The sequence below is a fragment of the Typha angustifolia genome, chromosome 15 (assembly GCF_048772165.1).
Source record: "Typha angustifolia cultivar Huaian chromosome 15, ASM4877216v1, whole genome shotgun sequence".
In the NCBI taxonomy this organism is placed as follows: domain Eukaryota; kingdom Viridiplantae; phylum Streptophyta; class Magnoliopsida; order Poales; family Typhaceae; genus Typha; species Typha angustifolia.
Window position 1 is genome coordinate 15,326,931 of NC_133253.1, and position 140,245 is coordinate 15,467,175.

General features: G+C 36.5%; 16 protein-coding genes across 21 annotated transcripts in view; 6 read left to right on the top strand and 10 right to left on the bottom strand.

Moving 5' to 3' along the window:
- The first annotated feature begins 4,548 nt into the window (after positions 1-4,548).
- On the top strand, positions 4,549-11,012 carry LOC140777203 (triose phosphate/phosphate translocator TPT, chloroplastic). 2 transcript variants are annotated; one of them, XM_073121151.1, is made up of 12 exons: positions 4,549-5,015; positions 5,186-5,260; positions 5,352-5,417; positions 5,515-5,593; positions 7,225-7,345; positions 7,445-7,540; positions 7,855-7,967; positions 8,050-8,127; positions 9,043-9,159; positions 10,004-10,103; positions 10,213-10,313; positions 10,673-11,012. In XM_073121151.1, exons 1-12 carry the CDS (start codon positions 4,723-4,725, stop codon positions 10,688-10,690), a joined length of 1,257 nt encoding a protein of 418 aa, XP_072977252.1. In that variant the 5' UTR covers positions 4,549-4,722; the 3' UTR covers positions 10,691-11,012. The 2 variants fall into 2 exon arrangements, with proteins under 2 accessions (XP_072977252.1, XP_072977253.1); XM_073121152.1 differs by having other exon boundaries at positions 4,963-5,020.
- Positions 11,013-11,963: 951 nt separating this feature from the next.
- LOC140777204 (uncharacterized) lies at positions 11,964-16,574 on the bottom strand. Its single transcript, XM_073121154.1, has 3 exons — positions 16,225-16,574; positions 15,633-16,078; positions 11,964-12,781 (listed from the first exon to the last, which is right to left on the bottom strand). The coding sequence occupies exons 1-3, from the start codon at positions 16,387-16,389 to the stop codon at positions 12,343-12,345; spliced, it is 1,050 nt and encodes a 349-aa protein (XP_072977255.1). The 5' UTR covers positions 16,390-16,574; the 3' UTR covers positions 11,964-12,342.
- A 2,535-nt stretch (positions 16,575-19,109) lies between these two features.
- Positions 19,110-22,778, top strand: LOC140779729 (protein NUCLEAR FUSION DEFECTIVE 6, mitochondrial-like). The gene is made up of 3 exons (XM_073124967.1): positions 19,110-19,402; positions 19,508-19,629; positions 22,345-22,778. The coding sequence occupies exons 1-3, from the start codon at positions 19,266-19,268 to the stop codon at positions 22,362-22,364; spliced, it is 279 nt and encodes a 92-aa protein (XP_072981068.1). The 5' UTR covers positions 19,110-19,265; the 3' UTR covers positions 22,365-22,778.
- Positions 22,779-25,706: 2,928 nt separating this feature from the next.
- Positions 25,707-32,632, bottom strand: LOC140779194 (nicotianamine aminotransferase 1-like). The gene is made up of 7 exons (XM_073124184.1): positions 32,212-32,632; positions 31,582-31,921; positions 31,275-31,493; positions 30,155-30,214; positions 27,021-27,176; positions 26,807-26,900; positions 25,707-26,117 (listed from the first exon to the last, which is right to left on the bottom strand). The coding sequence occupies exons 1-7, from the start codon at positions 32,496-32,498 to the stop codon at positions 25,996-25,998; spliced, it is 1,278 nt and encodes a 425-aa protein (XP_072980285.1). The 5' UTR covers positions 32,499-32,632; the 3' UTR covers positions 25,707-25,995.
- Positions 32,633-38,176: 5,544 nt separating this feature from the next.
- LOC140779195 (protein CUP-SHAPED COTYLEDON 2-like) lies at positions 38,177-41,331 on the top strand. The gene is made up of 4 exons (XM_073124185.1): positions 38,177-38,650; positions 38,824-39,008; positions 39,096-39,379; positions 40,208-41,331. Exons 2-4 carry the CDS (start codon positions 38,825-38,827, stop codon positions 40,712-40,714), a joined length of 975 nt encoding a protein of 324 aa, XP_072980286.1. The 5' UTR covers positions 38,177-38,650; position 38,824; the 3' UTR covers positions 40,715-41,331.
- Positions 41,332-43,492: 2,161 nt separating this feature from the next.
- LOC140778198 (probable 2-carboxy-D-arabinitol-1-phosphatase) lies at positions 43,493-47,426 on the top strand. Its single transcript, XM_073122792.1, has 7 exons — positions 43,493-43,671; positions 44,943-45,154; positions 46,067-46,186; positions 46,312-46,411; positions 46,497-46,636; positions 46,723-46,802; positions 47,074-47,426. Exons 1-7 carry the CDS (start codon positions 43,551-43,553, stop codon positions 47,198-47,200), a joined length of 900 nt encoding a protein of 299 aa, XP_072978893.1. The 5' UTR covers positions 43,493-43,550; the 3' UTR covers positions 47,201-47,426.
- Positions 47,427-48,688: 1,262 nt separating this feature from the next.
- On the bottom strand, positions 48,689-55,264 carry LOC140777520 (probable pre-mRNA-splicing factor ATP-dependent RNA helicase DEAH5). Its single transcript, XM_073121679.1, has 2 exons — positions 51,950-55,264; positions 48,689-49,247 (listed from the first exon to the last, which is right to left on the bottom strand). Exons 1-2 carry the CDS (start codon positions 55,153-55,155, stop codon positions 48,854-48,856), a joined length of 3,600 nt encoding a protein of 1,199 aa, XP_072977780.1. The 5' UTR covers positions 55,156-55,264; the 3' UTR covers positions 48,689-48,853.
- Positions 55,265-56,562: 1,298 nt separating this feature from the next.
- Positions 56,563-62,213, bottom strand: LOC140779882 (protein KINESIN LIGHT CHAIN-RELATED 1). The gene is made up of 3 exons (XM_073125200.1): positions 61,341-62,213; positions 59,555-60,463; positions 56,563-57,064 (listed from the first exon to the last, which is right to left on the bottom strand). The coding sequence occupies exons 1-3, from the start codon at positions 62,015-62,017 to the stop codon at positions 56,833-56,835; spliced, it is 1,818 nt and encodes a 605-aa protein (XP_072981301.1). The 5' UTR covers positions 62,018-62,213; the 3' UTR covers positions 56,563-56,832.
- A 2,378-nt stretch (positions 62,214-64,591) lies between these two features.
- On the bottom strand, positions 64,592-67,602 carry LOC140779883 (eukaryotic translation initiation factor 1A-like). The gene is made up of 2 exons (XM_073125201.1): positions 67,048-67,602; positions 64,592-64,755 (listed from the first exon to the last, which is right to left on the bottom strand). Exon 1 carries the CDS (start codon positions 67,498-67,500, stop codon positions 67,063-67,065), a length of 438 nt encoding a protein of 145 aa, XP_072981302.1. The 5' UTR covers positions 67,501-67,602; the 3' UTR covers positions 64,592-64,755; positions 67,048-67,062.
- A 10,382-nt stretch (positions 67,603-77,984) lies between these two features.
- On the top strand, positions 77,985-78,900 carry LOC140779263 (LOB domain-containing protein 4-like). Its single transcript, XM_073124275.1, has 2 exons — positions 77,985-78,201; positions 78,439-78,900. The coding sequence occupies exons 1-2, from the start codon at positions 78,022-78,024 to the stop codon at positions 78,679-78,681; spliced, it is 423 nt and encodes a 140-aa protein (XP_072980376.1). The 5' UTR covers positions 77,985-78,021; the 3' UTR covers positions 78,682-78,900.
- A 210-nt stretch (positions 78,901-79,110) lies between these two features.
- LOC140779951 (auxin response factor 18-like) lies at positions 79,111-83,346 on the bottom strand. Of its 2 annotated transcripts, none has more exons than XM_073125301.1 (14): positions 83,051-83,346; positions 82,810-82,928; positions 82,629-82,724; positions 82,496-82,552; positions 82,212-82,364; positions 82,042-82,126; positions 81,814-81,904; positions 81,559-81,723; positions 81,340-81,453; positions 81,122-81,194; positions 80,878-81,043; positions 80,148-80,785; positions 79,863-80,050; positions 79,111-79,747 (listed from the first exon to the last, which is right to left on the bottom strand). In XM_073125301.1, the coding sequence occupies exons 1-14, from the start codon at positions 83,073-83,075 to the stop codon at positions 79,582-79,584; spliced, it is 2,136 nt and encodes a 711-aa protein (XP_072981402.1). In that variant the 5' UTR covers positions 83,076-83,346; the 3' UTR covers positions 79,111-79,581. The 2 variants fall into 2 exon arrangements, with proteins under 2 accessions (XP_072981402.1, XP_072981401.1); XM_073125300.1 differs by having other exon boundaries at positions 81,544-81,723.
- Positions 83,347-98,568: 15,222 nt separating this feature from the next.
- LOC140778325 (soluble starch synthase 1, chloroplastic/amyloplastic) lies at positions 98,569-107,587 on the bottom strand. Of its 3 annotated transcripts, none has more exons than XM_073122978.1 (15): positions 107,304-107,587; positions 106,033-106,376; positions 105,191-105,268; positions 104,987-105,111; positions 103,565-103,646; positions 103,308-103,481; positions 103,116-103,197; positions 102,931-103,022; positions 102,749-102,811; positions 102,575-102,664; positions 100,336-100,460; positions 100,146-100,254; positions 100,007-100,062; positions 99,764-99,803; positions 98,569-99,023 (listed from the first exon to the last, which is right to left on the bottom strand). In XM_073122978.1, the coding sequence occupies exons 1-15, from the start codon at positions 107,545-107,547 to the stop codon at positions 98,865-98,867; spliced, it is 1,863 nt and encodes a 620-aa protein (XP_072979079.1). In that variant the 5' UTR covers positions 107,548-107,587; the 3' UTR covers positions 98,569-98,864. The 3 variants fall into 3 exon arrangements, with proteins under 3 accessions (XP_072979079.1, XP_072979078.1, XP_072979080.1); XM_073122977.1 differs by having other exon boundaries at positions 107,277-107,587; XM_073122979.1 differs by having other exon boundaries at positions 106,033-106,413; positions 107,304-107,333.
- Positions 107,588-108,816: 1,229 nt separating this feature from the next.
- LOC140778323 (RNA-binding KH domain-containing protein RCF3-like) lies at positions 108,817-115,684 on the bottom strand. 2 transcript variants are annotated; one of them, XM_073122976.1, is made up of 9 exons: positions 115,548-115,684; positions 113,733-114,445; positions 113,110-113,553; positions 111,684-111,938; positions 111,329-111,446; positions 111,138-111,241; positions 109,406-109,488; positions 109,219-109,330; positions 108,817-109,142 (listed from the first exon to the last, which is right to left on the bottom strand). In XM_073122976.1, exons 2-9 carry the CDS (start codon positions 114,435-114,437, stop codon positions 108,999-109,001), a joined length of 1,965 nt encoding a protein of 654 aa, XP_072979077.1. In that variant the 5' UTR covers positions 114,438-114,445; positions 115,548-115,684; the 3' UTR covers positions 108,817-108,998. The 2 variants fall into 2 exon arrangements, with proteins under 2 accessions (XP_072979077.1, XP_072979075.1); XM_073122974.1 differs by having other exon boundaries at positions 111,138-111,446.
- Positions 115,685-119,336: 3,652 nt separating this feature from the next.
- Positions 119,337-123,240, bottom strand: LOC140779740 (jasmonate-induced oxygenase 4). The gene is made up of 3 exons (XM_073124977.1): positions 122,749-123,240; positions 121,524-121,845; positions 119,337-119,926 (listed from the first exon to the last, which is right to left on the bottom strand). The coding sequence occupies exons 1-3, from the start codon at positions 123,204-123,206 to the stop codon at positions 119,669-119,671; spliced, it is 1,038 nt and encodes a 345-aa protein (XP_072981078.1). The 5' UTR covers positions 123,207-123,240; the 3' UTR covers positions 119,337-119,668.
- Positions 123,241-124,481: 1,241 nt separating this feature from the next.
- Positions 124,482-132,136, bottom strand: LOC140778333 (DNA replication licensing factor MCM6). The gene is made up of 18 exons (XM_073122995.1): positions 131,909-132,136; positions 131,681-131,833; positions 131,471-131,611; positions 131,219-131,381; positions 130,917-131,110; positions 130,635-130,830; positions 130,457-130,534; positions 129,852-130,081; positions 128,787-128,901; positions 128,286-128,360; positions 128,066-128,206; positions 127,669-127,872; positions 127,407-127,568; positions 127,193-127,248; positions 126,986-127,113; positions 126,774-126,899; positions 125,063-125,193; positions 124,482-124,948 (listed from the first exon to the last, which is right to left on the bottom strand). The coding sequence occupies exons 1-18, from the start codon at positions 131,983-131,985 to the stop codon at positions 124,814-124,816; spliced, it is 2,505 nt and encodes an 834-aa protein (XP_072979096.1). The 5' UTR covers positions 131,986-132,136; the 3' UTR covers positions 124,482-124,813.
- Positions 132,137-134,348: 2,212 nt separating this feature from the next.
- LOC140778334 (glycosyltransferase-like At2g41451) overlaps positions 134,349-140,245 on the top strand; it is a 7,173-nt gene continuing 1,276 nt past the window's right edge. Inside the window, exons 1-9 of the mRNA XM_073122996.1 lie at positions 134,349-134,732; positions 135,185-135,334; positions 135,442-135,494; positions 136,558-136,666; positions 136,808-136,942; positions 137,022-137,066; positions 138,476-138,663; positions 138,854-138,995; positions 140,231-140,245. The exon at positions 140,231-140,245 is cut by the window's right edge and continues 32 nt beyond it. Coding sequence (XP_072979097.1) covers positions 134,388-134,732; positions 135,185-135,334; positions 135,442-135,494; positions 136,558-136,666; positions 136,808-136,942; positions 137,022-137,066; positions 138,476-138,663; positions 138,854-138,995; positions 140,231-140,245 — 1,182 coding nt within the window. The 5' untranslated portion in view covers positions 134,349-134,387. The remainder of the gene's footprint in view (positions 134,733-135,184; positions 135,335-135,441; positions 135,495-136,557; positions 136,667-136,807; positions 136,943-137,021; positions 137,067-138,475; positions 138,664-138,853; positions 138,996-140,230) is intronic.

A 140,245-nucleotide genomic window follows, 5' to 3' on the forward strand; every position in this document is an offset into this window, starting at 1 on the left:
TTAAACTTCCAGAACACAAATTATAACCAAATCCCATCAGACCAACAAATTCATAACTATTTTGTCTATGCTGGAAAATGATACTAAAGGGGTGAGATATGGGTAATTTAAAAGGAAATGGATGAAAATATGTGTTACAATGTAATTGTTGAAAATTGACATAGCTCACTAAGATAAACGAGCTAGATTTTAATTTAATCTTTCAACTCGGCTCGGGTCCGAGTTTGATAAATTTAATATTGATGCTAATTATTATTAAGAGAAAATTATAAATAACACCTTATATTTTGATAGCTTGCTGTCCCAGAATATCCATGCTATGCTGGTAGGGAAATAATTTATTAAAATCTAAAGTCTTACACACTTAATACACATAAGCTTAAGGAGGGAAATATAGTCTAAATCCTTTGTCAGCATAAGGGTCTAAAGTCCTGTAAGAATATAATAAACTCCTCTTTTGGCTAAGGACATACACATCTCTAATAAATTTTTATCATAAATGAACACTATGAGTACATGTATATGATGTATGTAATAGAATCAATTAATTTTAGAGAATTCTTTCCACTCTATTTGAGAATGAATATATATATATATATATATATATATATATGCTCATGAAATTGCATTCATCTTAAGAGTCAGTGAGGGTATAAATCAATATCAGAGATTGGAATATCTAGTCTATAAGAAAGTCTCCTATATTATCTCCTGTTTGCTCTCTAAATGCTAACCAGAGTATGACCAATTTGTCATGTCCTGGCAACAAAGGTTGATGAATCTTATTGTGACAAAGAGGTGGAAAAAATGAGGAACTAATTAATTCACATTGTTAGGAATGATCAAGTGTTGCATAGAAAAAGAGGAGCAGAAAGGTTTTCTTTTGTTGTTGAGATAAGGCATATAGAGAGGAAGTTTCATTGATACAATGCTTATAAATCTGATATACAAAATAAGAGAAGGAATTAAGTGATAGTTTTTTTGATACAAGTCTCAGCTACAATAAACACTGGCACAAAGAAAACAACAACTTATTAAGTCCAATAACATAGATAAAATATAGTAAAGAAAGCATGACCATGATAGATTCGCAGACATAAAAGTTTTAAATTAGTCTGCAGCCATTGCAATCAATCCAGCAATTAAAGGCCCCTATCACCAACTTATAATAAATCTATAGCAAAGCAAGAAAAAAAGTAGAAGGTTTGGGTGCACAGATTGACTCCCACCAAAGAACCAAGCGAGAGATTTGATGAGAGAATTTAAACAAAAACAGATGGAGGAGAAAGACATGGAGAAGAAAATATAGCCGAGAAAAATCTTCATTGAATAAAGGTGTAAATGAGTCAAGCTTGAATGAGCCGGCTCTAGTTCAGACTCGATTCAAAATTAATTTCAAACCTTTTAACTGTGCTCAAGCTCGGCTTAGCTCAATTTGAGCTGAGCTTGAGCCGAGCCAAACAGAGCTCATGTCGAGCTCAAACTTGAAATGAGCTTATTATCAAGCCTTATTTAAGCCGAGCCGGATCAAGCCTAAATCGAGCCACAACTTATTAAGCTGAAGTTTAAAAATTTAACCTATGTAATTATATTAAAAGCCAATCAAATCGAAGGTCCTAAGGGAGAAGAAGGCTTGCCAATGATTGGAGGAGGAGGAGGATTGGAGGAGGCCGAGCTTGTCGACGGTGGAGAAGGCAAATGAGGCTTATCGACAATCGGAGAAGGAGGTTTGCCGAGCTTGCTGATAGTTAGAGGAGGAGCAGGATTGTCGAGTTTGCCGATGGTGGAGAAGGAGGAGAAGGCCGATGTAGGAGGAGGCCAATGGTGGAGAAAGAGGAGGAGGAGGAGGCTTATTGAGCTTGCTGACGATTGGAAGAGGAGGAGGACGAGGCGGTGATTTGAGGAGAGTGTGACTGTGTGAATTAAGATTTGAGAATTTGGGAGAATTGAGGTTTAGTAATTTACACTTCGAGTTTTATAGTGAGTCTATCGAGCCGAGCCTGAGCAGGTTGGTTCTAGCTCAGGCTCGACTCGAAATGAATTTCAATTCTAAAATTCAGGCTTAAGCTTGGCTCATGTTAAGCCAAGTCGAGCCAAGCCCAAGCCGCTCGTTACACCCCTACTTATGAATGAGGTAAAAAAAACCTAAAATAATTCTCTGTTTTTGCAGAATCATAGTTTTTATTTTATTTATAATATATGAGAATATAGTAATTATTATTTGGACATAATACATGAGAATATAGTAATTATTATTAAGCCAAATAATTATTTACAAACCCACCACATAATGCATTACACTCGTGGATTATAATGGCGCTACGATTTATTACTTTAACGGAATCCAACTATACATCACCTGTTGTATTTGCATATTCCTTTTTTTAAAAGGAATTTCATAAATAATACTCTATTATTTTACTTATTTTATAATTTATACCTCGTATTTAAGAAATTTATAACTGACTCCTCATTTTTTTTAACATCATGATATTATTTTTAACTAACTGACATCAATTAAATTGTTAAAATATCATCATCCTCTCCTCCTCTATACCCATTTCTCATCTTTATTTTTTTCCTACCACCTCCTCCCGTTGTAGGCTTAGCATGATGATGCATCGAAGATGAGAGAGAAGGAGATAAAAGTAATTTAGATAATTTATAAATTATTCATTATATTATAAAAGAATCTTCCTTTGCATTATTTAGATATAGCTAACCTAAAATGTTAAATAAAAAATATAGAGAAAATAAAAAGTCGAATTACAAAATTTTAAAAGAAGTAGTGTAAATCATAAAATAAATAAAATATAAAATATAATTTATAAAATTCTTTTTTTAATTATATTTATGAAATTCTTAGATAGCAAACTGGGCTTGAGTAGTTATGGGAATAAAATATAAAATAAATGATGCTTTAAAAAATTATTTTGTTTTTGACTTTGGAGTGCAAATGACTCCTTTAGCTTTTCGTTGTTATTTTTTATTATAATATCTAATATCCAACTTGCCTTAAAATAATAATTATGCAAAGCAAGGATTTAGCCCAATAATTAAGCCTGTATGTGTTGCCTATTTTCAAACTCTTAACACATTGACGTCCCTAATTATATAAAACCTAGGTCCTATAGAAATTATTTTATCTTTATTTGAAAGAAGGAAATTAAAACTAAAATAATAATTTAATATTTTTAAAAGCGGAGATATTACACAGTTGACGAGGTCAAAATGACACACACAAAATAATTAAGAGAAATTATGCGAAAATAAGCTATAGTTAAGGATGTGTAAATAAAATTAAACCTACATTAGATTCCAATTAGGATTTGGGTAGAATTGGGAAAATATCTAATGGTGAATAGATGGAAGGTGGAGCTTCAATTTTGTTAGGTAAATAGACAAGCATTGCCTTCGGCGCCGACCAAGAATGGGACTCGTTGAAGGTGATGATTGTAACAACATTGATAGAGTAAAAGACAAGGCTAACCTACTCTTTTTTAAGTCCTTTTTTTATATCGTTAGTGGACTCGCCCATCCCCAATCCCTATTGGCTTATTCTTGCGGACAAAGAGATAAGAGAAGGCAACACAAAACCCATCCACTGGACAAGATTGGCGCGCTTCCAAACACCTCTCGTTTTCCTTCCAGATAAGAGGAATAGGATTAGGAGCTGCCCCACACCAATTTCCATCTTCTTTTTTTTCTCATAAATAAATAAATAAATAAAGAGAAAACAAAATCAATTATTAGTTGCTATTCTCGCACCTTCTTTTTTTCTATTTGTACCTATTTTTATGGTAAATGATTTAATAAGAACTATTAATTTCTCTCTCATAATAGAACAGTTGAGATTAAATGATACCAAATAAAATTAATTAAAAGTACCGATCATATCAACCAGAAGTACCGATCGCTTTTATAACTTAAATTAGTCATATTTTAAGTTGACACTCATATTATTAAGGAAACGGTTATAAGAATAAGTATAAGAAAATACTTAAATTCTAATTTTTTTATTGATTAATCTGGTCACATATGTAAAATGTCTTATATACCCTTAAATTTAATCGAAGGATAAAAATTATTTTTAATAACTAATTGATTAGTATGGAATCATTGCTCATTTTCTATTTATTTTAGACATAAATTCTAATATTTTTTAATAAATAAATTAGACAACTAGACTAAGCGCATTAATGCTATTAATTTTAAATTTTAAATTTAATTTTTTTTCTTGTTATTATTATAGAATGATAGAGGATGGGCAGAGATTGAAGACTTTTTATGTGGCTCATGTGATGAGGCCCATTTAGATCTTTGTATCCAAATGAGATTGGTTCCGTATTATTTAACCCGTATTATTGGTACCCATACCAAAGAAATGGAAACAAAACAAAAAAAGTTAAATGTGATTATGAGTGCCCGCATAACTTTTTCTATGCCGGACTCAGATCAGCCGTCCGCTCTACGGAAACAGCGTTTTCATCCATCTATACCGTACGTTGGTGTCAATGCGTAGGATAAAACCGTTTCTATCGTCACCAAAGTAGCCCGCCAATAGGCGCAGGATACCAAATTCCCGGCGCACGATAACAAAGATCCTCTGCTACTTCCTATATTCCCATACCCCAATCTCCTCCGTTCCCCCCAATAACTTATCGAAGACTCCTCTCTCTCTCTCTCTCTCTCTCTCGATCGACTCCAAACCCTAAGCTAGCGATGGCGTCGGCGGGAACCCTCTCAGGCGCCGGCGGCGGCATCTCCGGCCTCTTACGCCTCCGCCAGCGTCCGGCGCCGGCCGTCGCTTCCTTCTCCACCTCCCGTCTCCCATCCTACCCCGTCTCCGACGGCGGAAATCTCATCTGTGGCCGGCAGCTCCGGCCCGCGCTTCTCCTCGAGCGGGCGGTCGCCGCTTCGCCGGCGGCGAGGCTCGGCGCCGGAAGACGGGATCTCGTCCGCCTCGTCCCCGCCGCCGCCTCATCGTCGCCAGCCGAAGGGAGCGATTCCGCCGGGTGAGGTCCGTCTCCTCCGTGGCGACTCGGCCGGTCGAACCGGACCGGACCACTCCGGCCCGGTTCGACTCGCCCCCCTCCCCCGCCTCATGTGCCTCCCATTTCCTTCCTCATTTAGCAAAAGGATTAGATTTTTTTGCGCTAAGTTTCGGACTCGTTTTCCTTTTTAGGGAAGCGAAGGTGGGTCCTGTGGGCTTCGCAGCGAAGTACCCTGCTCTGGTCACCGGCTTCTTCTTCTTCATGTGGTAAGGTTACTGCCCCAGTAAACACCCCGTAAACTTACCCCCACTGTCGACAATTACCGTTGTGCCACTGCGTTGTTACGTTGCATTGCAGGTACTTTTTGAACGTGATATTTAACATCCTCAACAAGAAGATCTACAACTACTTCCCTTACCCCTAGTAAGTTGGCACGTGTGATTTTTTTGGCAATGTCCCACAAAAATACTAGTTAATGATTCAGTGGAACCGCGGTGGACTAACCGCTTCCCTGTGGCAGCTTCGTGTCGGTCATCCACTTGTTCGTCGGGGTGGTCTATTGCTTAGTGAGCTGGGCGGTGGGGCTACCGAAGCGCGCAGTAAGTTTTACCTCCCGGACCCCATCGCACGATACCCAATTGAAGTTCTTTATAATTTTCTACCCTCCTCCCTAAACCCTACATTTTGTTAATGCAGTTTTAAAAATAGTCTTTTTCGTGGTAAGATAATGTCTTTCTTCTGTTTGACACGTGGCAATATGCCATTGGCAGCAAAGTGGATGAGGAGCCACGCTGTTACCATAAAATAAGGATATGTTTATCTGTTCGTTTTACTTTTATTAGAACATACTGCGGTTGGTCGTTTGCCACGTGTAAAGTATGGAGTGGGTGGATCAGGTGGTTAGGCCGGTTCAGGACCACAAACAAACCGTGAGTTTAAGGGTATCTAAACCTGAAAGACAGCTTTCGGTTTTCCAGATGACGTTAGTCACATAATGCCTGTGGAACTTCCGACATGGCCGCTACTTTAATTTATTTAGAGCCAACTACTTAGACACATTGGACGCTCTTTCCAACTAATTGCACCTTTAACCAGTGGTTATGTCATTTTACGTAAAGTAAAGAGTTGGATAAATAGCATTTGAATGCTTTTTTTTTTCAAAATATGGAGAGTTCTTTCACACAATATAGATAAGTCCTCTTATATATGTGCTCTGTCAAATTAAATGTTCATTGCTAAGAGCATTTCTTTCATGCCATAGAGTTAATTCTTTATCAATTAACGGTTAAGATCTTTAAAGATATAATAGGAATGAAAGATATTACTGGTTTAGTAGGTAATTTTTTTTAGATATATAATCTTGCACATTATTTTTTGACAATTATATTATCTTAATATTTTATTAAGTAAAAGACATATATATCATTAACTGAGAGTAATGTATATATATCAAAATAAGGGTATTAATATTTTTTATAATTAACTTGATGAAAATTTAATTACATTTTATCTTTTTGATTATTTTTTATTATTTAGGTATATGTCCCATTAGTTTAAGATTGATTTAAATTAAATTTTAATAGATACAGATTGAGAATTATATTTAAATTGAAGTTTATCTCCAAATAATCAAATTTAAATTATTTAATATTAAATGATATATCTTATAATTAAGGCATAATTATATTTAAGAGAGAAATCTTAACGAAAGAAAAAAAAAACGTGTAGAACGTTTCTTCCGTACCGTAAAGTTAATTATTTATCAATTAGTTTGATGAAGATCTAATGGTTAAGATTTTCAAAAGTATAATAAAAAAATTGGAAAGTTAGGCACACGTAATTAAATCTTCTTAACTAATATACTCTTTTTCTTACGTAATGTGGTTTTGGAACTGTTACCGGGAAATCGGTACCGAGTATGAAAACTGGCTATTATAGCCGTTGGATTAAGATTTTAATTTTTAAAGGTACATTGAAGTATTTGCCCATTACTAAAGCCTGTGTCAACAAGGCATAATATGTACTATGATGGATTAATAGATATATGATTAGATTCACCGTTTGGTGTCATGTCAACAGAAGCAGTACTGAGCAAAGATGATTGGAAGCTTTTGCTTTGCTTATTTGTCAAGCCTTGAGCAAGCCCATACCATACCTAGTTTTGTTCATTATATGTGATTACTTGCTGAGAGTGTTGAATATCTTGTGAGTAGAGTTGATATTCTTGCAGCCCATCGATTCAAATATCCTGAAGCTGCTTGTTCCAGTTGCAGTATGCCATGCCCTAGGTCATGTGACCAGCAATGTATCTTTTGCTGCCGTTGCAGTCTCATTCACCCACACAATCAAAGGTACTTTCATCTAAGGCTTTTAGCTATAGTTACTTCTTAACTTATCTTTCTTCTACTAGTTTGATTAAGTTGTTTACATTTCTCATACTTCCATGTCAGCCTTGGAGCCCTTCTTCAATGCGGCAGCTTCGCAGTTCATCCTTGGGCAACAAATACCCCTGACGCTGTGGTTATCTCTAGCTCCAGTTGTGCTTGGTAATAAATTTATTATAGCATATTGAGAATCTGGTGCTGAAAAGAAATGTTAGCCTATTCAGTATTTACATCGTTTTTCACTGACTACTTGGTCAAAGTCTTAAAACTTGACCAAGTCATTGGTAAAAGGTATAAATTTGACTAAGATAGAATCATCATATTCTTCTCAAAGTCTATAGTGCTGCGTGTCACTAGGGTCAAAGGATCTTAAAGTTAAAAATACAGAGCTGGAGAAAATGATTATAATTCTCTTTTTTTACCAGAAGTCTACCAAATTATTCTCTATTTTAATACATTGATATGGAAATTTTCAGGTGTCTCAATGGCATCCCTCACGGAACTGTCTTTTAACTGGGTTGGCTTCATTAGTGCCATGATTTCTAACATCTCCTTCACTTACAGGAGCATCTACTCCAAGAAAGCAATGGTTTGCTCCCGCTCCCCTCTGTCATGCACATTTCTTATTTCCCTTTGTTCCTTCACTAAGAGGGCTCATTTGATCATTGCAGACTGACATGGACAGTACCAATGTATATGCATACATTTCAATTATTGCTCTCTTCGTTTGCATTCCCCCTGCAATCCTTGTAAGTATTTGCCTGATTGGCTGCCATTGTAATAGCATTTATGTTTTCTTCAAAATTATCTCTGAACTGTTTCATGTCAATTATGATATTTAGAATCCTACCAGTAGGCACATTTCTTAATGCTTGTGGGTGCAGTTGCATATAATCAGAAACAAATGCAACTCTTAAATCAGCTCCTCATTGATGTGAAATGGGTATTACCAGTTAGCCTCGACATGATCTCTTCTTTTTCCTTTTATTACTATAAACTATGTGCTAGTCACTGCATTCTTACTTTTATTATAATCAAATTATGATGGCTATCAATTCTAAATCTTTTAACTCCTGTGTAGGTAAGAAATGTTTAGTCGGATGTTTTCTCAAGTCAAGTTTGTATATCTTTTAATTTACAACATTTTGTTAAATATGTATCCAGGTAAAAGCTCTCTAGTTTAGACCGTGTCAATAATATAACCTAATCTACATCCACAAGCTTCTTGTGATATATTTATTGGTTAATGGTGTGACCTCTATTTGCCACCATTAGAGAAAGATAGACTCTTGAGATCCATATCCATCTTACTTAGATATTAAATTGGAATGTGATTGATACTCTATAAGTACATGTCTCTACTATGGAGTAGGAATCTTATTTGCACTGGTCTAGAAGAGTAGTTCAAACTTACATTTTTTGCAAACTTAGCTAAAAGTTTTGCTTATTCCCTTCGTCTGCAAGCTTTCTGAAGTCTTTTAAGCATATAAATTTGTAACAAAGAATAGTGGGAGCTTAATTTTTTTTTCTCTTAAGTTACCACAGAGGATTGCTTACTTATGCAAACTTTCTGGAGTTCTCTGAAGTTTGTAAAATCACATGAAAAATATCCAGAACCACTGTATCTTCTCCTCTAAACTTATTTGTTTGCTTCTAATTCACAGATCGAGGGACCCCAGCTGATGCAGTTTGGCTTCAAGGATGCGATTGCCAAAGTAGGATTACAAAAGTTCGTCACAGATCTGTTCTGGGTGGGAATGTTCTATCACCTCTACAATCAGGTACTTGTGCAACTCTGTAGTCGTTTCAAGTGTCTACTAATTCTCTCAATTCATGGTCACCACAAGCATCCAATTGTTTTGGTTTTTCTAATAATGGTCACGTGAAATCTGTGTATTTGTAGGCAATAAACATCAAAAGGTAGTAAACTTTATGATTATGAAAGGTTTTAATAATTCAAGTTGTTTGCGTTGTTAATAAGATGGATAAGTAAAATAGCATTTTGTCTGCAAAGCATCCCTATAAAGGGTACAATCAGGGTGCTTTTGGGGCTTTCAATTTTAGTGTACTGAAAGTTGTATATTAAATTATGAACCAGCTTGGTTCAGTGTCTTGAACTCCAGTGTGTTACATAAGTAGGAGCATGCTCTACTTTGACTTTCTCATTTGTTATGCCATCTGATTACATAGTTCCTACTTCCTACAACTATCTTCTAAGAGGTCATGAGCATATAACTATGTTAGGACACGTTTAACCTACTTTATGAAACCTAAAGTTAAACTCTAAAAACTGAATTCTCAAGATATTTCCTTGGATACAAATTCTTGCTCCATTTATTAAAATTAGCCTATGCGGCAAAGATGTTATTTGTCTTTCTACTTGATATAATAATCAAGTCCTTCCTCGACTACTCTAGTATGGATATCTTATCCTTAGTTACTGTCCTACTTAGATGTAAATCAATAATACATGAATAGATGATGTCTTCCCTTTTAGATGCTATTAGAACTGTTCTGCATCATAGATGGAAATATGTAGCTTGTTATGTTTTCATCAAGGTCATTTGCATTAACCTTATTTAGATTGCCACTACACAATTTTGATAACGTCCATGGATAATACAGTTGGCAACGAACACCTTGGAGCGTGTGGCTCCTCTCACCCATGCAGTCGGGAATGTGTTGAAGCGTGTCTTTGTGATCGGCTTCTCAATTATAATCTTTGGTAGGTGTTAGCATTCTAAATGTAAATGGTTTACCTTGAAATATTGTTCTCACGTATATATTTTATGTCCTTTGATTCTAACGATTTCTGATTGTTCTTTCTCTGGCAGGTAACAAGATCTCAACACAAACAGGTATTGGTACCTGCATTGCGATTGCAGGAGTTGCTATCTACTCGTACATTAAAGCCCAAATGGAAGAGGAGAAAAGGGTAAGTTCAAGAATCAAGAATCTATAAAATCTAGAAACAACATGAGAATGGATGAATTATGAAATCAACGGTTCAAGTATGTTCACTGTAACTTAACTAAAATTTGGACTCCTCTACATCGTTTCTATAAGTAACTGATTTATTTTATTATTAAACTGATGACTGAGTACTCATCAATATTGAAATACTTAACAATAATCTACCTTTTGAAATTACATTTTAATGGAAAAAAAAAAAGAACCAATGAACTGGGTTATGTCCTATGGAAGTTCTTTCACTTGACTTTGGTTGGAGTCGTACTTTCTTATCTAGAACTATAAGTCTACTGTGGACTCACTGTTTCTTATAATTTTGTGCAGAAAGCTAAAACTGCATGAACGGGAAGCTGCGGCGAGAGAGGTCAGATGTCATGATAGATTTTGTATGTTCTTCCAGAAACCAATAGCATGGAAAAGAAAACTATGCATGGGTGTAAACCAATTGAATCTCACTTTGTGTTACCTCCCATTTCTCTCATTTACTCTGCTGTTCTTTCATTTGGACTAGAGTCTGTCGACGATTTGTACAACTGTAATAATTGTTTATTGCGAAGAGAGGCTTCATGGCGAGTCGCAGGGTATATATGTAGAATAAAAATGAAGAGTACAATGTCGCAGACCTTTCTTCTTGCAATTGTGGAAGCATGAAGCTGTTTCACTATTTATTTATTTGAATATCTCCATTTTCTACAGTGCTGTAATTCTCAGCAACTTATTCCCATGCCAGCTAAAGGAATCGTTTTAGACAGTCAACATACAAAGAGGTATGATCTAGTTTCTGGCATGTAATAAAGATACCTACTGATGAGTTGTCGTTAATCATATTAGCATATGCAACATTATACTTTCTTTAGCTTCTTTATTGTGATATTTAGGATACATTAGATTATTTAGGTTCTTATTTCTGAAGGTAGACGTGAACAACCAAGAAGATTCTTTAACAACCACTCTGTATAATTTTAACTTGTTACCTGCCTTCTGCTGTTCATTAAAAAGTCTTGCTACTTTAGTCTGTCTGGGTTCAAATACTATGTCAGGGAGGACGACGAGACTCGGAAATCCATGACGACAAAGAGCCTCTGTCCGGGTCTGATAGATAACTAGGAATAGTGTCAATGCAAAGTGTGCATAGTTAGTGGTTCATTCTCGAGTTTTTGACCATGAACCATTTTATATATATTTTTCACCGAATATACTGTTATTCAAATTTATTATCAAATAGGATCTAATTCACTATTCTCTAATAAAAACATTGACCTGATTGTCAGACATTTTTTAAAGACTAAATTAAATAGATTTATATATTGATCATTTGAGTATTTTTACCAGGATTATAATTAATTAGACCGCATTTAATAATAAATTAAAGAGATAATTTATTTTAATAAAAAGAAAATTTAAAACATAACTAGTTTGGTCAAAAACTCTTATAAGATGCAACGTTTTACTCCTATACATTCCATCTGAAGCAGCTTGATACTAGCGACCAAACAGCCCCTGGATACTTCCTCAAATCCACCATGCTAGCAATATAAGGTACGCTAAAAGAAGTCGAAAACAGTACTCTAGAAATATATTTGCAGATTTCAGCAAGCAGAAAAACAAGCAAAGAGGCATCAAACGTTCCCAAAGATGATAAAAACTTGCTGTAATAGAAAGCAATAATACAACCAGGACACCTGGTGAGCCTGCTGTTTGCTTCAACTGGCTCAGCACTTACAAAAATATATACATTAGTGGATCTAAAGCTGAATAAAAACAAATCCTAATCGCAAGTTTCTTCCATCCAGAGACGACCAGTATGGCATAGCTGGCTAACTATACCTTATTACTGTACTATATAATGCAAAACCTATATAAGATTTTCAAGAAAAAAATATGGACTACATTACCAGCACATTGATCTGTTGAGCAGTCTGAAGTATAGATAACAAAATATATTCACAACTAACTTCTGTGCGTATTTAAATGCATGGAGAGTTGGAGACTCCCTAAGAACTCAGGAGTCTTTTAATCCCAGCTTTCTGATCAGGTGTCAGCCTTGAAGGGAATTTGATGTTGAATTTGATTCGTAGGTTACCCCTCTTGGAAGGATCTTTCGGTATCGGCATGCCCTCTCGCCGGACAACCTCCTCATATCCAGGTTGAATTATTGAATTTATAGGGATAGTCAGATTCCGTCCATCCAGCATAGTCAAATGGACAGTGTAGCCAGTTAAGGCTTCAACCAAAGAGATATTTTGCGTAATGATCAGATCATTCCCTTCTCTTGTGAATACATCATGTGGCTTCTCATCAATAATGAATACAATATCTGCAGGAATTATGTTCGGAGCTTCATTTCCCTTTTCCGGAAAAGTGATTTTAGTTCCCTTCTTCCAGCCAGGCTTGATATCAATCGTCAGAATTTCCTCTACCGGCATAGTTCTCCTGTTAAAGACAACCAGATGAATAACAAAACACAGAAAAACAAGAACAAGACAAACAGACAGCTGAATATTATAAAATCAGCTATTAAGTTCACCTGAATGCCCACATACAATTCTGTGAGGGAAAAGGTTGACAACCAGCTCTTTTAACCAAGTTATTACGATCAAAAGCCCAGTTGCAACAGTAGTTCAATTGAGATTGATACTTATCAGATTTACTTCTGATTTGGACCTAGTTTTAAGTGTGTTATTCTTCTCATTTTCTGGTTGGAATTCTAAGTCCTAATCCCTGCAGTCAGTGAACAGCACACACTGTACAGCAAAAGAGTGGACAAGTATGCACCATGCGACACCGCAAGTTTTGGAAATTATCTAAGGATGTTCTTGCCGGTTAGCACGCCTTGTGCTGCCCACCTAGCACGGGGTGTGCCTCCTGGGCCATTCTGACACGGTTGCATGCCAATCTCCATGCCGATGTAAAATATATATATATTTTTAAATTTTCTTATTTCCATTGTTCATCATCAAATGAAGTGTTTAATTTTCCTTATCATTTTACATTTAACTAGATATTAGTTTTAATTATTAAATTATTATCAATTAATATTATGTGTTGAATGCTATTATATATTCAATTATATTATAGAGTATTTAATCATTAATATTTATTTTTATGAATATATTTAATCTTATTATATGTTGAATAATATTTTAGTTAACTATTGCTTTATCTTTGATAAAATATGTCGTTCATAAAAATAATCTAAAGATAATATACTATAATATAGATTTCAATACATATATTTAAACTAAAACCAAATTGACATACCGAAAATCCAAAAACATATCTAATATTGTAAATTTTTTATTAAAAATATGTTAAATGCGTGCTAGTCGCAATGGGCATCCCACTAGCACACTAAGAGTGCCATGCCATGCTGATGGTGGCACGACATAGCTATTGTTAATATCATTCTCCCACTAGCATGAGACTTCCAATTGGCATATACAATGTTAGGCAGCACGCAAATCTTTGTTTTTGCAATCGTTATTGAAGGAAACACTACCCATGTAAAATAAAAGAAAATATCTATGTAAGAAACATATGAGATCTAGTTTTCTCCTTCTACTGGAGCCACAAAGCTTGTAGAACTGTTTGAAACTAAGGTGTACCACACTACATTTCAGTCGATTTAGTTCACACAAAATTTTGGTTGTTCAGAGTCAATACAGTGATGAAGATTCTCGTACTTAACTATTTGTTACAATGGATTGAGTATATCAATTCTGACTAGGACCGACTTAATTCGATCAAGACAACAGTTGGATCCAGCAAAATCTGGGATGATAGGGTTATTTACTTATTTTAAGCTGGATGCAATAAGGAACAATTAAATCAGTTTAGTTGGGTCAATTTAATTAGGTTTGGTCAGCTATATGGTTCAGTAAACAGATTTTGGTTGGCCACCCAACTATTATTATATAAGATATATACATGCATCAAAATAATGATAAGTACTTCTCTCAAGCCATAGCCAAGTATAACATTTTGGACACTTAGGAATTTGATATGAGCTCATCACTCTGTATGACTGTGAGGCCTGCCCCTTGATCTAAGAGGTCGTATGTTCAAGTTTTCGAAATAACCTCCTTAAAAAATGAGAGTAAGGTCATGTACATTTCTCCACAGTAGACCCCAAATAGGCAAGAACCTCATGAACTTGAATAACTGTTAAAATCAGAGGTATAGACTAAGTTAATCGAAAACAGCGTAGCAAGATATAATCATTTTCGACACCTCGATGCACTCAAGCCATTGTCAAGCTCGACATTGTTGATCATTTACAAACTTGAGTTATAGGATTGGCCCTAAACAGCACAATTATAGAAATTCATTTCTGCAATAATTTGATTTGTGGCCCTTACATCCATCAAAAGTGAAAACAAGTCCATCTGAAATTACTCTTTTTTTTTTAACTAAATTGTTCTCCTGCACATGAAAAGCTGAAAGGATAGCATTCCGAAAAAACTTGCACCTAGAAACAACCTAAATTATTAACATTTCTTTTGAAATACATTCATTTTTTTTAATTAAGAACTTTTAACATCATTTGATAATACATTATGTAAGTTTCAATAATAGTGGCTAGCAAGAGAGGCTATACCAGAGTCTTTTGCTGTATATTGTTCATAAAAAAGGCATCTTTGCTGCAACTAGAAATACCGCAGACAATAACTAGAAAAAAGTAATATTGCATCCAACAAATTGAAATTTCTGTAGGAACTAAATGAATTTCTGCCATTTGTCTCCTTTTCTCCAACCATTTCTAAGACTAAGCCTCTTCCTCAACCACCCAGGGAAAGCTTAATGCATTCTATAAACTTTAAATTAGACAAGCTTACAAGTATAATTAAGCTGTAGCCTTTGCACTTCATACGGTAATCAAATATGCCATACCTCTCAGGACGAGATGAAACTAGACTATCTAATCTATCTTAACAAGACAAAACTTATTCTCAACCACTTCTACTGGTAACCGGAAAACCACCTATAATTTACTTGAAGCAAAGAACTAAGGTTGTATCTTATATTTCCTTGCCATCATAAGTAAGACAACATGAACCTATCACAGAAGTAGCAACTTACTCACAACAGCCATAAATACTTGCTTCCTACTAGTAGTCAACTAAATAACACAATATAAGTGCTCCCTCTTAAACTTAGCCATAATATATCTGCAATGCACACAAAGTACCTAAGATTTACTAGAACAATGACAAAAGATAAACAGGGGCCAGAAATCAATCATTAGCAATTAATTCAGCGGAATTAACAGAAGAGGGACTCTCACCCACTGGCATCGGCAATCTCCCTCGAGATCTTCATCTTCTTGGTGGTCCCTTTGTACAAGTCCTCTAGGCTACACGGCAGCCGGTTCTCGATGGCTGCCGCCTTCTGGGGCCTCTGCGAGTTAACTGATCCCTCTCCGCCATACGCTGGCCCTGACCCGAAGACGTCATCACCAAACATCCCACCCGGGAACCTTGATCCACCTCTCATTCCCCCACCACGTCCACCCATGCCCCCAAATGGGCTCGAAAAACCGAAAAACTCTGCAAATATATCGTCGGCGCTCCTCGGATTGAATCGGAACGTTGTGGGTCCATTCCCGCCCCCGCCAGAGAAAAAAGTGGTCCCACCGCCGGCTCCCCCGTACCCGGGAGGAGGAACCTGACCCTTTAGGCCCTCCTCCCCGTACTGATCATAGACTGCACGCTTCTGGGCATCACTCAGAACCTAGAAAAGCGCAAAGAATGGCTTAAAAAGTGATCTTTGAAGAATTTACTACGTGGGTTCTGCCAAAGACTGATAAAAATAAACCGGTATTTTGACAATTTACGAAGCAGATTTATTCGCAAACGAAGGTATACGGTCGGAATTACCTCATAAGCCTCGGAGATCTGCTTGAACTTGGCCTCCGCCTCCTTCTTATTGTTGGGGTTCTTGTCCGGGTGCCACTTCATGGCGAGCTTCCGATAAGCCTTCTTGAGGTCGTCATCATTGGCGCCCCTGTCGACCTGGAGGATCTTGTAGTAATCGACTCCCATGTCACTGCTGCTAACCTTCCTCCTCTTCTCCGCTCTTTGATGGCAGCTCTCTCTCTTCCTTCTCCTCTCGTCTTCTCTAATTTTGGCGGTGTGATCGTCGAATAGATTAACTTTTCCTTGCCTCTGTAGCGGATTAGAGAAGAGAGGAAGGGAAGGGAACCGCCGACCGAGAGGAGATCCAAGGTGGTGAGGTTGTAGAACTTTCGAGAAGAACGTACACGTGTCAGGTTTAAAGGGGATCTCCTAATTGCGGCTGTATTATAATATTCTTCTTTCTTAAGCCATCTACTTTATATTTTATTACTATTTTTGGTAGACCAAGTGTCCGGACAAGACAAAAAAAAAATAGAGATAAAACATAGATTTATCACCGGATACTGCTATCTATTCGTTTTTTTTCCTTATATGTTTGGTTTGAAAAAATAGATAACTATAATAACATATTAAATAAAAATAAAGAATAGGATATTTTATAAATCATACCCTATATTTTACCTATTTTATAATTCACACCCTATCTTTAACGATTTTATTACCCGACTCCTTATTTTTCTCTATAATTCTCGTTTAACACTCTGATGTTATTTTGAATAACTGATATCGATCAAATTATTAAAATATCACACCACTATCTTTTTTCCTCTTTGCTCTTCCGATAAGGTATGAGTAGTTTAGGTATTTATAAATTATTTAATATATTATAACGAAATATTCATTTGCCGATTCCGTTTAAATTAACGAAGTGTGTTAAATGAGAATTATAAGAAAAAAAATAAGAGGTGAAATTATAAAAATCTTAAAGACGGAGTGTGAATCACAAAATAGATAAATATAAGGTGTGATTTATAAAATTTTCTAAAGAATAATAATAATGTTTGGTTGTGATAGCCGTGATAAAACAATAAAAATAATCCCATCGATCTTCTTGCTCTTTCTTAGTTAATATAAACATATATTTATAATTTAATTTTATAATTGTTATATTATCTTACTCAATACTCATGACTATTTTTTAAATTTGTATAAAATATAATTTGACTAACATTATAATTTACACAATGTAAATACCATCACAAATAGTATCCACTTATATTTACTACTCGAATATTATAAAATATATTATTATTGTATTATAATGTTCCAAATAAATTTAATCTTAAAAATAATATAATACATCACCATAAATAATATATAAATAAAATTTATGAGAGATATAATAAAACAAGCGACAATAATAGCCTAACAAAATGACTATTTGCCAATAAGATAACTCACTTGATTATCTTATTTCACTATTCTTATCACACCTAAAAGCTGGGATAAAAATAACATGATAAACATAATTGATCACAATCAATCAAGCCCCATGTATATAGTGCTCTAGAAGATCTACTAAATATCAACTAATAGAACTCAACCACTAGACTACAGTGTCAGCGGTAACTTATATTAATTATACATTTAGATGACGTTTGGTTCGTACATAAAGAATATTTATTCATTAATTAAGTCTCTCTTAAATATATTTTATAATTAAAACTCACTTACTCATATCTTAATCAAACCTTATATAAAGGAAGTCATATGATAAATTATCTATAGAATCTTATCACAGGTAAAATGTGTAATAAAGTTATGCATATTTTCTAAGTAAGAATTTAAGTACAATTAACATACTTATTCATAGTTAATAATCAAACATAAATTCTCACATAAACTTATCCAAGTTAATCGATATTTTACAACCAAACAATAAAATATAAGCAAAATTATAGATGTACCTAAGTTATATTTAAGAGATGTGTATAAAGTTGTACTTAAGAAATTTTATACACGAACCAAACAAGGCCTTAAATTATATCATAGTTCACCGTAAGAATAAAGAAGCACAAAAATTACTCCTAATAATACTACAAAAATATAACGCATTTCACTTTAAAAAAAATAATTATGTTATTTCTTAACACAAAGAACTCTTTGAATATGATACTGAACTATAATATATATTAGTTTTGGTAGGAAATCTCATTCAAACACAAAGAACCCCTTGGATATTAACAAATGAACGAGGGTTAACCACATATGCACATATGAATCGACTAATTTTTGGATCAATTTATTTATGTATTAATTATGCACTAATCTAATTATTAAGTAATTATGATCCAATGATTACAATATTAGTATATAATAAGAATAGCATTTTAGTCATTAGCTTCTAGAAAAGAATATAATTTATAATCCCATAGTTAGGCCAAACTTAAAGTGATTTTTTAAACTTCTGTTTGTGTTATTTAATCTTTTGTAGTAATAAAACTAAGTAACAAACATTAATTTTAATATAAAATAACTAATAACTAATAGGCTCTTTTTTATTTTACATCAATTAATAGAAAAGTAATTTTTTTTCTCTAAATATCTTCATGATACTTTTCTCATCTCAAATTTTTCTCATTTTTACCATTTATACATTGCAAAAATTCAAAAAAAGGTTAAATATATAACAATTTTAATAAAAAAAATTATCTTCAAGGTTAATTTTGCAAAAAATAAATAAATAAATAAATAAACCAGGGTTTTACACGGACTAAAATAAAATTATAACAAAATTAAGGGACATAACTTGTTATTATTCTTCATGGAAACAACCTCTCTATCTATGATGGCTAAATTTATATACAAAACTTTGATTTTAGCTTCTCTCCGTTCACTTTGGAGATATTTTTTCCCTAACTCCGAAGCACAACTTTGTAAACAAGTTTGGAAATATCCTGAGTCTATCTAATGATCTACGAGTTTGGTTTTTGTTTCTAAACTTATTACAAAAAACCCCGCAAAAACCTCTCCACCGCCACACGCTCAACTCAGGGCCGACCATGGCCACCGCCGCCAGATCCATCCTCCGGTCATCTCCCCTCCTCCGTAGCGCCGCCGTGGCACCGAGGTCGGCCGCCGCCCGGACACCTCTCCGCCTCCCCAAGTTGCGTCCATCTTCTCCTCCTCGGCTCCTTAGGTACACCACCAAACCCTAGTCGCCCCGCCTTCTCTCTCTCTCTTCATGTCATTGGGGCTCCCTCTGTCTCTCTCTCTCTCTAAGATTCGTTTCTTGGAAGGTCAGGTCTCCGGTGGAGATGAGTTTCGCCGTCGAGTCGCTTCTGCCGCTGCACAGCGCCACCGCCGCCGCTCTGATGACTTCGATGCTCGCGGTCTCTCGTCAGGGATACGCTTCGCTCTCCGAAGGTACAACTTGGTGGATCTCTTCTCAGATGCGCTCTCTTATAGATTATCAACTAATTGGGAACTTTAAAGATCCAATCCAATCCTTTCCTTTTTCTTTTTAAAGTTGAATTGGTACGTAGAAGATTGTTTCATTTAGTTAAAATGTTGGGTTTGAGTCTCTTCGGTTGGAGTGGAGCCACTGATTTGTCTATGCCAATGGTAAGGATAAGGTGAGCGATATCCATTGGTTCGTAAATTAGTTATATTGACAGTATATAGTTAAATTCATGAAAAAGGAATTATGCTATCCAATAATAGGAAGATTCGTATATTTTTGAAGCAATTCTTCTAGATTATATGTTTGTCCAAATCTGTTGCTTCTTGCTGCTCATATCATCAATGAAAAATGAGGATATGGATGTTAAATCAGTGAAACTTGAACGGTGAATGCCTAGCTATCCTAGAAGAGCACCAAAGAACTACAGCATGCTGCCTTCTATTATTCTTATCTGACATGGTCGGGAAAAGATACTAGCTCCCTAAATTTCAAAGCTAAAGCTGAAGGTTTCTGCTCTTGGTCACATTCATGGCTACTACTTTCAGATGTTGTGAATGGGGGAGCAAAGATAAAGAAGACTTCTCGGCAATGACCAATTTGTAAGTCCCAAGAGTTTATGTGTCACCTCACACTGTGCTTGGCCGGCACGAAAATGTTACACAAACACGAAAATACAAAGAAAAAATTATAATAGCAGCAAGCCAGCAAAACAACTGCTTCTCCTAGGATAGTGCCATACCTCATCAATATGTTAACAGTAACAATTGGTCTTTATGGCTTTATTGCATGCCCTATTCTTCGAAGTACTAGGTTCTGAATTTGTTTCTAACACCAACATCCATATACTGGAATATATGAATTTTTTTTATAAAAGCAGAAAAAGAATTGCTTCCTAGTAGTTTGGCATGCTCCATTAGATCCTCTATGCTTCACACAACAACTGGTCTTTATGCCGCAACATTTTTTATTAAGTACTAGGTTTTGGTTATATCAGAAAGAAGTTCTTAAGGGAGCATAAATACATTCAGTTAAGCAAATATTGCTCTTCTTAGCTCATCACTCTCCATCTTGGTGTCATGTTATCTTAGTCATGTCTACAATGCTCAAATGCAACATGATCTCTTTAGACTTCTAGTAGTCAAGGCTCTGAGCAGGGAAAGGGAGCCATAAAAAGTAATAGTTATCTTTTGTCAAATATTAGCTATAATGCTGCAAGACTCCATTACCTCAGAATTTTCTGATCATTACCTATCACATAAATACACTGGTCTTATCCATCAAGTTTGAGAAGGTATTATGTGATAATTCATTTTCTAGTAGCATTTGCAGAAGCTTCGTTGCCTTGTTAGACATTATGATGAGAGTGTCATCATGTAGAGAGACTGTGCTTGTTCACTTTAGGAAGAGAGTTAATGTATATGGCGCACATTTAGTTGTTTGTTCATATTTTAATTCTTGTTGATAGTACTTAGATTTTGTGGATTTTTAAAACTTATTATCTATGTTTAACAAGAGTTTGGATTATCATATCTACCGGGGAAAAGGATTATACTAACTCTTAACTCTTAGTACTGATCTGCTATCTACAATAACTGCGTGGCAGCATCTATGTGGAATATGCAAAATCTTTTACCAACTTCTCTACGATGTTTACTCAGATGAGCTCCCCAGTAACAAATTGACTGAAGTCTTTAATAGACTAGTGAGATAACTATGGTGAAGCCACTGAATGGTACTGGTCCATGGCTCCATGCTTTCTGTTTAACTGTCATGAAAAATTGAAACAGTTCTCATGGCAAATAATCGCCATTATTTTTAACCAAATGCTGGCAATTTGTAGTAAACATGCTTGAATCAAATTGTATGCAACAAACATGAAGTGCAACTTAAAAATTAAATCAACTGCTAAGTTGGAGATATATCTCTTCTATCTTTTCCTGTTGCATGCCATTTCGACTTCCAAGATCCAACAATATGGGTATCGCAACATTTTTTTTCTTCTAAATTACCAAGTAAATTACTTTGTTCATCTGAGAAATTTGGATTTGTTTTGATTAATCTTTTTGATGCCATGCATTTATAGACTAAAGGTGTGATGCTGTGAAGAAAATGCACGTAGAATAAGGATTTCTCTACTTCTATTGTTTCTCTTACTGAAACAGTGTGATTTTTTATTTTATTTACATAAGTGATTCTCGAGTTGCTCTTTTAGCCTCAATGTTTTTCTTATTACATGGTATTTGTAACTAGTTACATTAAACTGAATTCTGTGTATCTTTCCCATATTTGACTTCTACATTGACATTTAGGCATCGTCAGTCTTCTAGTACCATCTAGCTACTATTTTTGGGCTAAAACATGTCATGAAGTTTCATTTCTAGATCAGTGGTAGAATTGATGCATTCCATGGTTGACAAGTAAAAAGGACTTGTGCTTTTTTAAATTGTTCATATATTGGTCAGCTATACTTTCTTTGCATTAATTTGTCTGTTCCTTTGGTAGTTAAAAACTTAAAATCACATTTATGATCAGCTCATATTTACTTTAAAAGGTGCAAACGTAAGTAATATATGGTAAGAGTTGGTTCATAGAATTGCATGATTTACGCTGAAGGGTACTATGCATGTTATTTCATTCGAAAAATCAAAATGAGTTACTAATATCCTCAGTTCAAACAGCTGGAAATGATGATGTATGATGCATATCCAGTTTATCCAAGTCAAGACGTTCAGAATACTACCTGTACTTTTGAGATACTGATAGCTCAATGGGTGACAAAGGGAAATCAAGAGATATGCAACCAGGTTTTGCAATCTTCTTTCTTCAAAGTAACAGTAACCAGGCGTTCTTTGATGCTTTTCCCTTCTTTCTTTTATTGTCTGTTTTATTCTGAGCTCAAGAGTTGATGTATGAAGAATTTTGGTGGTATTTTCTTTATTCTCCGAGTCAAGAAGGGCTCCTCTCATGAGCTCTTCATCGAATTGAACTGAAAAGCATCACAGAATTTATTCCATTCACTGTCATTGTACTTACCTGGGTATCTATGTGGTGCAACACTTGAATAATTTCACATATTTATTTAATAATATTTTGATTAATTTCTTAGTCAAAATTCCTTTGTGCAAGTATGATGCTGTTTTTAGAGCTTATTAAACATGGCCTTACATAATGTTTCAAGGGCTAATATTTTCTGGAATTACACAAGTAGGTAGTGCTCTTTCCTGTTGGGAGATAAGGATAAAGAAAGCTTGAAATTCTTTTGGTAAAAAGAACTTGATTTGATTTGATGACACTGCAATCAATTGTGGCTCGTTAACTTTTTCCCCAAGATTATTTTGGATTTATATCAACCTCAAAGGCCTTGTGCTTTTATGCGTCATAATTTCTGCAATCAATTACATAGTGGGACGACTGTAATTAATGTGTTGGAATGGTTTTGCACTTTCAATGATAAAGTCTTTTACCACTCTCAAGTTTCAAAATAATTTTAACTTATCATGAAAACACTCTTTTAAGTGTGCACAGTCCTTTTCAACAGTGTCTCAGTTAAATCAGTGATGTTGGAATTTAATCTCAAAAGTACTTGTACACTATAAATCTCTTTTAACCATCTGAGCAAGATCCAATTAGCAAATATAAATCCTTTTTTTTTTTCTTTCAAAACCATCTGAGCACAAACCTATTAGCAAATATTTAAGGTGAGTGATCGAAAGCTTGGGGTGATATAATGAAAATCTCAAATGTGAGGAGTTTCATAGTGAGAAATCTTGTATTTAGGGTTGGCAATTGAGTCGGGATAAAAGAGTTGATATTAGGTTATGAACCTTAACAGTCCAATTTGCATGCTACTAGTTTAATAAACTATTTGAGTTTGAAAATACGAACATAATCCATTTATTTCACATGTTATATGAAGCTACTTAATAACATGGATAGCTTATTTATTATACATATAACTATGTTATATTCAAATATATTGACTTTGGAACATAATGGAAGAGGAGAAAGCAAAGGTGATGGAAGGGCACTTCAATCAGGAAAATTGTATGAGCCCACATTTGTAAATAAAATTTGTTTGACCTTAGGTAACAAATTTGAAAATGAGGTGAATCTTTTGTGCAAATTATTCTAGAGTAAGTTTTAAAGCACAACATGAGAGGAAAAACACATTCAAGGGTTTAAGTCTTATTAACTGGATAATGAAATATTTTCATGCCTAAAGTGTTTTTCCCTCCCACTAATGTTGTGTTTACATATATATATAGATAATTTTCTCTGGTATTGTTTTTTTTTCAATTAATAGGTTAAGCTAGTCAGTAGGTTTGATTCAAACTTTTTAGAACCACTTATATGTGAAAATCTAATGGAGAGGTAACTTTTATATGAATAAATCACTACAGTTATACTCACTAATCAATCCCCTGTATATGTTCTTCAACTCCTCCCATCAAAGACTAAAAATATAGCCATTCCCCATTATTCACTGTCCAATGTTTGTTAAATGAAATTATTGGAAATGTTGGAGGAAACTGAGTTGAAAATTTGGATCAAGCTTGCATATTACTCCACTTCCTAAACTGTATCAAATATATAATTGGAACATGAAACATTATAGGCACAGAGGAGCAACAATTGATTAATATGCTTAATTGCAGTAATATTCAGATAAATGAGGGAAGGGAAGAGATAAAATTAGTTGTATAGTTTCCTTAATAATGAGGAGCAGCTTTCCAGGGTATCACAAAATCTCTGGAAGATTAAGCTTCCTATCAAAGTGAGGCCAATCAATAAAATTCTTAAACATTGGATTGGAGGGGAGAACTGTGTTTCTACATCAATGATGAAACAGTTAATTAATTGTTCTTATGATGTGATTTTGCTGTAAAATATATATATATATATATATATATAATTGGATGTCACTGTTCTTTGACAAGATAAAGATGGCAAAAGGTGTCCGAGAATTTTAATGGAAGTATGAAGAAGCTGAAAAATAGATGGTAATTGCTGATGGAGAAGTTGGATGGCTAGTGTGATCTGGATGATCTGGCTAGAGAGAAATAGAAGGATTTTTCAGGGGCAAGAGTAAAACTTGAATGGGAGGAGGTTGCTTATAATATTAAAACATGTTAATATCATAAAGCACACACTATTAAGAGCTTTAAATTGCTGAAACCATAGACACAAATAACCAAGAGAATATGCTGTAAAATGATATCTAATAAATTGGAACCTTTTTTTTTTTGTAGCCACTTAATTCCCTTTTTTGTCAGAGCAACTTTCATGCAAAACCTGCTTCTCTCCACTCTTTTTGGTGATTAAAGAAGTAATGGTGGACTACTATCACCAAAATGGACCATTAGCAATCAATTTCATGATCTATCTAATTAATCCTTCTCATTGATTTAATATTTCAAGGAATTCTTAAAACATGTTTCAAATCTGGTGATCTTGTAATCTGGAAATGGTGAGGATATAAATTGTTCCATCAGGTGAGATGCAGTGATGAACAGGCTTTCTTAATCAGAAAGGTATTTGATGCACTAGTCCTGTGTCTATTCATACATGGTTACCTGGGTGAAGAATTTTGTATCTCCTATGGAATATTTGCTTACTGACAAAGGATCAACGGTTGATTACTTTGAATTATAAGCTTGTCCTTTAAAGCATCTGCAATGACAAACTCACCACATTTACAGTTTTCTTCCTAAAAATCTCATTAGTTTCTGAAATTCTTGTTATCTATTTTCTCTTCCTTTGTGATAATAGCCATCTGAATGAGCATGATACTCAGATCTTGTTAGACATAGCTACATAGAAGAAAAAAAAAGTGAACCCAGTTATTCTTGGGCTAATCTATAAGAGTTTTCAATTGTGAGGAAAGTCATCAGCCAACTTAAATACATAAATAAAAAGAAAAGAAAGAAATCAAGCTTTAGCTTTACATGTTTACAAATCACAACGATATATGATCTTTTCTTTTTGGTGCATAAGAATAATAATTTTGGCGACATCCTAGTAACGCTATGAAAACACTCAATAGGAAATAGCCATTTTATTGATGACAGATTCGCTATGTCCATACATCTTATACAGGAACTTCAATTAAAAGAAACCAGTAACTAAAGAAGACTAGAAGTTCCCAAGATATTATTACAGTGCTAAAGCAATAGTACGTCTTTTAAATATACCAGGAAAGTAGGAATCAAAGTGGAAAGCTACATTAGAAGACAGCATTCATATGTGAATAAATCTACGAACCAGAGAGGAATTTATGGAGATACCATGTTGCTTGGCAGAACACTATCAGAAATTTATAGGTGCAACCTTCATTTGATACGCTTCTCATGTCTAAGGCAGAAAGATTTCAGCCTCTCTAGCCCATCTTCGAGAGAAGATGGTCCAACAGCAAAGGTGATACGAAGCCAGTTCTTAAATCCGACAGCACACCCTGCAGAAACAATGGTGTGATTATAGAAGTTGGGATTTTTGTGTGCCGCAGAACCAAAGATCTTTTATGTTGTGACATTTCTTTCTTTTTTTAATTTTTTAAGGGGTGAAGTTAGGATTTTGTCAGGTGTTATTTGTTGTCAAAGCATTGCAAACAGCACAATACACTAGCAGTTTCAGTTGAAGATAAAGGGAAAATACTTTATAAGTTCCTCAGTTTTGAAAGTTTTCTAATATTACTCCATGTGTATCATTTTAATTCTTTACTTCGGGACTTTCTGTAGTTACTTCATAAGACTCCTTTTTATCACATCTATATTCCTGTGAATTGCAACTTTTAGGATCATTCTCTGGTTTTATGATTTACTATACAGATTAATTTCTTAAAAGTTGCAAACTGCTCAGACTTAATCCATACCATAGCAAATCATAGGGATCCCAATGAAGAAAATTGATCCAGAAGAACTAAATGCAGATCTCTACAAGACCAGAGGAAGTAATTGAAATGTTGCACGCCAAAAGGACTAGTTTATTATTTTCTTTGAAGATAAAATTATTAGAGGAATAGAGGAATTTAAGATTTTTCTGCTTTGATAACTACCACACAGACCAGGTACCACTGTTTAACTAATTTTGTAATACTTCAACATCAACAAAAAAGCTGTACTAGTACTACTAAGAGGCACTTACCTGGCAGAATTATTACTAATTCCTCTTTTGCTAGCTTGCAACAGAAGTCCATGTCATCATATATGTCATCTAAACGAGAGATATCTAGTTTTACCTGCAACAAGTATGTTGCACTTCCGATCAGCTGAATTGACAAATATACTGAGCAGATGTGACGCAATATATACCGACTTATATCGAATTAGCAAATAATTCAGGGGGTGATATTCCTTACCATCACAAACATAGAGCCCTCAGGTTTACTTGGGCAAGTGATGCAGTCGATCTCCTTCAGTTTCTCATAACATATGTCTGCTGTTTGCCTTAGAATGTCAATTGTTTTGTTGAAGAAATCTTCCTTTGTGTTCTGTATAATTTCTGGTATCGCCCCCTGAAAAGTAAACGACACAGGAATGAAATAAAGTAACAAAGAAAAATATAAAGATTACACCATCCAACTGGTGCATGCAAAAGATATGATGTTCTTTTTGAAGAAACAACATATGGAAGGATTATTAAGTTCCAAGATGAAAAGAAATTGTCTGTTTCTAGTTCAACTATTAAGAGGAATATACTTGTAGAAAAAAGGAAAAGGAAGCACAAATCCTATACTATCTTAAGTTACAAGATGAAAAGAAATTATCAGTATCTAGTTCAACTATAAGAGGAATATACTTCCGGGAAAAGTAAAAGGTAGCACAAATCCTATACTATCTCAATGAGCTAAAATCGTTCTACGGCATCTGGATACGGAATTAGGAAGAGAGAGATGATGAGTCTTAACCAAAAATCAACTTTTATGAATCTTAACCAGAAATCAACTTACTCCCACAATTTTAGCAGAATGTAGATCTGATGAAACATTGACAGGACAATGCCTTATTGAAATTAAGACCTTGAACTTAGTGTCATTACTTAGATTGCAGAAATAGATATTTTGAAAGAAATCATATTGAGATAGGTGTCACAAGATTGGCAAGAATACAGCGAAAAAAATTAGTATACTTAATGAGCTTCATCAGAACTTCTAGAATGTAAATAAGGGAAATTGACTGAAAATGCTATACATTTTGCTTTTAGAGTTAAATATTTTTTACCTCCTTGTAGTTATGTCCAGAATCATTTTACCCCTATGTACTTCAAAAAATCTAAAATCAGTTCTTATACTTATGATTAAACTGAAACCGTTATTTTTCTGTCAAAGTAAACGGAACTCGCTTAAATGACCAAAATACCCCGTCGTGTTTATTAAATAAAATAGATGAGTTTTTTATATAATTTTTTAACCCCATATTTATCTTATTCTTAGATGTGATATAATTATTAAAATTTATTAAAAAATAGGTTTAAATAAACTTACTAGATAGTTAGCACAATCTAGAAAATAAGAGAAGAAAATATGGGGGTATTATTTAAAGAAAAAGAAATACTTATATAAGAGAAGAAAGGCATTTTTGTTTATAAAAAAATAAAAATAGAGAGAATTCAACCTGCTCCGTTAATTTGGATGGAAAAACTAGCGGCCTCATTTTAATCGTAAGTACAGTGAATAGTTTGAAACTTTTTAAAGTGCAAAGAGGTGAAATAATTTTAGACATAAGTGTAGGATGTAAGATGTAATTAACCCTTGTTTTTATTATCATTTACACCCTACCTTATCGATATTTATCATACAACCCCGGTATTATGGGTTTAATCTTCAAAAGCACCCTGAGTTAAATTAACCTGATAGAATGAAAAATATTCGTTATTTTAAACTAAAAATTTAAATATCTAAATTATCCCTCATCAAAAACACCAAGAGTTGTATCCTATATCTTTTCTTTTTTTGGACTTGTTAGCAAGGGAACTTTGGTCATTTACACCTAAAGTTAAGTTTACTAATGCATATGATTATCTTTAGTTAAAAAGTAATGTTGAGGCGTTTTCAATATTTAAACCTAAAATGTAGGGGGTCAAATGATAGATACCATGAATTTGAGTCTTAGCCAATCCCGATCCTCGTTGGCTGGTTTCGGTTAAGGTATCGACCGGTACCCAAGTCGTTGCAGGTTCAAATTGATCGATCCCAACCCGAAACTAGCTAGGAGGGTCAAATTCGAGTCAGGTCTGACCCCGGTCCCTCCATTCTCCTAGCCCTTTCTCTTTTATTTTTCTTTCTCATATCTTCCACGGATCCACTACCATTGACCTCAACCTCCGATGACATTCTCCAACCAAGATCCAAAATGACCACGACCTCCAATGACTTTGGGTAATTTTTTTTTAAAAGTTTTTCTTTTTTCTCTCTTTTCTTGATGCAAGAAAGGGGGAGGAAAAGAGAGGTGAGGAAGAGAGAGAAGGATGCGGCAATAAGAGGGAGAGGGAAGAAGAGAGAGAGAGAGAGAGGGGAGTGAAGGGAGAGAGAGAAAATGGAGAAAAAAATAAAAAAATATCATTTTTTCAAACGGTCGATCCTAATACCGATTTTTGAAACTTTGATAAATACCTATAAAGTAGGGCAATAATAAAAGCAAAATACAAGGTCAATTTCCCTATAAATTTTTTTTAGTAAATTGACATTAGAACATAGAAGATATGAATCGGTGCTTTTAATTGATGAAGCTCTTGGGCTGATCTCAATATCGAGTTTTGAAACTTTGATAAATATCTATAAGGTAGGATATAAATAATAATAAAAGCAAATTGCAGGGTCAATTTCCCTATAAATAATTTTTCAGTTAATTGACATTAGAACATAGATGATGTGAATCAGTACTTTTAATTTGATGAAGCTCTCGGAGAGAAATCTGTTTATAACATGGTATGAAACAGTTCGGGTACAAATCACACCACTGATGCCAATCCTATGTTACATTAATTTTGAAACCTCAAATTCATTCAATTCAAAAAAGTGCTGCACATTTTTGGTGTCTTCAGCTCGCATGTGGCAAGAAGTAAATAGAGTACCAAAAATATAGTTCATCATTTTTCTATCAGCTAAACCTTTTGCTAAGCCTGTAATTTAAGAAGGTAGAACAGATTATTCATTCTGAAGCAAAACAATTAAAAGAGATTGGGATAAAAACTTTTCCTCAGGAACAAAGAATGTATTCAGGAAGGTAGACATAGACATAGACTTGTTGAGGTTTTTAGGCAAGAATCATGTAGGGCAGCCATTTGTGATGTGGAAATTATATCTGATTACAGATAATGTGTATCTGATTATAGATAATGTAACACCTTCAACAATGTGTATACTGTATCTACATAAATTATATCTGATTCTTCCTTATCTCATACTCACTGCAAATTTTTACCAGATACATGGAATGCAGGTTAAACTACTAAGAGAACATCTTTAAAATAAGAAAAGATTCAGGTTCTAACCTGCATAAATGTTGTAGGATCTGACGAGATATCAAGGTAATTCTTGAGGCACTCCACTACCTACAAAAAGGGCACAAGAATAAACACATATGGAATATAATCCTGAAAATGAAGAACTTAATAAGATATGCTTAATATACAGAGTCCACAAAACATAGCTTCTGCATAAAAAATCATTCCAAATTCACCCAAATAAGATTGAAATATAAAGAAAGACAAATCAAGAGGTAATTAGTGAAAGAAAGGAGAAATCCGAAGCTCAAGGAATCCAACTATGAGTACGAAAATAAGCATAACTTTATTGCGATATCTTGAATAAAAATTGAACACATAATATGGATATATGTGGATAAGAAGAAAAAAGTAACACATTAAATGCTGGATAATTGAATAAGAACAAATGATAAGTATTTAGGGATGGGTGGCTAATATTCGATTTGATCTGGTTCCATATCTGAGTTTAATCGGATATAAACTTAGATTTGCCAATCCATCTTCCTATCCCAATTTCTATCCATGTCTGGATAAATCTGTAGATGCGGATATAGTTGAAGAAAATTAGATGAGTAACTAGGGGTAAAATGGGGGGATTATATTGGATCTGATCCAATTCCATATCCGAGTTTCATCATGCTTCCTTTCCTAGACTCCTAATGAAACAACAGCAAATAAACTTTCTCTAGTATTCTCTGCAACTTTATCGAGTTGGGGATTGTAATGTTTCCTTACATAGTTCTCAAAAGCTAAAGGAGCTAAAACTAGTTTGGTGCGGTATATCCTTCAACTTTAAAATCAAAGACAGTATTCCTCTCCAAAGCATTTATTTCCTAAATAGAACTCTTCTGAACCAACTCTATCACTTGGGCTATATTAAGCTCAGTCTTAATATACTTATCTTTGGTCCTGGTGAATCTTAGATACTCAATGCTTATATATATATTTTTTAAAGATCTTAATTTTAAAGTAATGCAAACCATACAATTTGTAGGAACTTTGGTTTGATTTCATTCACCAAACTGTCATTTTTTAAGAACCTTGCTTCTTTAAAGATGTCATCTTTGTCCCTACCGGAGTACCGGTCACCAATTATCATATGGAACCAGAAAAGAATACAATGAACCTTGTTTTGTTTTAATATGCCAGTAGGGTCATTTGTTACAATCCAGCCAAGTCTCCAGCCAGGTACTACCCATCTTTTTGATATCGACCCTAGTGTAAGGACAGGAACAGTTTGGCCAAAAACTCCCATTGGCACAAAACTACGAGACCCAAAAGTAAGATGACCATATACTTCGTCAGAAATGACCAATATCCCAAGCTTCTTTGCAGTATCAGCAACCTGGAAAATGGGATCCAGGCTTATATAATAAGCAAAATGAAATACTAGTACGTCTACTAATATTAGACTATACGAGACAAATACTTGCCTTAGCCAAATGATCATAGGAAAAAACATTACCACAGGGATTTCCAGGATTGACAATGACCATGGCGATAGTGTTCTCATCAGCAAGTTCTTCTACACCACTAAGGTCAACTTCCCAACCATTTTCTGGAAGTAAGTCAAAATATCGAGCTTCTAACCCATTAACAGAAGCCCGTGCTTCGTAAAATAGATAACCTGGTCTAGGGAGCAAAATGTTGGCACCGGGTCGAGATAGGACAGAGATTATGATTTCTATTGCTTGAGCACAGCCATTTGTGAGGTAAACATCATCAGGGGATAGCTTATACGGAAGACTACAGGATAAGTATTCGGCAATAGACCTGAAATCCAATGATTAATTATTAAATGATGATTGTAAAATGATAAACTTATTAACCACAGAAGAGTAAAAACAACCGATTGTTAGAAAATGAACAAGTTCTAACCTTTTCCTTAGTGCAAACCAAACATTTTTTTACATATGAAATAGATCTTTAACCATCAGGACTAGAGAAAAGAAGACATAATTAAGCGAAATTTGGGATCAAAAAGTTCAACTCAAAGAAATTAGTACCCTCCTAAACGTAAATTACTCTAATTAAACCAAAGGTAGCAACTTTGAAGACCTCACCTTCTTGCAGGGGCAAGGCCCACGCAGGGGGGGTAGCAGTTGTACTGAGAGGATTTAAGAGCAGAGACGACGGCGTCCACCGCATCCGGCGTAGTCCGGAAGCACGGGAAGACCGAAGGGTCGCCGTGGCCGAGCGGTATTCGAGGCCTCAGATCCCCTCCGTCTTCGTTTACGTTGGCCATGATCTTACCCAGGACGCCGCGAACGGAGAGCGAGGAGGCGTTCAGTAGAGCACTATTGAGCGGGGGCGCAAAGTTCCACTCTCCGACTCCGACGCCGTCCTCCATGGAGACCTAAGACCTATGGCTTGGAGCCCAAGCTCTTCTTTTGATCTCGAATTCCTAGGATTTAGGGTTTCTTTCGTTGGGGGACCGCCGCAAGAGGAAGCGATACAGAGAGAGAGGGAGAAAGAGTGAAGAGAAGCTCCGAATTCCGCTGGTTTTTGAAAGAGGGATTTGAGGTCGCCTAGGGGGCCGAGATGTAGGAATATTTTCCAACTAGGTTACGTGGCAAGCCACGACTGGCTGAATCTTGTTTGTCGCCATGGTTTCTTGGAGAGGAGGAAGTTCGACCGTTGGAGTTATTAAGCGGGAGACGTCTCTTTGTTACTCTCTCTCAAAAAGATAATAAAAAATAATAATAAAAAATTAAAAGGGAAACGTCTCTTTTATTTTTTTAATGGAATTTGGAAGACACACCTCCTCATATGTGTTTATTTTATCTATTCCTTTTTCTTTCTTAAATAACCTATCAACTAAAAATGACTACCAAATTTTTTTATGGCTTATTTGCGTGCATTTATAATCTAAAACTTAGAATGTAAGGGTTTGACGATCAAACACTACATTGTCTTATTATTATTGTCTTATTATTACGAGGTGTTGTGAAACCTATAAATAAATTCGAAACTGATTCACTAGAGTTGGTGCAGATCATGAAGGCGGAGCTCAGTTGCTCGTGAAAACTTTGAAACCTAGTTGCTGAGTGCAAATCCTTACTCAGCTCTTTTCCAAACTATCTATATAGAAGTCAACTGTGTGGCTGACTGGGTGGCCAAACGGGGTAAGACTGCATCTTAGGCAGTCTTGTTAGGATCGAAAGATCACATTCTCCCCGATCTTTGTAACTGCCCTACCTGAGAGTTAAGTCTGCTAAATCCAACTCATATTTCAAAAGAAAAAAAAAACTATAAACAAATTTTGAATTATCTTATATGCATTTGACTTGGTTTGATGTGACTTGTATATTGAGAGGGTTAGTTTAGATCTCTCAACTAATATATCATATAAAGTTAGTCTGTTTGTCTAGCTAGCCTATAAATTATACAATGTGGCTCACGTAATTAGGAATATTATATTTAGACATCTTACATTATTTACCTTATTTATTTTTTGTAGCATATTGTCTCTTTTATTGGTTGTTCATTTGATATTCTTTATGAAAAAAAATATATTATGTGATCAAATTTCAGTGTTCCTTAGGACATGCAATTATACTCTTATTCTGCAAAAATAAAAAGAAGTTTATGAGAAAAATGATCATCTAATATATTCTTTTACACCATTAAAGGATTGGAGATATCTGAAAAATAAATGAGAGTCTATCTAAATATATGCAATAATTTAGAAAGTTTGAGTGTAATTAAACCATAATTTAAATATATGCATCTTTTATTGCTACTTCATTATTTTATCTTCTAACTTTCCATAACAATCTTTTGGCCATTCCAAAGTACATCAAGGATAACACAGTACTAGAGCACATTCAAGTATTTCTCTAATAAATGACATAGCTAATTCCATTGTTTGGAATGCAAACAACTATATCTAAGAGGTACATTTATATTTTATACAAGCTTGGTTGTACTCCTCTACATAAATATCAATGTTCTATTTGGCATAACTATTACTTATCTTCATTCTACACACAAAGGTATTGAGTACAAGACATTGACAAAGTATAGAAATTTCAGCCCTATGTTTTATGTATAAAATCATATTATTATATAATACAATTAAGAGTAAATTACAAATTAGCTCTATATAGTTATACCTAAAATTAGAAGCATCTTGTGAGCCATCGCAGGATATTCTACTTACGTGCATGGGATGACATTGTACCTTGGAGAGGTTATCGTAGTAGAGAGAGCATTGGAAGAGGTGCGAAGATCTAGTGTAGTGTATGCATGCCCTAGGTTATTGTACCATTGATATACCTTAAAATTCTTTGAACTATATAGTTTAGATTAAAAGAAATAGAAAGCCTTATGAGTGTAAGGTCTTTTGTTTTGGACTCCATGGGTGTATGCATTCAACCATTTGAGCCTTTTTCCAGTATGAGCATAGTGAGTTTGTATCAAAATCCTTCACTGCTAACTCCTTTAACGAAGAGCTCCTTCAAGATCATCAAAGGCTCTTACGTTATTGTATTATTACATCTCGTCAATTAGCCTTCAAGTATGAAACTGCAGTTCACTGTTAAACATATATAGTTGACTCATACGAGATATCATATCATATCATGTCATACGTAGAGAAGAGAAAGAAAAGGATTAGAAAAAGACAAGAGAGGAGGATTTTGATTTGATGGATGGGATGTGATTTTAAAACTATCCTCTCCCATCAGCCATCCATCTCAAAATCCGAGCAGGAGATGTCAAGATCTCATCACCATCAATGCCATAATGGAGATTGGCTGGATGGGTGGATAGACAGAAGCATGCATGCATGCATGCACTGCATGCAAGGAGGAATTAATGGCAAATATGCCAATGGGTCGTGAGGGCATCCATGGCAGCGAAAGAGGAGGCTGAGCTTAACTATTTATAGCTAGTTTGTGAGATGAAATGAACTCCTCGATCGGCTGTCGATCTTTTCTTGTACTTAACGAGATAACTGATGGAAGCGGCGATCCTTCATTTGCTTTCTCTGTTTGGGATTCTTCTTTTGTTTAAATCTCCCATCAAAAGGATTCTGAGATGCTATATTTGTTTTGCTCGAGCTGTGCTTCTTTTTCTTCTCTCTCTTTGTTTTTATATATACTTTTTCTTAGATTGGCACATGAACTCGGAATAAATGGTTAATTTCACAGGAATTAGTGAAGAGATGAAGGCATGGAAGCTGGGAGAGTTTAAAAATATATGAGTACATGAATAGTTGAGTATCAGGAATGACAAACAGCTTTGTTAGACCCAAATTTAAGAGAAAAAAGAAAAAAATTTAAGCATAATTTTATGCACACCTTTTAAATATAAATTAGATATATTTAAAACTTTACTTATATTTAATTATTTAATTGTAAAACTTAATGATTAATAATTACTTTTAATAAGTTTACGTAAGAATTTATGTTTTGTTATTAATTATAAATAAGTATATTAATTATAATTTTATCATATTTCTATCTATGAGAAGATTTTAACTTATTTTATATAAAATTTGACTAAAATATATATAAATAATTGTTTAGTTATAAAATATATTTAATAAAATTATAATTTATAAATAACGATTCCTTATGTACGAACCAAATGACATTAGAAAGTAACCAATTTGTAGTTATATTATCGTTCGCACCCTCTTATGTATAGATATTTATTATTCAACCGTTATATTTTTATTTTTAATACCTAAAAGTATCTTGATTTAGTTTTAACCTAACACCGACCGTCAAAATAGAGAATATTTTATTACTTTTAAACTAAAATTGTTTAAATATCTAGAATACTTCTCACTTTACTTACAAGATTTAGTTCCTCTTTTATTTTTGATCTTATTTTTAAAAAAACCTTACTCAAAGTACAATGAGCAATTTGAATTATAATTAACTTAAACTAAATGAAAAACTAACTACAAGGTATTTTAATTTGAGGTATTAAAAATAAAATACTAAGAGCAGATGATAAATATTTATAGGATAGACTGTGCATAATAAATAAATAAATACAAAATATGCTGTAGATTTTATAAGTTTAAGAGAATCAAATATAGACTCCTAGGCTTTTGATAAGGTCAAACTAGATACCAATAGATTGGTGGACATTGGTGTACTCCCACAGCTACTCACTGATAATTTCTTTTCCTTTTTCTTTGATTCAAACTCATAAACTAAGTGAGTCAGAATATATAGAATTAACATTTTTCGAATATAAGACTCAAATTAGCTTCATTATTTGTACCATGCACAATACTTGAATAGATTGCTCCATTGCTGCAAGAAGGAATCGAATTCAAAGTTTTTCTGAAGAAAAAAAAATCCTAATCATCATTTCACAAGGTATTATTGAACAATAAATAATTAACCAGATTCTATCTGATATACTAAATATAGTGCCATGCTTCTGAGGAACGTCGACTCTGATAATAATTTTATGAACCAGATCTGGAATGATCTCGAACGTAAGAAAAGTATGAAAATTTATATAGTGGTAGCTTCATGAGATAGAGTTCTAATTGCTCTGATTTCACATCAGTCGGATGTCTGGATGAAAAGATATAATTAAAACAGTGGAGTAAAGTCAGAACGTGTCACATATTCGACATTGCAGCGATCTTTGGAAGGTGGCGAACGGCCAAGAATGGTGGACGGTCGTACAATAGAGTTAGGGTGACTATTGGAGGAAGGTGATGGCCAAGGTTTTGGTGCTTGAAAGGGTTCTTTAATTACAATCTACTCTTATGAAGATAAAGACGTTCGAACGACTATGATAAAAACTTTAAATGAGATAATAAGAAAATAACTAAACTCAATTAATTCTTAATGTTTAAATACTTGGATAAAGAAACTAAAAAGCCCAGCCCTTTTATATATAGATGTCGGGTATAATCGGTCATACTTAGACTTATCCCTATAGGTTTATACGACTTGAATTAAAATTTATCTTAGAGGCTTATATAATTTAATTGAACTTACTTAGTAGTGTATATGACTTAATTGAATTTGCTTTAGTGGCTTACGTGACTTAATTGAACTTGCTTTATTGGCTTATATGACTTAATTGAACTTGTCTTAGTAGCTTACATAATTTAATTGAACTTGTCTTAGTAGCTTACATGACTTAACTAAATATATGTTGTATATGTAAATCCTAGATGTGAAAATAGACACAATTCATCCATGAAAGGATGTAAAGATAGAAATCCATATGAAAAGAAAAAAATAAGGAACAATGGACAATGATATCGAAATAATCATAAATTGAGTTTGGGTTCGAATTCCGTATGATCCGATTTAATCTGGTTCGCACCAAGAGAACAAGGGGAGGAGGAGTGGGATCTCGCTAATGGCAAAAGGAAGAGGGAAAGAGGGGAAGAAAAGAAAATAGAGAGGTAGTAGGTCTCTCCGCTCCCCTAGATACTTAAGCTATCTCCTCTTATATACACGAGTTAAGAGAGAGCAGTAGAGAATATTGCTGACGGCAACGATGAAAAACCCTATGAGAGAGGAGAAGAAGGCTGCGTCAAACTCCAGCAAAATCAGGGCCAACAAAGGAGATATGAAAGTAACACATATCTCGAATGGATTCTACCGACATTTCACGTAGAAAAGGAAGATGACGCTTTTTGTGTGCAAATAACTACCAAAGTTTCTATTTTTTTTAATCATAAATAAATTATTAAATTAAGCACATCAAATCATTTACGACTCATACGCAATTATATTAAATCTAAACTCATTTAAAGCAGTGAGATCGATAAACAAACTATCATATTAGGCCAAAAGTTGCGAGTTTAAAGGAGTGGATTTGTAAATATAACTTTACAATAAGAGTAAAATACAAGTAGTTATTTGCAAAAGAAACCCAAAAAGAAAAGAAACAAGCAGAAGGGCAGAACAGAGGGGCCCCAGAAAAAGAGGTTTGATGTGATGCAATCTGTCTCATGATTTATTTAATCTTGTACTGTTTCCCTCCCCTGACACATTGAGATATGAAGCAGCTTTCCCTCTGATGGCAGATCACCTCAAAAATCTCTCCTCCTCTCTCTCTCTAATACTTACTCCCTGTTCTTCTCCACTGACAGAGAAAATACCTGCACAATTTCTCACGCACGCACGCATTCCTCTCTCCTCTTCTCTGCCATCCCAGCTCATGGATATCATAAGTCTTCCTGCACCACAGCAGACCATAACAGAGGGCCAGAGGCAGAGAAGAAGACGAAGAAGAAGAGGAGAGAGAGAGAGAGAGAGAGAGAGAGAGAGAGAGAGAGAGAGAGAGAGAGAGAGAGAGAGAGAGAGAGAGAAGGACCTTCCTTTTTACCAAGAAAGAAATTAATCATCCATCTCTATAACTCTATTCCTCTCCTTCCGCCCACACTACGACTACCTTTCCCTTGCACTGACACACCTTTGATTCGTCGAATCCCAATTAAATTACCACAAGACCACCAATATAAAAGAGACCCCCATCTCCCCTTCTTCCTTGCTACACCACTGCAACAGGGTAAGCTGTCTTCCTTTTGTTTGCTACTGGACATATTGGTCCCCCAACCTGATGCTTCTATTCTTTGTTCTTCTTGTTGGGTCTCTCTACAATTTAACACAGGGGAAGCTGCTACCTTCTCTTTGTTATCTTCTCTAACATCATTAAAGTTTGGATCTTTTTTTCTCGTTTAGGATGGAGAGCTATGCCCACCACTTTGAGAGCAGCGAAGGGCAGCTTCCTCCTGGGTTTCGGTTCCACCCCACGGATGAGGAGCTCATCACTTACTACCTCCTCAAGAAGGTTCTCGACAGCAACTTCACTGGTCGAGCCATTGCGGAGATTGATCTCAACAAATGCGAGCCATGGGAACTTCCAGGTCCAAAAAAGATGCCAAATTTTCTCTTCTTTTACTTCCTCAACTATAACTACTTAATAAAGTTAAATCTTCTTTTTGGGATTGTAGAGAAGGCTAAGATGGGGGAGAAGGAGTGGTACTTCTTCAGCCTTCGAGACAGGAAGTATCCAACTGGGCTGAGGACGAATCGAGCTACGGATGCTGGGTACTGGAAGGCAACTGGGAAGGATAGGGAGATCTATAGTTCAAGGACTGGCTCTCTTGTTGGGATGAAGAAGACACTGGTGTTCTACAGAGGGAGAGCTCCGAAAGGGGAGAAGAGCAACTGGGTGATGCATGAGTATAGATTGGAGGGGAAGTTTGCCTATCATTTTATCTCTAGATCCTCCAAGGTAATGTTCAAATCTAACTTACTTCGCTGTTAAAAGCTTTTTGTTCTTTTCTGTTTTTTTCTCTTGTCGTCATTGATTGCTGCTTTCCATTCTGTTGTTCTACAATCTGTATGCATGCAGAATGCTGGTTTCCTTTTACATGTAAACTGTAAAAAGTTGCTTTTTGTTGACAACCTCATAATTTCTTTCTTTCCTTTCTCGGGAATTGTTCGCTATTGGTATTCTCTGCGAAGATTTCAAATTGAAAATCTACTAAGCTGCTTTGAGCTTCTACTTTCACTGGGGGTTAGATCTTAGTAGTTTGTGTATTTAGTCTAATCAATGCATCATCAATGATCCTTTGAACTATTGAGCTGTTGAGATCTTCCTTCCTATCTCTCTTCAACGAAGGGTTAGATTAAGTTGTAGACTCTTTTTTTTCACTAGTTTGCGTCACTAACCAATCATGCCAAGCATCCATGAAAGGATATAGAACTCACATAAATGTCCTTTCATGTCTAGCTCATTGTGGTACAACGAAGCTATAGTAGACAACTAATGCACTTAAATTGGTCTTAGAAAAAGAACATGATTATTACTTAGTCATAAGTCTTCTTGTCAACTCTCTCCCATGTTACTGTCAAACTTCTCGTTATCTTTTTGGACGTCGATGTCTAACATAGCAAGCAACTGTGTTAAGGAAAAGATATAGCCTTGTTTTGCGTCGACGAGGGCATAGTATTTGGATTAATTATTGTTTGTGATTGACGTAGAGGAGGTTATTTGGGTCATTTTGGTATGTCTTTTTTGTGTTAAACTCACTTAAACTCCATGCTCGTACGCCCCTAGGACGAGTGGGTGATCTCTCGTGTATTCCAGAAGACTGGCGGCGGCAAGAAGACCCGCCTCGGCCTCTCCGGCGTCCCGTCCATCTCCGTCATCAACTCCCCGACCTCCGCCTCCTTCCCGCCGGCCACCGACATGTCTCCTTTCGCGGGCGCCGGCGACAGCTGCTCCTACGAAAGCTGCAACGAGAGGGAGCCGCCGCACGTAACCTGCTTCTCCACCAATACCGTCGCCGGAGGCATCGGCCACTACCTCCCGTTACCCTCCGCGCCGCCCTTCTTCGGCCGGAGCTCGGCCACCGCATCCCCCGGCGGTACGGTTTTCCCCAGCCTCCGCACGCTCCAGGAGAACCTCCAGCTGCCGGTCTTCCTCGCGGGCTTGGCGGCGGCGCCGCCGGTAGCTGCTGTTTCTGCGGCCTCAATAGGGGATGCTTCCTGGCCGTCCGATCTCGATCGGAAGGCCCAGGCTGTGGTGGGTCCCACGGAGCTGGATTGCTTCTGGACCTTCTAATACTCCAGGACCTGCAGGTAGCCAAGCTCTATTATTATTATTATTATTATTATTGTTGTGTCCACTTCGATGTTCTCCCCCTGTTTCAATGACCCAGATGACCCTAAGCTTTTGCTGTAATGACTTATCTAGTTATATAGTACTGGTTATGTTAAATGGTAAATTCCTGCATCTTTAAACACCGTTAACTTCAAAGGAAATCTATCTCTACTACACCCGCATGCATGGACGCAGGATGCCACGTCAGATAAGGTCTGTGGGGCCCCACGGAGTCAGTGGTACGTCACATCGTAGTGACCTTGGGGTGGGGGAAGTCTCTGTTACGTCCTGTCCGAAGTGCTGGGGCTGGGGCTGGGGCTGTTGAACGGCTCTGGCACTCAACCGTGTTACAGTGTTCCTACTGTTCACTTTCACTATCACTTCACTTCACTTCACTTCACCCTTCTTCACTTCGCTTAGTTTCTCCCCATCCCTACTTTAATTTTAATTTTTGCTTCTTTTACTCCTCAGCAGTCACTGTACTCCTTACCCGGGCGGCCACAGTGAGATTATTCGTTCTTATTCCGAATGTTTTTTATTCGCATTTGTGTGAGCGTTGCCTAATTAAACTACTGCTGCTGGGGAAATACTCTGTATATAATGGCATGCTGCTGCTCATGATTGTTGGATTTTTTGTATTTCAGCGTTCCCATTCCAGATTTCGTTTTGTCTTCTTACACTAATCATATCCTACATATATATATGTATGTATATTTCGCAGAAAATATTATGGGGGTTGATATCTCTCTTAACAATTGAAAGATTATTACTCGGATGAGTTTTAGTAATTTTTCATATTAGGAGACCACATTGTGTGACAAATTCTGATGGTCTTAAGCAGAACACTCTGCTAGGATGTGCAGCATCTCTCTCCATGCCCCTAGAGGGGCTTTTCCGCCGTCCGTCGTGGAGAAGAACCTCCTGCCGGTGGTTCTTTCTCTCTCCGTTTGAGTATATTTTTCTACTCTTTCGCGTCCTCCTTGTTGCCATCCATCTTTCACCTTGCCGTCGTCCTTTGAGTGTTCTTCTCTGGGCTCCGCCCAATGCTCGACTCTTGTCTTACTCTAGAGAGGGAAAGAATTGCCCCCCTCACCCTTGTATACTTTTCCCTTTCTCCATCTTCACCACCTAGCAAGTATATTCTCACCCTTGTATACTTTTCCCTGTCTCCATCTTCACCGCCCAGCAAGTATAATCTATAATAGTCTACAAGTTATGGGAGTTCTTGCTATAATATCGCATCAAATACTCTTCTAAAGCATCACATATTAAAAAAGAGATAGAAAACTAGTGGTAGTGTCACTAACACATGCCCGGCCAGAACTAACAATCTCAGGTATATGCCAATATATAGATATGCATTCTGCCTCTAATCCTAATTGAGAGTACATGACATACAATGCAATGCATGAAGCCTAAACTTATATTATAAATAAATGAATAATTGCATAATCAAGGTGACAGTGAATGACATATGAACATTTATGTATGTATAAGGATAACTACTAATATAATCATTTTAACCTCACTTCTTTAGACTACAAAGGATTCATTTGTCTGAAAACTTACCCTAAGCTTGATATAAGTGGTCCTCATTTTATCAAGCTCCTTGTCACCCTTGGAATCTTCTTCTCTCTCTCTCTCTCTCTTATTTTGCTATGGAGATATAATGTCTTCTAGTATATATAAAAGATTTAGATAATTACATCATCTTCTCAGATAATTTAGAATCACCTCAATCAGAGGGTCGTACGAGGAATCTATGATCGAAGAACTATTTTATTGTCAGGTAGATTATTAGAGACCGTTATATTATTCTTTTCTTGTATCTTTTCTCAAATTTCAAACTTAATATGAACAAATATGGATAAAATATTATAATTTGCACACTTCTAAGATAACATTTTGGAAAAACCCTAATAACATTTCTCCCAACTTCTGACACAAAACACAACATAATATGAAGTAATAACAAAAGATAAGAGTTGTAAATCTTTAATTTATCTTTCCAAAGAATAGAAAAAAGTAACATAAATTAGATAAAAGTTGCACTCAAGATCCCTCTGCTTCTAGGGTTTTAAGAAGGGAAAAGAGGCATTTATAACCTGCTCTGGTGTTTCTAAGAGACTGCTAATAATTTGTTTTGATTATGGTTTTTTAATGTATATAATTAGGCTTGGCCTAATCATATAGATTTGTTGCACCACTTTGAAGAAATAAAAATTGCTTAATTAATTCCTATATACAAATTTATTTCTTAGATCCTTGTTCAAATTAATCATATTAATTTATCTAAATTATGCTACAAAATATTAATCAGTGATCAAAACTCAATTCTAAAAAAACCATCTTTATTCCTCACATACGTTCTTTAAATTTGACTGAATGACATCAAAATGACCGAAATGATCCTATTGCATTTGTCAGAGAAGATATACATATTTTTATATAATACAACAAAATTATCAAAATGACCATGATACTCGATTAAGTTTAACAGATAAGTTAACAGTCTCACTTTAGTCATAAGTATATGGACTTGTTTGAGACTTTTTAAAATATAGAGGGTAAAATAATTTTAAGCATAAGTATATGGAATAAGATGTATTTATCTCAAATTAATATTTTAAAGGTTTTCTAATACCAAGAGAGAGTTAGTTAAGTAGTTAACATGTGACCCAAAAATAAATACTAGGGGTCTACTTAGAAATGGGCTTTTATAAGGATGTAGGTGTTATTATCCAATCAAAATAGAAGAGTGGCCACCGGATAGTCGGGTCTGGGTGGGGACCTCCAAATGGGTAGCGCTTCGTTGGTCGCGACCCAACCGCCGGGCTTCGCCGCCATCTCCAAGCTGAGGCTTCTCGGAGCTCCGCCGCGCCTCCTCTCTTCCAATTCCACCCTCTCCGAGAGCAGCGGTACTTCCTCATTCTTTTCCCCACATCTAAATCCATCTCCATATCCGAGTTATCCGAGATGGGTCTGCTCTTTTCTCAGCTTCTCTCAGAACAAGGGAAATTTTTTTAGTGAAAGACTTGTCATCTAGTGATCCTGAGGTGCTACCGGAGAAAACCCATCTCGGGATTTAGGTAGTTCTTTGTGGGAAGGAAGATGAAGGGGGAATCAGTTTATGCTCTATTGGTTATTTCAATGCATTATTGGCTTCTAGACATTAAAGGATGGTATCAGAGGAGATTGGTTGTTGAATAGAAGTTTAGAGACTATGTAGTTCCTTATAGCTGAATAGTAAATACCCTTATTTTGACATAATTTAATGACAACTATTCGAGTGAAAAGCAAATATCATGTTAGAGATAAATAATTTAATGTACTTGTAGAAGAGAAGGGTTACTTTACTTGTCATGATATTCTGATAGAATAATATATAAAGAATCATTAGAATGCCGCCAGAAAATGCTAGAGATAGATAATTCAACGTGTAAAAGTTGTAATTTTCTCAGACAACTTTCCGGCTAATTCTTCTCCAGAGTGTCAAGTGTCAACAAAAAGAAAGGAAGGTGGGAGATTAGATGCCATTGATGAAGGCCCGTGGTAGTTTAGAAGAAGCCCTTTTAGAAAGCTAGTAACAGAACTGATGTCATGATGGAATCGAGTACTAATTAAAATATAGCAAATCTCAGTTTAAATTTCTTGGTTCTTATGTTGAGGAGTATTCAAGAGTGAGATTCCGGATCAATATTGAAGTTATTGTAGTATGCATACTGTTCCTCAATATTAAAAAAAAATTGAAAATACTTTTCACACCCATAGAGACTAATATATTGTATTCCTAGTTGTTTGGAATGGATTATTACAGAATTTATATATATATCAGCTTTACTCTTATTTAGAGTCTTACTTGAAGTTAGGCAGTAACATATTGGCTAGGAAATTGATGTAATTTAAAACTTTTAGTAATGGAGGTTGATTTGAAGCAAGCTTTTGCCGGTCTCCATTTTCCTATCACTCTTAAGTTATTGTTTCTTTGTTACCTTTTTCACCTATATCTTCTTTCTTTACATCTCTTAGGCAATGTTCATAGAGTCAGACTGGGCTTGGATTTTGGCTAGGTGAGATAGCAAACCAGTGCCAACCCTTGTCCTAGTATCCAACTCGTCAACCCACACTTGAGATGTTTCATTATAATAGCCTGTCCTTATTTGGATGTCTCATTCCTATGCTTGTGCAGGCAAAGGAAAACATTTCACATTGGCTATCCATAAAAGCCTCAATAATGTATCTACAGAAAACCAGATTGAAAGTCAAGTTCCAATGACTGGTACTGCATTTGATTTCAAAGGAGCAACAATATCACTCACAGATGAGCTCTTATCTTCTTCGAAGAAGGTTACTCTTGTGAGGCATGGTTTAAGCTCTTGGAATGAGGAAAGCCGTGTCCAGGTCAGTTTGGAACTTGTTTATGTGTACTGTGTGAAATGCCAGTCAGTTCTTTCCCTGCATTTTATAGGCCAGTTGCAGCCTGTGCCTATTGATGTGCACTTGATGTTAGCTTCAGGGTGAACTTAATATAGATAGTGCTTATTTGGCAAAATTAACCAGGTGTGATTTAAATATTTTGTTGTTCTAACATGGAAAAGTATGTGTCCAAGCACATCTCTAGTTTTTTCGTAAGGAAAACTAGCAATTCGTAACAAACTATGCACAATATTGTTAGGTACTGAGAAGAAAAGCAAGCAACAGAAAACCCTCTATTTTGTAAAATAGTTGACTTTCTAGCATCAACTCATAACAGAAAACCCTCTTATTTTCTTATAATTTTTTCTAAATTTTTAGAAATTTCTCAACATTTTTAATAATATTTAGAATTTTATTTAATTAAAATAATCCGATCCGATACAGGCGGTCGATACGGCCGATATGGCCGATACGGCCGATATGGCCGATACAGCTGATACGTATCATTTTTCCGGACGGCTAATCCCGATTCCGATACCGATTTTTGGAACCTTATGTTAAACTTTTAGTTATGTGCCAATCTCTCAGAAGTTGGTTAGATGCTCTTGTCTACATGCAATCCTGCATAGAAAATCAGATATTTATTATTTGCATGGAAATCTGGACAATAGTTCTCCAAGTCTTGCTTACTACTTCTGTTAGCTGGTGTGCACCAATTTAGCTCAACATCTTTCTAATGACAAGTTATTTAACCATTCATCAACCCATGGAGAAATTTCTTGCTGATACCTGATAGAAATGGAATAATTTGTACTTCGGTGGAAAAAGAGGATGATAGATATTAAATTATTGATGGTACTATCTTGATTTTCTAGCTGAATTTGTACTTATTTGTAGGGAAGCTCAAATTTGTCCATATTGACTGAAACTGGAGCAAGGCAAGCTGAGCGATGCCGCAATGCTTTGATTGATATAAACTTTGACGTCTGCTTTGCTAGTCCTATATCACGAGCAAAGGTTTAGGTCATTAATTTGTTGGCTGACAGCTTTGGATATGCTCGTCCTTCTATTTAAATGAAAAGTTTTAGAACAAATTTGTATTTGCAATGTTATCCATTCTTAGTTGTAGGTTTTTAATACAGTCAACTGCTGAAATCATATGGCATGGGAGGGAGCAACCACTTACTTTTCTTGATTCATTGAAAGAGGCTCACCTTTTCTTTTTAGAAGGCATGACAAATGGTAAGCTTGGTGATTATCTGCTTTCTCTGTCCTTTCTCATTGTGTATTTGCAATTCAATATATTCATAATAAAACTTGGAGGCAGCTGAAGCAAAGAAGAAGTACCCAGAATTATATACCAAATGGAGGGAAGATCCTGCTAATTTTCATGTTGATGGTATTTATCCAATCCATAAGTTGTGGGGAAGAGCAAGGGAAGCTTGGAAGAAAATTTTGTTGACGCCGGTAAGTATCTCAGGCCTTCCAAGTTCTTGTTAAAGCATACACAGGATATCTAGTGTCACATTTTTCCCCATCCCTTTTATTATCAGGGAGAAAGGTTTTTGGTGGTTACCCACAAATCCATTCTGCGAGCTCTCATCTGCACAGCTCTAGGACTTGGCCCAGAGAGGTAAGTTCATCGGATTGCTTTGTCAGAGTTGAAACTGGGAGTCATATGCAAGGAACATGATATCATTCTTATAGAATTCTAATCCCTTTGAGATAACAAGTACTTTTCGAATTGAGTTACCGTAAGATCTTCATATATAATTTAGTACATGCTGATACAAATATATCTTGCTTTGTGATATAATTGTGATTTGTGAAGGGCATCATGCTGATATAGACATTGGAAAAGAGGAAATCTTGTTACTTATTGTTCAATTATTTTGATGACACAGGTTTCGTGCAATTGATGTGCATAATGGTGGCATTTCTATCTTCACTTTCAACAGAAGAGGAGAAGCTATGCTTCAGTCCCTGAATATGACAGCCCACATGTATAGTGATCATGTCTATCATCTCTAGTGTTCGATCTCCATGTTCATATCCTACTAAGTTTAGCCCTCGACTGCCACAAACTTCGTCATGAGAAGGAAATCCCAATACTGTACACATATTAGATTGGAGAGAACCATCCAGAGATTTGGATGGTCAGAAGATTCTGACACAAATTGATCATGTCTGATTATTTGATACCTTCAAATTAGTGATGCATTAAAGTTCACATTAAGGGCCTCTTTTTTATTTCAAATCCTCTGTTAGTATATTCTGCTTTTGAGTAAAATTAGATGTATGAGGTACCGGATTATGTGAAATTTGAGATTTGATGATAATTGATGGCTTGTTTGACATGATTCTGAATCCTTTGTTAAATTGAATATAAGGACCATAGAATCAAAGGATATATTTTCATGTTAGTTTTCTCAAACCAATAAGGTTCAGGGATTTCCAAGACCTTAGTTATTGTATATATAATGCATGCGATACTCCACTCTCTCTTGCTTACCAAAAAACCTATTGCCCTTAAATAAAAGCAAAGTAGAATTGTTTACATCTAAGTTAGGTGTTTTTTAATTTTATTTTATTATTAATATATACACACACATATTAATGTGATTATAAAGTGGAATTGCCTTGTAAGTCATCCCAGTTTTATGTGCCAAATTATTTTGCATGCTGATGTATTTCCTCTTGTATGCTTCTCATGTTATCATCTGGTCAGATTTCTATCATTTGTGGTATTTGACAAAAGATGAAGAGCATCTTGGTCATTTTAGTTGGGGTTTAATCCACTCTCTTTTTCCAACAACAACAACAACAAAAAAGAGAAGAAAAAAAGAAGCATCTTGTTCAATGTACCAAAAATATTGCTTTCTTTTTAACAAAACCCAAATCCACAGTCCCTTTTTTGAACAAAAACAAGCATGTTGGTCAATGTACCAAAAATATTCCTTTTGAACAAACTCAAGATGCCGTAGATGGTGTTCTGCATATGTACACAAAATATGTCAACAGGGATCTTTTAAATCCCTACAACGAATCGTTTCTGAAACATCTTCCTAGAAGACAAGTGAATGGATAAAACATTCCTCTTCTCTCATTCCTGCAACCAAACAAGCCTAGTGCAAAGGTAATAGAATGATATCCAATGGACAGTAGTTGTTGCTTGTTGCTCCTCCATTCCTCCATCACAATCTCAGTACCTACAGAGAGCAGGCAAGAAAGTACCATCTACGACAACTGAAGTAGAACAATTCTCATGAACTCAATGTCACACAAATGAAGTGACTGCATCTCCATAATATAGACAAGACTAACCTAAAAGCAATAGCAGCAAATTAAGTCAATAGTCTCCAGAAAAGTTAACAGCATTTTCCCTATATATCCAAATGGTTGGATAAACCTAAAAGTGAAAATTATAAACGTCACAAACAAAACTCTCTGGATGTTTGTGGTGAACTGAAATGTATGAAGAAGCTGAGATGACATTGGAAGGCTTCAACAAAAATAATATCTAGCCATCGAGCCCTGTGTGCCATGTTCTCTATTAAGTCGTCCCAAGGTAGATATATGTACAATGTTCAAAAGATCTCGCCTAGGATTTTAAGACCATGGGGGCCCATAGATAAATTGGACAACTAAACAATACAAACAGCAAAATACATAATGATACACTGGTCAAGCTCGACGTTTGCTCAGACGCCAAGAGTTGGGCTCGTGATATCGGTCGTACAGAGGTTCGATACGCTCCTGCCGCTTCCGTTTGCTCATTTTCGTTGGATCCGAAGACTTGTAAAACCTTGGGGCCAACTCCACCAGCCATTTGGGGTCGATGACTGTCACCTCCCTCATGTATTCCTTGGTCGTCATTACTAACTCATTGTATATCACCCAGTCAGGCTGCCTCTGGAATAGAGCACTACTTGGGTGAATGTATACCGGCTGATTCTCGACTAATGTTCTGTAACCTTCTTGTGGGTCCTTCCTAGAGGCATGAAAGAAGAATCCTGCTGTTATTGCCTTTCGGATCTTGGTAAAGTTTTTGCCAGCAGAGACAACATCCAATTTATATCTGGAAAACATGGTAGTTACATTAGATATATAATCCAACAATGGACTATACATAAAATGTTAGCAATCTACCAACCTAGAATGGAAATTCAAGCAGATGCATTGAACAGAACAAAATCGCAAAATTGAGCCACAACATGTAGCCTAGGAAGCACCGACGCTTTAGATAACATTTGTGTCATTGTCCAACAAGTATAGCATGTCTTGTCAGTATCTAACACTCGTCTGACAATGACACTCGTTTGACATGTCAGACACTTATAAAAAAGTATTGAATATTTAAGCAAATATAAATAAATTCGAACATTCATTGGACACTTTCGGACACTCCTGGGAGTTGGGATACATATTAGCATTATCATTTGTGACCTGTTAAGATATCTTTGTAGTATTATGCACACCTCGACATTCTGCCCTAAATAGATTATGCATAGTTGCATACTTGTCTACATACATTCTAAGGTAGCAAAATATCTCTAGATATATCAATAAATAAATATAGTAACTACATATACTATATTTTAATTTATTAATTTTGCCATGTCTTAAATATGTCGTGTCCTATTTTCTCAATGTCTCTCTTATTCCAGTTTTTGTATCGTATTGTATCTTTATCCCGTGTCCATATTTGCTTCTTGTGTAGCACACAATTTATCAACCAAAATAAACAAAAATTGAGAATGTGGTGTAGTAACATATAAGAGTATATATCCAAGCACGTCTACAACTCATTCATTAACCAAAAAAAAGCTAACTTTCATGGCAAACTGGCTGGTATAATGCCTAAAATATTAGTTACCCAGATGCAAAAGTTTGTCACAATGTTTACAGTTGTGACATTACACACATAGTAACTTATATGGTCGACATTTTTTTCACAAATCAAACCTTCGAAACCTAACTTATAATTGTCTCTGTAGTACTCTAGATCCATTTGGATTGAGTTTAGATCCAAAACTAGAGTAGTTACTCTTTTTCTTTTCTTTACTTTGTATAAGGTATTTTAAAAGCATTTAGAAAAATGGAGTGTTTAGTGTAAGCTAGAATAGTAGTATCACTATTACCTTTAATGTAATATGAAATAGTAGTGGGTTTAAGAGATATTTTATGTCAAATGACCAAAATACACTTTATAGTATATAGATGAGGAGAGGATAGAAAGGGAAAGAAGGATTGAAGTGATAGTTAATTAAAGTGTTGTCTTTTCAAGGGCATAATGCTAATTGGATGCTGTTGGTAAATGTAAAATAGTTGGATGGATAAGAAGAGGAGAGAGGAGATTAGGTTTTAGTAGGTTGCTTCTAAGTCTATTTTACCTTAATCTAAGGTTTTATTCACATTAGAAATGGATGTAATACAAATAAGAATTGTTACTATCAAAATGAGGAATTTATTCTACAAATAACTATTTCTATATTTACTTGTATTCTAAAACAAGGGTGCAATAATTATGTCTGATGTGATATAAAATAAAAGGAAGAAAAATCATTGGAATACTCTTTGATTTAATTTAAAGTAGATTAATGGAATAGATAGAAAATAAATTAACTATTTTATGTATGTAATGCTTCAAAGTTACATATGCAATGCTAGACTAAGGCATTATATATGCAATCTAGGAAGATAGATATGTATTATAATATTATGAAGATAAATATAAATTGTAATACTATGAAAATAAATATGCAATGTAATGCTATGAAGATAAATATCATAATTTGCTGGATTGGCCAATCCTGATCCAGGCCTGATCCGAACTCTCTCTATTTCGCTCTTTCTTCTCGCTCTCATTCCTCCCTCTCTTTCACTCTCACTCACCATGCCGATAATTACGATCACAATGAAATATTCTAAGAAGATCATGGCAAAACAAACACTTCAGTCACTAGTATACCAAATACCTATTTAAAGGAGGGTGTAAAGAATAATATCATCCTATAAAGCCACAATGAGAGATATCGCTGAAGCAACTGAATGTCTGAAAACAGTACAAAATAAAGCAATTTCAAAAAATTTATGTTTCTCAGTTTCTCCTGTCTCAATTTCTCCCACACTTCAGTTGTTCTTTATTAGAAATCCAATGGTAGAACAATGCCCTAAAATTGGGCAGTATAAGCTGCCAGCAGTAATGCAGTAGTTGTGGGACAGGAAACAACTCCAAAGCGAGACAATTTATCATGATATCACAATCGGAAGCCTGCTCAAAATGTAGAAGTTTGTATGCCGATATGACAGCTAGATAATCTCCTTCGGTTGCAAGCATACAAGTGTCAATATTGATGAAGCTAAAGGGTATAACACGATATAAAAATAACAAATATGTCAAAATGGATTGACATCAGAACAAAACAATTGGCAGATACTATTTGCTAAAAAGGTTCCATAAAAGGACAGGTAAACCAGGAACACATTATACAATTTGGCATGCAGAACACAAGCAAGCATGGGCAATCTGCCCTTCAATTTCTTTTCAATGTAATGCAATAGCCAAAAAGAATTAACAAGTGAAATATATTGTAAGACTTCAGTAATTAAAAGCATAAACTTTATAAACAGTTAAATATGAACGCATCAAGTCAGAATGCAATACTACTTGCAAACAAACATAAAGTAATGAACACAACTACCTAACTGTTTAATGCAAAATGTAAGCCACTAATAATTCAAATGCCAAGATAAAATAGCAAAAAAGTAGAAGTGTACCTATCCATGATAGTAAGAAGCTGTTTCCTGACATCTTGTGCTCTCCTAAGGGATCGTGACTGCACAAAGTTCTCAAAACACCAAGGTCCTGAAAAATTCTTTGCCTTCCAAGCCTCATAAACAGCAAGTAGTGTTAAGTGGTCCCCTTCTGGCTGAAAGAACTTTGCTCTTTTCTGATCTGCTTGGGCTTGTTTTTCTCTTGGCCTATAAAAAATATTACCAGTCTGAATCATTGCAATAATAGTCAGAATCTCATCGCTGCAGCCAAGGTCCACGCTGGCCAGAAGCATCTTTGATAGAGGTGGCTCTAGTGGAAATTCAGCCATTTTTCTACCCAATTTTGTGAGAAGCCCCTCTTCATCTAGTGCTCCAAGACTATACAATTGTTCCATTGCAGAGATGAGGGCTTGAGGTGAAGGGGGGTCCATAAAATCAAAAGATAATAGGTCATTAATCCCCATAGCCTTCATATTGAGTGTCGTTAACCCGAGATTGATCCGTTGGATTTCTGGAATGCTGGTCGGTGACATTTCATTACGATAGGCACTTTCAGTATATAGCCGGTAACATTTCCCAGGACCCGTACGCCCAGCACGGCCAGCTCGTTGCTTGGCCGATGCCTGTGAGATTGGAGTAATGATCAGTGAATCAAGCCCTTGTTTCGGGTTATATACATTCTGCTTTGCAAAACCAGGATCAACAACATAATATATCCCATCTATCGTCAAAGATGCCTCAGCAATATTAGTGGCCACAACGACCTTCCTCTTCCCTGGAGGAGCTGGTTCAAAAATCCTCGACTGCATTTCACTAGGAAGAGCACTGTAGACAGGCAAAATTATCAACTCTGGAACATTCTTCCCCAGTCCTTTCATTCTCTCATATAGAGATTGACAAGCATGATCAATCTCTTCTTGGCCAGTCAAGAAGACAAGAATGTCACCTTCAGGTTCTGTCAAGTGGATCTGTAAAACAGTAATTAAAGCTGCATCTAAGTAATCAGTTTCAGGCTGCTTTGTGTAAAGGATCTCCACTGGAAATGTTCTTCCTGGAATAGTGAAAATATTGCAGTTAAAGAAGTAACCAGAGAACTTCTCTGCATCGAGGGTAGCAGAAGTAACTATCAACCGAAGGTCAGGCCTGCGCTTCACAAGCTGTTTTAGCAAACCAAAAAGAACATCTGTGTGGATAGTCCTCTCATGAGCTTCATCCAGCATGACAACAGAATACTGAGAAAGGGTTTCATCAACTAAAATCTCCCTAAGGAGCATACCATCAGTCATATACTTGATCACTGTCTCTGGCCCAGTGCAGTCCTCAAATCGAATAGCATATCCCACTTCCTCCCCCAAGCGACACCCAAACTCTTCAGCAACCCTCTTGGCGACCGACGTCGCTGCCACCCTACGAGGCTGCGTGCACCCAATTTTCCCCCCTGTAGTGTAACCAGCCTCAGCCAGATATTGGGTCACTTGTGTAGTCTTTCCAGAACCAGTCTCACCAATAACAACCAATACTTGATTATCGTGAACAGCTTGAATCAGCTCCTTCTTCAGTTTGTAGATGGGAAGGCTCTGCCTCTGCTCCTGAATAGATAACTTAGACCTCTGCCCAAAGGTTAAAGCCTTCCCATATGCATCTTTCTTCCACTCAGGCATGTCATAGGCCGACAAACCCACACCCCTAAGTTCCTGAGCCAGGTGCCTTTCACCAGTTTCTGGCATCGGGTCCTCCCATGGTCGATTTAGATCCTTCGGGATGGAGTCCAGCATAGTCCTCTGCTGCTGCTCCCTGACTTCCCTCCTCTCTTTAATAAGAGCCGACTGGAGAGCCGCTGCACGGCTCAAGGAGCCCTCAGGGTTCTTAAAAATCTTAACTGGAGACATGTCAATAGAGAACCGACTCTGACCTTGCAAGAAGGCAGGCTCATCCTCATTGAGCTCAATCTCAAGCTCCTCCTCCGCCCCCTCTTCCTGATACAACATTCCATCACCGTCATCATCAAACATCGGGTGCTCCCGGACATCCAACACCCCCGATGCAATCAGTTGCTTCGCTTCCCACTTCTCTGGTGAGCTCATCCTCTTAAGCGGACGCCTTGACGAACCACTCTCATCTTCCTCCACAATAGTAATCCCCGAGAGGCCCAACCTCATTGTAGGCCCATTGCTCCTGCTAGAAGGGTTTGCCCTCAATGCTTCGTCCTCTGTTCTCTTCCTCATGGGAAGCAAATCCTTTCCAGTTTTCTGGTCAACATCCCTCATCGACAAACTAAGTTTCTGCCCAGACACTGAGATCACCTTGACAAACACCTCCTGGTCACGCTTCACTGCTTCCTTTGCGTTCGCAACTCTTTTGCTGGAAATTTGTGATATGTGGACGAGCCCTTCCTTGCCACGGAGATCTGTTAGCTGGACGAAGCATCCAGTATCCATCACGCGAGAAACCCGGCCCTTGTACACCCTGTAGAGCTCAAGCTCGTCAGACTGCCGGTGACTAGTATTATGGTTTCTCGATCCCTTATCCTCCTCCTCTTCATCATCATATGCCCTAGAATCCCTGTCATACATGCTATCCCTTGTATGGTTCCTATCCTTGTCTCTGTCTCTATCTCTATCTCGATCTCGATTTCTATCTCGATCTCTATCTCGATCATTCCGATGCTCCCGGCCCCAATCTCTGTCACCTCGACGCTCCTGACCCCGATCCCGGTCCCTATCACTTCGATGGTCCCGCTCAAGATCCCGATCACGGCCTCGGTCCCGTCGATGCCGGCGGTGGTCGTCCTCACCGTCGCGGTGGGAGCGGCCATCAGCTTCCTCTCTCACCTCAGCATCGCGCTCGATCTCGAGACGGAGCTGCTTGGCGTGATCAGGGTCATCGGGGCGGGAGAGGGCAGGGAAGGCGGTGGAGGGCTTCTTTTTGTTACTGGATCCGGAGTTAGCATGGGGTTTTGGAGGGAGGATAGCGTGGATGATGGTGAGAAGGGTGCGGACGAAGTAATCAGGCATCTCGGCGCCATTGGCCTTGAGCTTGGCGTCGAACTCGTCGACGGTCTCGGAGTCGCGGCCGAGCTCAGTGATGAACTCGGCGAGGACCTTGTCGCCGCAGCCGACGTGGGACTCGAGCTCGGTGCAGACTTTGGAGACGAGGGAGAGGTACTCAAGCTTCTTTAGGCCGTCGCTTGCGTCTTCCACTTCCGCCATGGGAGAAGAAAACGGAGGGGGAGAGAAGAGGAAGTATCTAGAATTAAGGATTTAGGGTTAGGTTTAGGGTTAGGGTGGCGCGCCGAGCGGCAGAGGGAAGGAAGGATTGCCTTCGGGTTCTTCTTTACCGACTACGGATCTCAACCCGAATAAATAAGAACCGGCAGATCCGATCCGCTTCCTCGATGTAGGTAATAGGCTCGATTAAGCTCGGTTTGGTTCTAAGCAAACGAGCTCAATGCACCCGTTGAGGCTCAACACTCGAGATTAAGTTTGAGCCGAGCTTAATCACACAGGCTAACTTGCTTAAGCTCTTACTTAAGAGCTTGATATGACTAATATCAAACATGATTTAATATCACGAATTAGGTTTTACATGAAATAGGCTTAATTATTGCTAAATAAATTCTAAGTAAATTTACATATAGCACCCTACTTTACTTTATAGCGTAATTATAATTTACACCTTCTATTTTTATTATTTATAAATCGAGTTTTCTGATTTAGCCGATATATGTAGAAAATATCCTATATTAGAGTTGAACTAATAGAATATTCAGTTAAGTAGAATATTTTTATTTCTAAAATAATTAAAATGTATTTATTTTTAAAATAATTAAAATATCCTTAGTATGATTTAGTTGAGAGTATTTTCATTAATTTTTTTAGTTTAGTTAATTTAACTCATAGATTTGCTTAAGTTTAATTAACCATGTTATATGAAAATTTTCCTAAATTCTAGCATTTAAATAGCAATTCATGGGGCACGAAATCCTAGTCAACAATTTGATCTACATTCTGAGGTGCCTAGCATAGTTTTATTCAACTTCTAATTATAATTATAGCTGGTTTGAATTTCTCTATTGGAGTTGTAGCTCGTTTTCTTAAAATAATTGACCTAGTTATTCAATTTATATGTCAAATAGAATTAGACTATTTGTTTAGCGAAAGGCTATTTGTTTAGCTAAACTAGCACCGGTTCACCCTTCACCTTTGTCATCACCATTCGCCATTGTCACCACTTATTGCTCCGGTGTCCGAGGTCGCCAATGAAGGGACTGATCACTCCAATGCAAATGCCCTAACCTTGGCTTGAGTCATCTCCCTCCTCGAGTGAAGCATTTGCATTGGAGCGATTGAGGACCTCAAGCTCACTAGTGATGAATGACGATGAGGTAGCGATGACAATGAAGGTTAAAGCACTGTTAAGAGGGGTGCCTTTGGGACCCCTCATGTTATGTGTGAAGGTTAAAGCACTGTTAAGAGGGGTGCCTTTGGGACCCCTCATGTTATGTGCCGGTACACATCGGCACGACTATCATTGGTTTAACACCTTTGATTAACCTACGAACTAATCTATACATAAGAAAGAAGTTTCAATTACAAGTACAGTTAACCTAAATTAAATGTCTTAGGAAAGGCCCGTCAGCAATTTATTCACCACAATAACAAAAATAATCCATAAGAAAATAGCTCAAATAGCAATACAAATACACAATAGCACACCAAGGCATCCAACATAGAAGCAAAAGAAAGGGTTAAAAGGAAGCAACAAAATAAAGAAAGTGGAAAAGGGGTAATTAGAAGCTCAAACAGCAGCAGATCACCATGTTCCTAATCTGATATCTTTACATATGCTTTTTTCTTATGGCACAGATACAGCAGGGAAGAGGCTCTCTATGAGCTTTTGAAACCCAAGCCTGACCACCTTCTCGTATTCTTTACCCTCTGTGAGTTTGTGACCAGAAGATTCTCAAGTGACTTTTGCTTCCTGTTCCTGGATCTGCCCGCCTCTTTCAATAACTCGGCTAATCTTTTCTTTTCATCCTCGACCTCGGGGTTTGCCGTGCCAAGCCGCTCTTCTCTCACTTTGAGCACATGTTCCAGGATTTCTATTGCATCCTCGACCCTGTCATAACACAAGTATACAAGCAAAAACTTAATCCATCTATTCTGAAATCCTAATTGCTATCGTAGAACAAACATAGATTCTTAAGTTTGAGAATCAAGAGATATTTGAGAGTACAAATAAACAGAAGGGCAAAGGGAGAGAGGTTTGTTCACACAAGTTTACAAGAAAAAAAGAAGAAAATACTTTAGCCTGTCTGTTCTGAAATCCTAATTGTTATCATAGAAAAAACATGGATTCTTAAGTTTGAGAATCAAGAGATATTTGAGACTTGAGTGTACAAATAAACAGAAATGCAAAGGGAGAGAGGTTTGTTTACACAAGTATACAAGAAAAAAGGAAGAAAAGTTTAGCCGTCTGTTTCTGAAATCCTAATTGTTATCACAGAACAAACATAGATTCTTAAGTTTGAGAATCAAGAGATATTTGAGAGTGCAAATAAAAAGAAATGCGAAGGGAGAGAGGTTTGTTCATTCAGTATGTTGTCCATAGGTGTGAGAGATGAATAGACAATTCACACTTCCACAGTGATTCAGAGACAGTAATCTCAAGCTAAGATGCAATAAGTTTCAAGAGTAGTACTTCTAAACTATTTCCTTTTCTCGAGAATAGGTTGCAAATAGATTAGCAACAAATGCACAACATATGCAGTACAGACTAACACAATTTAAGAGCATACATGTCAAGGCATCTTCAGTCAATAAACAAAAAGAACACAAGATTTGCAGTAGAGATTACCAATAGAATTGGAAAAAGAAAGAGAATATATATGTCCCTGTGTTCTTCAGTCAATCTATCCTTTTGGAGCTAAGAGAAAAGGAGGAAAAAAAAAAGTTTCTCTTTACTGCATTTAAAGTTTAATTTCAGCTGCTAATTAATAAATAGCACAGCAAGTATGAACAAGTTCTGTTAAAATGTGGCTAAACTAAGAATAAAACAAGCAACTTGGTCAAAGACAGATTAATCACACAGTGAAAAATGTTGGCTATGAAATTTCATAGGCCTACAATGACAGACATAACTAGACAACCTCAAAGCACTTCCGAATTCCAACAGTTATACTGGTTTTCCAACAGTACTTTTAGTTAGCATAACCAATAGGTACTTCCCTAAATTAAAAATTCCACTGGTTACAAGCTTTCCATTGGAGAAACAACAGACTAATTGCCAACAGCTTAAGTTGACATCCCAAGATTAAGAACATTTTGACTATTATTAAGAGCAAATCTTGAACTCAACAAAACTTGCCAACGTCTTTCTTTGAAACAAGAGCAGTCTAGCAATGACATTCCTCAAAGTGTAGGGTCTTAAGAGGTAGAATTTACTCTTTCTCTACATTGCAGGAGATGCTAGTTTCTGTGACTACAGGATGTGTAACTGGCAAGCCTTACTGTCATGGTAGATGATGCATTTTCTGTATCTACTTATCAAAATCACCAAAGAAAAACAGAAAGGATGTAGTAGATGAATGTGGATGTTGGTTCTCAGTGCTGCTATTACAAGCATTGACATCAAGTTCTAGCAAAAGGCTTGTAATGTCTGAAACACCAGCAATATGTTTGCTATATACTGTTTCAAAGTTACAAGCTTCAACCTCTTCAGAATACCTCCTTGTTACAAAGGAGATTTTTATTACCCCACTCTCCTTAAATCTCTATTGACCACGAAGATGTGATTGTAAGAATATGTTCACAACACATTAGTTGCACTATAAAATTTCATGGTACAGAGACGTATAAGCAGGGATCGCATCACTTTTTCCAAATACCACATCTTTTGGCTGGTAACCTTTACTTCATGTTGCAGATTGTGTTGCTGCCTCTGTTCTTTTACTCCTTTAAAGGGATAGGTTCTGAACAGATCCTGGTTACAGTTTAGGTGAGACAATAAGATTTAGATTTTTCAGCTTCAGCGCCTTTTGGTGTTCTAGGCTCGATCAGTAATCTACACATCATCAATTATATAAATTTTTGGCCATATCAACTTTGTGGTTTTGCAATAGAAGCACTACACTTATCATCTGTTTGATACAGTCTAACAATCTAGATGTACCAACTATTTGAGCTCTAGTATCACTAAGGGCTCTGCTGCATCTTTTTTCTCTTTTTTTTTTTTTCTTTTTCTCAAGAACTTGCAATCTTATTTAAGTTCTTCTGCATTTTATTAGAAAGCATGTGGCACAACCTCCGCATTCAATTATAGAAAACAAATTATGAACAAAGATGTGCTTGGTCTCCAGTTCTGTCGAGGATAAAGAGAAAAGGTGGGAAGGGAGCACTGAAACCGTTGCCTGAAGAGGAATATGAATTCAGCAACAAAAGGAGTTGAGTTTTTCTCGCTTCTGACAAATCCCAAACACGTGGAGTCAAACAAAACTAATTGTCTATCACCTATAAATCAACGAACGATCTAGAAAGGTTTTTATACGACAAAGCCTAAAATTGAAAAGAAATGATCATAATCTAAGTTGACAAGAAAGAGAAAGTGTACCTCCCCATGGCATCATAAGTTGCGGCGAGATTGCTGTACACCCAGAGAGTATCCGGATGGGAGGAGCCGCATTCCTGCTCCAGCACGGTTCGCGCTTCCTCGAACAGCTCCGCAGCTTCGTCGATCTTAAACAGCTGGACGCACGCCAGCCCCATCTGGTTCAGAAGCACGCCGAAGAACGCCGACTTCTTCTCCCCGCTGGTCCTCAGCTTGGCTACGGCGCTCTCGAAGGATCCGAGCGCGTCGGCGTACCTCCCGACCATGTAGTACATCACGCCCATCTGCGCTTCGATGCCGGCGACGGTGCTCCACTGTCCGGGCGTCTCGTCGAGCATCTTGAGCGCCTTCTGTAGAAGCTTGAGGGCCTCGTCAGGCTCGCCAATGGCTTCGTAGATGGCGGCGACCTCCATGAGGCCGCCGGCGACGTCGTCGGGGGAAGCGCCGGGGGCGGGTCTGGCGTAGATTCGCAGGGCGTTGTCGCAGTAGGACTTGGAGTCGCGGAGGCGGCCAGTGCGGTGGTAGAGGTCGGCGAGGCGGACGAAGACGGCGGCAACGGAGGGGTGGTGGTCGCCGCGGGAGGACTTGAGGACGGTGAGGGCCTTCTGGTAGGAGAAGACGGCCTCGTCGAAGCGGGCGAGGGAGAGGTAAGTGTTGCCGATGGAGACGTCGATGGCCGCCACGTCGGTGTCGCGTCCGTGTGAAACCATGGCCATGGAAGCGAGCACGAGGTGCTCAAGGGCGCCGTCGTAGTCACCCTTCGCGTCCAGGATGAGGGCCATCAGGCGTCGGTCGGAGGCCTCCTCGAGGGAGGCCGGGGGGCTGTGCTCGCGGTGGATCTCCAGTGTCTTCCGGCATAGCTTCTCCGCCTCATCGAATTGGAGCGCTTGGACATGGGCTTCCGCCAAGTACCTGACCAAAATCTTATTTTTTATTTTCCAAAAACAAAAACAAAAACAAAAACATATAAGCTAATAACCAAAATTTCTCTTATTTTTATTACATAATTTGCACTTCAGATTGTCTTTTCTACCAACAACAGCTCCACCGCAGGTTGGTAGTCAGACTCAAGCGCATTTTAGCATTTACCACTGAGGTGGACCGGAAGGCCACCGAACTGGGGCACCGACAGCTTCGCCAACAAATCATTATATGCTAACTTGCTTTAAGCTAATCACAAAGGGTTTGAAATTTCGTCCAAAACTGCGCCAAACGTCTCGCATTTCAGTTCTATGAACTATCCCATCCAAAACTGAAAACTCTTATCCGAAAATTAGCATCCAACTAAAATAATCATAATAATTTATTTTTTTAAAATTCGATTTGACTTAAATTTAATTTGCACAGAATTCGATGCTTAAAATGTTATTAAATTTTGAATGACGCATTGAAAAAGAGTCTAAAAACAATAAAACGAAATTAAGACCGAAGTATTTATTTTTTTTAAACCAAATTGAAACCCGACCAGAAACGGAATTTCGAACTACGATCCTAAGGCAACCAGTCTCCTAAGATCCTATGGCGCACAGTAGTCAAAATTACCACGGCTTACACACCATCTCGCGCAAGTTAACCTTCCGCGACCGGTCTCACTAGCGTGAGCCGCATTAAATTTTTCCTCTCCTTCCCTGATGGCGATCACGATCGATCCAGCAGCCGATCACCCTACCCTCCGACATGATCGCGACAATTGTCACGTTGCGAAGCACGAATCACGGAGTACGCAGGCGCCGTCGCCGTCTCTAACGAGAGACCAAAACGAAGCGAAGCGGAGCAAAATAGTACTCACCGACAAGTCTCGGCGACCCTGGGGTCGTTCTCCCCCAGCGCCTCCATCTGGATCTGGAGCCCCTTGGCGTAGCAGGCGATGGACTGGTCGAGCCTGCCCAACATCGCGTGCGTGTCCCCAAGCTGCATCCACCCGGAGAACGCCGCGAGCGCGTGCTCCGATCCCTTCCTCTCCCCCTCCCCCTCCCCCTCGCCCTCGCCCTTCGCCCCTGCCTCCGCCACAGCCACCGCCCGCTCCAGCACCGGCACCGCCTCCCCGTACCTCCCCAAGCTGCAGTAGATCGCCGCCGTCACGTGCAGGCTCATCGCCAGCTCCAGCTCCGCCCCCTCGCACCTCTCCAGCGACCGCGACGCCCGGATCGCGTACTCCAGCGCCTTCCCCGGCCCCTCCCCTGACGCCATCGTGTCCCGCGCCAGCTTCAGCAGGAACGGCCCCAGATCCGGATTATCCAGTGCTGACTCCTCCGTCGCCGCCGTCGCCGCAGCCGCAGCCGCCGGGGACATCTTCTTCTTCCCCGGGGACGGCTTCGGTCGCATGGAGGAGGAAGACGGGGAGGGAGATGCCGGGGCCTTGTTCCTCGGGATCGGAGACCGAGGCCGCCGGATCTGACCTTCGCCGGCGTCGGGGACGGCTACCCGGAGCGGCGGCGCTTCCGGCGGCGCGACGAGGCCCGGCATGGCGGTAGGAGGAAGGAAATCTAATTATCTAACCTAGGGTTTGCGATCCAAGACGGCAAATTGGAATTCGGGAAGGCTACGGCGGATTTAGTCGCAGAATCGATGAAAGAAGAGAGAGAAGAAAAAGGAGAGGAAACTGGTGGAATTATTTGCCAGAGATTACTCACTCGCTACCGTTTCCGTGCTCGCTTGGAAGGTAAGTATTCTCTTCTCTCTCCTAATAATTACATGGAATAAAATATTTATTTTTCTAATAAAATTTTAGGTAATTTACTAAAACACCCTACAATTTGTTATTATTTAATTCACACTCTATCCTGTAATTATTTGTCATTTAACCTTATATTTTGGTTTTAATATCTTTAAAATTATTACTTTTAAAAATAAAAGTACCTCAAGTAACCTAAAGTACTTCTCATTTGATTTTAAATCTTACTCTTATTTTATTTTGAAAAAGAATACATAATTTTAGATCTATAGTTATTTGACCTCATCTATATGATAATTAATAATTAAGAGAATAATATTAGAGTTTTTTGAGACAATAAAGATAAAATCTGTACAATAAATAGTAATAAAGACAAACCATGGGGTTTTTTTGATAAAATCGCCGTAGATTTTCTTCCGCTTCCTCTTTTTTTTTTAGAGGACGGGTTCCTTTCTTTGCGCAGGCCCATCTGGCCGCTTGATTCTTCTCTCTGCCCTCGTGCGTCAAGTTACTAAAACACCCCTACCTTATCTCTCTAATTCCGAGGACGCCACCGATCTTCACATCACACTAGCTTTCCGATTTAGATCGGACGGTGAGGAACGGGGTTGAGCGAGAAGGGTAGTTGGATAGTTTATCGTTTACCTACTAATGCTCGCGTCCACGCTGTCATACCTACTGCCTAGGCACATGGTGCAGGGACAAAAATGCCCTTTAAATCGAACAGCCTGTCGCCTGTCCCATTCTCCTTTCGGGTGTCTGATGACCCTCGCTACCTCTCTCTCTCTCGGATTCGGAGGGTAGTTTCGTAAACCCGAATTAAAACTATTCCATGCGGAAATTAATTCGTACGACTGTCACGAGCTGCACGTGACTATTGTAAGATTCCGTTTGTGATCAGGATCTGATATATATATACATATATATACATATAGAGAGAGAGAGATATATATAGTAGATATGAATAGGAATAGTAAACGGATAATAAATTTAATTATTATATTTGTTAAGTTAAAGTACAAATATGGATGGAATAGCGGATATATTCATATTTATTTTTTGAACCATAAAAACTTGTGATATTAATAAAATTTATCAGTAAATTTATGTGAAAAATATAATAAAAATTTACGAAAAAATACAGAAATATGTCACTATTTTTATAATATTTTAAACTATATAATATATATTTGAATATTACTCTTCAACTTATATTTATATCCGTGTAGACTACTTGAATATTTAAGATGGACAAGAAAACATTAACTCATATCCCACCAAGCTCAGAGAAGGAATTAGATCAGATTAAATTCCATTACTTCCTTTGATGCAAAAAAAATAAAATAAAGTAACAAAGGAAAAGGGGGCATGTAGTTAACTTGCTGCTCCTCGCCAAAGTAGAGACTAGAGAGGCAATTTACTAGTAATTAATATGTACTCCAGTTCTCGAGACATAAATGTAAAAAGAAAAAAATATTGAACATGAAACTAAAAGCTCACGGTTTCTCCTCATAGTCCACGCCATTGCATGTAATAACTGCATCCTATTTATTGTTAGCTCTAAAAGCCATTTATATCTAGTACAAGGTCATGTGAACAGTGTGGTCACTACCGGTGACCATCTAACTACTAACTAGTCTAGGAGGCATACAACAAATGGTGCATAATAGTACTAGATAGTAACATTTAGCTCTAGTAGTACTAGTTGTCTTTTTGTCTACATAATGTAAATCTTACTCAGCCCTGCACCTGGCAGATATTGCTAGGAGCAAGATAAACCCTAAATTACAAGGAGAAAGAAGGCAAAGAAGAGAGGGTTGTTTTAGTTGTCAAATTACTTTTGGAGAAATGGAGATGACAACCATAATTAATGTCGAAATGCGGTAATAATTCAAAAGCATTTTTGTAAAAGAAGAGCGAAAAATATATTCCCATGCAGAGAGTTGGATAGTAGTCAAAACTGTAACTACTGCACTTTAGGTATCAATAAAAGGGTCAATAGGTGTTACAAGCTCTATTACAAGCAGAACCTAAAGGAAATTATTACATTCAAATATCCCATATTTCCCAAGCTATCAAGAAAACAAAATTCAAGATGATGCTACGCGTAAAGAAAGTGCGCGGTTACCCAATGTAATAATACATCCATTTTCCTTGATAGATGCATGCTGGAGTTTGACAGGTATTCAAGAACTCAAGACAATTTCCAGTTATACCAATCTTCAAACATATGGGCAGTACAGAACCCAAAGGATGCAACAACTACTACAGAAAGTAGATGAGGTAGCAAAACTGGCTTTTTAACAAACAGCATACATGGAAATGTAAGCATAAAATAATTTAAGGTATTCAAAAACTGAAACAGATTGATCACACTAATGGAAACTTTATTTTCTTAGGAGTCCCAAGACCCACAAGATCGAGGAAGATTGTTTACAATTTGATTGTTTCTTGCAAGAATTTACACATATCCATTTCTTTCTTAATTTTCTTGTGGTTGTATACTCTCTTCAGTCTACATCAAATTTACCTGCGATGATCAAACAATGTAAAAATGTTATCCAATAACAAATATAACAAAGAAACAAATGAAGCAGTAAAATATAAACCAGTAACAAACTTAGATAGTTATTAATATATATGCCGGTATCTTGCTGCGCACATAGTTCTAACCAGATATATACATAGTTCTAACTTCTAAGCAGATATAAATTGACACATGGATTTTGCACCAAGGAGACAAATCAAGCATCATGATAAATTTAGAGGCTGATAAAAAATAGGCCTCTAGAGGCATCCGAAGTTACCAAGAAAAATCATAAGCTATCAAATGTATCAGCGGCAAAACCACCATCTGTAAAGCTTTAAGAAAGACAAGCCAAGCCTCCTCACTGGTCAATCTATTTTAAGTATGATTTTTGGATCAAATTCAAGTCAGTGTTAGACACAAAAAGTGTTGTATACTAATTAATTCAGTATTGTTTGTCACAATACAATTACTTCTTTTCATATATTATCAATGGACTTTTTGTACTTATTACCATTAGTATTTTACTTTTGGGCAGGGTCAACCTTTAAACATCTGTCTGACCTGGCTGTCCCTATCCCACTCATTTAGTTATCTCCCACTTTGAGCACCAGTGGCTAGTGGCCCAAACATGAATCATGATAAATATAAACACTATAAGGACTGAAGTTAGTTGACAGTCCTATCATTCTAAAACTTACCATTACTCTTATATTCCATTAACTCCCAGACACAACAGTACTTAACACAGGACACTTTTTTCTTTTATGGTGGTAAAATTACTTGTAATCATGAGAATCCTCATTGATCTTTGTAATGAACAAGTTAAACCACATGTATGAGAATTCTGCTCTAAAAATACAAAAATATCAATGCTAAAAATACTTTCAAGTAAGATATTGGCATAAAAGAAAGAACCACCAAGAGGTCTACAACCATATGACACATATGATCAAGTTGCAGGTTATCTCCAACACAGTGGACACTCTTTGCAATAACAAAGTAACTAAGATAATTCTCAAATGCCCGCAAATACTCCATCTTCATGGAACGAAAATTAATTAAAAAATAAATTGAAGTATGCTATTTGGCGTCAACCAGGCATGTTAAAAGATATAGAATGACCTTTGTATTGTCCATATCTGAAAGCCTAATGACACCCTTTCATGACATTCAACAGAACATATTCTCATTGACTTACAGCAGGAGATATGTTGAGCTCTAAAATTAGAAGCAGGAGAAGAGAAAAACTTGAGATGGAACAGGTATACTTGTTGGATACATTCACTGAATAGCACAAAAAGGAAACAAATATACAATGTTCATGCACTTAAGTTTGCAAAAGTAACGACAAAGAAAAGCAAACTTCAAACAGTTCCCCAACCCAAAAGAGTAAGTCTGAGTACAACCAACTATCATATACAATCAAACATCAGATATATATAAGTTACAAAATTTGTCCCATGGATCATTCTACAATCCAACACGTAGCATCATAAGTTAAAACTTATTACAATAACAATATCACTTTATAATGCAACAATATAAAATCACAAACTTCTATAGTTCTATCACATATTCTAAAGAATCAACTGAAGCTCCTAACACAGTAGTCTTTCAATCAAATAGTGCTGCAAAGTCGACTTATACTAGAAGGACCAAAAAACAAACTTCCTAGTTTCACATCAGAACAGATCATATAGCAGAAGCTGATAGACAAGTGTAGCTCACTGAATCAGGCAACTGCTCTAGATTTCTTGAACAACATAAGCAGACATTATAAACTTTAAAAAAAAATCTATTAATGGAACAAAACTAAGTTTAGATATCATCAAAAGCAAGCAATCTTAAGACAAAGAACCCAAACAACAATATTGTACCTAAAGAAGGTAAAAGAAGGAAAATAACCCTTTAACAGTAAGAAGTAAGAGAAAAATAAAGAACAACTTTTGCTCTAATTCCCTAAAATATTGCAACTCAGGATAAGATCAGTGTTCTTCTACAAAAGAGGATCATTTCCTCATAAAGTGGGCTCCAATTTAGTAAATTAGGTGATTACAACTGCTTGCCCTTTATTCCACTTATTAATGTGAGAAAAAACACGAACAAGTCTTGCAAATTCCATTCATATATCTTGTGAGAAAAATGTTACCTTAATTATCAAATACCATACTGCAGATAAAAGTGTATAAGTAAGAAACCCTAGATTTCCAAAATTACTACAGACGCAAACATTAGAAGTTCATATAAATCAATCTTTCCTTTCTTTATATGGATTAGAAACAAAGATCACACCTTTCTCTTCCATCTTCATATCTTATCAATATCCTCATCCTCGAACTCGATGTAGTCATCCCCGGCGCCGTCGTCCTCCTCATCAAGCCCCCCGGCGATGCCCTCGTTAAGCCTGGTGCTCTCAGGTAACTCCCCATACGCCTTGAGCAGTCGCGCCTCATCGGGCATGTACTTGAGGATGACGTCAGCCTTGTCATCCTGGTAATCCCGGAGTCCGACGAGGACGATGTCGCCGGCGGCGATCCACACCTTCTTGTGCATCTTGCCGCGGATGTGGCAGAGACGCTTCGTCCCGTCGATGCACATCGCCTCGCATCTCCCGTTCCCGAGCATGCGGAGCACCTGCGCGTATTCTTGCCCGTCCTCCTTGAACACGAGTTCGCGCTTCTCGTCGTCCGCCTCGTTCTTGCCGCGCTTCCGGTTCTTGCCTCCCTTTCCCTTGTTCTTCGGCATGGCGAGAAACCCTAACCCTAGATCGAGATGGGGATTAGGTGGAGTTCTGATCGCTTCTTCGAGTCTGTTCGGAGGAAAGGGGAGGGATTTCGAAACAATTAGTATACATATGTCTTGCCACTTTTATAAGGAAATTTGTATTTAACATCCTGCCTTCTCGACTTATTATATTAAAAAAAAATCACTTATTATGTTTGAGACCTTTGCAGTAGTAATAATATTAGCTATAGTGTTCAATTCGTATCTGAATTTATATTTTTAATTTCGATATGGATTCGTATATCAATATTGTACGGATAGTAAAATTTAAAATTATATCCTAACTAAAATGATACGGATAATTTTTGGATAAATGATCGAATCTTAAACGGATATTGATTGAATTTAAAATAATTATAATATTTTATTTAAATATAATTAACACAAAATTATTAAGAGTTTTACAATAAATAATTTTTTTATGTCAAATATATAAAAATTAGAGAAATTAATCTCTATAAATAATATATAACGTATTATTAGTAATAATATTAATATTTACTATTTAAATAAGCAAACTAAAAATTGTAAATCATTTTAAAAAGTATGCACGGATATTCCATATCCGTATTTGAATCCGAAAAATATATCCGATCCGTATCTGAATTTTTTTTAAAAATTCTATCCGTATCCGAATCCAAATCGGATAGAAATTTTTTATCCGAATCCGATCCGAGTCGGGTCGGAGTTAATCCGACCCGTTTTCACCCCTAAGTACGAGTAAATATTATTTTAATAATAATAATAATAATAATAATAATAATAATAATAATAATAATAAAAGAGAAATAAATGATAATAGTAATAGTACCATCTCCATCCTGCTCTCTCGGGATTAGGCTACTCACAACTTGCTTAATATTTATATATATATATATATATATATATATATGTGTGCACAATTAGTTTAGCTTAGTAATTTAATGAATTTAAGTTGTACAAATTAAATACAATCATATCATAGTTAGTATATCATTCTAATTATATCATGTTTAGTAAAATACCTGCAATATAAATTATTATTTTAATCCTAAGTAGGTAATAGTAATTATTAGGGTTATATACGTATATTCTTACGTAATTATTTGCAGTAACTTAATTCTTATTTTCTTAATTATCAAAGAGAATAATAGACAGATAAAATATATTTTAAATACACTATTAAATAATATAATTATGGTTAATAAGTAATGAACCAAATATAGAAATGAAGAGTACATACTTACAACAAGATACTATCTTTTGTCGGGTTAATTTTAATTAATAAAAAGACTGACATATTTGTTACAAATAATTTCAGATCCCGACCCCCCTGTTCAAGACCCTGTGGACTTAGCTATCGAGGTTTGATCGTTATCGTAACAGCGTGAACGAGTGGTGGTTTGGTATTTGCCGTGGGGTGAGTAGTCTTATCCCCTAGATCCCTTTCTCAAATTAGGTTATATTATATATTATGTACATGCATGTTTTGGCCTCCAGCATGATTATATGACTTTATCTAGAGATGATTACCGTCGAGCATATTTTTATCATGCATGTAATTAGGCTGATCTTTGATATAAGTATGATAATGATAAATAAGGATGGTTGGAGATGATTATACTGTTATGATTTTATGTCGAGATGATTTCTAGTATGAGTGTGCATGTGATAGACTAGCGAGAGTATGCATGTGTTAGATACATGGTTGGAGACTACATTGCAGCATTTTTCTCTTGATTCCTGTTCCACCTAAATTCCTATTATGCATTGACTCATTATTGTACTGGATATATGCATATGATCTGTCATTTAGAAGGAAAGCATGAAATGTGATTGATAGGATAGTTGATAGAAAGCGTGAGGATACCCGAGTGGGCGCGAGGGTTAGGACGCGCTTGGTGGATGATTGATCGCTCGACATGGTCGCGATCCTGTTGGCCTTACGTCCGAGGTCGTTAGTCTGTGTGCGCAGCAGACATTCGGACACATGCCGTTCGCCAGGGCATATGTGGCGAGTTATCCTCACGAGATTTCTATCAGCTAGTAGGGTGCCCGGTCTGGATGGATGTTGATACCCTAGCGGATGACAGGGTATGGTTATATTTGAGATACTCCTTGCGGATGGCAGAGTATGCTCTGAGCCTTCGGGCATGATGTTGAGACCGGGTACCAGGTGTTGACTGTGCACAGTGGTCTAGTATGATGATATTATACCGAGATGTCGGTGATGATCGTGATGTTGAGAAATGCATATGATTTCATTATCATTCGGTTACCTGATTATCGAGTGGTCAATATGCATCATATATAGTTGCATTTGATATCATAGCATAGTCATGATCGGCATGCATCATGTGTCATATTTGAGAGAGAGTTATGATGATAGATGACATGGAGATTTGTTTACTCATGGTCGAGGATTATATACTCATTCATGACATGATACTCTTTCTGATTCATATTATCCAGTACATGATTTACTCTCTGTTTGGCATCACTGATTCGGGGTAAGGTCTATTCACTGAGCCTTTTGCTCATGACTCTCTTTATTTCTTTTCTAATCCCCTCAGATATGTGGTACGTGATAGCGACTTGAGAAGATATTTTAGAGCGATGATGAGGTGAGCTATAGATACGAGATGGTATAGATGATAGTTTATATAGAAATCAAGTTGTACCAATATTTGATATTTGTATTCTTTTGTATTAGACAATGATTTGTATAATACAGGTCGAATCATAGTGTACCCTTGTATTAGTTATTTTAGTTGTATCTTGATGGTTTGTTGTGGCCTGTGTGGGTCCTGCCAGATTATGTAGCGGTCTAGTGTATATTATTATGGACTTTGATATTCATATGTTAACAGGTTTATTTGGTTAAGAGTATGATTTATTTGGTGATGGATTATGTGATCATGGATATGTTAGCAGGTGTTATTTGATGATGTCATGAACGTATATGCACAGGAGTGTATCCGTGCGTGACGGGCCCCGCCCGACCTGTCGCGTGCGCCGCGCGTGCCGTGTGGGCGCGTGTGCGTGCACGTGCCCGTGCCGGACGGGGGCGTTACATATTATTCGTATTTCAATTTTTGAATTGGATGTGAGCAATGAGTATGCATAAGTGTATGAACCCATTCTAAATGAGAAAGCATTGGATAGTGGTCCTATATCTATGATGATGCATTGATTCAATTTTTTTTTTTATAATCATACAAAACTATTGAATGATTATTATATATTATTACATTTGATATGATTATATACTATGAGTTATTAATGACATATATACGCACTTATTAATGGAATAATATTTCACCTTCTGATTTATAAAGTGAATTAGGAGTTAGGTAGTATGGATGAGAAAGAAGATGCAAACAAATATTTATTCACCAACATAAAGGTAATTTAGTTTATATGAATATAACTCAGCAAAGACACTCTAGTCATACAACTTTTTCCGTCTATTTAGCATACGATAAACTAACAAATGAGTTTATAAGTCTCGAGGTTATTTATACACTTCTATTCTTGAGGGGGATAGAATGATACTTAATCAAAATACAGAGAAGTAAAATATAATTAAACCTAATACTTAAGTAAAATTCTATTGTCTACTAGAAACATAAAGGCCGGATTGTGATTTAGTGTGGAGCAACACATGTGTGTTAATCAAACATACCGTGAAATACGTACAAATATATCTATTATACACAATCGATGATTGCACTCGCTTATATCTTACAACCCAATATATATTCTTTCGGGAGTCAATCAGATTAATTAAATACGTACAATCGATGCTTCGGTATAAATTTTATACTGTGCGCGAACAGACCCTAGCCCATGTTGAATCTAGAGATTTTGCACTTGTAGTAGTAAACTCACTAGCTTTTGTGCTCTTATCCTAACCTACAAGCTTTTACAAGATCTAATAATTAGGTTATCCAATATCTTAAGCTGACCCAATTTTTATCTTCTTAATAGTAGCAATAAAAGTGAATGGATATTGTGGTTTGCAATTTTACATAGTTAGTAATTGTGGTTTCATTTAGATAAGATTTGATAAATCCAAGAGATTTAAATTTGTAACATGGAAACAAGGGAATGCCATTGAGAGCAAAAGCCAGTGTTTTAAACGTAATAATTATAAAACTCAGGACGTTAATTGCAAATGTCTCAATGTTCACTCGGCAATTTTGCGCGAATCTTGAGGAAGGGGAGGAGCACAGTAGCCGTCGGATTCAGGCAGCGAGAGAGGGTTAGTGGGCCTGGCCCATTAAAAGTCATGGGCTTTGATAAGTTAGGGCCTTGGGCTTTGAATAATGTTTTAAGTCCCATAATAATATATTAAATTTATAATAGGCAATTAATTTGTGTTAAATATCAGAACTTCTTTTAATAATAATAAATCCCCTTATACCCGTTGGGTTGCTATTCATGAACAATGAGGGGCTTATTCCATGGATAGTGAACCCTTCATATATATATTGGAGAGCCAAACAGAGACTTAAAATATTATTCCGGATATTGTATAACGATAAAGTAAGACGACATATTAGACAATATATTCATATTTGACTTAATATTTTCATTAAGTCTGTAAACAAAGAGATACAAAGTGGTATGACGAGACTTGAAGAAGACTTTTAAGTATAATACTCCAAGAACAATGACATAAACCTTAGATTATTAGTCTTAATCATAGATTAATTATCTTTTAATCTTGAAAGATTTTGCAAAATCTTGAAAGATTTTGCAATCTTGAAAGATAATTAATCATGGATTAATTATCTTTTAATTACCACATGTCACGGTAACACTTCACATAATGCGAGATTAAAACAATTTGGCTTGACTTCTGACCCAACTAGATATAGGTAGTGTTTGATTTGTGTATAAGATATACTTATTCATGAATTAACTTCTTTTAAATATATTTTGCAATCAAACACTCACATATATTCTTGTCAAATTTTTTATAAGGTAAGCCACGCAGTAAGTTATACATAAAATTCTATTACAGATAGAAGGGTTGATAAAATTACATATATTTTCTAAGGTTTATTAAGTTAACACTCCTTGAACTATACCTAATGTTTCACGGAGACCTCTCAGACTTTTTTAAGTTACAATGTTCGTTCTAAACTTTTGAGAATTTCAATGTCATCCTTTCATTAGTGTGCCGTCAAAAGAATTAGATGAGTTAGTTTACATGGTAGTCATAATTTGAAATGACCTAAATGCTCTCTTAACTTTTATTTGACCATTTAATTAAATTAAGATAAAATAATTACATAAGTGTAATTTAATTTGCTAACTCTTATATCATATTTAACCATTTTTTCTCCCTCATTCACCATCATCAACTTTTGCCCTCCCTCCTCCACAATCTCCAGGTATAGTGGCCTTGACAATGATGGCGCTTCGATCCCTCGCAATAGAGGTAATGACGCCGATGACTATGGGCACAACCCTTTTAGAGCCGGAAGAGGTGGTGGGTTGTGAGGTGGCTGTGATGCTACTAGACTTGGCAAACCAAGTAGAGGAGGAGATGGCATGCCCTAAGGAGGGGAGGCAGGGTTGGCAGCTGTGATGTTGCGGGAATTGGTCGACCAGGTGCGGAGGAAGTGGTGGAGATGGAGGCGAACGAGTCATGACGTTAATAGCTAAGACTAGTTGCTCCTAGTGCTAGTGACGGTGGCAGTGACGACGCTAGACTTGATCAAGCAAGTGATAGAGGCAACAATGGTGACAATGGAGTCCTAAATGGTGGTGGAGTTGGACTCAATCTCCCCGGTGGCAGTGAAAGCAGTAGAGACAAATGGTGCAGCTGACCTAACTATTGGACCGCTTGAGAAAGCCGAGATTGTAGAAACTAGCTCCATTTTCGTAACCTCTTGAGTCGCATGTTCTTGTTATTAGAGTAGTAAGGGTTCTCCGGCAACTTCACCTCCTTCTACTGCGCAGAGCATCATTGGAGGGAGAGGAATATGAGTGCCGAGAGAATGAAACTGCTAGTCGCGGTTGTGACCACTACCTTGGTCACGTCAGCTCTCTTGGATGGAAATGGAGATTAAAGGAGAAGGAGAGGAGGAGCAATGACGGTGGGAGGGGGGAGGAAAGATGAGGGGAGAAAGGCGTGAATCTCGAGGGAATGACGATAGGGGAGGAGGGAGGAAGTAGGTTAAGTTAGTTGAGGACAATTATGTAATTTACTTTATTTAAAAATTAATAATGTGATATATTTATTAGGGGTATCATTTGTCATTTCACTTACATCCAAAGTTTAGAGGGACATTATAACCTAAAAAGTTTAAGGGGCTTCTATAAAAATTGGGTATAGTTTAAAAGATGTTGACATAACTAACCCTATTTTCTAAGTAAGATTTTTATTACAGTTAACATACTTATTCACAGTTTAGTAACCATTATATTTTATAACCAAATAATAAATTATGAAAGAAAGTTATAGATATATCTAACTTTTATTTAGAGGTGTGCATAAAGTTATTATTAAAATAATCTTATATAGAATAAACAAAGTCACAATTAGGGGGTGTAAACGAATCGAGCTTGAGCGAGCCGGCTCAGCTTGGCTCAGCTTGGCTCGGCTCAAGAGGTAGATTTTTCTTGCTCGAGCTTGAGTCAACAGCTCGTAAGCAATCCACAAAATGTAGAGGCAAACTCTTTCCCACTATCGGTGGAGCAAAATTGAGAAGCTTCTAACTCAACTAGCTTCTGATTACACAGAGACGACGAATAATCCACAATTATCCACCCTAGTTTTCGATTATCCATAATGACTAGCTTCCAATTATCCACCACAGTTGTCGGGATTTACAATGCCACTTTTTCCCTTCCCTTTTAACAATACTTGTTGCATCTTAGTCTGTTCCTCTCCACACTTAAGGATACAAACAAACAAAACTATGTAAATATGAACATTCATGCACCAAAGGACCAGCTTCTGCGATTAGTTGGGTTCTTTTGGACTCGTATGTATCAATCTGCCACATGGTGTCTCTAATGATGATGGACGTTAGCAAGGGATCGACAGAGGAGTGGGAGGGCAGCGGTTGCTTGGGTATTAGAGAGGGTTTGGGGATGGATATTAGACAGGAGACAGTGAGACAAGAGAGAGTTCGTGGGTGAATATTGGAGAGGATAGGGTTTCTATTTATATACACATAGTATCATCCCTTGAATTAAGATCCAACGGTTCAAAATATGTTATATATATATAAAATAAACGAGCATAATCGAGTTGAACTTGAGCGAGCCAATGTTGGCTCGGCTCGGCTAATTTAGAGCTTGAGCCGAGCTCGAGCCAAGCTCTAAATGAGCCCATGGGCTTTTTTGAGAGCCCTAATCATAATGTTCAACCCAATTTTTGATCAGTTACTCAATAATTTAAAATTTTCAAATATTTAATGAATTTTTGGCATAATATACATTGTTAGTTGTTATGTAATATCTTATGCTTTTGGTTCAACTAATTATTTAGTATGGTATTCCACCTGCATTTCCTAGAGGTCATGTGTAAACCTTAATAGTCTATTTTTATTTTCTAACCATTAATATTATGATATACTAGGCCGCATATCTTATGATCTATTATCTATCCATGTGTTGCGGTATTAATTAAAAGCCATATGCGAAGTGACGTGTTAAAAATATAATATATATTGTTACTAATAGGCAAAGCTTTTATGTTAATCGGTTATCGGGCAAAATAATATCTAACTTCCAACTTTGGCAATATATTTTTTAACTCTCTATTTTTCTATCATCTATTGTAGTGTGATATAATCGGTTGCATATATTACATATCTATAATTTGCCTGCATTTGGAGTGGTGTATAAAAGCTGCATATAAGGAGGCTTGTCAAAAAAATATTAATATGCGAGTATACCCAAATAATATGATACAAATATCATGATCAACAAATACAATACAAGACCAAACCAAACAAATACAAATATAATCACAAACAATAGAGTTTACGTGGTTCGGCTTTACTCCGTATGTACAAATTACTAATAATTAATAGAGAAGTATAAATTTACTCTATATTTTTTGATTTGTAATAATAGACGCTAGTATAGACCGCCCATATAAAAGTATAAAATATATAAAATATATCCACTTAAATTACATAAGCCTCTTTGATCAAAAGTCTCAATTTTACAACTCAGATTCTTTGATTTCCAAACTTTCAAACATTCTGATACGTTCTTGGAAAGAGGTTTGAAAGACTTGAGCCACACTGATATACAATTAAAAAAGAATGTGGTGTATGAATGATAAAGTGGATGAAGCTTCCAGCCTAAGAACAAACTTGGAAGAGTTGGGGACAGTAATAATAATTTCAAACCAACTTGAAAGGTGGACCCCAGAATTCCTCAAACTTTCAAGCGTTGAAGATTTGTGGCATTGGACGCATATTTTTCTTCCCTTCCGTTTACATGCAAGCTTGCCTCCAAGCAAAGGAGGAAAATGGAATAAAACTGGGTAGGTTATTGTCACCTCAGCACGATTTTTTCTTGCATCCAGTTTTGTTTTTTTTGTTTTTTGTTTTCTTTCTTTTTAATTTTTGTTTTCCTCAGTGTTTACATGTCAATCGCGTGGATCACAAGATTAATTTTAAGTTGTTTAGAATGATTCCATCTTCTAATTTCTTCAACTTTCATTGTTTTGTTTCGTCAAGGATCTCTCAGTCCACTTCTGATTGCAAGCTTCATCTATCAATGGACGCCATAGTTTAGGGAATCTTAAGGTGTCGTATTTTTAATTTATTTATCGGTGATACAAGTAATATTAACTCACAGTTCATAGATGTTTAGCTCTGCTAGGGTTTGGCGTAGGTCTTGCCTCCCTCTAATAGATATTCCTCCCTTCCTCCCTCGCTGTAGCCACCGGCGAGGTTTATTCTCTCTTCTCCCGTAGTGTAGCTGACTGGCTAGGGAAGGGGATCCTCTTTTCCCCCCTTCTCTTCTTTCTCTCTTTCCTCTTCTTATTCTCCCTTTCCTTTTCTTTTCTCCCTATTTTTTCCTCTTCTTCCTTAGCTCGCTGCTGCTACTCTCCACCGTGTTCACCGACGCTCCTCACTGCCACTCCTCAATGCTCCCTTGTTTCCAACTCCATCGAATCCTCACTTTGCCCCCTCTTTCGTCTTTGTCTACGCTGGAACCTTACTCCGCCCTTCGTCGCCTCCTCCTCTGTTGGAACCTCTCTCATTCTTCTTAGTGGCATAGCCTCCATCTCAACCGGCCCCTCTAGTGAGCCAGAGATCCAGACAGTAATCCATTTCCGCCTCCCTCCACTGTTGCTGTCTCCCCCAGCCACCCTACCCTTTTACTAGATCTATGGCTACCCAACAGTGGATTTGCCACTGCTTAGTATGTGTTTCTCAGGGTTCTCTTGTGGCTTGGCTTGATTTGGTGATTTTGTTTGGTTGGTTTGTTGGGTTGGTTGGTCTCTATATGTGTTGGGTCTAATTTGGACGGAAAGAGTCATAGGATGCCAAAGCGCTCTGAGTCCAGGTCTCTTACAACTGCTCTTGCTTGTTGGGTTGCCTCCGATGACAAAGAGGGAGGCTTATTCCAGGGTCGATATCATATCCCCTCTATTACTCTTCTTGCATGAGTAGTTGTTTGGTTACATGTTAATACCGTGGGTTCTTTTGTTGATCAGTCTGTCTTTAGTCAAGAGTGGGACTTATTTTAAAATTTTATCCTATGTCTCCTATTTATTTGTGTATCACGTTGTAATAATGATTCAATGCTTAATGAAATATCTACCTCTCTAAGAACTTTCTTTAAAAAAATATATATATAACTTAGCCAAAATAAGAGTTAAAAATAAATAAAAAGCCAATATGCACGCATGGAGTCTAAGTGTGTCATTCTACCATAGATAGCCATTGATTTATATCTATTTAGAAAGAGTAGTAAGTACCCAAGTACTGTACTATGTGCATGCATGCAATATCATGAACATAGACACTATGCCCCCCCTTTTTTAACTTCTAATGACATGATAATTGTTACTTAACTACAATTAGTTGCTAATGAATCCATCCATCTTCATTAGTTAGAGAGCACAACTTGATGATTTAGGCAGGCTTGAAGCCTAACAAGGTCAGGAGATAGGTAATTAAGGGTTCATATAGGCTCTAGTCCTAGAACAAGCTGACATTCTCCCCCTTCCACCTTAGCTAAGGTCCATCCAAAACACAGAACCAAACCTAGTCAAGTACACTAAAGTCTACCCTCATTCCATCCTCAGTGCCTAATTATTAGGGTGTCTTGTAGCTTAGCTCTCGTTCAGAGTCTCCAACTTTGAATAATTGTCATCATCACACTAGAAGTTTCTCTCTGCCCATATGATCAATATCTCATGACTACTTGGACTTCCTATATAAGCCCTAAATGAGGCTGCTTTGATGGTTGTCCCATGAGAGGGTGACAATTAAAACTAACCTTCTTTCTATCTGCATGGATTCAGCAGTCTGGGCAAGTCCAAAGCCTGAGTTGCCCTGCGCGGCGTGCCGGACGCTTCACCGGAAGTGCAGCCGTGACTGTACGCTGGCCCTCTACTTCCCGGCCGGCGAGCCGGAGAAGTTTGCTAGTGTTCATAAGGTGTTTGGTGCAAGCAATGTGATCAAGATGCTTCAGGTGAGCAGTGTTCCTTTCTTAGTCACTGATATTCTCTTTCAGAGAATGGCTAAATACAAATTACCCCTATTGTTTGGGCAAAAATCTCTCTCCTGATCTTATTTCTTTTAAGTATCAATAAATTCTCCTTATTTATTTATTTATTTTGACTAGATTGCAATTATTAGATTTTTTTCTCTTACAAAATAAATAGTATAAGATTCCTTCCTAACATGCCAAAAATTTGGATGAAAACAGATGGTAGATCAAGAAAAGAGAGAAGATGCAGTAAAGAGCATGGTGTATGAAGCCAATGAGAGGCTAAGAGACCCTGTCCATGGATGCACCAATGCCATCTCTTACCTGCAGAAGTGCATTCAGGACCTCCAGTTGCAGCTTAAAAGAACCAGAGAGCAACTACAGGAGATACAAGAACACAGTAATCATCTACTGACTGTTCTGATGGATGTTCCTTATCAGAATCCAGTCTATCAACTTTGAAAGTATGATCTTATGAGATGCAAGCACTGTTCATGACAAGCTCTTTGAGGTCTCCATGGAGTTGATAAATGGATGAGGGAGACTAATGATAATGGAAAAGGATAGGTTTCCTTCCTCCCTGAACAAGTCCTTAAGAAAGTGTAATGATTTTCTTTGTTTAAGTCAAAAATATTGACTCACCACCTACTTTAAAAAACTTAAATAGAGAATCATAATTTCTATATTTTATATTTATCACCCTCCCTCACTTCTGAGAAGAAATTGATATTTTAATAAGCCATAGAAGTGAGCTTAATTTATTGGGTTAAGGATTAGGATTCTCGAACTTAGAACGTCTGCTCTGATACTAAGTTAACTAGCTGTTAGAGAACGATAATTTTTATAATCTATAATTAACAAAAGATATCAATAATATTCCAAAGATTGACACAATTGGCAAACATATAATTAAACTGATAGACAATATCCTCAACAAAATTCTATTAACCAGCAAACCATACTCCAAACAGTACTTTGCAATCATATATTTACATGGATAGATCAAGCATATAAAAGGAAAACTTAACCTAATAGATGACAGCAGAAACTTAAGATAATGATAAAATCAAGCATCGGATAACCTAAAACACAGTGTTCGATGTAGTTCCCTCCACTTGCTCTATTCTTCTGAATCCTAAAAGCAACTGGAAATGAACTAACCCACCCACCTTTAGCTTTACTTCTGTAAAACTAAGTGCCGTCGATCCTACGATTCTTCTAAAAGAACAAGATTGCAGTGATGCTGCTTGTAGTTGGCTTCTTTAATGCATCAACCAAACCATCATATGTTAAGGATGATAAAGCAAGAATTTGCAGTTGGAAGGATCAAAATAACCACCTCCCAGTGCTGCAGCTAAGCATTTACAATTCAGTTTTAGGGTCATGTTGAACAAGAGTAGCAGCAATCCTGCTGCTTGCTTTGTTCTCCTCAGCGGAATGAGCAGCAAGAAACTTGCTTCTAGGCATCATTTTCTTCACCTCTTCACTTGCGTAGATGTAGATCTTTCTGGCCATCTTGCAAAATTCCCTGCAGCAATGGCATTCTAAATATTAGGCATTAATCTTAACATAAACTGAGAATGCGATCAAACTATAGGGTAACAGGACAGAAAAAGAAAGAGAAAAGCTTAATAGAATCTTACGGCCAAGGATCATCTCCCACTAGCATCATATCACCCTCATCGTCAGTGAAAACCACTTCCCACTTGTCACGCTGTCGAAGCTCTCCTTTTATCTCAAACATCTGCTCTAGCTCTGTAATCAGTTCAGCATACCCTTCCAGAATTGTCAAATCTACAGCTCTGCCAACAGCAATGCCTTGCATTTGAACCTATAATAAACACCAGCATCATTTTCATAAATTAATGACACAAGACTGAGTGATGCACTGCAGTGCCGAAGGGATATAATTCAAGTTTCTTTTTTACCTTAATGCGGCTTCTAGTCAAAGAGTTCAATCTGCTTTGGATCTCCTTAGGACTTTCCTGTTGGCTTTGCTTCTGTTCTTTTGATACTTTTGAAAGCTCTGACTGCTGGTCCATGTTTTCAGTAGAACCAGTCTCCTTAGAAGGACGATCCTCAGCACCATTTAGCAATGTGCAAACTGGTGCACCACATACATTCTCAGTAGAAGCAGTGCTGTTTGAGTGATTCAACAAATCAACACCAAACAGACGATAACCGCTGACAGGACTCCCAGATTTCTTCTCTTCTTCTAAACCATTGTGCAACATCACCTTAGGGTCCTCAGTAATACCACCAGAGATAACAGGCCATAAAGAAAACTTCATCTCTTTATTCATGTTCTCAAATAGCTTTAGAGGAACTTCGGTCGGTGAAGATGATGAGCTCTTGATTGGAGAATGGAAGTCCTTCAGCCAGCCATCCAATAGTAGTGAATCATGAGTGCTTGGATCTTTAATTGTAGCATTTCCCCTGTTTTCATTCTGCATGCTCGGCCAGATAACATGAGGCTCACTGTTTTGGGTAATGGTACTACTTAATGCAGTTAGATCATGTGATCGCGTCATTCCTGAATACTGGAATGCTGGAACAGGTTCTACACCTAGAAAGAAGAGGAAAAAGTATTTGTCAAAGAAAATCTATCCTATACTTGTGCAGAATATTATCAGAAAGTAAATGTGTTAGCTAGTCTACCAAGGAATTGTAGATCAGGAATGTCCACGGGGTGCCTTGGTCTTTTGTTTTTGATAGGCAGTGGCTGAGGAACATTTAAAGCAGGTGCAGTGGCAGAGAAAGGCTCAACCTCCCATGGAGAGACCTTCTCCGGTCGGGAAATATTTGCAGCTTCATCCCATTGAACCTGAGGCAAACAGACATCTGAGAAAAGGCGCAAGCATGAAGAAACAAGGTGTTTAGAACAAAATAGGAACTCCTCAACCTTCAATGATCTCCACTTAGAACCTGGCCATTGAGAAGAAATATTGCCAACCCCAACTATAGTTCCAGAAAACCTACAAACATTTTAACAGAGAAACCATAAAAACATATGAAAAAATAAAATCACAGAGATATTGGCAAAGTTCATCAATAGAACTTGTCAATGAATCATACAGGAAAGCAAGAAATCAGACATATGATCATGGACAAGCAACTAACACTTTGTCAGGGACATCTTCATCTTCAAATCTCATCTTGAATCTCATGCCTACTGTCAGAGCACTTTTAACAGCTTCGATGTACTTGTTCACACTGATGATAAATTGACTTGCCCTGATTCATATGCATCAATAATACTAACACAATTTCCTCAACAGAAAACAACAAAAATCCAACGAAACAGAAGTAGACTGAAAAAAGTACCCTCTCTTTTCGAACCTTGGCTTGTAATAGACAATAAAGAAAGTTTGAGTTGCAACCGCATGCGATGCAGTGGCGAGCACTCCAACATGCATACTCTGACTTGATATCACTGATGCTGGAATAGTTCTTTGCTGCTGCACGAGACGCCTTACTCCCACACGCAGCTCTCCAGTCTCACTTCTGTACAATTACAAAATCTCATAGTTGCTTACAAGTTACAGTATTTAACACCAAATTCACCAATAGAATAAGAAAAACAGCTCAACAAACCTTAAAAAAACAAATGCATCCCCAGCAACTAATCTTTTGGAGGTAACAAAGGTACTCCATCCAGTGGTAAGTAAATGCCTACGCGGTTGGCCTACACCATTGATAATGGGGCAATTGGACATTAAACAAAAAACAACAAGAATTTCCTCATACTGAAAGTAGCTTATTGCATGAAAGAGAGATTTATTCCTAATTGTCAAACAAAACAATAAGAAACATCATCTATACCTCTGAAAATGTGTTTGAATCTCCATTCAAAGCCATGGAGATCCTTAGCAACCAGCTCTTGAGCTGGCGTCTGCTGTGACATGTCCTGATAAGAGAATGAAAGCATCCAAGAAACTAATCACCTAAATCAAGAATACGAAAAATCAGTAAGACAAAATATGGTAACTTACAAGTGGAGGAAGGCATTCTGTGGCATGCCTCCGAAGAACAGAGAATCCACCATGGGTGCTGGTATCGGATGCTGTCAGAATTTTACAGAAGGACTGAACCGTCGGCCTCGGCGGTTCGGGGATGACCTGGTCGGGGCTAGTAGGCTCATTTTGCTATCAAGATCAAGTCCAAATAGGATAATTTTCCATTGATGAGCCCAAGGAATTCAGCATATACCCAAATTGTCAAAATCCAAGACTACACAAATTGAGAACATTTAGAAAGGAATCAATTGGTTTCTTACATCTGGCTCAGGTTGCAACGTAATCTGAGCATAAACTTCATCTGTATCAGGTTCGGCCTGCCACGAACCAAATTCACCTATATCACTTAAATAACCTTCTAAAAATTGATCAAGTAATTGAATGCTCACTTACTCTTAACTGGATGTCAAGAACACTGCAGAGAATCTTGGAAGGAAGATTGAAGAGAGGAATTTGCTGGTCCAACTCCTGATTCGTCGAAGCCTCTAACTATATACACATACACATATGAAACCACACATTAATAAAGAGAAACAAGAAGACATGAGGTTATGAACTCTGTTATCCTCCTCACCTGCTCCATATGACCCTGAGGGAAGTAGAAGACTCTTTCTCCAACTCTTGGTACTTCCACAAGCGGCCCTGCGCAAGACCTCCATAGCTCCTCGTACAGATCCTTGCCTCCTCCGCAACCTTGAAATCCAATGGAAAAATCCCAAACGAAACAAGGAGGAGCACAAGAGGATCGAAATTTATCAGGACCCAAGTGAGAAAAAGACCCAAAGAGGACGAAAGGAGCAACCTTTCCTACTCACCTGCCTCCATCCTCGTGCTCTCCATGGAGAACTCCAACTCCTTTTCAGATTGACAGCTAATGGCCTATCGACATCTCGAGAAGATCACCAAGCTTACTCTTTTAGGCCTCTATTAGTAGTTGCCTCCATACCGTCATTAAAGAAGCGGCGGAGGGAAACCAGGAAGAGTAGTCTAAGAGAGAACGGCGGCGTTATTGACAGCTTTTTTTTTCTCCTTCTCTCTCACCCCATGAATTCCCCAGTGCTGCTTCGACTCCTTTGCTCACCCCACGAATTCCCAAACGTTTCCTTCTCTCTCTCCCTTGTAATCAAAACAACGCTCTTTTAGAAAGGAAACCGGCGCTCCTACTATCACTCCACTCCACGGAGACACACCGTTCACTTCCCAAAATGCCCTCCCGCCGAAAAAGTAGTGCTTTTTACAAATTACCCCTTGCATTTAACCTTATTACCAAAGGCATGCCCGCCGAAAAAAGGTAGTGCTTTTACAAATTACCCCTTTCATTTTCCTTATTGCCACAGACCCATTCTCCCAAAAGGCCTCCCCGCCGTAAAAAGGTAGAGCTTTTAACAAATTACCCCTTTCATTTTGCCTTATTGCCAAAGACCCATTCTCCCAAAAGGCCTCCCCGCCGAAAAAAAAGGGAGAGCTTTTAACAAATTACCCCTTGTATTTAGTCTTATTGCCAAAGACCCATTATAGAACCATATGCTTCATATCCCCATCAATGTCCACGACGCATTGCCGGCTTGCCTCCGCATTGGCATATGTTCGAAGGCAAAGATGGTAATTTCGTCTCCCCTTTCTTGTACCTCTGAACGCTATGGCATTTCTATGCAATAAAACAAAAATGTAGGTGGGTATTTGTAAAAAGACCAAAGAGAGAAAAAAAGAAACAGTGAGAGAGCCAGAGAGGCCGTTCCTTCTCCTCGGTGAAGTTACCCTAACGTCACCTATAGGTAATCACACACACCGACCCCCCACCCCCCACCCAGTCCTCTGGTAACGGCGGGGCTGGAAATTAAATGAGACCGGCACCGTAACGGCCTGGAGTTGCCGTCAACTAACGTCGTCATCCTACGTGTCTGTCCTTCGGCAGACAAGCCCTCAGTCGACAACCCCCCACACCCTCGGTCTCTCCAGGAAAATGCTCCTCCGTTTCATTTCCTCAATTTCTTAAATCCCCTCGGTCTTGGAGTAATTTACGAGTCTTTGCCATCCCCATGGGTCCCACAGTTCACACGTGGGAGCCCGACGTGGTCCCCAGGAGACCGGCGCACACGTCAGCATGCGGGAAGCACCACGCTCGACGGACGTGGCTCGGCGGCGGAAGCGCGGCCCACTCCGCCACGTGTATGCCTCCTTGTCGCCTTCCGGATTTCTTGGTCTCCGTGTCATCATTAGCTCGAATCTCGAGGTACAAAAGTTGGATCGTAACTAATGATATATATATAAATTCTTAAATCTAATCTCTCTTTCCTTTTTACTGAGTATGAGTGTGTAGCCTAATCACAGACTAAATAAACGGTCTAATTAAAAATTGTAATGTATAGGATGGATGTTTGGGTTACCAATACCATCCCATATTATTCAACCTTGGTGAATCTAAAAATTTTTCACACCTCACATTATTTTATTATTCTTTTAAAATTATATTTTATCTCTATCATATTAGATAATATAACGATTTATCATTATTGCGTCTTGACTAGTATATTAATGGTTGAGATATTTAGGGGCAACCCAATTGATATATTTCAAGCAATTGTATTTACGTATGTAGCTTATAATATGAAAGCAACGTCAACAATGAATACTCAGCATGTTCCTCTCTAATTTATAATATCAACTATAAATTTATATGTCGGAACACGTCGGAACACCTTGAGACACTATTTTTTCTTTTTTGACATAAAGTTAACGCTTAGGAGAGAGAGAATAAAACGATAATTTTTTTAACACAAGCGTTCAGCTTACATTAGACATGACCTAGAAAAAAAGCAAAGCATCAAAATCAGAGAGCAAAAACAAAGTGTGACTCTAGAATGATCATAGGAATTAAGTGTCTTAAGTCAGTCTAAAGTATCGTCAAGATTCAATAGTTTAAAACATAATTACGCGAAACACAAAATGTCAAAAGATTAGAGATCACCTACCGGTAACCAAAAATATAATAATAATAATAATAATAATAATAATAATAATAATAATAATAATAATAATAATAATAATAATAATAATAACATAGCTCAATACAAAACAAAACATCAAGGGCTCCCATACTTGATGAGACCCATAAACCAAATGGTTATCTTAAAAATATATATAAAAATATATATAATACACCACAACACCAAACTAGTTCCACTTAAAAAATTGGGATGCCATAAATTCCCACTATCTTTAAAAAAGAAAACAGTTCATCAGCCTAGTCAGAAGAGATTTTTAGCAAGTACCAGACAATTAATTGATAACTAATTTTTTTTTTTAATTTTGAATGTTTTTATCTCAGATTCTTTTATTGGTTGAAGACTAGCTTGTCTGTTAGCTCAACTAAAGAGAGAAAAACTAAGACATGCATACTTTGGAATATAGTCCAAGCCTTGTATACATTTATTGTAACACTTCCAAGTTCCAAAGTAATATTATAGAGACATCATTGCCCCTATTGCACTATAATTTGATGATATAAATACCATTTTGGCAGTTGGTCATTGGCACCTATAAATTTCCCCCCCCCCCCCCCAGATAATATAATATAGATGCTAATGTTTTCTTCTTTGTAATATTCTACTGTTTGATACTATAGATTAGTGCCATGTCCATGTTATGATTTATGCAACTAGTTTGTCTATGTCATCTATCTTCATTCTAATAATAATGCCAGTCTCAGCAACCTCTAACCCAAGAAGTCCATGATATTAGCTAGGTATTTTGTAACAATAATGTGATAAAAAAATAAAAAGCTTAGAGGGAGAAGACAAATTAGTGTATGAATGAAATATGAACTTGTCACTTAATAAGTGATGATGCTATTAAATTATTATTTTTTAGTTGGTAAAAAAAAGGGATAAATATTATGATATATTATATAAAAATAGTGTTTAGTTGTGATTGTTTGGATAAGGGAAAAAATGATTAGGTTTGATTTTATTAGTTTTTCCTTGGTTAATTAATGTAAATAGATATCTGTAATTTAATTTATAACTATTATATTATCTACTCATAATTACTTTTACAATTCCTACCTAAATATAATTTAACTGAATTTAAAATAATTTATGCAATACAGATAACATCATAAGTGGCACCATAGATGGATATTTCATATCAAATTCTTTTCACTACATATATACTATAAAATATTATATATATATTATATATATATTTGCTATCTTAGTATTTATCACTCTCTTTTCTTTTCTTTTTCTTTTTCTATTTTTGCGGATATTTATTTCTTTATCTTTCTTACAGGTTCACATATTAATAAAATTAAGCTTATCATATTTCTTGTCGAATATAGTAGGGCTTATTTTGTTATTAGTTGTTGCAATAATATGAAACTCTTTGTTAGTATACATGCCTTTCTCACATATTAATACTGTTGAAAGTTTATATCTGGTCACTATGTAAGCTCCTTTAGCTAGTAATCTAGTTAATCACATAGCATTAATCATAGTCAAGCTACAATACTAGGAGGCAATTAGCTAGGATTAAACCATGAAACCATCATTTATATAACCCTAGTTAGCCTTCAAATGCAATGGATATTAGGATGCAGTGCAAGCTCATTAGGGTATTTAATTTACTAACAAAGTTGCAACTATTGTGATGTGAATTTTGTTGATCAAATATATAAACTTATAGTTCTCTCAATCATGAGAAATGAATAGTGGAGAAGTTCATAATCACTAATTGCAAATTTTGACATGAAAGTGCAACCCATTTTTGTGTTACAAGATAAATCTATATAAATATAATGAAACAAATAATATCTGGTGCAAAATCTAGATTTTATTTTTAATTACTAATATACTCTTTATCTTCTCATATAGTTATATTTTCTTTTGAGAAAAAATTGTCCACCCTAGCCATATTTTTGCCAAGAGTTATGTGGCTTATGTCTCTTATTCAGTTTATATAGTTAACAACATTATGTAAAATATATATCACTATATTGGCAATGAGAAGAGAATTAATGCTTTAATGGCAACTACATGTAACAGATAATTGCAAAGATTTGCAAAGATATTAGTGCTCTAATGGCAGACTAATGCATTGCATGAAAAGAGCTCAAAAGCTGTGGTGATCTTTCAACAACTAATGAAAACCTTATGATATTTTAGAAAGACAAGCTAGCCTACTAATGGAGATAATATATCCAAAAGTAGACTAAGCCTAGAAAGCACAGCATATCATCATCACCTTTGGTAAAACCTTGTCACAAGAATAAGAATATATGCAACTCCCAATAAATAAATGAACTTTGGAAAGGAAATATATATATATAATTATCTAGTGAGACTACTACTTTGCTCTCTCAAAAGAGCTCAGGTACAGGTGAGACCAAGCTAGCTGCTTTGTTTTTATTCCTTCATTTATTCTAATCTTTGTTTAACTCTAAGGAGGATAAGATAAGGAGGAGTAGGTAAAGGTTAGAGGCTAAGGTAAGCCAACTTGTGGTACCATAATTGAGAGTACTTTGAGTATATATCTATGTATATATGTAAATATGTATGTCAACTTGAAACGATAGAGTTAGTGATCAACCCATCTAAGTCTTCTTGGCAACTTTAAGCTTTGAAACAAAAGGGCTTTAAGTATAAGTTTCTTCTCTTATTGGCAGGTGATCATCATCCTCTCTCATTGTTTGTTGTGTTGTTAGGGAATCTTGAAGAATATTATTCTCCCATTCAATGCACTTGAACATGGGAAATATATAGAAATATGTACAAGGGTTAAGAAAGAAAGTGTGAGCTTTTTTTTTTCTCTTCTTTTGACAAAAGAAAAGGGTTAGCTAGTTTGGTAATTTGACACATATAGATATAATGTAAACATATAGAGCAAATCAACTTTCATAAAGTTGGTAGAGATATTAGTGATTTAGTTCAATAGCTTGAGTCGACCCGATTAACCACTCGACAACTTAAAATAATGTCTCGATAACACTTAGTTTCAAGTAACATCTAAGGAGCATACTTTGCCTCATTTGCACTATCCTGCCCTATATTAATAAAACCTAGAGGTGTAAACATATAGATATATCTATATATAGAGCAAATCAACTTTCATAAAGTTGGTAGAGATATCAATGACTTAGTTCAATAGCTTGAAACGATGTCTCGATAGCACTTAATTTCAAGTAATATCTATGGTGCATACTCCGCCTCATTTGCACCATATTGCCCTATATTTAATAAAACCTAGAGATGATTGGTGATGTAAGAGATGTTATATATTTTTGGATGCACGCTACCATGTGGAGACCAAGATTGATCTCTATATTTGATTAATTCTTTTAGATGCCTCTAAGTGGTGGCAACCCACAAAGCCAAAGCCAAAGCCAAAGCCAAAGCCTTAACCTTGCCAACCCACCACACTTCAAAAAGAGATTTCTATATCGACCTTCTTGTACGAAATTCGTACAACTAAATAGGTAGCTTAATTATTACAACACTGGCTATCATAAAAATGGAAAAAATATGTAAGGATCTCGTCACCCAACTTTAAGAAGTTGGGGGAGAGTCCACCTTCAAACAAATTGATAGTGACGAATTATTTGGGTGCTACTCACTTAATTTGATGGCTCAATTCGACTCAGCTTAATAGTTTAATGGCGTGTGATGATTTAGAGGAACAGTTTGGCGGCCCGACAGCTACTAGCAATGGCTTAACGACACAATGACTTAAAGCTTAGATTTAATGACTATGTCTGTTAGCTAAAAACTTAGTAAGGTATAATTATCTTTGTATCAAAAGAGGGTTGATTATTTGTCTAGCCTATATATAATTTTTAAGTTTTTAAATGAACAAAAAAAAAGTAAAAAAGAATTAGGGGATTTTTTTTTCTAAAAACAAATTACACCAAGTGGGCTGCAGTTGAAATTATGCAGGTTGTGATATATTTCCCTAGGAGGGACATGAACAACACTAACTAAATATAATATGGTTGTAAGAATCTATGCAACCTATGCAATAGAGAATCCATTGCCCTTTTGCTCTCTCTTCTCTCTCTCAACCACCTTGTCCACCACCTCCTTGTTCTTCTCCCATTCAAGGTATTATATAAACTTTTGAGCCCTTGGCAAGAAAGTCACTTATTATATAACATGCCAAGGATTAGCAATCATGGGTTGATTGGATTTTGCGAAGCCCAAAGTGAAAGTCTCTTTTTTTTTCCACACATTCTCTTGTTTGCTGATTGGCAAATAGTGGCCAGGACCACAGATTATGGGGACCGCATTTCCTCTAGCTACAACCCCAGATGCAAGAATCTCCTGCTCATGGCATACTTGTAAGATCTTGATTGGTTGCCGGATCATCTTTTCTTTTTCTTCATTTTTTTTCTTTCCTTCGAAAGTAAAATTTCTCGATCCTTAATTTCAAACTAGTCTTTTTACTTATAACTAAAGTGAGACTGATGATTTTTCTGTCAAAATTAATTGAGCGTGCTCAAATGGTCAAAATACCTGTCGTGTTTGTTAGGTAAAATATATGAGGGTTTTAATCTAATTTTTGTTTAATCCATTTCATTTTCTTTCTGTATGTGATTGAACTACTAAACTTCATAAAAACCTAAGTTTAATAGTATTTACCATATAGTTGGCACAACTTAGAAACTTCATGAGTGGGAGAATACTACCTATTCTTCGAAGAAAAAATAATACTTCTATAAAAGAGGAATGACATTTTTGTTCTAAAAAATTAAAAATAAAGAGAATTTAGCTCGCCATTCAGTATTTGGTTTCTTTATGCGTGGCTGATTAACATGGACAAAAAAAGTAACGGTTTAGTCATACGTACATAGATTGGTTTGAAAGTTTTTAAAATATAAAGAGGTAAAGTAATTTTTGGCATATGGATAAGATGTATTTAACTCTAACAAAGTACAAAAAGAGGTGAACATGAACATGATTAAATAGTTGATTTGAGCAACAATACTTAATACTTGTGAGAAATGACAACAATATTAGTATTCTTGCACCTATCTGCTTGCCACTTGCAAGTCTGTTTAGCTTATCTGGATGTAATTTCTTGATAAGATATACACAATTTAAATATATATATGAATACATGGAGACTTGAGTTTATACTACTTAACAATCAAGGTTATTGACCCGAGTATGATAGTCTAACTTTGTTACTAGAACATTAATTATATAGATTAGTAAAGGGAAGCCAAAAATGATAATGATTCATAATGAGATAGATGAACAAGAAAGGCATCAAAAAATTACATGTGGGCGCCGCAAATAATAAGAACATAATGGACGAACTTGTCATGTTACAAATGAACAGTTAAACACAAATATTCTTTAATTGGAATATTCTTGCACTTTGTTAAATATTTAGCATATTTACAATCTTATATGTCATGTTACTTTTTTATGTTATAAATTTTAGCATACTTATAAATGTAATTTCATACTGTTATAAACACCTGATTGCATCTAAGGATCTAGGCCCTATAGATAGATTTATTTTGATGTTATAAAAACAACATAAATCTAAGGTTATTTGGAGAGGTAAGGTAAAATTTATCTTTATTATGTAACTTAATTTATTATAATATTTGGTTCATATGATTTACTTATTTTTATTTTTATAAATTGCAGGATTCAAGTAGCCTCATTTATCGACATCGTTTTACATAGCCTTTGAGATAGTGGGTGCCAAATTCACAGGTTCTTCGCCTTCTTGTCTAAGGGATTTTACTTTACTTACAAAGCAGTGAAGATTATCACTGACTAGACACTGATTATAACTCTAGTTGAGCATTAGAAGCGAGAGAAACACATATTTTATCTCGCAATCGGCGAGGCCACCATGACTTTATAGGATGTGGCAATACTTATTGGGTTTGCGTGTTCATGGTCCAACTCTCGCTAGTGCCATATTTTACATCTGATTAAAGTTGTGTCTAGAGCTTTTAGGAGTTATGCCACTTCAGACTGTTATGCAAGGTTCATGGTTGCGTGATACATTTGTGATGTTACCTATAGATGCTGATGACTAAACTGTATGAAGATATGCTTGGGCCTATATTTTATTATTTTTAAGAGACTATATTTTTACTGACAAGTTAGAAGTTGTGGTCTAGTTGATATATTTACCTCTACTACGAGACTTGTAGGACACTAGTACCATTATCTGAGGCGGTGCAGCACTAGTAGTATTTTATTGAGAGATATGTCAAGCTTCTCGCCTCGATACATTAGAGATATTGGCCACCTTGTCTTATTACGGGTATAATCTACATTTATATTTTTTTTATATTTATAAGAAGATACATATATATTTGTAAATTAGGTTTGGGCATGGGACGTCTATATATTGGATAACCAGACTAGCTCTCGCATTCTATCGAAGTAGTTGGTGATCAAATTGAGCAGCATGAGGCCCAGGGTGACCAGCCATCCGTAAAAGGCCCACTATGTAGCACCACCCCCACCTGTAAAGACCTAGGAGCTCTTGTCTTTAGATCCACTTGTGCAAAATAGCAATTATCCCGTCTAAATTTTGAGCACAATTCGATGCCACATGTATTGCGATACTACAAAAATAAGCTAGATCAACAAAGAGATGATCATATAGTTGATAGTTAATAATAAAAAGTCTTCTTTTATGTTTACTAATTATTTTATTGGGATAATTCTCTTTTCACCCCATGAACTATTACTGATTTTCACAATAACTCCTTAAACTTTTTTTTTATACACAATGACCTCCCGAATTATTAGAAATATGTCACTTGACTTCTTTTGTTAAGGTTTCGTTATCTATTTCTGTCCATAAGTTGCAATATGCTGATCATGTGATAACTAAATGACCAGAATATCCTTATATGCATATGATAACTTAAAATAGACTCTTATAATAATCAAAATACCCTTAGATTTGGGTTGTTCTTATTTTTCTCAAGCAAATAACAAACTCCTGGTTTTGACTCCATAGAGCAAGGAACTAGCAAAGAAAAAGATCAAACCAACAATAAAAGAAGCTTCTTTTATTCTTTCCATTTACAACATTGGATTATACTGTTGCAGAAGACCCCTTCCCTTCTTTTATCCTTTTGCATATCGACACCTATACCTTAGCCTTGTTGCAGAAGACCGTTCCCTTGTTTACAAATTAAATAAATATACTTGGAAAAAGGAGGTGTATTTTTATAATAATGTCAACATTCAGGTGGCCCGAGCATTCTCGAGGCGATTGTCTTCATCGAAAGAATGCCAATGGAGTTGATATAGTCTGTCTAGGGCGCACTTCTAACAATCTACCACATCCACAAGGATGCAGCCACTGCAGCCATAGCTGCAAACTGGCTGTGGAGACCACATCCATAAGGACGCGTGCACTTCAGCCATAGCTGCATCCACAAGGGCGTAGCTCCAGCGTGCACATGCTACTCTCCAGCACGTACATGACCGTAGGGAGGTACATCGATGTAGTTCGTGCCCATAAAGCGATGAGGGACTGTGGTGTGCATAAGCAGATGGGGCTGAGCTGGTTGGAGGCTGTGGAAAGGGTGCACAACTTTGTGTCTAGTGACTGGAGCCATAGGAAAAATAAAGAGAGGAGAGGTCGGAGTGGGATGTGCTCGGAGGTGAGACAGAAAGGTGAGGAACAGAGGAATTTTGGGAGAGAAAGGGATTAGGGCAGAGGGCAACAAAGAAATTTAAAAAAATTATAATATTTAATTTTAGCTCTATCACGTAACTATCCTGCTATTATAAGTGAAGAGATAACTTGGTCAATTCATCGATTTTGTCAACGGAATCAGGGGATGGGATATTTTTGATAGTTTAGGGGTTCATTGTGTATCAAAAAAAAATTTAGGATGTCATTATAAAAATCGGTGATAGTTAGGGGGTGAAAGAAAATTATCCCTATTTATTTTAATGCAGATAATATGGGAGTCATATACTAAGGATGTCATGGCTACTTTACTTGCCATATGCACATCAAATAATACATTTTGAAGGACAAGAGCTCCCCTCATATGATTTGAGGAGGTGGAGTGGTATTTTCCTAATCGTGTTATGCGATAGTTTAGTCACATATGGCATATCCCAATTCCATATATATAGAGGATGCACTTCACGAGGTCGATAAACATGGAAAGAGTAGTTATCACTAATAGGCGCATCATACAACATACATTGATATGTGGGAGAAATGATAAATTGAGTAGTGAATGAGACCCCACAAATTGGATTAATAAAATTTGTTGACACTTATATGGAGTAGTATAGAACGATCACCTAGCAACTTATTTCTCATTTATCTGATCACCCCCCTACCCACCCCATGCGATTTCATCCATCTAGTGGCATCACCAAGACTATGATATGCATAATTTTCTACAACTAAATTACTATATCTAGTATTATGTATATTTGACTTGCATTTTGCTCATAAGTTCACACTTTGATGGATATTCACACTACCGGTATAAATATGTTATGAATGTCGAGTACTAATAGAGGGCTTGATGGAGATGTGTAATATATGTGTAACAACATTAAATATGATTGATGAATCACGATGTCTTGCTGCACATCTAGCTTATGATGACTCTACGACTCTAGCTCAAGAGGATGTTGTACCTCTAGCTCACGAGAATGCTGCACCTCTAGTTCATAATGACGCTATACCTCCCGAGATTGAGGTCACCATACCCAAACTAATGTAAGAGCTATCTATATGAGGGAGAGAACATGGCAAATGGGGATGAGGATGGGGACGTAGCAAGAGAGGATGACAAGGGTCTTCTAGACTAGTATACAAGAGATTGGAGGTATAAATTGATGAGATCCCTCTTGAAATTGATGTCCCCCAAGGTAGAGGCTCTTGAGATAGAGGTCTTCACATCCCAGCTGAGGTAAGAGCCATTTATACAAAAAAAAGAGAAAAAAACCATCACACATTTGTTTTTATGTATCAAGAAGATAGTTGATGATACTTAATTTGATTTTTTATATTCTTGTAAATATTTGGGGAGTTATGATACATTCTAGTTTTCTTAAATCTTTTGCTAAATATTATTCTGATTTTATGGTAAGTTTCATATGTTGGGAATTTCATATATTGTTAAGTTCCCCATTTTTATTAGCAAATTGTTAAGTTGCTAAGTTTCATATTGTTAAGTTGCCAAATTGACTCATTTTCTTTGAATCCAGATTTTATTTTGTAAGTTCCAGTTTTTAGTATAAAGTGTGTATCAAAAATGCTTTCCCAAAAAGAAATTTTGCATAAAATGCTTTTCGGAAGTGCGATTCAATATTAAATTGCTAGTTAACTAGTGGAATAAACATTTTGATAATTCCACTTAGACAACTCTTTTAACTATCACTATTTTTTACATACACTCTTTAAATGCTTTTTATACCACGTACACTCTTGAACCAATTTTTTTTTGGTTTAGGGCAACATATTTACTCTTTTCTTTTCTTGGTTCAAGGTGATGTATGTAAATATTTTTCTTAGTTTAGGAGTATGTGTCGGTGGGTAATAAAAAATTCAGATAATGTATATAAAAAATGGTGATAGTTAAAAGGCTAAGTGAAATTAATCCCAAACATTATTTAAAAGTCATAAATATGATAAATATGATTCCATTATACAAAAAGTGTGAGTATAATTTGGGCGGTCGGTGTTAGGCTACACTAAATAAGTGACATCAAAACTTTGGATTCAAGATTAGGATCAGAATGACTAGTTTGAACGGAGGCAACTAACTAATCTCGACCAGTCCAAACGAAGATAACTAACTAATCTTGACTAGTCTAAACAGAGGCAACTAACTGACTAGGAAGTTGTGGATGGAATTTATACTGTAAAGTCTAAAATTTCGTGAGCGCTTCAGTCATTGGACACTCGAAAGCTTATTTTTCGAGACAAAATTACATAGAGTGCGAATATGCTTCTATAATACCCCTCTAATAAAATATGTGCCTTAGGTTTAATTTTTCTTTTAAGTCAAGTGTGCTAGAGTCTATCCCAAAATCACAAAATGACACAAAATGAACAAAGTGTGCCTATGATCAATGCCACACAAATAATGTACTCTATCTAGGTCTTATATCACATTAAAAAAGAATTTTGCCATATTATTTTTTGCAACCCACTTAATTTGCACACGTCCTCTAATTTATTATACATTACATACATTATAAATGGCATCTCAGTCAGTCAAAGGACTGTTACTATATTTAGAAGGTCATTATCTTGCCAGTCGAAGAGAATATCACCAATGTCAATGGATTCGGATTCCTTCCACTTAGTCAACGACCAAAGAAAATATATCTCCCTTAAATTTCTACATGATGACTACTACTACTACTACTATTATTATTATTTGTCGCTATATTTGACTACATTGTTATATATATAATTTTGGTACCACAGAGCTATGGTTTTCTTGGAAAGCTAAATAAGATTGGACTTTTTTTATTGTGAAATTTAGTCCCATATCCATTGCCACAGAGATATGCTTGATTAGTGGGAGTAGGGAAATTTAGTAAAAAACACCCCATGATTTGATTTTATTATCATTCACACCTTTCTATATAGATATTTATTATTTGTATACATTTTATTTTTACTTTTATTTTTATTTTTATTATAGGTTTAATCATCAAAACATCAAATGTTAGTTTTCTTAATCGAAAATAAACATATATATTTGCTAAGTTATTTGTAGGTGAAAAATGATCGAAGTGCTCTCATCGTTCTACTCTTCCTCTACGACCGGTTTTAGTATAAAATAATTAGTAATTTGGGTATTTAATTTTTCTTTTATTTTTAAAATTAATAGAATATTCTTCTAACGGCTATTATCAGGTTAGGTTTTAACTAAGATTTTTTTTTTTAAGATTTAACCTATAGTACATGGATCAAATGTTAAAATTAACTCAGCTTTGGTAGTCTTCCCTAAAACCTAGCAAAGTAACATTAGCTAATGAGAAATGTTTGATGCCAAGCTCAAGAGTTTTGAGGTTATAAAATCAAGTGGCATATAATAGAAACTTTAAAAAAGTAAACTATATATAAACTAATTATTAGTCAGATGCGATGGATGTTGAAATAGAGTGAGAGGAGTTGGGTCAGTCAACCTGGAAGCTCATTAGGAGGTCATTGATGGTCATCGTTCATCACCCAACATCGCATCATCTTGTTGGGCATCTACTTTTCTTCTCTATGTAGCAACCAACAGCATCAAAAGAACAAAAAGAAAACTCCAACTTGTATGTTAATTAAATCATAATCCCAGTGGTAATTAATTTAATAGCCATCCATATGTAGTTGAGAAATAAAAAAATCCATTTCAGCAAGATAAATTGAAGAATCACAAGCTAATGCCACTTATTTTGATATAAGTTTTCTTATATTAATATAGCAAGTAATGTTATATTTATTCATTATTATTTTACTAATTTAAATCAATTATTATCTTAATCACTTTCTCTCTCCTCTCCTTATTCATCGATTATGAAGTGTATTCTAGTTTACAATGAAACAAAGAACTAACTTATACTAGAAAAGCCTCTCATAGTAAAAATTAACATAACTATACAAGTATTAAACTTATTCTACAAGTGAACGGGGTCTTATAAATGTCTAAATTTTGATATCTACTAAGAATGCACAGTCCGAGAAGATAAGGTTGCATATTAGACTCTATTAGTAGGTAACATTTAGCATCTATCACCATTAAAGGATCCCATTAAGTAGGTTTTCATCTGTGCTTTAGCATAAAGTGGCTGAAAGAATAATTATCTGCATCAAGATAAAGCCTAAGACCTTTTAGGTGTCTCAATGGACAGGCTTCTCTGTGTCCCAGTAGAGCTCAATAGTCCCTCTTAAACTTCAAATTTGGCTGCTTGTAGCTTGCAAGACAAAATATGCCCTCATACTAAGAAGAGTTAAATACACAATTTACTCCATAATTTGAATGAAAATCACTTTACCGAACGATTGTTTTGTATCATAATGTTACCCTAAATTTTTAGTCAACATTGTTTTCTCCCCTAAATTTTTGACTAAGTTGTTACTATTAGGTTTTCCGCCCGTCATGTTACGGGTTTGAAGCTAATGAGATAGTGCTCGGATGATCAAAGGAACTCATTGAGAATTTCATTTCCAATGGGACCAGTTTAATTTGAGACATCATGAAGTTTAAAAGTGCTACTAGTTTGAATAGAAAACATTCTAAAACCTCAGAGTTTTTTCTTTTCATTATTAAGCTATGAACATTCTTTCCAAATACATATTTATTTAAAATACATATAATTATATGTGTCATTTTGTTATCTGTTAGCCTGTGTTCCTGTTCAGCTAAAAGAAAAAACAAAGGTGTGGAGACTAGAGTGACTTTTGACAACATATAGGAGAGTAAAATGTAGGGATGATTTTTTGTTCATCTTAAGAACTATCACCCTTTTTTACAATGCCCTCTCTAAACTTCTTTCTTTTGCATATAATGACTCACTAAACTATTCTTCCATCAAATGATTATTATATATTAAAAAAAAACTTAGTGAATATTATATACCAAAAAGAAAAGAGGTGATAGTTGAAAAGTAAATTATTGCTTAAATATATAACACTATCAAACACTAGTACTTGTCTCTCTTTTTTCTTCTTCTAACTTCTGATGCTTAGCATGTCAACCTTACAGAAGAATGAGAGGAGATATCAATGAATACAGGGCTGTTATTAACCAAAACAAGAGCAAAAGAAAGATCCACGTTACATTCCAATAGTAATATGATATTATAACCTTTTATTGAGGAAATGTATTTAAAAACCCAGTACGAGTAAAATTATGGATTGTCGAATAATGTAAGGTATTCTAATTAAAAAATAATGTAGAATTTTCAGGGCTACAGATAACTTCTAGCTTAGAAATTAGCAAGATGTTGGTAACAATTTGAAAACCAAAGAAATCAGGATAATAAAAAAAATTAAAAAAAAAAAACATCAGCTTGCATGCTTTGGTTGTAAAAGATGCCAGGACAAGATCAAACGGTTCACAGATAATTTAATCACTGTACCAAAATAGTTCGAAGGTAATTATCAAATGCCACTGTAAAACTCAACTAGACTTCTTCATAGAGAGAGTTAATTCCATGCAGATAATAAATTTGATCTTGTACTACTAGTCTAATTTCTACCATCTTATATATTGCAAGGGTTGCTAAAGCAAAAAATGCTGCTAAACCACCAGAGTTTACTAATTATACTGCAGAGTTGATAAAGCAGGAGAGTGTTTCTGGGATTACAACTTCTCACATAGATCCAATAAACCATTTTAGCATCAAAAAGATTAAATGAATTTGTACATTATTCTGCATGTCACAATCTCATAAACTGAATAAACAAAAAAACAACTGCGCAATTCAGCACAACATAGCCTTGTATAGCTGTATCACTAAATTATGCAAAAGATTGAGAAACATATAATAAGTTTGCTCCAACCAAAACCTTTTCTTCTAATATGACCTTTAGGCCACAAAAAATATTAAAGAGTTATGAAGATACTATACCCAAGCTGAAATTTGGTTGAATAAAAGTGCCAGTGGAGGGAATCTATCTGACATAAGGAGGGTCTATTGAAGCCCAGTCGAAGATTTGCTCATACAGGGAAGCAGCAGAGTCCCAAGTAAAATCTCTCTTCATTCCTCGTCTCATCAAACCCTCCCATGAAGCGTTGTGTTCTTTAAATGTCTTAACCGCCATTCTTAATGCCTGCCAGTAATCATCACATGGATGATCATTACATGAGTAACAAAATAGCACAAAGATTATGTTTAATATATAGAAATGCATAAGTAAAAAACTACACAGAAACACTAAGTGTACAAATATATTTGACGCCTTGCTGTTGTCAAGAATTTGGCACTTTACTGAGCACTCATTAGTGTTGATTGGCTGACTTGCAGATTAAGGCATGCTTATGCAATTGTCTTACTAGAGAAAATAGGACCATGGATCTACTAGAACTTTATAGTTTATTCTTAAAAAGATGATGAAGAAAAGGAGAGAATGGAAGCCATCATGGTACTTTATCATATTATATCTTAATTGCTGTCTTCAGATGCTTTGCAGCTTGTATATGGATTTCTGATAGGTAATTAATTAGTTCTGCTATATGTAATTTAGCTTTGGTATTTTCCTATCCTTCAGCCAAAAGATGGTGTCAAAGTGCACAAGGCTACTTCAATGTGGTGTTTGAGAAGGGCAACATGAACAGAGTCAACAGCTACCCTTATCAGAGATGTGGTTTTAATGCCTTAAGCCAGAAGCAACTGCTGCTAGGGTAGAGCCAAAATTGTCATATTCGAGGTTTGACACTCTTTTGCTTATCCTTTGCCAGAAGCTTAACATTATCTTTCTAAATATTCCATCTCTAAACTGATCAAATAAGAACAGGTGTCAGAGAACTACTTTCAATTTCTTTTGCGTTTACAAACAAGAAATGCACTTACCCATAACATGCTGTCTTTTGTTAAGGGCGAGAAGGTCCACCTGCAGAATATAATATCATTAGTAAGCCTGCTTGTGCCTTTAACTTCACAATGACGTCTATAAAAGCACACAGAAACAACATTTTAAAACTATATTAGAATCACAAGCTAAGTTACTTTTGAATCAAATGATTTCTACGACATCTTGTGAAATCCAAAAGTAAAGATTTCCTCGAGCCTTGTAACTATCAGAAAAATACATACCCTGTACCCTGCCCTCTACCTTCATTAGCAAAAGGATTGAAAGTCTCCACTGTATCCTGCAATATAAATAACAGAAGCCAAACTAAGAAATCACTTATCTTCAGCTACACGAAGCCAGTATTTTCTATGATTATCATACTCTGAGGCCACCAGTGCCATGAACTACTGGAATAGTGCCATATTGCATAGCATACAGCTGATTCAGGCCACAAGGTTCAAATCTGGAGGGCATCAACAATATATCGCATCTGTAGATTTCAGAGATCTATAAGTTTAACCTGTTGCCTCAAGATTATAGTCTTTAATCCCAAGCAGATAGTTTATCCTACCCAGCAGTTATCCGATGAGAAACTGCAACATTAAATCCAACCCAACCACGAAACCTATCGTTGTAGGTGGACTCGGCCGATCTCATCCATTCTTCAGTATCTGGGTCCCCAGATCCAAGCATGACCTACAACACAGATAGGAACAATGGAGATGAGATAGTGCATGTTCAACTATGCTACACCTTTTGAGTCAAAGGAACTGAAAAATAAAAATGCCATGCAAATGCAGATAGTACTATGGCAAAAAATATATTATGAATGGGTAAATGCAGCATAAGCTTATTCACGAATAGCAGTCTTCTTCCTAGAGATAATCATTTTGCCAGCATGTTGAGTCAAAAAGCTTCCCATGCCAGAAAAAGGCAAGACATGCCAGTTTTCTTAATTCAAGTATGAGAATAAACTGATTTTCTGGAATCAAGTGACAAAGTTAGTCTAAGAAAACCCACTACCAAAATTGAGTTGAACTTGATAGGAATAAGTCGGCCATAAAAAAATAAATACTGGATCAGCATATGTTATATTTATAAAATATGGTGATCTACTCAAAGAAACTCGACATAATAAAAGTATTAATTATTAAGCTCCTTGTAGCATGACTAAGGAAAAATCACATACATAAATTGTCAAATCAAGAAGACCTATAAAGCAAGAATTGAAAGAGAAAATGAATAAAAACAAAGAGAAGAGAAGTAAAATCGAAAGACTACAATTAGTTCCAGATACAACGTCAATGCCAAATGTAAATTGTTCAAGGAGATCTAATAATCCCATTAGACCTCTTACTCGTTCAAGCAAAGCTTGGTAAATGATGATAATTGGAACTAAGTAAATCTCTGTATTTGGATCCAATTTAAGAGAAAAAATTTCATCAGTAACATCTCACACTTGTATTTCCATTGGCATAGCTGTCATCATCAAGTAGGAAGAGAAATAAAATGTTACAAAAATCTCTTAATTGATTAACAGATTGTAATGTTCTTTCTTTTTTGCTTTTAATGTGACTACTACTTTTTTATGCTTATCCTACATTACTGCTTTGGGACCATTTTGCAATAGCCCAAAATAAGATGATTGACCCTATTTGGCAACATCTTATGCAGCTATCAGATGCCAGAGTCTGCTACCAATACAAGTCAAAGCAGGAAGGTACTTTCTTGAAGAGTTTTAGTAGAGAATCAGGAAAGGAACTAAGGTAATAACTAATAACCCAGTCAAATGTTTCTAATGTGATATATGCTGACCCAAGAAATTAGGATCATATAATTATATCTCTATACCTCCCTAAATCTCTTTGACTCCTCTTGACCAGAAGGTTAAAGAGGAGTCCTTCCTATTGGAGCTTTGTTCTTCAAAAGAACTGCATACAAACGCGCCTACATGACATCGTACGCCTCTTGCCTAATTTTTCTTTTGCTAAAAATTGGTAATGACTTCTAAAGGTTTGATCCCAGGTTCCCAGTTGATTGTTGACAGCTTTTTAACTCTAATTTTTGTTCTATAAGGCCTTATGCTACTGGAAAACATCTGTATAATGATTAAAAGAATATATACCTAGACAAGGGAAACATCATGGCTAAACAAGTGACTGACATGAAAGCTGATCCAGCAATGGGAACATTGTTCGTGTCTGATGATGAACTCCTAGAAGATAGTAACTCATAAATCACTTCATCACTTGTACTACCATTTTAGAGCTATTTACAATTTGCACCATTCACAGGTAAGTTTCACTCATTATACTCCACAGATGGACTTAAAACTACCTCACTTAGTTTATATCGGAAATCAATACACTTTCTAAAATCAATGTTTAAATATTTCCTGCCTCTCTTTAACAAAAAATTTATTAGCTTCCAAGAGAAACAAATGAACTACAGTTCAGACAGTGGATGTGAAATTGTTGAACAGACAAAAAAATAACTCAAATTATAGGAATCCTTAAGTAAACAAAGCATCAACTAAGTGACTAACAACTAGATAAATGTAAAATTGCATGCTTCCAAGCATAAACCATAATATTTTTTAAATTTTGAAGACTTATCATATGAAGAATGCATAGAATCGTTAAAACTATATTAGGGCGGGTATTAGAAATCCCTTAACCACATGTATACTGGAAAGTATCCATCTATCAAGAACCTGTAGTTGCATGAGATGTCTTTGCGAGACCAAAAGGTACATGTAGTGTTTAGGCACAATCAAGCAAACATTGTATAATAGAAAGGATCAAACGTACAAACTGCACATCATCTTGCAAAATCTCCGGGAGGGCCAGCATTATCAGATCAGTGCCTTTCTGGTAATCCAGTCTTCCAATAAACCCAATCTGTTGATTCCAGTCAACAACTTAATGTGGAGATCACTGAAGGAAAAGCTTTGTTTTTTTGAATAATTTGAAGATGTTTCTAACCAGAGGACATTCAGGCCTGACAGAAAGACCTAATTCTTTTTGCAATTCTGCTTTGCATTGAGCCTGAAATAGGAACACTCCTATATATGAGAACTGGTCCTTTAACACAATTGCTAAGAGAAGCAAATATTGTAAGAATTCTGATAAGATTTATGCTTGCCATATACTGAGCATTTAATCACCTTTCCAGAGAGATCATCAACAGAATAATTAAATGGTATGTACTTGTCTGTAGCAGGGTTCCAGTCCCCAGTATCAATGCCATTAGTGATTCCTGCAAGTAAGAAGATTGAAACAAGACAACTGTTCATTTTCTTCTCAAGTGTTTCCAAGAATCACATCCAAGGAATTCAATCAGTAAAACTACCGTTCAGTACACTCTTTCGGCTACTTAATAGCTCGTTGAGGCCATGCCCACCTTCAACAGTAGTTACCTCCCATGCATAGCCCTGACAATGAATGTTACCTTCTTATTTCAATCTACAATTATTTTCTTTATTTAACCCTAAAAGGCTATAACAATAAAAAATTGGTAAACATAATATTAGTATCACATTACCTGACTAACTGTTACAATCCGATCAGCTGTCACAATTGCACCCTTCAAAATATTAACAGCCTCGCCTTTGTCAAGGGCATGTGCCCTTGCCCAATTGGGAAACACCCATTCCAAAGCCCCGTACCACTCATGTGGCAGTCCCAAGTTCTGATATGTAGTTGCCGGCTCCACCCCCTTTCTTGCAATTGAAAAGTATGACTGACTAAAATAATAAACTGATGATGCATAGCATCAAAGTTAAAGGAGACAGTGCTTACCTGATGTGATAAGTTATGTATGACAAGGATGCTGCGGGCATCTCTATAAACACCATGTGGTCGGTACTTTGCACCCAAAAGACTTAAACAAAAACGGAAAAGATGTTAATAAAGAAGCATTATAATGGTCCATACTGAACTTCTCTGTTTAAAGCTCATTGTACATCTTGATTAGCTAAGTAGCAAGTACAAATTCTAAGATGCACATACAAATACCTCTTCAGAAACTGGACTTACACTTTATAAGTTCTCAATAAAAATTAATTAGCAAAGACATTCATCAGTTAGATTCTAAAGAAAATGATGAAAATTTGATGTACCATATAAAGACAAATCTTAACTCAAGAAGCCCCGTACCACTCTTGACCCGTGATGCAAAAAGGGGCTAAAAAGGGGACTATTTCTGGCTTCTCATGCAATTAGTTGAAAATTAGTCATATAAACCTTCAGATTGCCAAGAGGGAATTCCTTCCTTAGGTAGTAATAAAAACTGCCCACTTGACAAAGCAAGACTACCCACCATGTGTGGTGTGTCTCCAGGACCTACTATGCCTTAATCACATCCCTACCACCAAAAAGGAAGCCACTCAGGTTCCTAAAAACAAGATAAAGAAAATGGAAGCTTGTATCAAAGAACCACAAAGAGAAGCTTCCACACCTAGCGAACTAGCTTCACATGAAATATCAGAAAAGTGGTTCTCAACAACATATGGACCCTACAGCCACATCAGCCTGAGACTGTCTTTTGGAGTCCATCATCATCCCTTAAGCAAAATAAGGGTAAGAGACCTTGACATTGCCATTAGAGAGATTTTTGTCAAGATTAGGGAACAATCTTGGGATTTTTCAAATTTGTACAATTTATCAGTCTGACCTCTCCAAAATATCAACTTCAGCCAACAAAATGAGTATCCTAAAAAGGAAGCATCATCAGAGTAAAAGCAGCCATGCCATGAGAGACTGAATAAAGAGATAACCAGGAGACAACTCACCCATCTCATATTATCATCTTAAAACAAATTAAAAGCTATAAGATAATCTCTTTCTCCTCTTTTTGTCCACTTAGATCTTGTGTCTTTTTACCTGCTCCATTTGTCTAGCAGTCTCCTCTTCAACGATTGACCTGAATCCCTTGGACCATCATATTTTTCTTTGTTAACATTAAAGATCTCCCCTCGAGCACTAGATTATGCAGCAAGTATTATTATTTCTACTCTCCCATAATCTATGTTATGAATACTAGCAGACCTTCATCTTCATTACTTGATATAATAAGTTTTAAGCAATCCTAATAATTTGAAAGGTCTGCAAAGGTAATGACCATTTAAAATTATTACAATCACTTAAACTTAGCACCAACGCGTACAATTTAACATATTAAGATATGAAAGACAAATAGAAGCTTAAAGTCTGACAACGTACAGTGGCACAAGACCAGCATGCCAATCATTAACAAGAAATAAGCAACGGTCGCCGTAAGTATGACCTCCCAATTGAAGCACTAACGGAGCCTCGCATGCTGCATAGCATAGAATTGTGAACCTAAACTGCACAATCAAGTTTGTCAGTTAATATACTACAAGCACTCCTGTTGAACTTGAACCTGATAAGTAATGTCAAAAATACCTGATTATCTCCAAATGCTCCACAATTATCACCATAGGGATTTCCAGGTCTGTGATAAGAGGGATGATCAACAAAAACCTACAAGCGACATTTAATAATATAATATTTCAGTGTTAGATACCCAAGCAGTGACTGTTACAAGGAAGAGTTAAACATCACCACAAAAAACTTCCAACATTGCGAAAGAGAACCATTCTGTTTATTCTCACTTCTCAGTTCCACTATTTGTAAAACTAAAGCATCCTCCAAAACTTTCAGAAAATTCTGCTATCATTTAGCAGAATTCTTGTTTTTCAAGTGGATCATTCACACCAATATTAAAAATTTTGCAATGTATTAAAGCTGATTTGAAATGGCAAATCATGAAAGGACATTGTTCTGACTTTGATACTAAAATCAACTTTTTCATAAATTATCACTTAAATTTTTCATAAAAACTATTAACAAAAAAAAAGAAAAAAAAAAGAGATGCCTCCACTGAGCAAGATGAACTGAGCAAAAATCTTCCTGAAAGAATCTGACAATGAAATAAGTAAAGGTTCAGCTTTTGCTCAGTTCATCCTCCTGCTGCACTTGGATAGTCCAGACAATGAAATAAGAGACAGTTAACATCTTGAAAGAATCTGAAGAAAAAATGTCAGGAAGATCAGCTGAGCAAAAACTAAAAAGCTAATGAAAGAATATGAAAGTCAAGAAAAAGCCATCTAGAGTTGGGACCTACTGAAGAAAGTCAGAACACATGCAAATATCCACACGTAGATGTGCATATACACAAGCAAACATGATGTTTCTTCAATAAGTACAGGTTTAGGTAGTAATTAATATATGAGATAAGTACATACCCAATCCACACCTTCTCTATTCTCATGAAAAAATGCAACTTCATGCTCTCCTCCAAAGCATGAAACTTTAATGCGCCTTCCAATATCAATTGCTTCAGAAAAATTTTTATCTGAAACTCCATTCAAGTATCTAGGAGATACTACCATAACACGATGACCACGAGCAGCAAGAGCAATAGGCAAAGAACCACAGACATCTCCTAGACCTCCCGTCTTCGAGTAAGGAGCAGCTTCCGCGGTGACAAAAATGATATTACGTGTTACTAAATTTTTAGCTTGCTCTTCCATATCAGAACCTTCAGCATCAATGACAATAGTGGTAGATTCTGAGTACTGAGGTTTCCCTACATGTCCAATTAAGCATTTGTAATGAAAATTTACCTGGCAAAGAACTTACACAATTATAAAAACTTGACCTGCCCATTTACAATTGCCAATGAACTTGAAGAACAAAAATTTCTCAAGAATTTATCTACTTCGTGGAGAACCTCAGTCCTCAAGAACTGAATGCAATGTCACAAAATGTTTAGCAGCAAATTTCGTAGTGTAGACCAGAATGTGTCAATTGTATACATAATTACATAGTAGTTGGTAAAAACGGTGTTCCATTGTTCACCTAGAAATGCCATTCTTAAAAATTATGTACAATGTCCCACTAGGAAAGTTAAGGCAAAAATACTCACGTTTTCTGAAAGAAGGATGCTGGTATTATGCTTTTTGCCACGTCTAAGATAATTTACTGAGGGGCTATACTGACTCTCTCTTCTGTAAAATATGTATCTGTAATTCCTATTATAAAGATAAGTGATACTTATTTTTTGTTCAGATACCGCTAAACTCATGATTTAGTAATCTGCTGTATTTACAAATCTCAACATGTGTTCTTGGTTAAGAAAAAAAAACCAGTTACCCCCTGTTTTAGGTAAACAAAATTTTGGCAAATGGGTCTTTGAGGTTCGCCAACCCTCACCGCCCTCGAAGATTTTATCACTTCCCAAATCTTTTTCCTTCAGCAATCATATAAACTTACTAAGAGTTGATCACTTAATGCAAAAAAGACAACCGCCAACACGAGACCAACATATCACATCGTAGCAGTCACGATAAAAGATGCAAGCTTTAGAGATAATTGAAGAAAAACAAAGATAATCAACATCTCACTTTTAACCATTACCAGCAACGAAGCAAAAAAATCCAACGAGAACAGTATAAAACCATCAATCTAAGCAAGAATCAAGGAATACCATTGAGTTTCTCCACCCCTTCCTTACCGAGAACCGCGTCATCCAGATCATGAGCCTCCCCGATCTCCGCCGCCTCTGCCACCGCCGGCGCCGGCGCCGGCGCTCCCTCCTTTTTTCGCTCCGCGACGCACCGCAGCCTCGGGATCCGAGACACGTGGCTCCGGCCCACTGAGACGACGTGGCGCCCTGCACGAAGCTGACGTGGCGCCAGATCCGAGCTCGCCGAGCAGCGAACAGAGGCAGGAGACAACGACAAACAAAGAGAAGCCATTGGAGGGGGAGGGGGAGGGGGAGGGGAGGGGGGAGCGAATCAGTGAGAGAGAACAAATAAAGGAAAAGAGAGGGGGTTAGTTGCTTATTTGCGCTCCTCCGATATTTTCTCTCAATCTCTGATACAGTTGTTTATTCCTCTTCCCGGGGATAGGCGGTTTCAAAAGTAAAACAAAGGAGGAGAGAAAGCAACCGGAGAAAGTGACCAGATTAGGAGACCAGATTTCTCCGGGAGCAGGGATCGACTCCACGTGTAAAGCAGCGAGGAACAGTAAAGGAGAAGCGAAAGTGTGTGTATGTAAACAAAAGAGGATCACGTGAAATTTCTCTGCCTTCTGTTTCGGATTCTGAGCGTATCTTTTAACCAGACCCTTCTCCCAGTGGGCTCGCCGTGCATTTGTATGGTCCGGAGGCCCTTACAGCTTACTTTGTCTTCTAGTTTAGGGGGACCGGATCGCCTGTTTCCCCGAATGCACGAAGCCTATCCAGTTGCCTTGCTATATTTGTTGTCGATTGTTCGGAAAAAAGAAGTTTTCAAGGAAAATAAATTAGATTAAATTTTATTTTATTTTTTAACATTCTAAATGGCATTAGTAGGATAAAGTAATTGTGGTAAAATTAAGAAAAAAAAAGGGAAGAAGGTAAAATACCCAAATGATATTTGTAGGTGGATCTGATAAATTTGATAGATTTTTGTATCTGAATATTTGTGCGAAGAGAATCTTTAGAGCTGTCAAAATAAGTATCCATCGGATAAATTAAGTTCGCCTTTGTTCCAGAAGAGTCGAGCTTGATTCATTCTTTCTGGCTCGAGTTTAACCGTACAACTGCAGGACAAAATTGATGATAGATATACATCAACAAGATCCAACACTAGTACCAGAAACAAGTCTAATGAAGATGGCGACAAACCCAGAGTACAAATTGATTTCTTAGTTACGGAAAGATGATATCCAACCACCACCAGCAAGAATGTCCAAATAGACAACCTTTATGCAAGTAAGTTGCTTGTCATAGCTAGAACTTGGTCCTAGAAGAATTGCAATGTTTTTTTTTTTCATTCAAATTTCTGGTTCTCATTCTCTGAAGCTCATGGGATGTAAGATGTGGTTTACAAACTAGTAGATTGGAATTGACATTTCGAATGAGAATATAATTAATTCTTCTTCAAAGATCTAGTATCTGACGATATTTTGAAAGAACCTAGTAATATTTCCAAGGCATCGCGCTCTTCGGTATCTTATCCTTCAACCTGGGGCAGACACAGCGCAGAAAAATGAATTGCGAAGATTAGATAGAATATCTTAAGCCATCTCAAGCTCTAAAATGGCATTAAATAGAAGTAAGACATCACTTATGATTACACAATAGGACCACCCTCACAAGAACAAGAGTTTAGATGCAGAACAAGGGATTGGAGCAAAAAGAGCATCACATTTCCATTGGTTCGCATCAAGGGGCACCTGATTCACTAAGGACAAAAGCTTGAAGAAGACTTTGGGCAGCATGTGTTTGCTCAGGTGTTCCAGATATTATAATCACAGTCTCCGTAGCTTCTGGTCTAGGTTCGGTGATCGTAATTTTAGCCTCTGAGATCTGAGATCAGATGTTTAATTATGTAGCTATCAAAAATGCATGCAACAAATAACTAAGCATGTATATTCTGGCAAACCTCGCGGATTCTTCTTAAGCAGCCGCCATCCTCTCCATATAATGAAGGTACAAGAGATCGCGGAACAACCACATCTACAGTTGTATTTGTAATAATAGCTGGCTGACTTCCACTGCAAAAACAACACAGCAGTAAACTAAAAATGAACTTAGAAAATAATAAAAGAATAGTGAGGGAAAAAGCAAACCCTGGAAATCCATGTCTTCGTGGTGGTGGTGGTGGTCCTGCAAAATCAGCCATAGCCATGGGACCGCCAGCTTCCCTCATACCCTAGCAATTAGCATGAAGGAAAAAGAAAAGCAATCTCGTTAGGCAGCTTATTCATAGGATTAAGCAAGAACACACATAATTATACACTTGATGCATCTAGATAACCTAAATAAGGCTGCCTAGAAAAGAACCAAAAACAAAAAGAAAAGAGTAAAAAAGCAGTCTAATGGGTGCCTGCTTAATAATCATCATTTGATTTTTTTTTTTTTAATTGGATGTCTATGTCACTTGAAATAAACAAAAACAAATGACTCAAAGTACAACAGAAATATCTAGCTACTTCATACAGCAGTCCCTCCATCCCAGGGATTAAAGAACTTCAAAACATAGCAAAAAAACTAACTGATATTTGAACTGAAAACTAAAAGAATATATGATAGATTACATAGGGAATTTTGAAGAAAAACTTTTCTTTAAGTGCTGCCATTTTGTACCAATGATAACTGTATATGTTACATGTTTAACAGAATGAAAAGATTATATGATGTCAATTGTGAGCACTGCTCTCCTATAGTTCAACATAAAATGAAACTACCATTATCCAGACTGACTGTAATAGACAATAATACCAAAAATTTAACCTTACATATCAGACCATCAAAATGCATTAGACAAGCTCAATCACCACCAACTTATATACACTCATATCCTACCAACCAGAAGAGATGCATTTATCTGAGTCACCCCACATGCTGATGCCTAGAGGAAACTTTTAGACAACATAATATGTACTACAAGGATTTATGGATCATGACACAAGTGCTCAGATATGCTAATACAATACGTATCGGACGGGACGGCTTGTGCTACTTGGCACTAGTGTGGTGCCACCATCAAAGCAAATGCAGGAAAAGGCAAACTAAGAGAGGAGACCAAGCTGCAAAATACAGGGGGAGATGGAAATAGGTTTATTTTCTCAGGCTAGAGTTTCATCTTTCAAGTGGTGACGTATATGCATAAGGAGAGAAGAAGATGAGTGTATAAGGTCGAGGCTTGGGCTTGATCCGACCCCTGAAACCGAACAAGGATCCATTACTTTCATAAACTCGTAATTGACTCTTCAGGTCAGGTTCAGGCATGATTGAACTCCAAAACAGATCAAAATCCAAAACTTAGGAGTATCTTAACTAGTTAAATTTTGGATTTTGGATATGGTTTGTTGGTCAAATTAAGGATGAAATTTGACCTAATAGACTCGTTCCCTTAACCTTTCCCTATGAACAAAGCCCAAGCAGCCATATTAATTTCTGCGCATGGTGGAGATGACCAAGAACAAAACCCATTCTTGTTTCATATTACAGGTAGCTTGCTGCAAAACTTAAATCTTTGGATTTGGATAGGAGCTTATGCTTCTCTGGTTAGAGAAGTATAGGCAGAGAAGTAATCTCTCAATCTTGTAAAGATTTAAAGAATATCAACAACCATACCACAAAAGGAAATCTAGTTTCATAAATTTATCCATTGGAAAGAGTGTACAGGTGATAATTATATTAAACAAATGGTGATTATAATTTCGTTGATAACATTCCCTCATTATTTACTAGGTTAGCATAATGATCAGGGAGGATTCAGTAAACTTACAAATATTGATAATCTATACAACCTAAGAGATCTCTTTTATTTGTATTAAAAATGGGATTGCTTGATACCTGAGGTCCCCAGGGTGCCATTCTTTCCATACCATGAGGAACACCAGACCCATGCATTGGGTGAGCAAAGGCAGATCTTTCCTCAAAGGGACGACCAAGAGAATCTTTTGGAAATGAAGGAAAATGAGAGAATAGCCTTGGAGGTGAATCCTGCCTTCCTATGTATGGACCAAAGGGAGGGACTTGCTCACCGAAAAAAGGATGCATATTAGGGTTAACGGCCGGCATCTTATCCCGGAAAAAATGATGCCTTAATCTTGTAGTTATTTGAAGGAGAGCTTCCTGAACGGCCTCAAAGTCACCAGTTATCTGCAGAGAAAAGTTTCAAATGCCAAGTCACTGTTTTTACCTCCTAAACAGATAAAATGAAATAGCAAAACTATTTCGTGCATATTTTCTTCTTTTTTTCTTTTTCATTCTTTTTTCTTTTAATTTCTGTTATATATTCGTGGGAAAAGGAGGGGAGCCAGCAAAGAAGAGTATCAACATTTGCAAACATGCATATCAATATATCATTTCAAAATAGCCAACAAATAAAGAACACACCTGAACTACTTCATCATTTTCCTGCACACATTGCGGGATCTGACCTTTACCCAATATGCGAATGTGAGCTCCAGAAAGCTTCCTCATTTCTGCTATTACTGCACCTCCTTTACCAAGAAGACAACCAGTTTGGTTTGAAGCAACTAGAACTCTAGCTATTACGCTGCTCCCTTTATGATCAGGTGTAGCCATCACTATCCTGTGCTGCACAAGAAAAACTCCATTCTGTACTGGAGAGATCCTATCACTTGGGTGCTAAAAATACAAAGAGAAATTAGATACATGGGTCAGTTTCCCTGATTCCACCATGAAAAATTAATCACAATAAGGTAACAGATTAGGTCGCATGAGTACTTCAAAGTTCTAAGAACTATGTAAAAGAAGAATGTTGTTTGGCACAATATCCATGTTAACTAACAACCTATTGGTACGCAATATCCCATTTCCAACTGATTGATGATAAACAAGTGGAATAACAACCACCATTTTTTTCACACCTGCATAAGTATATTAAAACTTAAAGGGGAATTTATTGCACTTGTTACCAGCACCTTGAAAAGAATGCAATGATTGATTCTTGACTCTTATCATGACACTAAGAAATTACAACAGAAAATGTTATCTCAATGCACAAGGCTCCAACCAGTGCAGGATCGAAGAGGGAATATGTGCACAACCTCCTCACTGAAGATGGCACTAAGAAAGTATAATCAGTGAAGTATTTAGAACAACAGTTATTGAAGAAGGAATATGTGCACAGCCTCCTTACTGAAGATGGCACAAAGAAAGTATAATCAGTGAAGTATTTAGAGAAACAGTTATTCAATTACAAAGGGGCCAACATAGGCCCTCAAGAGAGTTTTTATGTAAGTTAGAGAAATTGATCAAATCAAATTGCAAGTTCCTCTGGGAGGAGCGTTCCCCGTATGAATCATCTCATTAGCCTTTTTATGAGGGTATAAACCTGTATCCCTTGGAATTTTCATTTAAGAGATAGGAGAATGGCCTATGTTCATGTAGGTCTACCTTTCACCTTGTTGCTTACTTGCTACCTTACTCAATTTATAGATAACTCAAATGAAGGCCATATGACTAATTTTCTGTAAAAGGAAAAGAGAACACGGTCAAAATTGTTTTTTGTGCCACTCCACATATTGATTTAGACAAATTCTGGGCTATCTGAAAATCATGGTAGCTGCAATGATCACTGATTTCATCTTGTGTTTTAAGATTCACAACAAAAGAGTAAGGAAAGGAATAAAGTATTTGAAGATATTAATTCCCATCCTATTTTTGCAACATGTAAATGCCTAACAGCATAATGAAAAGAAGCATATGAAAAGGAAATAAAGGAAAAAAAACAACAAATAAAGAGAATATATTTGATCTCCCGACTGCAGTAAAAAGAAAAGGATAAAATAATTACCGCACGACCAGATATAACTATAATGCGATCCTCCGACTCTGGGGCAGTCTCAAGAACTTTTATCTCACAACCTGTTTCAATCTGAAGAGACCTAATAATGCTTCCACCCTTTCCTATCACACTTCCAACCTTTTCATTGGAACACAATAACCGATATGTGAGTAGCTCTGGGGCAACTTGAGGAGCAACACCTTCATGGAACTTTGGAAAAGGTGGAGCATCAGCAATGTCATAAGGTCTAGTGGGAAAAGGTTGCCCATGAATAGGATGATGATAGTTCATGGGTGGTATACCATCTACCCTTGGAGCAGAACTAAATGGATGAGATGATGAACCAGAAGGATTTGTTGCAAGATAGGAATCACGATCACGAGGTGGGTTATCCAGTAGTTGCTGAGCAACCGAATGTAGAGCTTTCTTAACTGACTCAATGCCTCCCGTGATCTGCAGCAAAAAGCAGCAGAGAAAAAAAATATTCACCAGCAATAACATAAAATAAAGATGGATTACAGAAATGCTGTCATTGAATATTTGAAATACAAACACATTGTATGAAAAACAACGATAGTAAAAAAAATTAGATGTTCAGCTACCAAGAAGCAGTATAGAGAGAAATTTCTTACCTGAACTATTTCATCATTGGGTGAAGCACATAAAGGAAGTTTATCTCTAGGAAGTATTCGTATCTGAGAACCACTGTCGGCTGACATTTGCTTTATTACACTTCCACCTTTCCCTAAAAGGCAACCAACTTGGTTAGATAGCACTAATAATCTGAAAGAAACAGAAGATTTCTCGATAACTTCATCTCCACCATCATTCCCTTCTTCACCCTCAACAATTCTCTCAAAAACAAGCAAAAGAGCCTTTATTGCTGATGATGTTCCCTTCTCCGATTTTGGACTGGCTGTGGCAGAAGCATCCTCTTTATCATCATTGCTCTCATCACTTTCCTTGTCATTATCACCATCTCCAGCAGCACTAACACCTTCATCTTTTTCCTTACTCTGTTCATTGCTAACTTCCGCATCTTTCTCCGAACCAGTTATAACAACCACTCTCTCTTCTGATCCAGGTACAATTTCCTCAAGTCTGACTTTCGCACCAGTTTCTTGTCGAATTTTTGCAACAATACCACCACCTTTACCAATCACACTTCCAGACTTGGATGCAGGACAAAGAACACGGAAAACGATAGTGCCTGGTGGTACTTTCAGCTGACTCTGTTGTGCAAGCGCACCTGTGGTCTTTTGCCACTTGCCCCGTCCATTGGGTTCTAAAGGATTCCGCTCAAAAGGTCGCTTTGAAGGTGTCAACTGAAAAGCCATCTCTCTATCTGTGGGAACACCAAGAGAAAAGTGGTAATAAAAAGAATGGAATGAGTGCCAAATTGCATAAATTCCCACAGGGGAGGGGGGTGAGGGAGGGGGGTGAGGGAGGGGGGGGAGAGAGCCTAGAAAAGAGGTTAAATCTCAGAAAATATGCATGCATCTATGCATCTTAAGTATTGATCAATCTACCAACACATAAGCAAGAAAAAACATATCATATTAAATTTAGTTCCAGCATGCTCCAATCTAGATTGAAGCCTTAATTCTTAGAAAGATAATTTATTGAAAAAAGAATCAGTGGATCGTTCGTTAGGACTACAACAGCCGCAACAACAATGATGACCCATGAATTTGAACTATTTAGGATCACTTTCATACATTCAACTCCTCCTAATGGAAACTTCTTCATTAAATTGAGAGATTAGGATATGAAAAGCCAGTTTACAGTGTCATGGTAGATCTTGCATAACTGATTTAATTTGAAGAGTACACAGCAACAATGTTTTGAAAAGTGCTAGCGGTATGCAGGAGGTCAGCCTGTCACCCCACAGCATAGTGTTGAGATAATATGCCGCCACCTATGCAGTCAAACATTTTAATATACAAATAGAAACAATTATATATGATATATAATGTATACTAGTATAGTTTGCATTACTCTATAAATGATAATTACAACTCCCAGTAACATAATTGTCAATTACTATTGTATCAATTACGATAGTAATTACTAATCAGTAATTATGACTTAAATCTACAGCAACATAATCGGTAAATGATAAGTAATTATCTATTAATTCAAAATTTCACACTGATCTACAGATTCTACGCTTTTAAAATTGATGTGCAGTGCGCGCGCACTGTGCAGATTGTGGCTGCGGGGAGGGGCGGGGGGAGTTGGGCAAGCGGCGGTGGTTGAGGTGGCAATGTTGCAGAGAATAAGATGTAAGCACATCTTATAAGAAGCATAGGAGAGGAAGAGAATGATGGCGGTAGCGGGGGCGGGTGGATGAGGCGGAGTCCGAGAGCGAGAGAGAGTGAGTGATTGAGGGAGAGATTGCACGAGGGAAAGAGTCGGAGTGACATAGAGAGAGCAAGAGTACTAACCTTACCGCCGCCGTCGAGTTCGCCGACCACCGTCACCACCGTCGTCGTCGATTTCGCCGACGAGAGAGATGAAGAGGAGGAAGGCACGAACCGACTTGGAGATTAGGGTTTAGGTCGACTTTCGCTTTTTCAGTAGACTTGCGCAACCGTCGGGTCGGGCCTAATTCGAAGCCCGATTATTTTGTAACAGGCTCAAGCCCGACCCAGTGTAGTTTTAGGTACTGCGGATCCAAGCCCGGCCTATTTAGACCCGACCCGTTAACCTGATAAAGAGCAGATAAAGATCAAATAGGCTTTACAAAATTCTGCTAAAAGGTCAGAGACTCTCAGGCAATATATAATTTGATTTTATTAATTATAAAAATGTATAATAATTGGTCGGGTCGAGCCAAGCCTACGAAAGATGTCGTCAAAACCGATCGAGTTGGCTACATATACTTATTTCTACCTTTCATTGTTTGGATTTTATTAGCTTAAACTCGATTCGTCAAAACCTGCATCTAATCTGCCAAAACCTAATAAAGTTTTAAAGTTCAATTTTGAGAAAAGTGGGCAGAGTCGAATTAAGTTTTATTCAAAGAAAGAGGAAGATATAAGAGTGGGGAAGGAGGAGTATTAAGGCTGATTAATGTAGAGAAATTATCAAAAGACATCTAAAAGGATGACTGGAAGGAGATCCTCCACTACCTCCAGATCTCAAAAGGCAGAGATATAGAGAAGCCTACGAAGGTCAAAGCCTTCTTTACCTGTCCAAATAGGCTCTTGAAGGTCAAAGCCTCTAGATTTGTAAGATCTTGCTTGTCCAAACTTATGATGTATTATTTTTCATAATTGGTTCCAACCTCAGTGACTTTGAGATTAATACTTCCATCTCAGGAGTTGTTTAATTAAGGACTTTGAGATTAATGTTGTGTTTATAAATGTAGTATTTATTCAAAAACTTATTATTTAGTTTGGTGCACCAAGTCTAATAAATAGTATTTTAAAAAACTAATTAAATTCATATGCAGTATTTTAGTATCCACTAGGATTAAATGGATGTAGTCATGCAATAGCCTTCCCAACTTGATCCTTATTTTTCTTGTCATTTTAGTTCCAACCTAACTCTCTTATCCCCTCTCATTTTCATTCTCAACCCTAACTCATATTTCCTCTCCTCTTTTATATTCTCCTCTAATTAAATATTTGTTTACTAAATGCGTCATTATAAAATATAACTAATCAAATATGTATTTAACAAATAGAGCCTTATGAAATACAATCAACTAAGCTAGTCATTCGTTTCTCTAGATATAATATTAAAAAAAATGTATCTCTTAATACACATATATTTCTAAATACAAGAAACCAAACGACCTCTTAATAACTTTAGAGACAAAATTCTTCAAGATCTTAGAATATGAGATATGTAAAAACATATTCAAAATGTTCAAGTTGCTCCAAAGATAATAGAAGACATGCCCTATCGTTAGTTTAAAACCATCTTTTATACATCTATCTAAATTTCTCCTAATAGCTCTAAAAAGTTGTTCGCAGAGTCAATAGAAAAATAAAATTATGTAAGTGCATTCAGTTATTATTTATTGAATATTACTAATCCCATAAGTGCATTTAAACACCAATAAGTGTATTTAAACACCCAATAGTCAAAATTGATTTTTCTCCATTTCCATTTATGGAGTTGTTTGAACCACTCTTCTAATATATTGTATTAAATTTTATGTCTTGAATCGTTAAAACCACTTTCTAAAAATTTATTTTTCTCTTAAATTTTTTCATAAACCTTCGTAGGACTTGTGCATATACTCATATAATAAATATTCTAGACACTTTTACACATTTACAATATTTAAAAACACATTGTGAGTTGCATGTAATTCTGTGACTAGTTCTCCAAAAGGTGGTATCACAGCGTAATACACAATAAAAGAAAAGGAAGAGAAGAAAATAAGAGAGCTAAGAAGAGAAGAAATTATATTAAAAAAATAATCTTTCTTCCATTTCTTTCTATTTTTTAAGAGAAAAAAGTGATCATTAGAGCCCTTTTTCTCACTCCATCTCTTTCATCCCTAAAATTTTTGCCCAAACTATCTTTTCTCTCCCCTCTTATTCTTCATCCAAGCAGGGTACAAAGGAAAATACACCATGAAATCATAGAAGAAGATCCTCTACCATAGTAAAAGGCAAATTCTCAAGCCATCTTCAAAATCCTCAACTAATCTCAACCTACATGAGGGCAAAAGTACAAGAAGATGACGAACTTAAGGTTAGAAAAGGGGACAACAAATTCTTTGGGCAAAAAAGAGAGGAAAGCGGAAGAGAAAGAAATAGCATAGCCTATGAAATTAGCAAATGAACTATATCAAAATGATATTTTCCCTCCTAAACCTATTGTGCGGTTCAGAGGAAGGGAGACAGAGACGAAGATGGAGAGGGAGAGAGAAAATGAGAGATAGAGAAGAGAGGAGGTGGAGTTAGCTCCTCCTCAAACCCTAGCAGAGAGTCTTTGCCATATGCGAAGCGAAGGAGACTCCATCATGCGTCAAAGTTTGTTAGTAAACTTTAACAACAGTGTTTTTTAAATACAAATAGTTGTAACATACTTTTATTTTCTTTATCCTAAAATTAACAAGTCAAAATTATCAATGAGGTGTCATTTGAATGTTTTAGAAAAATACAAGGACATATCTAAAACTAAGGGGTGAAAAATGAGTCGGATTTAATCCGACTCATCTGGTTTTTATATCTAGATATGGGTTAGGATAGCATCATGAGAAATTATACATACCTAAATACGAATAAATGTAAATTGACAAATCTAGATACAAATATCGAATATCTATTTGCCATAGTTAAGTCAACACGATTCGACCTAATCTGACCACTAACCCAATTTAATCTAACTCATAAATAATGTCTCCACTAACCACCTCTTTTATCTGCCTCTATCTCCCGCTGAATGGAGGAAGTGGGCAGACCATGCTAGTCATGGAGATGAACAGGGCGGAGCTGGAGCGGCATCAACTCAACTTCCCTGAAGGCTAACAAGTATTGCTGTTAATGTCCCAATTACAGAAGGTAACATGAAGGCAGGACTTGCATGAGAAGAGAGAGGGAAAGAGGAAGAGAAAGAGTGGAAAAGATGATATTTTGTTTGTACTTGATGTAATTACCGATCCCAATTTACCATTTCTTTTCTTTCCTTTTTATTTTGTGGAAAGGAAATGGTTTGCTTCATGTTCCTTCTTTTAGTTCATAAGACAGTTTTTTATTTTTCAGTTCATTTTACTTCATAGTTTCTTTTACTTTAAGATGTACCGAATGACTAAATGAAGATGCTCATGTGTGTATGTAATATGCCAACAAGTCTTGTCGGTTAATTAGCTGAACAATAGAGTGAATATATTTTAGATCCTACCTACTATTTACTTTTGGGTTACATTGATATGAAGAGAAAAAAATACTTAAACACTTATCTTTTTAGAGTATTTTATGTCTTTTTTTTCAATTAATATCTAAATTCATTAAAGATTCAGTTCATATTCGATCTATATCTATAATCATTTAAAATCTAATTTGTATCCTATCTGCATCAACAGAAATTTTTTGCTATCAATTTAACATTAATCGACAGTAGAAATATGAATTCAAATATAAGTTGACCACTATTTGATCAGTTTTCACCCCTCAGATAAAAAATAAATAAATGAGATGGAGAGAGAGCACTAAATTATCAAGTAACAGCAGCATGGCCATTTGTTGTCACAACCAACATCCAGTCTCGCTTAAAAATAAAGGCAGAGGATTTCCTTTAAATTCAGGACAAATTTCTTTGTAACGCTAGTACAATGTACATCAACTAGCCATTCGTGTTGACAAAAGTTTTTGGCTAATACAACCCCTTTTCCCAAAGGTTCTTGAAGGGGTAAACAAATAAATAGTGTTCTGAGACAATACAGGATAATATTTATTCAATAAGCAAGGAGATGTGACTCTATAATCCTAGAAAGATATATTTATTGAATTGACATATTTCAGTGTTACATACATAACTTGAAACAAATTTTTCTTGGGTGGTTTTAGTTGGCACTTAAATTTTGACAGCATGCATGAATGGCAATTCAAGAAGATTTCTCCTCAATCAAAAGGGCATCAATGTTGCGCTTGCCCTCTGGACCTTTGCTGTACCATGATGAAACATAGTCCCCATATAGAACCTCGTGATATTTCAGCGGTCGTTGCTTGTTTACTAGTTGTAGAGCAGGAGATATTTTCCTGGTCTTCGGTGGGTCATAAAATGTGGCAACAGATAAACGAGCATGATTAGCATTGACAATAGCTCGATGCTGCGCGCTTCTGTACTCCCCATTGCTTATAATCTGAAGAAGATTGAGTTGATAATAAGAATACATGCAGGGTGAATTGTTCAGTACAAAATTCTAAAGAATGGCACAGAGCAATTGAGGATATAAAGGAAACATGTTTTCTATTTCCATGACAGAAAACTGATTATGACTAGATTCCAGTTACCTCATTAGCAGAAAATACAAATGAATTAGCAACTGCTCACCATGAGGACCACCAAAAGAAATCCTTGCAAGTAATTAAATGAGGTATTGATCAAGTGTATCCAGACACATTTGCTATATTATATAAGCAATCTTATTCTTACCTATATATAAGTTTATGACCTGAAAAGTTCTATATGCTATGTACTTGGATTATATATATATATTGTTAAGATTTCATTCCTAGACTGCATAAGTGCCTGGATACTGCAATTGCACTATGCAGGGCTTGACTGCCCGTAATATAGCTGGCACTTTTCAAATATTGTAATTCACCATTGACATAATTTCAGCCCAACGTAACCTTAAAGTAAAATGAACTCCAGGAGTTTGAGTCCTACAACTAAATTACATAAATTTTCTCATGGTAGGTTTACCAATTCCAATTATCGAATCATTCTTCTTTTATCTTTGTTTCCTAATTTTACTTTGAGATTCTACATAGGCATATGGCAACAGTTTATTAGATTCAGAATTGAATCAATTTTAGGCCTTCTATGTCCTTTAGAGTATTCAGCATGGATTGCCATGCTGGTCAGCACGGTTGGCACAAATCGATACATATGTGCCAGTGAATTATAGGCACAGCTACTAGAGAGTATCTTGAAACTCCTTCATGGCTACTCATAGATGTGCCACTAGAATTGAGTATATTTTACTTAAAAGAATCTAATTTGAGGTTTTTTTCATCCTTTTGATACCTATTTGCATTCTGATGCATCATCTATATAGATTACACTTCAAGTTTTAGAAACCAAAGAAACATTTTGATTTTCCCCTGAGTTATTTACCTCAACAAAGAGGATATGAGAAATTTGAGGAAAATCATGAGATTAGAGTGTTGAAGGACTTTAATTTAGCACCTAAAGGTTATTTTAAGCCCCTAGAAAGATTTAGAGATCACTTTTTACCATGCCAAAATTATTCAACGTGTCAACACTCTGTATTAGCATGGCACATGCTAGCATCACGTAATGTGCCGAGCTAAGGACAATAAACCCGATGCCAATGACATGACAATCATTTGTAATGAGTACTTGGAAAACTTGTAGTAGTTATCAAACTGCACTAAAGGATAAGGAATGAACAAAAGGTGCCCACAACATTCATCAGTAGTGCATTATTAGGAATTTTGGGGTCTCAACATGTATTGAGGTCTCACACTGTCACACTACAAGTAAATTTATAATTAAGAAGAAAATCCCATTTTGGACCAGAAACCAAGTCATTTAGAATTGTCAAGAATTGAGATTCAACAAATTCAATCAATAACAACTAGAAGAGAAATAATCTGGACATCATAATAGTCACTCGATTTAAAATCAGTAGTGCAAACTGATGAATGAGCAAATTTTCTGCACAAAATATGTTATACCAAGAAACAATGTTACCAGAAAGCCAGTAGTACCTCTGCTTGGTCAGCTAAGATGACAACAATGGCATCAGATAAAGGCTGCACAGCTACCCATTCACCATCTTTCAATACTTCAAGTCCTCCCACCTCATCTTGTATAAGAAGTGTAATGGCACCCATATCAGAATGAGCTTGCAGACCAAGAGCAAGATCTGGTTGTGGACAGGGTGAATAGTAGCTAATAGTGATGTTTTGGTGAACTTCTCCAACTGCTTCTTCAATATATGAAGGTGGTAAATTGAGACTCTTTGAGATCATATTTAGCAAATTTTGAGCAAGCTCTTTCATTTTGTTGCTATATTCAACCACAACATCCCTGTGTATATAGGTGAGATAAGGTACATGCCTCGGGAAGAACTAGCGCATACTCATGATGGAAACACATGAGCCATCAACATGTTGAAATCTTATACTTTTTCTTTTGAAAAAGTTAAAAGATCTTATACTTACATTTTAAATATAGAGACAATTTTAACCATATTTCTATGGACTGCAAACAAGAATCAATGAGTAAAACCCAAGACAGAAGATGGTTGCTTGAGTAAAAGATATTTGATAGAACTGGGTAAAAGTTTGAGTTTAACATCTTCATTCAATTATACTACATGAGGAACTTCAGAACCACAAGTTTTTCTTGTTGACGGAAGAAAACGAGGACAAAATTTGAAATCTCATCATTAACCTATGTGGTAAAAAGTTGCATTTGATATTGGACCAAGAAGTATGCATGTTGTACGTAATGTCAAACCTTGAAGAATTGAGTTGTAAAGTTTCAACTTTCAACATGTATATGTGTCCAGAAAGAATACACCCAACTGATGCTTATTTGATTTAAGGAATTTGGGAGCAGAAAAGATTAATATATGAAATAAAAAATTCAAAGAAGAAAATAAGTAAACGATAATACAAAAATCCGTTGAAATACTGAACAAAATGTTACACAGTTCAACGTTCGTGTTCATGGAAGAAACAAATCTTACTTACTCCAGACAATCATCTAACGAAACTTACCATATCTAACTGGCCCTGAAAGAAAGCAAGTCTGAGTCTAATTAACATAATAAAATCGCTACAGAATAACCTAATTAGAAAGAAAGAAATTAAACCAACATGAGAGCAACTGCAAAGAATACGTAAAAATTGGCCATTCCAATCAGCAAACCATTCCACAAACATCAAAATTTAGAAATAAGAAGAAAAAAAACTACCTTTCACGCACCTGTAATTAGGGATAAAGTCCGGCCACCTTCCAGGGTTCCGCCGCGATTCCGGGAGCGTGTGGTGGTCGAAGTAATCCCTCCAATCCAACACCCCATCCTCCTTCGACAGCATCCTGCTCCCGTACCCCTCCGAAGCGGCCGAGTTGGGGTCGCACGCGAACCGAAGTTTGGAATCCATCGGAGATTGGAAGAAGGCGAGCCCGGCGGCCTTGATCTCTTCGAGGAGGCGGAGGGGGACGCCATGGTTGGCCACGTAGAAGGCGCCCCAATCGAGGCAGGAGCGGCGGATCTCCGGGAGGGGGTCGCCGGATGGGTCGAGGTCGACGACTGGGATGCCGCCGGAGAAGGCCGGAGGGGACGGACGAAGATCGGGGGGTTGGATGTACTCGGGTGGGAGTTGGGAGAGGCCGGACTCGGATAGGATTTGGACTCTTCTTCGGAGTGTGGCTGCTTCCATTGAGTTTGAGATCAAGAGGGAAGAGACGAGTATCGCCGCATAAAGGAAAGCTACTTACTTGATCTACTATTATAACGTCATTTTGATTTATGTGTACTTTTTCATTTCAGACCCTACGACATGTGCTTATTTCAGTTTACACCTTATATTTTCATTATTTATGTGCCCTATGGGCTTCCCCTTAACAAAAGAAAAAAGAAAAGAATAAACTAAAACAAATTCACAATGCAGGTTGTGAAATGAAAAAAATCCACTGAGGGAAGGCGTATTAGACCCCTCTTTAGCCTTTGGAAATCATGGAGCAGTTAAATCTAATATTTGATCCATAGTTATTAGAATTGGACCTCACATTGACTCGATCAGAAGTCAAGATTATTGGGTTATTGGTTCAAGAGGTGGTTTATCCGGTCGAATTATTGATTTTTCTAATATTTAAATGATATATAAATAGATCTAAATAATTTTAAAATAAATAAATATCTATAGAAAAAGTATATTTGTATGTATATCCTTCAAAACAAATATTATTATTTTTTAAGTTAAGTTATTTAATATAAAAAGATAAACATATTTGAAAACAAGAATAAGGACATTTTTGTCTTTCTATATTTAGAGAGTAAATTTCAAGTAGTATTTAGGAGATACACTTGCAAAAAATTTATATTGAGACTCAGATAGATATACAAGTAAATAAGAAACTTTTCAAAGGGTATATATATGTAAAAAAACTAATATAAAATATGTTATAAACTAAATATTTTTAAAAATTTTAAGACTAAAGTATTATTAGAATATAGAATAGGATAACTAATATAAAACCAGCTGAGTTGTATGGTTCATCGATTCAAGTGGTTGTTCAACCACTGGGTGGATGACTATGATATGATCCTAAGGATAGGGAAAAAGAGAGTAATTTGACACATATTCATAATGTACTTAAAATTTAAGTAACTCAGTTTTAAAATAACACTTGAATTCATCTTCTAAACATGAGAGGCTTTTAGAAGCAGCATAACTCTAGTGCATTTTTACTGATGTAACTATAATTTGAATTCATCTTGCGAATTATTCATCAGATGCTGAAAGAATAAGTCTGTGGCTTTCTTTAGTTTCTGCAGTTTGGTGGCGAATTTAGTCCATATCAGCAAGACATCTTTGTAGGTTCAGTAAGGCCTCTTGTTTTATCCAAATTGCTCCTCCAATTTAATGTAATGAGAAATCTCCCATCTAAAATTGAAAATCTCATTGCACATTGAGCAAACTTTAGCAGGCCTTAGTGAAAGATGAACATATAGAAAACCAAGGAGTAGCTAATCTTGTAGCTTGTTTACACAGCAATCATACAAATAACATTAAAAGAATCAAAAATTACATATATCAGAGGCCCTAGGTATCACACTGTTAAAGCCACCACAAGCTTTTCCTTCACCTTGCACCAAAATAGTTGTACTTTGGAAGCTCTTGTGAAGAAAATAGACTGCAGCATTGCATCTCAAAGTAGGACAGAAATCTGATACTTTCCAGATACTACACTCAGCAGTTGTCATTGATCGCAGTTAAATACTTCCATATTGTTGTGGTGAATGGAACAAGACTCCTGTTAGATATTAATCAATAACATAATTTGGGGCCACTGCTAAGATTCTATTCTCAATAGAAGATCGTCTTCCTTCGCCACCATCAGCAGTCGAGCTAGTCCCATCATCAACAACTACCAGATGACCTTCCCTTTGTATCAATCTCTGCATTGACATCATTCTTACATGCTTTAGGGAGATCCTAACCAAGAGTAGTATATAAAACATCTATGAAGTACAAGAATTACTGTCTTCCATCCATATGCTGGTAGGCATTACCTCTATAATGGCTTTGATACATTTGACTTCTTCTCGCACCTCGTCAGTGGAACTATATGCACCTTGGGCATTCTGCTTCTCAACATACCAAACAATTAGCTCCCTTTGCTTCATGCCAGCCAAACCACTTCCTACAAAGTTTGGCAGGGAGTTGTTAGAGAGTTGAAAGAGTTTACTACTTTACCAAGTATCCACTCTTACACAAACTTATAAGTAGCCAAATAAAAGAAAGCATGACATGAGGCACATGAAGTTGATATTACTTTCTAAAAAGTATGGTAGGTAAGATGCCGGAGAAATAAAGGAGTTTACTGAATAAATTTATTTACAATGCATAGGAGATAAGTGAATGTGACAGAAAGCATGATCAGGCCAAATGAAATAGCTATAGTATCAGAACTACTATAACAATACGAGTCTTGCATCATAGAAAAAAATTCATCAGATTAAAATTTGTTCAAGTCCATAGGACATCATCTCTTAACTTGCTTCTGATTAACTTAAACTAGAAAAGGATCCCAAGGACATAAACATTATTGCACTTAAAGGCAGATATTAGCACTTAATGCACTCCGAATAGAGTCCACAAGTCAAGCCAAGAACCACCTCACAACAGTACTAATTTAACTCTAATCAAATCACCACTTGCAACTTGCAAGCATTAATTTATCTGATTCTTGAGGCTTGATCAATGAGTATCAGATGAAGCTCATTGATTCTACTGGCAAATAAACTCGTCAATCTTTCTCCACTTTTTGCAGTCAAATATCTATTAATTAACATTGTTCAACAACAGTATAGATTTGATCAGAAGATTAATCAGATTTGCTCTTCCAGAGACCAACATGAACCTTTGGGAGTATAATTCTTTAAAGCTTTTGCTGGCTCTTACCTTCCAATGAGCCTGAGATCCACTAAAATTTCGAATTGGCATTATTTTGAGTTTATAAAGGTGCACACTTGAAACCCTCTGAAGTTATGATCATCTTTGTCAGGCAGAAATTAGAAAGGAGCCTAACACAGTGAAGAGGCCTCGAAGAACCCGCATCATAGTGTCTACTTTTTTTGTCATATAAAAGATGGCTCAGAAACAACCTCCTCAGAAATGAGGGTAAGCTGCGAACATCTCCCTTATAAAGCCGACACCAGTGGGAGCCTCATGCACTGGGCTGCCCCTTTATTATATAACAATGGCATTCCTGAATGTGAACTCTAGTATATTCTGTGTAATTTAAGTGACTCCGATAGTTAGATGCACAAACTTACATGCATGGGATAGGCAGACGTGCAGTGCAGGCAATCTAGGATACTCTGTTCATCTTTGTCTACATCATTTTGTATTCTAAATTTCTGACAAATACAACTACAGAATTTAATATTTGAACAAGGTCAGCACACTTTCATGAATCTCTTAGAATGCCATACAAAGGGACCTTTCTAGGTAAAATAGCTTATTTCATACAGCAGAATTTTATTTGTAGCATGAAGGCACGTTTTCTAGGTACAATAGTTGACCCCGCACAACAGTGAATGATCTGAATGTCATCTTCATGTTTAGATATTGTTTAGTTCAGTTTCAACTTTCAACTATGGAACCCAAAAATATATGAAGATCCTAATTAGAGTAAAACATGTGAAATGAGACTAAAACTGAGAAATGACATCAAAATTCAAAAAGGACAAGCTAATTGCAATAACAAGTGTGCAGTACCATCTTGCAACACTGCTTCTTCATGTTGGCGCAGCCGCATGACCAGTGCTTGGGTAACTCTCTGGAAATGCTCTTCAGTTATAACCAATTTCTTCTTCTGGTGGTTCTCAGGCCCCTCTTCATTACCTATAATATATTACATAGAAATGATGCATGCACTTTCCTGAATGAGAATGAACAATGAAATCATATTACATTGTGTAAAGGTCTACCTTCACTTTTTGGTGCTGGACCAGCATCTGCATCAGTTGGTATCACAGCATCTTGATCAGAGACTCTGTTTCCATCACCATCTTCATGATCTTGGAAATCAGAAAGGTCAATCTCACTTGATTCAACACTGCATAAGATGATGAAAGAATAAATTCCTGCTCTAGAGAAAGGCACAGTGCCCGCACACATAAGTGAAAGGTTCTTGCCTGATAATAGATGTTTTTAGTAGCCTTACTGCCATGCGAACATGGGCTGGAACCACCTATAAAAATTGGAGTACCAAAAAATGTTAGAATGCATAACATTCATGCTACAAGCCTACAACCTCATATGGTTTCATGTAAATACTGAAGGAAAACTCACGTGAGATCATGAAATATGCATGTAATATTATATCATAAAAAATGCAACTTCACTTACAACTCTCTCCAGATGACTGCGAGCAATGGCTTCAGAAAGCCTGATTAATGCCTCTAGCTGCCTGACCGTCATTCTATAAGCAACTCTAGTACCAGGAGTAGTATCACCCCGACGTAGGGCTACATATGAGTCAACCAACACTTTTCTTGCTTCTGGGCTCAGCTGAAGTAACATTAGCATAACTAAGAGTTCGGTAATCAGAAGATACTTGATCAATTTCGACAGCAACGCAAGCGCTCAGAAAAAAAAAAAACTTACAAACCTGAGGTTTCAGGGACTTGGCATAGGCAATGTAACGTTTCAATTCAGCAGTGGTAAATGCAGGAGCAAGTGCATCTTCATGCTTCTGATGAACTCTCACAATGTGGTGGGCTATATGATAATCAGTGTTCTCATCTGGCTCATCAATCATAATGTACACCAGGTCAAATCTTGAGAGAATAGCAGGAGGGAGGGCCACATTGTACTGATACAAAAGGTAGAAAGTTGATATCATTTATCAAGGCTTAGCTCAATACAGTAAAGAATTTATTGGAATTGGACAGAGCTATATTTGAAACGACCAAATTATAAGATTATCTGCTGCAATTTAGGAAACAAGAAAGCCCTCATTCAAACTAAAGACAAAAGAACCAAACCTTCCAATTAAAGTGACTTACCTTAAGGGGTTTTGATTTGTCGTAGCGTCCTCCAGTAGGATTTGCAGCTGCTAAAATTGAGGTTCTAGCATTCAAAGTAGCTTGTATGCCCGCTTTTGTTATGCTGATAGTCTGCTGTTCCATTGCTTCATGTATGGCAACCTTAATTATAATAAGGCAAGTCAGATCTCCACAGTTCAAGTGGTCAAGGATTCGTAAAGTACATGTAGTAGAGATCTACCTGGTCCCTAATGTCCATCTTATCAAATTCATCAATGCAACATATACCATTATCAGCTAGCATAAGAGCACCTGCCTGTAACATCGCAATGAATTAAAGGGTGGTACAACTTGAGAACATTCTATTTTGTACATTTAGTAATTATATCGAGCAAACAACTAACAATCAAATGATCGCATCATTTTACATATGAACACAACCAACAGTTTCTAGGGATATATTGTATAAACTGGTGTAACATGTCAAATCAAGATGGAAGAAAATCAAACATTATTTCTAGGAAAGCCAATCTAAACCACAAGTTCCTCATTTAGGAGCTAAAATTACCTAAACAACACCTAGCAGATCCATGATACCTTTCAGGTACGGCCAAATATATACCCTTTCTAAACCATATATTTCTTATAGAAAGTCACTTCACTTGAATAGAGCTGCAAAATGCTCTTGATAAATGACTAATCAAGAATGAAGAGATAAATATCCAATGATAAGCACCATTACCTCAATACAAAATTCTCCTGTCTCTGGTTCTTTAGCCACTGTCGCAGTCAAACCAGCAGCAGAGGAAGATTTTCCTGATGTATAAACAGATCGTGGGACAAGACCAGCAGTATATCTGTTCAATGATTATCAGAAATGAAAAAACAATCAATTAGTTCAGAATATTATCAATGACAATAAAGGTAAACAAAAAGCAAACAAGGGAAGAAAAATAATTGTGCTATTCCCATCTGCCATAAGTAGCATCCAGGTCCAAATAGAACAGAATTCCATGGGTGCAACAAAGCTAAAATCAAGTTAGCCAAATCAAACATTTCATCGGTGCCACAAAGGTACAAGCAAGCTGATTCAACCATTAGGACATTACTAGCGCAGCCAATTATATGGACTAATCAAAACACATCATCTGACAGACAACTAAACTTCTAGCCCAACTATTTGGGGTCAGCTATATGGATTCTTCATCATTATTTGTCTATATATAGTGCATCAATTTATGCCAAATCAAGTAGTATGATATATTTTCTTACTAATTCCCTCATGATAATTTCAGTCTTCTCCTCCCTATTAAGGAGCCTTCTATTTTAATGTAGCCACTCCTCAGATCTGCATTATGTGGTCTATATTGGACATGTCCAACATCCAAACGATCTTATTCTATTCTTGTGTAATTTATCTTCTATGGATACTATCCCTAACTTTTGTTGAATATTATTATTCCTCATTCTATCTTTTCTCGTAATGCCACAAATCCAACTTAACATCTTCATTTCAGCTATACTTAACAAAATGTTGTTCTCTCAAACCCAACATTTTTATCCATAAAGAATTGCTGGTCTTATAACCATCCTATAAATCTTTCCTCTGAACTTTATCATCTGATACTCTTTCTATTAGCCATGGATAAGCTGACGGGATGTTATATTGATAGAAAAAGAAAATCATAATGATAATCCAACTGCATTTTGGTGAAGCTTCAAGACATACAAATTAACTCCACTCATCATGATTTTTGATTTTCATTTCAAGGGGAAGAAGAGTCTGAATAAAGAAAAATATACATACTTTAGGAACTGAGACTTTGCACAACTAGGATCTCCAACAATACACATGTTGATGTCACCTCTGAGATTGATGCCTTCATGTGTTAACTTGTGCACACCGCCCAATAGCATAAGAAGGACTGCCCTCTTTATTTCTTGATGGCCAAAAACAGTGGGGCATATGCTGTCGACTAACTTGTTAAAAAAATCTGGGGTGTCCCTCATCGTCATAATCTCATCTTCCTCTTCTTGCTGCCAACAGGAAATATTGCAATTAGCAAGATAAATTAAGCGAGATCAGGTAGCAGAAGAAGATCAAGTCTAATTTTCATGTGTTTTTGAATGATCTAGCAATAAGGGCACCATGCAGAGAATGATATGGAGTAAAAGCTAATCAGAAAGTGAAATTGTCCGTTAACATCATATTTGGATGGAAATTATGGTAGACAGGTTGTTAAATGTCCAAAAGCTAGCATACAAAAAAAAAATTCCAGAAGTACAACAGGAATGTTAGAATTCCTTTTCTCCTGCATTTTAATCACCATTCAACAAATTTCTGGACATACGCCACAAATATCAGAAAGTAAATTAACTGAAAATTGAAATTATTGGAATATTAAAACTTACAGTAAACTCCTGTTTGTCATTGTCATCACCATCAATTTTCCGATCTCTAATGTCACCATCCCTTCTGCCATCTGCCACCTAAGTTTGAAATGGAAAAATGAAAGGAAAGCAATCCACTAAATCATAGGAATTCTAATAAGTTGAATTTCCAAACTTGTAGCTAAAAGAGAATCCAAACCTGCACTGAGTTTGCAATGAAAGCAAGGCGATATGAGAGATCTCTTACTCCCAAAGCCTTCAGACCTCTGACACCTTCCTGGGCACCAGATGCATTGCGGCGTTGAGAAGATTCACGCCGGCACTCTGCTCTCTCACCTGGTGACGTCAAAGCCATCACATCTGGCACAGCAACCACAGTGCCTGTAAAAATCACCCTACAATTTCCCAATAAAAGAGATTAAAGTTACTAAAAAACAACAGGTCATTATTAAAAGAGAAACTTGGAGGCAAGCTGGCATACGTGTCGCCAGCCCTGGCCTTCTCAACAATTTCATGCCGTAGGATGACATCCAAGGAACGAGGAAGAGACCCAGCAGGTATCTCCTTTGATGTCTCCTGCATCCTCACCCTCTGCCAATCTGTGAACTTACTGTCTTGTCGGAGCAGTGCCCATTTATTTCGATTTGAACAGGTCGCATTTGTGCATATAATCGGCTATACAAGATAAAAATTTCCAATCATGATAAGAACAAATTCAGCATCGTAAGTACATAATACATGTTGCAGCAAAAGTAGAATGGTAAAGGAGACCCTGTTACCGACTTCAGTGTATTTGTACTGCTGCTCTACATTCTTTATAACACCTCCACATTCGAGGCACTTGAAGGTCCCCTGCAAGAGCTCCGGCCGGACCTCACTGGTCCGTGTCACAACCCCCATAACTGATGTTAGCTTCCCAATCTCCGACGTCGTGAGATCTCTTAATCTACAAATAACCGATTCCCCACTTTATTACATATGAAAAGAGAACATCTTTCCAGATAAAAGGAGTAAATTTATAAAAGCTAAATTCACCTCTTCAACAATGGGAAGTTGTAGAAGGCAACATTGATGTCTCTGTAAGGACTATCATCCGAGATGATCGGCGCTCTATATTCGCCTGATTTGTGCTCCATTACGAACCTTTTGCACGCGTTTCTCAGATAGGGCTCGAATCTAGCACAATTTCTTCGAATCAAAACCGAATTTTCCAAACCAAAGGGGCCAAGAATAAGATAAACTTACCTCAAATATTCCTCCGAGATGGTCTTCTGGAGGAGGTCATTGAACCGCATCACGTGGGAGAAATCCACAAACATAGTGGTGGATTCCTTGGACCGCATGACCTCGATCTCCGCCTCGTAGAAGGGCTCCACAGCATTGGGATCGACCTTAAATCTTGTAATAAGAGTGGGAAAAGATGAGAATGAACTGAAACCCTAATAATTAGAAGGGAGGATGATCTTTCAGTACCTCTTGAGGAACTCGAGGAAGATGTTCTCTACTCGCACAGCCTTCTCGTCGACGAAGAAGCCCCCAAAAGCATCCATCTCTCTCCTATCTCTCTCTCTCTCTCGATCTGTAGATCTCTTGCGGTGTTGCGGCTGAGAGCTCTAAAGGGGGAACGAAGTTTTGCGCGGGAAGACGCTCATTTGGCGCCAAATGTACCGAGTTGCCATTAATAAGCTGGACCGCCCAAACACGGTGTATCATAGTCGACCATTCATATAATGCCAAGTGTCTACTGTTACATTATTCTTCTTAGTATTATTAACATAAAATATTAAATAATAATTTTATTCACTAACTTTTCTCTAAAATTAGATTACAATAATTTCTAGAAGATATAAATTTGCTCACATAATCTATATTCTGCGACCAGCTGTGCTGCCATCAAGCATGCTTTAGATATGCATGGAACCATTATTACTAATCAAAGAGTTAACCTCAACAAATCTACTTTTTATGTCCTAAATTAAATTGATGACACCGTTAGTAGGGATATATCAAGAACTCCTTTAATATTAATAATAAGATCACACCCTGTAAAATTGGTATCAAAGATTCTACTGACATCCTTGATAGAGTGAATATGAAGCTTATGGGTCGAAGAAAGTCTACTCTTTCTCAAGCGGCAAGGTTAACTCTTATAAATTCAACCATTAATGCTTTGCCTAACTTGTGGATAGTATTGCATGGGATCTAAATATTAGGTTCTTAGAATGGTTAAGTGTAGACTTTATAAATCCTAACATTATAGACCTAACCTCCTCAGGGTTAATTTAATGAGACATATGTTTGATGTATAATTTATGGACGATGAAAAATAAAGGAAAAGTCTTATTTGAGATTTATAATTATATTTGATATTCTTAATGCTAGCTGCAAGCTTCCTGATGGTTTCATTAAAAACATTGGTGCATCTATTTTATTATGACCTTTGGATTTTCTATGTCAAAATCTCTCGAACCTATTTTCATCAACATAAATATAAGCTTGGGGAGTAAGTAAAATCATTTAGGAAATCCAGCTTCCTAGAATCCCTAGGCAGGACTTGTTGGTCTAGGTGCATGACCCACATGAGCATGCTACTGTTAAGTATACCTATAATGTCCTCATGGATAATTTGGAGGTAGATATCTACATCTTTTGTGAGCATTGGTTTAAAATCCCCCTAAGCCTAATTGGGTTATATTGAATTGTGATGGCTCATTCAATCCATTCGACAATATTAGTGGAGGAGGGCAAATTTCAAAAATTTCTCAATGTTAATATTTTATTTGCAAGTAGGGCTGTAAATAAGTCAAGCTAGAGTGAGCTAGACCTAGCTCGGCTTGACTTGATAGGGTTTTTGTTTCAGCTCGAGCTCGAAATGAACTGAATAAGGCTAGCTTAAATCAACTTGCCACAAGCTCAAGATAGCTTGAGCTTGGCTAAGTAACTCAACAAATTGTTTCATATCAGCATAGTTTATAAAGAAGCTAAAGAAATCAAGGCAAGAAGAAACAAATTGAGATTTAAAAAAAAAAAGAAAGAGGAGAGGAGGGAATAAAACGGGGAGCTATAAGTATTGCATTGTACTTCACCCAAGTTTTGGTGGAGGCTTTTGACTTGGTGAAGAACTAACAAAATTGATTAGCGCTAATTTATGCCACACCATCTTCTCTGATAATCTCTACCAAGAAATCAGCATAGCTTGAGTGGCGAAGGCAATTGAAAGAGGAGATTTAGGTGAGGTCTCATGAGGTGGGTTTAGCGTTTTTACTCTTTAGAAATATATATATAGCTACAGTAATGAGCCCTAACTGAGCCAAGCTCGAGTGAGCTGGGCTTGGCTTGGCTCGACTCAACTCAGCTCATTTAGAGCTTGAACGAGCTCGAGCGACTTGCGAGCTGTAGAATTATTTTGACACCCCTACTTACAAAGGGTGCTTTTATCAACTATAAGTCGACTATTTATGAAGCTTGGGCACTTAGAAAGACCTTGGGTCATGCCACTCGACACTGAATAAGTAATCTCTATATAAAAACCAATTCCTAGATACGTGTTGTGTATATTATCACCAAAAGGAGGGGGTTGCACTTAGAATACTAGGAACATCAATGATATCAAACTTATATTAAGTAACTTTTTAGCAAAGTTACTTTAAAATCATATATTTAGGGAAGCTAATTTTGCTTTAATTAAGCTAACTTCAACGTATAAAACATCTGATGTACCAATTTATCTTTACTTTTGTGAAATAACTTTGTAAAATGCCTCTTCTTCTTCTTCTTCTTCTTCTTCTTTTTTATTTTATTTTTATTAATGAATTTTTATTTACTACATTAAAAAAAAAGAAGAAGCTTGCAAGTTACCTTTTCTCGTTTAGTATTTTCTTTTCTTTAAACTCAATATAAAAATGTCTTCTCGTCGTTCGTCCATCACTCTCGACTCCTCTCTCGATCGACAATGGCGGGTCTACACGCCCCTCTCAAGGCGTCCGCCTCCTCCTTCTCCACCTTGGCCGCCAAAATCCTCCTCCTCCTCACCATCCTCCCTCTCGCCCTCGCCGCCTTCGCTTTCGTCCTCCAATGGCGCGGCGGCCTCAACGATCCGGCCTCGAGCTGGCCCACCGACACCCAGAAGTTCCCGGGAATGGATAACAGCCCCATCGGCTCCTCCTCCTTCTTCTCCACCTCATCGTCCTCTTCATCGTCCTCGGATTGCTCGGAGATCCTCGGGAGGAGCTCGTCGCCTTCCTTCCCTTTCTACCGCGGCTGGAGCTTCGAGTTCGATTCAGATCCTCGGCCAAAGGTAGGATTTTTACCAGAAAATTGGTGCCTTTTTTCCTTTAGTTGACGTTTTGCGGTGGGATCTAGGTGTTTTTTGGTGGACTTATTCGGTAGGTGGGAGTAGAAGGGGCAATACAATTTTGGGATCTGGTCTTTGATTAGTAGAAGCTTAATGCAATCTTCCTAAAAGAAACGCTGAAACCAGCTATTTATTTGTCGGTACTATCATGTTTTGATGGCTTATCAATGCAATTGATCTTTCCTTTGCACCATGATAGTGTATTAAATCTTAAACCTTCCAGTTTAATAATTTCTTTAGTCTATAATTAGTTCTTAGAATTTGAAGGTTCAGCTACTTTTCTTGGATTTTTCCAACAGTTAAGCATTAAGATAGAATTCATAAAGTCCGATTGCAACATTATTTAGAAAGTGTTTTAGTAGGATGGCTCTGATGTCCTCTTTTTGGCAATGCAGATATGTGTCACAACAAGCACTTCGGCTGGTCTGGAGCAAATTCTGCCATGGTTATTTTACCATAAGGTCATTGGTGTTTCAAACTTTTTTCTGTTCGTTGAAGGAGAGGCTGCAAAACCTACTGTGTCTTCTGTTCTTGAATCTATTCGTGTAAGGAAAAATTTTCCGTCACTTTGTTATGCTATTTTGCAAAGAAGATTTTTAAGCACAGTATTTCGATTGTAAGTGAAATATTGTTGCTGTATATTTTCTGACAGGGCGTGAAAGTTATCTTCAGAACTAGTGATCTTGAGGAGAGGCAGGCCAAAAGGTTTGATTTACTATCAAAATGACAAGATCAAATCTCTTGAGAAATTTTTTCATGAGTGCTGAAGAGTTTTTTCTCATGTCATAAAGACAAAAACTTGGCCAAATACTGTGCTTTAAGTTTAGGGATGCTCATGTTGCTGATTCAAAATTATCTGAAGTTCTAAACTGATCATTTACAAATCAATTTCTTATAATCTGTTTATTTATATGTAGTTACATAGTCTAGTTCTCATGCCTAGTACTTTATATTAATTAGTATGATTTCATGTTTGTGGTGTTACATGATGCATTGATTGAATCTTAAGTTTATTGGATCAAAATAAATAGGAACTTGCCACTTTTATGACCAATTACACTAAACATTTCATTTCCAAATTTATGGTTTCATATTTTTATTATTCATGACTTAATACTTTAATAGTTGTTATACTAATTTCGTGCATTAGCTTAATCTTTGACAAGATCTTTATCCTCCTTGATATCTAGAAATATTTTTATTTATCTCATAACCTTTTGTATCTGTCAAAGATTTAAAATGTACTTAACATGGACCACCTGTGTGCTCGCCTATTCTTCCTGCGTATTTCACATGCAGTGTCAGTGCGTCGCACATATACTTACAATGGCTGACTCTTGCAACATTGGTTGTAAAAAAGTTCTGGTTATCTTTGAGCCAAAGCAAACTGCCCAAGGTTATATAACTGCATATATTTTCAATTCATGTATCTACACCGGATCATTTGCTTCTTTGCGTAAACATTTCAGAAGCATCTCATGTTTTAGATTGATATATCAATCCATTTTACAAGAAGATAGAGACTTGTACATCACTTTTCTTATGCTTGAAGCAACTTGCTTAGAGGGATATATGGCATTCTGCTATATTCCATATAAGCTTCTGATTTCTGGTCAGTTCATTTGCTTTCAACAGATGAACTTTCCAGAAGGATCTGCCATCTTAAATAGATACTTAAATCTTTTTATGATAATGAAGAGTTCTTGCCATATCTTCTAAAATCTTACATTGAATACTCTCTATTGTGTTTGTGTTTGGTGGTTCGCAGCCGTATTTGGAATGAGACTTGGCTGTCAGGATTTTTCTACAAGCCATGCAATTATGAACTATTTGTGAAACAGTCACTTAACATGGAGATGGCTATTGTTATGGCACGGGTATGAGCTTTCATTGCTTCTACTAAAAAATAGTTACTTCTCTATATATTGGCTGACATTCTTGGTTGTAAACCTTCTTAAATTTGTATCTTGATCTGCTTCTAAGACATGAACCTGTGCTATTATTTACTATTTCTTAAGGATGCTGGCATGGATTGGATCATTCATCTTGACACGGACGAGTTAATTCATCCTGCCGGTGCCCAAGAGTACTCTCTGAGGCGGTTGCTTTCAGATGTTCCTAGCAATGTTGATATGGTTATCTTTCCAAATTATGTAAGTTTATTTAAACTCCTGTTACATGAGATAATATCATTTTATCTCACTTTTGGATCTGATTTCTTATCTTCTTCAGGAAAGTAGCATTGAGCGAGATGATATTAAAAATCCATTTACCGAGGTAAGAAAGATTTGATGACCTCATCAATTAAATCTGTCCAATACTATAGTCACTTTTGCATTATGTTCTGACATGTTATCTGCAAAAGAATGGGAAGTTCCAGATAGAAATATTTATATTTGTAGTACCATGAAGTTTCTTTTTTCCATTTTTATATTGTTCATTTTTTTTATTCCTGCAATCTGCTACTTCAGTTTTAGTCTCTTAATCAGCTAGTATTCAATTCCCCTCTATCTTTTTTGCATAAGATTTGTTACTAGAGAATTGATTAGCCATCATCTTCCACCCCCATATCTGGCCTGGAGCTTTAGAGTGTTGAAATTTTTGTGAGGATTTCGTTCTTTTTCAATGTTTTGGTTTACCAAATAAAACCACATGAATGTTGGATGTTGGAAGTTGGAATCTGGCGACATCTTTTGAAAATCTTCAGAATTTCTTGACCGCTATTATGCAATCCAAATTCAATTATTTGAGATGATGTGAAAGGAAAAGCACAACATTGTTGAAGAATCTTAATTTTCAGCTGATTATTTGACTATGATATCATGTTATTTATTGGAATAAAAGGAAGATGTCCATGAAGAGCTTTACATATATCTTTTTAATAAGTCATAGACAACAAAATCTCCTATCATGTTTGAAAGAATTTGGAGAAAAGACCCTCGCGTGAGAGGAGGAAGCAGTTTGCAGATTGTTGTTGACCAACATGTCGTAAGTGTTTCTGATTTGCATAGCACCAAAGCGGAAGAAGTCCGCAGGTCATCAGTGGCCAGCAAGTTGCCAATGTATATTTCTTGCAGAGCAGCATCAAACCTAAATTTTAGATTTGCTAATCATCAATGGCATTGTGTTGTGTAACTATGTGCCTTAAGTCCATCAGGGTGATATTCTTGACTCTTTCTGCAAAGCGTCAAACATCATGTAGCATATAAGCCTTTTCCATCCTGTATGGATCTGGTCCAAAGATGACCAATTCCATCATCTTTTTTTGATCATTAATTCTATTTGTATACAAGCCTGTATAACTCGGCCCGTTGGAAGGTCCTAATAAGCTTAATAAATAATAAGTAGCCTATTTGGACTATTCCTCAATAAGCTGCAGCCTATGAAGTATGAACTACCAAATCTGCCCAAAACTAGCTGGAGCAAGCGGAAAATCATCACCAGTTTTGAATGAAATTAGTTTTTGTTTGAAATCTTATCTTGAACTCAACTAATTTCCAGCATCTTCGATAGCTTTGCCACTGGTTGATCAGCACTATATTTTCGACTATTAATTGCTATGGTATGTTAATTTGTGTGCATCCATGTTTTTCTATATTTAAATTTTGTCTTCAGTTATGCAACCAATGAAAATGGAGACTATGCTATTTATTTTTCTGATATGCGAGATTTATTAATGCCTACAGGTGTCTATGTTTAAGAAGAATTATGACCATCTCCCAAAGGACACATATTTTGGCTTATACAAGGAAGCAACACGTGATAATCCAAATTACTTTCTTACTTATGGAAATGGGAAATCAGCTGCAAGAATTCAAGAATATCTTCGTCCTAATGGTGCACATAGATGGCACAATTATATGAAGACCCCAAAGTAACAATATTCACTTTAAGCTTTATTTGTCACTAAATTATAGGATTTGACCTTGATAGATTTAGCTTTCTCAAGTCACACATAACTTTTGAGTATGTTTGAGCTTTATAATGTTAACCATTCAAGAATATTTGGTTCTATGAGACTGAGTGCATTCTGAAGGTTCAATGTTTATTTCTGTTATTTTTAGTGAAATCAAACTGGAGGAGGCTGCAATTTTACATTATACATACACCAAGTTCTCGGATTTAACTTCAAGACGTGATCGATGTGGGTGTAAACCAACAAAAGAAGATGTCAAGAGATGCTTTATGTTGGAATTTGACAGATCTGTAAGTGTTCTTGCACAATCATTTTTTGTGACTTTGGATAGTTTTCCTTAATTTCTTAATACTAGGTTTTGCAGTGTTCCTTTTTTCTTTTTGATGAATAGGTTTTGCAGTTATCTTTATGCAAGTAAATTGTATTTTGGAGTCAAGAAATTATATTTCATCTGAAGTTCAATTTGAAGTGTGACTACTTATAATTCTATGTTGATATTTATACAAGTTTTGTAGGGAAAAAAAAATTCCATTTCACTGTATTGGTGAGATAAATATATGTTACAGAATGCTTTACTGTCTAGCTTCTCTCACTAATAATTCAGTCTATCAACCTATCTTCAATATTAAGCAAGACAAAAAGTATGAAGTTGCACTCAAAACCCGAAGGCTGCACCCTTCTTGTTGAGCTTAAGAGTTCTATCAGTTTCCAAAACTAAATGTTCGGTAATATCTTTAGTTTTGACTAAAACTACAGATTTCCTTTGTGGCTCTGGTTTATGTAATTTTGCTTGTGTGAAAATCATTAAAATATTCAAGAAAGCTTTACCTTAAGATTGTTGTTTTTTTTTAATTATGTTAGATTTTGGATAGCGTGGCACTTTCTAATCAGTAGTGTTTGAATCTGCAGTAGTGACAGAAGAAAGATCTTCTGATGAGAAATTCTTTCTAAATTCCCACATGAAAGGTGCAGCAGTCATAAGTTTATGTTGTGAGACATTCTAATTACATAATTGGTGATTTTGTTCTTTACGATCAATTTCATAATTAACATTTTCAGATATTAAGATGAATTAGTGAGTGGTAGATATTTTCTTGTGCCAACATATGCTCCAAGTATTACTCCATTCTCATACCACATTATTTGATCAATTTCTTGCTCAATCTTTTGTTTGTACTCCTTTAGCAGATCCAAGGTAAAGGCATTGTTTAAATTAAAAAAGAAGAAGAAGAAGTGAAAGTCATTACAAGATCACAAAAGATGTATTCATTAAATTTCATCACATATGCTGCACTTTGACTTTATTACAATTGCAATCACGTGACAAGAAATAATTTATACTGGGGAGCTTCAATATTCATGAATTGCTTGTGAAAGAAGTCGATGAATTTGCTACATTAATAAATCTCGTCAAATTCCAACAGCGGACAGGGAAAAACATGATTTTCTTTTCCTTCTTATTCTCAGAAGATTTTGTGTCCGTTATCCATGGTAATACCTAACAACTTGCACAATTTATTGATAGGCTTTCATCATTGCA

Coding starts and splice junctions, on each gene's coding strand:
- LOC140777203 (XM_073121151.1), top strand. CDS start 4,723: ATGGCGTCGGCGGGAACCCTCTCAGGCGCCGGCGGCGGCATCTCCGGC. Junction 9,160..10,003: donor TCTATCACCTCTACAATCAG/GTACTTGTGCAA, acceptor TGGATAATACAG/TTGGCAACGAACACCTTGGA. Junction 10,104..10,212: donor CTTCTCAATTATAATCTTTG/GTAGGTGTTAGC, acceptor TTTCTCTGGCAG/GTAACAAGATCTCAACACAA.
- LOC140777204 (XM_073121154.1), bottom strand. CDS start 16,389: ATGGGAGTCGATTACTACAAGATCCTCCAGGTCGACAGGGGCGCCAAT. Junction 16,079..16,224: donor AGATCTCCGAGGCTTATGAG/GTAATTCCGACC, acceptor GCGCTTTTCTAG/GTTCTGAGTGATGCCCAGAA. Junction 12,782..15,632: donor GAGATTGCCGATGCCAGTGG/GTGAGAGTCCCT, acceptor TGTCTTTAACAG/GAGAACTATGCCGGTAGAGG.
- LOC140779729 (XM_073124967.1), top strand. CDS start 19,266: ATGGCCACCGCCGCCAGATCCATCCTCCGGTCATCTCCCCTCCTCCGT. Junction 19,403..19,507: donor TCTCCTCCTCGGCTCCTTAG/GTACACCACCAA, acceptor TTGGAAGGTCAG/GTCTCCGGTGGAGATGAGTT. Junction 19,630..22,344: donor ATACGCTTCGCTCTCCGAAG/GTACAACTTGGT, acceptor CAGTTCAAACAG/CTGGAAATGATGATGTATGA.
- LOC140779194 (XM_073124184.1), bottom strand. CDS start 32,498: ATGGAGGACGGCGTCGGAGTCGGAGAGTGGAACTTTGCGCCCCCGCTC. Junction 31,494..31,581: donor CCTATGATCATTTGGCTAAG/GCAAGTATTTGT, acceptor CCCATTTTCCAG/GTTGCTGATACTGCAAAGAA. Junction 27,177..30,154: donor ATCCTACAACATTTATGCAG/GTTAGAACCTGA, acceptor TTTACTTTTCAG/GGGGCGATACCAGAAATTAT.
- LOC140779195 (XM_073124185.1), top strand. CDS start 38,825: ATGGAGAGCTATGCCCACCACTTTGAGAGCAGCGAAGGGCAGCTTCCT. Junction 39,009..39,095: donor CGAGCCATGGGAACTTCCAG/GTCCAAAAAAGA, acceptor TTGGGATTGTAG/AGAAGGCTAAGATGGGGGAG. Junction 39,380..40,207: donor TTATCTCTAGATCCTCCAAG/GTAATGTTCAAA, acceptor GTACGCCCCTAG/GACGAGTGGGTGATCTCTCG.
- LOC140778198 (XM_073122792.1), top strand. CDS start 43,551: ATGGGTAGCGCTTCGTTGGTCGCGACCCAACCGCCGGGCTTCGCCGCC. Junction 43,672..44,942: donor CACCCTCTCCGAGAGCAGCG/GTACTTCCTCAT, acceptor ATGCTTGTGCAG/GCAAAGGAAAACATTTCACA. Junction 46,187..46,311: donor GTCCTATATCACGAGCAAAG/GTTTAGGTCATT, acceptor TTTTTAATACAG/TCAACTGCTGAAATCATATG.
- LOC140777520 (XM_073121679.1), bottom strand. CDS start 55,155: ATGGCGGAAGTGGAAGACGCAAGCGACGGCCTAAAGAAGCTTGAGTAC. Junction 49,248..51,949: donor CTTCTTACTATCATGGATAG/GTACACTTCTAC, acceptor CATGTTTTCCAG/ATATAAATTGGATGTTGTCT.
- LOC140779882 (XM_073125200.1), bottom strand. CDS start 62,017: ATGCCGGGCCTCGTCGCGCCGCCGGAAGCGCCGCCGCTCCGGGTAGCC. Junction 60,464..61,340: donor AGGGTCGCCGAGACTTGTCG/GTGAGTACTATT, acceptor GATTTTGGTCAG/GTACTTGGCGGAAGCCCATG. Junction 57,065..59,554: donor ACTTATGATGCCATGGGGAG/GTACACTTTCTC, acceptor GTGTTATGACAG/GGTCGAGGATGCAATAGAAA.
- LOC140779883 (XM_073125201.1), bottom strand. CDS start 67,500: ATGCCGAAGAACAAGGGAAAGGGAGGCAAGAACCGGAAGCGCGGCAAG.
- LOC140779263 (XM_073124275.1), top strand. CDS start 78,022: ATGGATTCAGCAGTCTGGGCAAGTCCAAAGCCTGAGTTGCCCTGCGCG. Junction 78,202..78,438: donor ATGTGATCAAGATGCTTCAG/GTGAGCAGTGTT, acceptor GGATGAAAACAG/ATGGTAGATCAAGAAAAGAG.
- LOC140779951 (XM_073125300.1), bottom strand. CDS start 83,075: ATGGAGAGCACGAGGATGGAGGCAG. Junction 82,725..82,809: donor CTCAGGGTCATATGGAGCAG/GTGAGGAGGATA, acceptor ATGTGTATATAG/TTAGAGGCTTCGACGAATCA. Junction 82,553..82,628: donor TTCTTGACATCCAGTTAAGA/GTAAGTGAGCAT, acceptor GGTTCGTGGCAG/GCCGAACCTGATACAGATGA.
- LOC140778325 (XM_073122977.1), bottom strand. CDS start 107,547: ATGGCTTCTCTTTGTTTGTCGTTGTCTCCTGCCTCTGTTCGCTGCTCG. Junction 102,812..102,930: donor TTGATGATCTCTCTGGAAAG/GTGATTAAATGC, acceptor TTCCTATTTCAG/GCTCAATGCAAAGCAGAATT. Junction 99,804..100,006: donor GGTAGAGGGCAGGGTACAGG/GTATGTATTTTT, acceptor TATATTCTGCAG/GTGGACCTTCTCGCCCTTAA.
- LOC140778323 (XM_073122974.1), bottom strand. CDS start 114,437: ATGGCTTTTCAGTTGACACCTTCAAAGCGACCTTTTGAGCGGAATCCT. Junction 109,489..111,137: donor TGGCACCCTGGGGACCTCAG/GTATCAAGCAAT, acceptor GCTAATTGCTAG/GGTATGAGGGAAGCTGGCGG. Junction 109,331..109,405: donor CGAAGACATGGATTTCCAGG/GTTTGCTTTTTC, acceptor TTGTTTTTGCAG/TGGAAGTCAGCCAGCTATTA.
- LOC140779740 (XM_073124977.1), bottom strand. CDS start 123,206: ATGGAAGCAGCCACACTCCGAAGAAGAGTCCAAATCCTATCCGAGTCC. Junction 121,846..122,748: donor GACTTTATCCCTAATTACAG/GTGCGTGAAAGG, acceptor CTATATACACAG/GGATGTTGTGGTTGAATATA. Junction 119,927..121,523: donor TCTTAGCTGACCAAGCAGAG/GTACTACTGGCT, acceptor AATCTTCTTCAG/ATTATAAGCAATGGGGAGTA.
- LOC140778333 (XM_073122995.1), bottom strand. CDS start 131,985: ATGGATGCTTTTGGGGGCTTCTTCGTCGACGAGAAGGCTGTGCGAGTA. Junction 128,207..128,285: donor AGATGGACATTAGGGACCAG/GTAGATCTCTAC, acceptor ATTATAATTAAG/GTTGCCATACATGAAGCAAT. Junction 127,114..127,192: donor CTAAAAACATCTATTATCAG/GCAAGAACCTTT, acceptor CATCTTATGCAG/TGTTGAATCAAGTGAGATTG.